The following is a 134,547-nucleotide window of genomic DNA, read 5'->3' on the forward strand; positions in this document are numbered from 1 at the left end:
CTGCTTTATTGAATATCCAGTGTTTTTTCACATTTTCATTCATTTGTGAGTTACAGTGTTCAGACACTCTACTATTGTTTACCACACTTAATTTTTATTATTTCATAGTTCTTGTACTGGATCTAGAAATTGACAGAATTTAGCGCAATCACCAATACTAAAAATAACTGAATACAAGATACTCTGCATACAAGAAAATATTTTGCCACTTTAAACACAAATATTCACCACAAAAACGGTGTTCCTAGCTGTTGTCATATAATTCTGTTCAACATTGTTGTCTAGTTTGTGACATAATATGTATGTACAGGTTGTATTTTGGGTTGACAATTGTACAGCCTAGAATAAGCATTGGATCAGGATGCTGTTTTCAATGCTAGCTATCTTTGCTATTTTTCTACATTTTTAGAGGTCTTTAAAAGGAGGTTCCATTGTATTTGCCAATCCTGGAAGTGGCCAATAATTTACTCTTAACTGGCGAGTAAAAACGTAAATCTACTCCCAAATGCGAGTAAAAGCACAAGCTGCTAGGGCTGTACCACCAACCCGGAAGAAGTTCCGAGGTGGGACTGCCAGCAAGGACGGCCTGCCACTGACGCTGATGGGGTCTATGTCGACCAAAAGAGTGGGATTCCCTGTGGGTGGAGTTCCTGGAGGGGGATTCCCTGTATACAGGGAATACCACAGGATTTAGTTCCTGTAGCGTGTCGCTGATATCGCTGAAAGTCACGTGATGCTTGGCGACATCGGTAGAATTTGATGTTTTTCAATCTTGTTTGATATTTCTTAGAAATTCGAGTATGGTTTGCAAGTTTTATTGAAAAACTCCACCCTGTGGGATTCCCTGTATACAGGGAATCCCCCTCCAGGAACTCCACCTACAGGGAATCCCACTCTTCAGTTTGGTGACATAGACCCCATCAGCGCCACTGACCCTGTCGGACATCAAAGGGACCGCCAGTAGCTTCCCATTCTCTCTCCTGATTGACCTACATTCCCAATGCGGCCACCCACCCCCCACCATTACTGACGTCAGAGCTCACTTGCCCGTTGCTTTTTTGTCAGTCATGACAAATTAGCTTTTCTGTTTTTGAGAGTTTTTAAACAAGTCGCGTGAAGCGATATCAAAACATTCAGTCGTTCTTGTAAGTCCATGGTCAGTCGGTACAAACACCACAAACCAGTCATCGCCGAGACTACATTTAAATTTAAATCATGAGTGGACTGGTCGGGGTAGCCCCAAGGGAAGGCACACTGACTCCGGTCCCAAGATCAACCAGACTACAGGTCCCCCAGTCCCGCACTGACTCCCACAGAACATCGTTCTTCCGGCCGTCAGCAATCCGCCTCGGGAATACCATCCCCCAAGAGGCTGTGAGCGCAGGCTCCCCCCAGGCCTTCAGGACCATCGTTGAGTCACGGACCTACGTAGAATGTAGGTCCGTGGTTGAGTGGATTCTGACAGGGAGCCATCCGAGGTGCGAGCCCATAAGCACCCCCTGTCAGAATCCACTCCCTCTGTCCCCTCCCCTCCGCATTAGATTCCCCTCCCCTTGCATTAGATTCCCTTCTCCTCTCCATCCCTAGCGACCCATAAGTAATTAGTAGTGATATAGGTAGAATCTATCACTGTTACTCCATATTGTTCGTCCTGTTTGTTATGGGGGCGAGGACGCCCCCATTCTATACGGATAGTTTAGAGGTTGACCATGGGCAGCGCCATTTTGTTGTGAAATACGTCATCAGTTTGTGTACACAGGAAGTTGTGACATTCGTCACCCTATGGGAGGGGTGAAGGTAACATTGTTCATCTGTAGAAAGTTGTGAAATCCGTCACCCTATGGGAGGGGTGACGTCAAAATTGGTCATCACAGAGTTTGTGTAACACAGGAAGTTGTGAAATACGTCACCCTATGGGAGGGGTGACGTCAAAATTGTTCAACAAAAACATGATATGTCGCATTGTGCAGGGTCAACTGCAACAAACTCAAACCGAGCCATTCATACTTAGCTGTATTTCAGTGACTTATATACCCGACATTTTTATTTCTTATTTTTAGCACAGGTGTAGGAAAAATCATGAACCAAAATGTTATTTATTTTCTAATTTAACATTTTTTTTACAAATATGACCATGGTCTTTTAAACATACAGTGACATTAAACATTGTTATGTTAAAAAAAAGAAAAAAGAAATAAAGCTTTTGTGCACAAATCAGAAAATACATTGTACATTTTACCTACAGGCCAAACAGTGTCTGTTGGCGGCAGAGGGCCCAGCAAGTTGCTATTTTTAGATCGATTAAAAGTTGTCAAGAACAGGCGCTTACATTTGGATGTGTCCACTGATAGTAGGTTTGGTTGTGATCAATCAGAATGATGTAGGAATAAAAATGTATGACAGTTTGGTATGATGACATGTAATTCAAATATGCTGAAATGTAATATTATACATGATATAATATTATTATGGCTGTTGCCATGACCATGAACCCCAAGAAAGGTTTAATGTTATGTAAAATCAAAATACCAAAATCAAGCACCTACTAATCTGGTCTACGGTGCGGCTTGGACCAAAAAAGGATGGACACGCAACTCGCTCAGCCAGCCAGCGCTGCGAGACTTACAGCGGCCAACTTCGCCGCGGCGCGCTCATTGGCTAAGTATTGAACTTGCGTCAAGGCCGATGCGCGTAGATTCCCAGAATGTTTACTTTCGGTTAGATTCTTCGACAGCATTCGCAGAGGTGACTGCCGTATTGTGTACCGCAGTCAGAAGTAATTTATTACTTTTTGGAGTTTAGTAACGTGATATCAGTTTTCAATTGTTCGTTCACTTATATTGCTTTCAGATTTAACACACAAGAAACAGTAGCACGGTTTTCGTTGCGAAAATGTGCATTGGCAGTGCTACGCGATCGAATGATTGTGTATTATGTACACGCCGTGTTCTTCTCAGGAAAAGATGTGACGTCAGTCGTTCAGCCCGCGAGCGGTGGGATGGGGGGGTTCACATGGTTTGTTTGTTTCAGAACCACACCCATATACACACATTTCACATGTAAACCATTTGTCCGCCCCCTGTCGATATTTATCGACTAAGTTCCTTGTATTAACTGGCAATAGCCGTGGAGCGATGCTTATCAGAATGATGTACTATTGTGTTTCATGAGTACTTCGACGTACAGTAAACTTATATTATGTTCCCTTCAGCTTGTGTCACAGCAAATGATGTTTGTGTGTGCGCGCGCGCGTGTGTCTTTGGGTGTGTAGACTTAGAGTCGGTGTGTGTGTGGACTGAGAGAGAGAACAGTGAGAGGCGGGCGAGAGCCGGAGAGAGGGAAGGAGAGACTGAGAGCGAGTTGGGGGGGGGGGGGGGGAAAGTCCGAGGCTGCACGACAAATGTAGAGATGTGGCTGTTTGACTGATGAAGCTGTACTCAGTATTAGTTTCATAGTCCAGCACTGAGCGGCGGGCCCACGCCGGCTGAACACGCGTCCATGTTATATATTAGTAATTACTACTTATACGCAAGACAGACTTTAAACTTGAAAATGCAACCTGTCTTCGTGACCAAAAAAAACAAAACAAACCTGTCCACAGGCTTTTCAACATCCAATTTAAGCAATGCAGTGGAACAACGGCATATTTGTTCTTTTTATTTTGGACTTGAACTGATGGGCTCATATCGGTTGTGCATTCAAGTTGTTGCAGCCACGGCCGGTTTACTACTACGATCTCTTGAAAATCAACCCCAAATATTGTTTCTCACAGTGCATGGGCATTTCTTCAAATAAAGATCTACATACACACACACACACACACACACACTGACAGCAACTGACTCATGCAAAATCAATCGTGTTTGTTACGGAAGACGGTTTCCAGTTGTTTGTTGGAAATTCAATAGAATTCAATGTTGTTGTTTGTTTGTTTTTACCTCCGGTAGGCATTCTGCTTCTCAGTAAGGATGCAGTCACAAACAATTTTACCAACCAGAATACCGAGTGAGTATAACCCAAACTGGCAGAGCTACAACCAGTATTGGTTTGTTCCTCAATCAGAATGGGACCAAGCTTGGTTTTCAGCACTAAAGATGGGCGACTGGAAACCTGCTGTTGTTGCAGACGAACCATGGATCATAAGCCCGACCACAGCTCTTCGAAAGCAGAAGAAAACAAAGTAAAGGTAAGGAAGAGAAATAAACGTGTGTTCAGTCTGTCTTGTTTAAAGTGGCCTCGGTTTTTGTTACTTGTTAAGTTGATACCAAGAGCAGACAAAAGCAGTCCAACAAAAACTTATCCACATTAAAATGTTTACCTTCCTATCTGAGTGTCAGTTTGTGTGCATGTGTGTGTGTGCATGTTTGTGTGCATTATATAACTGTAGAGAGAATAGTGGAGAGAATTGTATGCATATTTATGGTGTGTGTGTGTGCGCGTGTGTGTATGTTCAAGAAGCTTTGGGGTGGGTGGCACGTAGTCGTACGTATCGGTACAGGTGTATGAGAAATATTTATGCTATATATATTTGCAATAGACCTTTTCGGTATCTGAGCAGCTCTTGCGAGACACGCTCTTTGTTATGATTTGAACACCGCGAGAACTTCGAACCTTGGCGTTGCAGCTCGCGCGAGATCGCTGTACCACATGCTTTGCTATGCTCTGAAGTTTGCGAGAGATTACGAGAGCTTGGAATACCGATATTCATTAGGATCTGTTGTGAAGAATGTTGTGGTAATAGCAGTGTTGTCTCTTTTTGAGATGTGGAGATCCGAGATGCTACATCATAGTACATGGCTTGTTAATGTGTGATTCCTAGACTTACACAGGGTTTTTTCCTCAACTATAGAAATCCTGTGAAAGCGAGCTTTTCAATATAAGAACAAAAACAGGAGTGTATGTCTTTTTACTGTTGTTATCTATCCTTAATTTTGTGTGATCTTTCTGTCATTTTTTTCTCAAGAATCCAGCAAGTACAATGGAAGAGTCGATGGAAACTGGAGCAGGCACGCAGGGGTTATCAGCCAAAACGTTTTTCTGCCCTTGCTGCAACATTGGCTATGCGACATCAGAGGCAATGATCAATCACATCAAGGCGTCCCCTATAAAAGTGAAAACTTACAGCTGCAACGTGTGTCTCCTGGAGTTCTTTGTCAGAGGCGACCTGATGGACCACCAGCAGGTTGATCACAACATGGATGTCTGCAAGAGGTACAAGTGTGACGAGTGTGAACTGGACTACATCAACCTGTCTCACCTGGCAAGACACAAACGCATGCACCAAGAGATCTCAGAAAAACTTTCCGCCAGTGGAATTTTTCTGCCTAGGCCAAAGAAAACTGATAGTGTATTAGAGCCTGCAGTTGAGGAGGAGCAGCAGAACAGTGGTGCTTGTAATTCACACTCAGATTTTCCCTTGCAGGAAACTGACAGCTGCACTGATTTTTCTCCCAGAAAAGGCAAAAGCAGTTTGCCTAAGTGTTCAGATGAGAAGGAAGACATCGATCAGAGCATGTGCAGTGATGGGAAGGACGCTTTTACAGAGCATGAATACAGAAAGAGGAAGCATGTAGAGAATAATGATACAAAACATGAGTGTCAAGAGGGGTCTAAATCAGGAGCAGAGTCTAAACAGAGCTGCTGCACTCCTGTTCTGGAAACTGATGGTGGTGGTGGTGATGATGATGATGATGATGACAATCCGAATTTTATAGATAAAACATCGTCACAAACAGTTTATCACATGCGTACAAACTTGAGGGAGAAAACATGTCGGTCTAGTGAATCCTCTACACCTGATAAAAAGCCAAAGGATAGGTTGAGTTCTGGTAAAGATTCAGTTTTACGCGCACAAAGAAAAACAAAAAGGAGAAGAGGATCAAGGCCAAGGATGTCGAAGAAAGGGAAGAAGCCTTCAAGCTTGAAGACAAGTACAGATGACCTGGATGAGGAGGTTGAGATTCCATCTGTAAGTAGAGATCTGAATACTTGAAAATTGTGGGTTTTGTTTTTAATTGTCTTTCAGCAAATTTTGTTAAAGTAAAAATGGTTTTGATGTTTCTTTATTTCAGTCCAAACAAACAAGCTACAGAAGATTTGTTATTAGTGCCGGTACAATGTACCAACACGTTACTTCTTTCTGATATATATTTTTTCTTCAAAAAACCATATTGTTATGTTATTTTGCAAAAAAAACAAGGGTTTTTTTTTTTAATTTTTTTTTCTCCCCCAAATGCCAAAAAAAAGTCTAGGGTCGCGCAAAAAAAATAGGGTCGGTCGGGTTACCGTAAACAGACCTATTTTTTTTTGGACCTAAGCATAGTCATTTGTTCTTCCAAAAGCTATTTAAAAAAAAACTTTTTTCTTCATGTTTCAGAACTTACTGAATGAAGACGGATCCATCAGATGCCCTGATTGTGATGTCATGTGTTCTTCCTTAAATGGTCTGAACCGGCATCGCAAATTCCATTTTCAGACCATGGACAAGCTCAAGTGTGTGTTTTGTGATGCTGAGTTTGAAAGGACAGCTCAAATGGGAAGTCACATGACCACAGCTCACCCCCTCCGTAAATGTCAACAGGCTTATATGTTAGTGTAAGTAAAACATGTGTACATAAAAAGTAAGAATTAAAAACAGTGATTGTCGTTGTGCATCATTATGGTCAGAATTATAAGGATATGTCAGAGGTAATATTATGTTTTATATGGTTTCCAGTAATGGTTTTGATACACTCAGATTCTTTGACTACTTAAAACATTGTGTCTTTAACCCCTTCACTGCCCACCTCGTACTAGGTACGTGGTCATTTTCGGTTTGTCGTACGCCCATAACCGTACCTAGTACGGGGGATTTGCGTCAGCAACATTTCAGGACATTTCTGAAAACTAAATGGGAGGTAACCGCTGTCCAAGTTCTTGTATGGGGTTCTAAACACAGTTCTTTCCCATTGACCGTTCGGATAAGTTAGTACCACGTGTTGAAAACTTTGTTAGAAGTGTAGAACCATAGATAGAATTCACAATGGCGGCCGAAAGTCGGACCTCAACTCGTAGACCTGTTTTCAAGCGATACAGTGTTCTGGAAGCTCTACAAGAAGTGATTTATGGATTACCACACAGAAGAATACTTTTATGGGCTGTAATGTGAGTACCTGATGTTTGACACCAGTTTTAACAGTGTTTTGTGTGGTTTTACGTTCTGCAATGTGTGTGTGTAAGTCAGGAAACTGTAATTTTTGACAAAAATGGTCATATCAATTTTTACTATAACAATCACAAACAAAGTCCAATGATCATGTCATCACATAATAGCCAAGAGTATAAGCAAAACACATGCCAAAGATCTAAGAGATATCTCAATAAATGATCGAGCAGTGAACAGATTAGTGAACCTACCGAAGAAAGCGAAATTTTGCCCTGGCACACAGCAATACCAAAATGCTGTTATACTGTGGCAGTGAAGGGGTTAATTGCCTGAGTGAGTTCATTATACTTTATAGTTTGGACAAACAGGCAAGAGGGGCGGGGATGTAGCTCTGTCAGTATGTTTGTCTTTAAAAGGGCCTTTGTGATCTTTTACAATAAAACTAGGAAGAGTTTGGTCTGGCTTAGTGCGTGTAATTTCTTCATTTTGTTAGATTTAAAACCAGTGCTCGTATGTCTAAGTGGGAGAAGTTCTTACCTGTGATTAAGGGGCAAAGACTGTTGGATGCAATAGGTCTAATGTATTAGTGTTGTCTTTGCAGGCCAATGGCCGGGGACTTTCCCTGCACACAGCCAGGCTGCTCAGACGTCTTCAGTGCCAGTGTTTCACTCACTAAACACAAAAGCAAGGTCCATGGCATAGACAGTTCAAAGGTCAACGTTTGTCAGGACTGCGGCAAGCGATTTCCCAGTCGGTCAGCCTTGATTGTCCACCGCAGGATGCACACAGACGAGCGACCATTCAAGTGTGACTTGTGTTCCAAGGCGTACAGAGCGTCAAGTAGCCTGGTTCTGCATCGCAAGTCTCACGGCAACAAGAAGCCCTATGTCTGTCAGCATTGCTCACTGTGAGTTTCAATGAGTGTTTTATCCCTCTAAGTTATGCATGTGTTTGTCACTGCTGTGTACCTAGGGTTGTTATTTGTGATTTTGATAAGTAAATGGAGGCAGGAGGTCCTGTTCACTTTTCCTTATTCAGAGACTTCATACCGCTCATCGAATGTTCATGTCAAGCCATAGATCTATAAAGATTTAAATCTCTCTTGGTAATGCATACAATTAACCTTTGCCGGTCGTTGTGGGTCCGTGTGGACCCAGAAGGGTGTTTAATTGAAAATATCTCTTAAACCAGTTGGACTTTTTTAATGAGCTTTTAAGAATGCCTCAGACACCTTAAAAGCTCTTATGTCCTAAAAGATCATTAAATTTCAGCAAGAAGTAATTAAAAAAACAAAGGTCAAATTTAGACTACACACGGAAGACATTATGGGGCCGTGCGGACCCATATTTCTCAAACTGAAGGAACTTACATAAAAACTAGAGAGAGAAGTCACAAACCTTCTGGTCTTAGCTCTTAACATCATTTTCTACGATCTGTTTAATTTTGGAGTTAATAAGCGGGAAGTCGCGTGGAGCGAAATTAATACATAACAATGTGGGTTCATACGGCCCCACGACGTCTACAGAAGGGTATTCACGTTTTTCCTTTTTTGAGAAGCTTTAGTCCGCACAGTAATAATTAAATTAATAATTTAATTTAATTACTTCTCGCGGAAATTTAACCACGGCGTCTACGGAAGGGGATGCACGTTTTTGCTTCTTTGGAAAGCATGGGTCAACGGAAGGGTATGCATATTTTTCCTTCTTTGAGAAGCATGGGTCCGCATGGCCCCACGATGTCTTCCGTGTGTAGTCGATAACCCGGTCGGGCGAAGGTTAAGTGTTGTTAAAGGAACATGTAACAAGTGGAAAGACTGAGAGGCATCAGACAGTTCATGCATGAACCTATGTGTGTCTGCTGTACATTTAAGTTGGTGTGTTTTGGGTTATGTTTCAATGATTCGTGTGACAGAAGTTTGCTTTGATTGGCAAAGTATTGTATTTTCAGAGGCTTCACCTGTCCAAACAGTCTTCGTCGGCACGTCCGGTGTCGGCACACAGGAGAGAAGCCGTACATGTGTGAGGGGTGTGGGTCGACCTTCACCGACCACAGTCAGCTGGCTCACCACGCTGTCACGCACGGTCATGGGTAACGCACCATGCTTCTCCAACTCTTCTTCTTCTTCGTTTATAGGCTGAAACTTCCACGTTCACTCATGTTTTTGCACGAGTGGATTTTTACATGTATGACTGTTTTTACCCCGTCATTCAGGCAGCCATACGCCGCTTTCATGGGAAGCATGCTGGGTATTTTTGTGTTTCTCTAACCCACCGAACTCTGACATGGATTACAGGATCTTTTTCATGCACGCTTGGTCTCGTGCTTGTGTGTACACATGAAGGGGGATAAGCCACTAGCAGGTCTGCACATAAGTTGACCTGGGAGATCGGAAAAATCCCCACCCTTAATCCACCAAGCAGGTGTGTCACCCTTCACAGCAGACTGGGCTATTAATTTTGAAGTAGCTCGACGTGTCTTGTACGTCAGTCGCTGGTTAGACACCAGTCAATTGTAGAGTTCTGTTGTGATGGGGTCAGGCTGCTACTGTCTCCTTGTATTCTCTTGGGAACCTTTGTGTACCCATAGCAGTTTTTGAAAGGCTAAGAAATTGGCTCTAAAATCTTAACCCTGTTTGACTGGCTTTGCCTCCAAAGGTGATTCTTGTTCTGCGGGCACTCGGTTTCATAAGCTTTCTTGCAAATTTGTTTATTTGGTGATAAATAATGTATTTATTTATTCTGATTCTTTTTTTTAATACTGAACAGTTTTTTAAGTATCATGTCAAAATGCAGTATTCCTCGGTTCAGCTTTCCATCCAACAGATACATGTTTAAAGCTAATGCATACACTGTTAATCTGGTGTGCAGGGCCTAGCATTGTAAGCCGTTCGGCTTACTTTACGCCGAAATAACATCTCCAGTACGCGGAACTCGATTTGGTGTACGCCGAAATGCAAAAACCTGTTATTCCCAAACGGTAAACCCAAACAGTCCCAGCTTTCGTTTTGTGCGCCGTTCGGTTCAATTCTCAATCGGTTTGACAGTTTGCTTGAGCACGCACTTCCTCTGGCATCGCGCGAGCATGCTTTGTGCCAGTGTTTTGTGGCTCTAGACTTGAAATAATGTCTCGAAGCCACATTGTTGAACGTGGTCGGCCATTCAGTGACAAAGAATCCAGGTATTCCTGGAAGTGGGAATGGCTGGATTTCGTTCCGAAGGCGGAAGGCAAGTCAGAAGAAGTAATGTGCCGATACGGACTGTGGACTATGGCATAATTTAGTTGCTCAATCTTCTTTGGGGGGGTGGGTAAAAAAATCTTCCACACCCCCGCCTTTGTAAGCTGAACTCACTTTTTCCAATGCTAGGCCCTGGGTGTGGAATCTAGGCGTTTTTTTTTATATGAAAGTCATACCTGGAACCAAAGAATAATGTTTTCATTGAAATGTCAAATGAGGTCATCGAAGTACAGGTGACCTGAATAGCTCACAGTTTGAGGAAACCTCTTTTACGGTATTGGTCTAAAAACATGAGTTTGCACTGTTGTCCATGAAATGAAATGACACGTTGATCCATTTACATGTATTCTTTGGTGAGTGCTGAATATGTCTGAAAATTTTTTTCCTTCATTATTGTCATACGACAATGTCAAAGGTTTGCATACAGTGCCTTGTCTGTTTGTGCAGAAAGCTGTCCACTCCCGGTCAGTACTCGTGTGAGCGGTGTGGCAAGACATTCCGCACAGAGTTTGGCATCAGGTCTCACAGAGAGCGGTGTGTGCACTGCAGTCCTGGCAGCGGCGGGGCCTGCAAAGCCAAACCTGTCATCTGTGAAGTGTGCGGCCGCGAGTTCCCTGCCAAGCTAAACCTGAGGAACCACATGGTGACACACACTGACGAACGCCCGCACAAGTGTCGCTTCTGTGACGCCACCTTCAGACACTACAAGAGCAAGTGAGGGCCTGTCATCTTCTAATCTATATAGCTGGTTTCCGTGTGTGTGTCTGTCTGTCTGTGTGTGGGTATGATGACGAAAGGCTCAACCGGAACCATGCGTCTTTGTTATTGCCAATATGCTTTTGGATATTGGCAAAAATGGCCGACTTCCGTAGCATTATGCTTTGATGATCGGAAGAGACCATCCAATCACAGCCCCCAAATTCCCCCACGTGTCCATCAGAATAGCTATATACAGTGGTCGCCGGTTAATATGACCACTTTGGGACCGGGATAAAATGGTCATAATAAGCGGCTGGTCATATTAACCGATGTTAGAGAAAACGACTTCACCGTGAATTTTATGAAATGTCAAGCCGTTGCGAATTTTCCAACGAGAAAACCATCCATCGGTTGGGTTGAATTCAGTGTGTCCGAGAGCCGTTGCCAATTCTTCTGCTTTTGTACACAACAATGGTCCATGAATTGGCGCGTTCTTTGCTCTCATCTTCTGGAACCACTGAAAAAGACCATCTTCCACATCTTTGTCTTTTCCATGTCGTAGGCGCTTTCGTTGCGGTGAATCCTGCGTTGCGCACTCCTTCCTCACGCTGTCTTCATTCTTGAGAATGTTTGTCAAAACTCCTCTGTTGACGCCCAACTGTGCAGCACTCTCATGGTAGAGCTTTAAATTTGTCAATAAGTTCTAGCTTTTCCTCGGCTGTCCGATCTTGGCGTTTTTGTTTCGACATTGTTTCCTCTTGAATCAGACTGAAAGATTGGATGGCTCGTGCTCTGTTTGCCAAAAAAAGAGAGAATAATGTTCGTGATCACTTTAGATTTATTCACGGGAAATAATGAAAAGATCGCACGCTTTTTTGCCTTTTTTATGACGCTCAGTCTCGGGGAAAAAAAGAGAGAGAATAATGATCGCGACATTAGAGATCACTGAGCACTGATCACTGATCACTTTAGTTTCATTCACGAAAAAGAAAGAAAATATCGCACGCCATTTTGCCTTTTTCAAAAAATCGTATGTATTTTTTCCCCCCGTGTGATTTCAAACTGAAAAGATGTGAACTTGTTGCCATTTTCTCGAAACAATGTGGCCATATTAAGCGGCGTTGTGGTCATATTAAGCGGCTTTTTCTAATACATAACAAAGAAGGACAATTCCGGACCGGGTAAAATTGGTCATAATACGCGGCTGGTCATATTAACCGCGGTCATATTAACCGGCGACAACTGTATATATATGTCGTGCCGAATTCACGGAATTGCCGACTTCGCGGAATCGGCAACATTTTTGCCCATTTCGCGTAATCGGCAAAACGCTGCCCATTACGCGAAATCGGCAGCGTTTTGCCGAAAACGCGTAAAGGCTTCTAAAATTTGCCCATTTTGAGAAATCGGCAGCCAATTTTTGGTTTTAAAGTTCTCAAATGCCTGAGATATCATCACACTTAGACAACTAGATACTCGAATGGATAGATATTGCAATAATCGATCAGTTATGGCAAGTCATTGCAAAAAATGTAGTTTTCGTGCATTTCCGGAGTCATGCTCGACACAGACTAATATAGACCATACAAAACATAGTAGGGAGGTAAAACAATGTTAATGCAATGTTCTGGTGACACAAAAAGTAACAGACTGGCTGTCGCTTTTGCGAAATGGGCAAATTTTAGAGGCCTTTCCGCATTTTCGGCAAAACGCTGCCGATTTCACGTAATGGGCAGCGTTTTGCCGATTACGCGAAATGGGCAAACATGTTGCCGATTCCGCGAATTCGGCAATTCCGTGAATTCGGCACGACATATATATATAAAACATCAGGATATATATATATCGCTCTCTCTCTGGGAAAAGCTTTATGAATTCGAACATGTATTATGTGTAAAATGTAATGTTACGGTATTTCTATCATCATCATCATCATCATCGGTGAAGGCATTAATGCCAACGTTGGTATCGTGTGAGTTTTATCGTCGATTACTTTGCTTGCTGATTGCTTTTTCATTTTCAAATTTTTTCGTTGTTTTTTGTCGTATTACATTGTATTACATTGTATTTGTTTGCTTGTTTGTTCGATTGTTTGCTTATTTGTCGGTTAGTTCTACTTGTATTAGATGTAAGGACAGGTTGTAAGAAAAGGCGTGGCCTTAAACCTCTATCCTTCTAAAATAAAGTTCCATCATAATCATCATCTTTCTTTCTCTCTCCCCTTTGACACTATATGTGTGTGTTTATAGGAGCGGGCTTATAAGTCGTTTACAGACAGAAAAAACGGGTACAGCTTGTGTAGTATAAACATGGTGATTTTATCCTGAAACCTGTCATGTAGTCTGTACTTTTGTTTACACACCTTCTGCATCCCTGTATGCGACCAACGAGACATAAAACACTCTGGGTTTGCTTGACCAGCATCCCTGTATGCGACCAACGAGACATAAAACACTCTGGGTTTGCTTGACCAGCATCCCTGTATGCGACCAACGAGACAGAAAACACTCTGGTTTGCTTGACCAGCATCCCTGTATGCGACCAACGAGACATAAAACACTCTGGTTTGCTTGACCAGCATCCCTGTATGCGACCAACGAGACAGAAAACACTCTGGTTTGCTTGACCAGCATCCCTGTATGCGACCAACGAGACAGAAAACACTCTGGTTTGCTTGACCAGCATCCCTGTATGCGACCAACGAGACAGAAAACACTCTGGGTTTGCTTGACCAGCATCCCTGTATGCGTCCAACGAGACAGAAAACACTCTGGTTTGCTTGACCAGCATCCCTGTATGCGACCAACGAGACAGAAAACACTCTGGTTTGCTTGACCAGCATCCCTGTATGCGACCAACGAGACATAAAACACTCTGGTTTGCTTGACCAGCATCCCTGTATGCGACCAACGAGACAGAAAACACTCTGGTTTGCTTGACCAGCATCCCTGTATGCGACCAACGAGACAGAAAACACTCTGGTTTGCTTGACCAGCATCCCTGTATGCGACCAACGAGACATAAAACACTCTGGGTTTGCTTGACCAGCATCCCTGTATGCGACCAACGAGACATAAAACACTCTGGGTTTGCTTGACCAGCATCCCTGTATGCGACCAACGAGACATAAAACACTCTGGGTTTGCTTGACCAGCTACCCTGTGTACCAAACAAATGTCTTAAATAACCAGAATTTTGTTTCTATTGTTAACAGTTTTATTTTGCTGTTGACTGTGTTTGCTAGCTGAGGTCTGGTGTACACTCATTGTTGCTTATTGAAGATCCACAAGGGTGACAGAGACTTTTGCTGCCTGGTGTACACACATTGTTGCAGTGTTGCTGTGTGTGTCAGGTACAGCCATGAGAAGATCCACAAGGGTGACAGAGACTTTTGCTGCCTGGTGTACACACATTGTTGCAGAGGCGGATCAGTTCATTTTATGGGGGCGGGGGTGTTTCCAAAAGTATATTGTGAAGATATGGGTGTGAAGGCACGAAGCGCCTAGCTTGCAAGGGGGGTCCGGGGGCATGCCCCCCCGTAAAATTTTGAAACAAAGGATGCAAAATGGTGCATTCTGAGGATGATCATTACCAGTTTCAGGCAGCAGATTTTGTCACTGATTAATACCCCAAAAATTGAAACTCAATTTTTTGGCTGGGGGGGGGGGGGGTGTTTCCAGAACCCCCCCCCCCCCCTCGTCCGCCCCTGTGTTGTATGTTGCTGTGTGTTTCAGGTACAGCCATGAGAAGATCCACAAGGGTGACAGACTTTTGCTGCCTGGTGTACACACATTGTTGTATGTTGCTGTGTGTTTCAGGTACAGCCATGAGAAGATCCACAAGGGTGACAGACTTTTGCTGCCTGGTGTACACACATTGTTGTATGTTGCTGTGTGTTTCAGGTACAGTCATGAGAAGATCCACAAGGGTGACAGAGACTTTTGCTGCGCTGTGTGCGGCAAGACTTTCTACCAGCGCATCAACCTCAAGACTCACATGACCAGCCACAACCTTGTCAAGGACCACGCCTGTGGTCTGTGTGGCAAGAAGTTCAACTCGGAACACAACAAGAAGCGCCATGAGAAGCGGTGCAGGAACTACTTGAAGTGCCCCATTTGTTGCGCTATTTTTCGTGTGCACCAGCGCCTGGTGAGGCACCTCCACCTCAGCCACAACGGCATGGAGGTCCCACAGAACGCTGAGTGTTCAGTCGCTAGGCCTGGTCCCCCCAGGGGTGAGAGGCACAGTTTGGCTGCTGGTGCTGACCCGTCCAATCAGCCCAAGTTTGTGGACAGCCAGCGTCACAATGCACCACCCACTTTCGTCAGTGTGGACAGGGACATACTGTGGGACAAGAAACAGACCGTTGTTGGTCCCAAAACATTTGTCAGCAAGGGCCAAGATGCACAGGTCGTGTCAGACAACATCAAGCAGCTGAACAGTCAAGATTCATTCTCACACGTTCCTGGCGTGAAGCAGCACAGGGGTCAACATTCGCCATGGTATGCTAACAAATATAAACAAAGCATTGACAAAGACACACTTTCGCTTAGTGATAGTGTGAACCTGTGTAGGGGTACAGTGCTTTAACCCGCCGTTAGCTGTCATGAGGTGAGGCATGAACAAACACCAAGGTATAGAGAAGTTTGACATGCTGTTATACCACCAGCAACAAGGAGTAGTGGCAGTGTGAAGAGTGTAATTCCCTTCGGCTAATAAGACTTCATATTTTCACACTGCTTGCTGATACATATTCGGTCTTTCAAATCAGTTCTTGTGAAAACGTTCACATGTTGTCATAAGGCAGCCATGTTTATGGAAGCTATGTTCCCTGGAGGATGGTGATTTTGTATCTTCAAGATTTGGATCCATGGTTGCTCTTTTAATGACAGAGTCCCACCACTGCTGCATGATTTTGCGTTCAGCCGCTCAGTTTATGCATGCTATCATTGGTCATATGATGTTGGTCATGTGATTAACTGTGATAGAAACAGCATAATTGCTGACTGTTTATGTATTCATTATTGAAGTAAGTTAACGTGTGGTGCTATACTGCTAGCCTCTTTTAGGTGCTTTTTCTGTCTGTGATTGTTGATCTTAAAATAGCTCCTATGCTTTTACAACAGCTATCCAAATGATCTGAGTACTTAATTTTATTGTTTTAATCGCAATTTTGTGCATGTGCCATTCTTTGTTATCATTTTTCTTTTTGTGTTAAACTCATCAAGCGGCGGTGAAGTGTGGGAATGGGTTTGGTCTGTGTATTCTGCAGTCGGCTTGATCTCATCAGTGTGCATGTAAATAAGGTATGCCCTCATACACACACACCCCCCCCCCCCCTCCACCCATTTAGTCCCAGTTTCCCCTCCAGAACCTTCACTGCCAGCAACACCATGACTTTTTGTTACTCTGTAACTGGGGGAACAACTCTGCAAATAACTTCAGTCTAGAAAAATTTTGTTTTTTTGTTCATGATGAGAATTGGCCAGATTTCTTGCAGTTGCAAGAAAGTGCATAATACATGCAGAATATTCAATGTTGCTAAGTACCAGTGGTATAGGAGTATGCTAAATACCAGTGGTACAGGAGGATGCTAAATACCAGTGGTATTGGAGGATGCTAAACACCAGTGGTATAGGAGGAATGAAAACAAAATCAATCAAGAAGTTTTGAATTTAGGTTGTGGTCTATATTGATTGCATGTGTCTGTGCATCTTTGGGAAAGTTGCTTGACGCTGCATGGCAGTGTGATGTTTTGACCACAAAAAGATTGTTCAATATTGTGATTGTAGTTATAGAGCTTGTTTATGATTTTCCTTACGACTGAAAATACTGCATAGTTATTTTTCAAAGTCTATTACTGTGATTATGTTTGCTTTTTACTAGTCTACTGACTGTGCCATAATATATGTAACTCTCTTGAGCCCAAAAGAAACTTCAAACAGGAGCTTTTAGTTACTTTATTTTGATGGACTGTTCAGAGTTGTCAATTAAGATAAACAGGTTTGATGCAATTGCATTTGATTTTAAATGAGACTGAACAATTTACAGTAGCAGAAGTGAAAATGTATCTAACAGTAATGGAGCTGTTTGTGCATTATTTTCTTGTTAGATTTATTGGCTTGAAGTAAGAATAAATATGATTATTCATCTTAAATATGTCGTCCAATTTTTTTTTCTGTGTTACTAAAGCAAAAAATGAGTGGTTGGTGTACTGATGCATGTGTGTTTGTGAGTGTGTGTGTCTTTCTGTGTGTGAAAAGTATTATTTTGCAATGAGAGCACTGCTAGTTAAGTCTCATGCACCTGAATTTAGTTGCTTGAAGAATGTAAACTTTTCATTAATTTAAATTATTTTCAAGAATATCACAATTATAGTAGATATCAACACATTATATAACATATATAGTGGACAATTGATTTCAATATGAAGCTGCATCATTAAAACATAATACACAATATTGTTTGTTGTTAGTGGTCTACAGTGATTGCATGTCTTTGTATTGTAGCGGGAGAGCCAGATTTGAAGAAAGTTTGAAGTAAAAGTTAGGGATGGAAGGCTTAGAATGGTCATGGTGTACAGAGTCCTTTCTGTCATGCTATCGCTGTTTTCAGCTTGCCAAAGAAGAGAGCGAGCAATAGGGTATAAACAACAGTAGACGATGCAAGGGAGGTAATTCCCTTTTCAGTTCCGTGTTGGCGGCCATTTGTGTGGCGCGGACACGATTTTACAGGTTAATAAACATAGGTAAAACTTGACGAATGTCAAGTTAAATGATGAGAGATTGGATGAAAGTTGTGTAATGGATGTAATTTAGTGACCACAAGATGTTATTTTGGTTAATAACGTAACAGGAATATGATGATTGTTCGTAGGGTTGGAAACAACGATCGCCGGAAGAAATCATCGTTAGATCAAAAAGGATAGGAATGGTAAAAGAGAGGAGAGACAAGGTTTCTTTGATGAAGATAGTGTTGTAGGTTGCTTAAATATTACGAACAGTTATTAAAAGAGCGCTTGTTGTGATCAGCAAGTGTAAAGATAAAGGAAAAAGGACGGATTACATTGTCCGCGTAATGTTTTGAAAGTAGTGCGGTTAATGTTCTTTTTCGGTCAGCCAATCTGCCTCTGGTTCTGTGTGTTTGTTTGCGTTGCCATGCAGATTGGTATAAAAGACAGTGTAAAATGAGGTTACTACACGCATTAGGACAGGCTTTAGAACAGAATAGGATGGGTTAGAATAAGGACATAGACTGAGGGCGCTAGGTTAGGGATTAGAACAGGGAGAGAGTAAAGACAAGGTAGACTAGATTAAGAATTAGAATAGGGACAAGAAGAAGAGACTTCGCATTCTATTGAAGGGATAGTGTAGGGAAAACACAGCGTAACGATAAAAGAACTTAGAGATTCTTTCTACCTTTTCGTAAATTAAGACAGCCTAGGCCTAGCCAGTTTTAAAGGACGACCGCGCATGTTACTGATTGTTTACTTCAAACGACGGTAAAGGTCCAAAAGATATGTAGGAGAGAAATTCCGTAGATAGTCAGAAATAAACAACCGGACTGTTAGAACGTCGGCGTGCGTTTGATTGAACGGTCCTAAATTAGCTAGCTAGGTGTGGTAGATTAAACCTTAGGTGACCTGCGTAGGTGAGGGCAAGCTCCTGTGTTTTTGGTGTCCCACCCTATCTGCGTACGGTACTTTGTAAAAGAGATAAGACTGGAAATAAGATAGGGATAAACACTTTGGTGGAGAATAAGTAGAGTCGTCCGCGGCTCTGTCCCGTTCTCACTGAAGTTAATCTAGAAAGTTCTGAGGTCTTAGACCATCCTTAAAAAATAGCCCAAAGAGGGAAGAACTGTTTCTCCCATTTCGAATTCCATCAAAATAAATAGATCATAAGAAAGTTGTAGATAGTCAGTCAGGGAACAAAAGATCCTGTATGGGATAAACAGGTAGCTAGCTCGATATGCGGAGTCTCGATTTAGGATAGGATTATTTGGGGAAGGGAGATTAGGCGGCTTCATTGTTTTCCATGATAATAATCTGCGCATTTTTGATGTTTGCCATGTAAGGGCTACCCGGGTTTTTGTATCAATTTTGTATGTGAATTTCATATCAAAATGGCGCCGCACAGCAAGGGCGACTCGGTGTTGGTGATGTTTGGACTGTTGTTTGCAAGTTGTATGCTGATTGAAAGAACTGAAAGTGTGCTGAGGTATAGCAGAGATGATCTTCTACGTGTGAGAGAGACTATTGGCAGTAAGTACAGCCCTGAACTCCTGATTTCGACTGATTTCCTTTTGAGTGAACTCGACTTCTCTGCCACAAGCGCCCGCAACGTGTCCTCGTCCTCTAACGAACAGTATCGTAGGCCTCATCGCAAGCGAGGCAAGCGTGGCGGCTTGCTCGTTCGTCTTCGAAACCGCTCCACTCGTCCCCCTCTGCCGTCGATATTTCTGTCAAACGTGCGTTCATTAGACAATAAGAAAGACGAACTGTTCTACTTGTTGAAGACCCAGCGTGATTACAGTGACTGTTCTGTGTTTTGCTTCACGGAGACGTGGCTAAAGCCCACCACACCTGACGCCCCCCTCCAACCCTCCGGCTTCTCCATCCATCGTGTCGATCGCTCGCCTGAACTCTCTCAGAAGACTCAGGGAGGTGGGATTTGCTTTATGATCAATGATCGATGGTGCACCGACTGTAAAGTGCTTTCTACGCACGGTTCGCCAGATCTCGAAACGATAACTCTACAGTGCAAGCCTTTCTACTTGCCGAGAGAGTTTACCTCCCTTGTCTTGGTCGGCGTGTATATTCACCCACAGGCACACGCAGCTACAGCCATTCAAGAACTCTCTAGGCAAGTGTCTGCAATGGAGAATAGGTTCCCTGACTGTCGGGTGCTGGTGATGGGGGACTTTAACCATACGAAGCTGAACAAGGAACTCCCCAGGTACAAACAACACGTCAAGGTTGGCACGCGTAACAAGGCTACACTCGACCACTGCTACAGTACTATCAGTGGTGCGTACCGCGCCATCAGTCGCCCCCCTCTCGGTCGCTCCGACCACGTCATGGTCTACCTCCTCCCTGCCTACCGTCAGCGGCTGAAGACAGCCAAGTCCCACGTCAGAACAGTTAAACGCTGGAACTCAGATTCCATCGAGCAGCTGCAAGGCTGTTTTGACTGTACAGACTGGGCGGCGCTCACACAGCCATGCGTCGACGTTCACGAGCAGGCCGACGTCTTGACGTCCTACATCGCATTCTGCGAAGACGTCTGTATCCCGACCAAGGAGGTGAGGTCCTGGCCCAACGACAAGCCGTGGTTCAACGGCGGCCTGAAGAAGCAGCTGAAGGCCAAGGACGACGCCCACAAGAGCGGTGACGAGGCGCAGTTCAAGCGGGCCAAGTACGACCTCCAGCGGGAGATGCGTAAGGCGAGGTGGGACTACAAGTGCAAACTGGAGGAGCAATTCCAGTCCGGCAACTCTCGTGCTGTGTGGCACGGGCTCCAGGCGGTCACGAACTACAAGAAGAAGAGCCCCCCAGTAGCCGACGACCCCACCCTCCCTGACAAACTTAACGAGTTTTACGCTCGTTTTGACCGCGACAACCACACCCCTGTGACGGCGTCATTCCCCGACCCCTCGTCCCCCCTGCCTCCCCCCTTCACTGTCCGTGAGCGGGATGTCCGGCTGCTTCTCCGCAAACAGAAAAGCAGGAAAGCGGCTGGCCCAGACGGCGTCTCAGGCCCTACCCTACGGCATTGTGGGGATCAGCTGACACCTGTTCTCACTGACCTCTTTAACTCCTCCCTCCAGCTCTGTACTGTTCCCCACTGCTTCAAGGCCTCAACCATCATCCCCGTCCCCAAGAAGCCCACAGCGTCGGCCATGAACGACTACAGACCGGTGGCCCTTACCTCCCTGGTGATGAAAGTGCTTGAGCGCCTGGTCCTCAAGCACCTCCAGTCCGTCATCAGCGGTAGGCTCGATCCCCTCCAGTTCGCCTACCAGGCCAACCGGTCTGTGGACGACGCTGTCGCCGTTGCCCTCCACTTCATCCTCCAGCACCTCGAGACCCCCAACTCCTATGCCCGCCTCCTCTTTGTGGACTACTCCTCGGCCTTTAACACCATTATCCCCCAAAAACTCTATGACAAGCTCCTCCTCTTTGACCTTGCCCCTTCCCTCTGCCTGTGGCTCCTTGACTTCCTCCTTCAGCGCCCCCAGACAGTCAAGGTCAACGGCCTCCTCTCCAAGACGCTGGTCCTGAGCACTGGAGCACCCCAGGGGTGCGTCCTCTCACCGCTGCTCTACTGCCTCTTCACCAACGACTGCGTCGCCTCTCATGACTCAGTTCAGCTGGTGAAGTTCGCTGACGACACCACAGCCGAAGGTCTCATCACCGGCGGTGATGAGACCGTGTACCGCCAGGAGGTCGACTGTCTGGTGTCGTGGTGCGACAACAACAATCTCCTGCTGAACGCCACCAAGACCAAGGAGATGGTGGTGGACTTTCGCAGGAAAAAAGGCCCTGTGGCTCCACTGATCATCAACGGCGATCCCATCGAGATGGTGGACTTTTTCAAGTTCTTAGGCACCACCATCTCCAACGACCTGTGCTGGGATGATAACGTTGACGCCATCGTCAAGCGAGCGCGGCAACGCCTCTACTTCTTGCGCCAGCTCAAGAAGTTCCGCCTCAGCCAGGTCATCCTGGTCCAGTTCTACAGGGCCGTGGTGGAGAGCATCTTGACATTCTCCATCACAGTGTGGTACGGCAACACCTCCCAGCTGCTCAAGAACAAGCTGGAGCGTGTGGTGCGCACTGCTAGCAGGATCGTCGGCTGTGAGCTGCCCTCCCTAGCATCCCTCTATGCCAAGCGCATGCTGTCCAGAGCCCAGAAAATTGTGGCCGACGAGTCCCACCCTGGCCATCCCCTCTTCGAGCGCCTGCCCTCAGGTCGTCGATTCCGATCCCTAGGGGCACGCACTCGACGTCTCCAGTCCTCTTTCTTCCCCCAAGCTGTTTCCTCCCTTAACGCATCCCATCCCTCAGTTGGGCAGCTTCGCAGTCGGTGATCCTGCTGGCGGTGAGCTCACCACATCCTGTGACTCAGTGTTAGGTGGTGGTGGTGGTGGTGGTGGGGAGGGGGGGGGGGTTGAGTGGGACTTTGATGCGTGATTTTTATTTTTTTTCTGTATTTTTAGCTGCATTATTTTAGTCATTCATGAGTGGGTGGGTGGAGGGGATGGGCTAGTTCTAACTATGCATTAGATTATAAAATTGTATTCTGTGTAGACCCTTCCTCCAGCATCTTAGACCACTCTTTGTACCTTTTCTTTTAATAGATGATTGTCATTTGTTTTACCTCATGTCTGCCCTGCGTGTGATGGTGTGATCGTGACTGCTGTAGTGTGGGCGTGTGTGTGTTGGTGTGTATGTCAGTGATTGTGTGGGCGTGTGTGTGTGTGTGTCAGTGTGTGTATGGGTGTGTGTGTGTGCGTGATTTTACCAACACTACGCTAAATTCCTTGTGCTTTAAATGTTTTTTTTTAATGTCACTTGGCTCAATAAATACTGTATTCTGTATTCTGTATTCTGATATTGAATAATTTGCACCTGTTGTATTGGAAGGCTTGTACACTTTTCTAGAAATGAGTTTAATAAACTATTTTATAGAAAGGTAATCCCATGGAATTGACTCCATCACTCGACTGAATGATTTTCGTTGATACCTGAGTCGTCACTTCTTCTCACTGATTTAGCCTTTGTGGAAAGATAAGCTAACTCGGCAATTTTAGATGGAAGAGGATAAATATAGCGCACTAGCAGATTTTAGTTGCACGCACTAGGGAAAAATGAACACAACGCGAGGCCAAAACTAGATCCGGAAAGGAGAAAATAACAGGTGCACACACTAAACAACACATCTGTAGAGCCGCATCAAAGACTCAGGTCTTGGTTATTATCTACAACTTCCACGGTTTTCCGCCGGGTAAATAAACAAACATTCAATGCAATAGGAAAACTGCTACACTATCTTAGCTCAGATATATGCTGACTTAAACTGAAATTCCAGAATGTGTTCCACTCTAATCAGATTAAATTACATATACTCTACCAACTCACATATAGCAACTACTTCAGTTTAGTGCTTAGGACGCTTGTACGCATCACCTTGGTAACAAAGGAAGCAACCCTAAAAAAAGAACGGCCTTGACCTAGTAGGACAACGTGACCGGGGCTACTTCCCGCGTGCGTGCGCATAAAGCGCCGCCATGTTATCATTTTCCTTTCCAAGCTTTTACATGCGGTGGACGTGTTCTGATTACGCTCGAGCTTCACAGCTCACGGTCTGCTTTTTACCTTAGCAGAAACCTTTCACCTTGGTTCCCGACCACTCTGTTCTACCTGCGGCTGTTTTGGGTGAGATCATTCCAAATTTTCTGGTTAATTTGTTCGGTCTGTGCGTCTTTGCCTAAAGTTTGTCCTCTGTGTTTTGATTTGGTAAAACAAGTTGACTTACTGTCTGTCATGTCTGACAGCGGCAAGAAGAAGAGCTTAGCTAAGCAGGCAGCTGCTGAGCACTCGCCTAGGAAAAATCCTGGAAAGCCTAAACTTCTAGCGTTAAGCTTTTTGATCCATCTTCTTCGAAATCGATTGATGTACAGATTGATGCACCTTCACCCTGCTTTGCTTTCCCCCCTCCATGCCTTCCCTGTCGCCACTAAAGGGGTCGGGAGTTGCTAGTAGTAACCCTGTTGTTGTTTCTCCGGAGGTCTCCTCTATTTTGTTGACTTTGAGCGCGCAAATTAACGCGCTGTCTGCAGATCTCAAATCCACGCGGGAGAAGTTTCTCTCTTTCCCGCAGGGGGTAGGAGATTTTTCTTCTCTCGCCAGGGTGACGGTTCCCCCCTCGGCGACTGTGACAGGACTCCGAGGATGGGGGAGGGGGGGGGGGGGGTTTCCCTGACGCGCTGCATCCTCTTCTGGTCAGATAGGCCAAAAAGGTATTTATGCCTCACCCGTAGCGGGGTCCTCCCGCCAACGTGAGGCGCGTATACCGGAGAAAGTACACCCCCCCCCCCTCCCCCCGTTTTGCGGGCATGGGGAGACTGTTCCGACCCCCTGCCTATTAACTTCCGTTCACGCGGTCAGGTGGAGCAGGGAAGGGACCCGGATACGCGAAGGGATCTGTTGTCGTTGTCCCCTTCTGCTTACGAGTTGGTTTCGACACAACAATCTCAACTTCCGGCCATGGGGCAGGAAGCCGTCCGTAGGGAGGCATTTCACGGGTATAGTATCCCGCAAGTGTCTACCCTTCCGGTCGATGTTCCGGTTGACTATCGCAGTCAATACGGTGACGTTCTTCCGGGTAGCACGGATGTGCTGGACGGGGAGTCGGATTTTGGTATTTCCGTTCAGGATGAAGATACCAACTTCCATCTACCATCGAAGCTGCCGCACGCTCTTGCGTCGGCGGCGGAAGTGGCTTCTCGCTACTTCGAGGAAGGGGTGGTGTCTACAGCAGGCGTGTCCGTTCCGCCACCTTCGGCTTTGGGAGATTTCCGGTCTCCGGAGGATGATTCTCACTTCTTTCGTTTTCGGGAATCTCCTTCTGTCGCTTATGAGATGTCAAGAGTCTTAAGCAAGGCTAAATCTCATGCCAATATGCGCGCTAACACTGTGCCGCTCTTGGCAGCACACGGGGCGGCTCCGGATGTAGTCAAGCCTTGGCTTTCTTCCTCTCAGCAACTGACTTCCGCTGTTCCAGCTGGCCGGAAGTTTACGCTTAACAGTCAGTCAGTCAACCTTATCGACTCGTTTGCACTTCTGCGGGCTACACTTACGGTTACTCTGGAATTAGCTTCGCTCCGGGAAGATGGTTACAATCGGGAAAGAGCTGTTCCGTGTTCGGAATCTACTCTTTTGTCCTTTGAAGAAACGGGCAGGTATTTGCCTGAGCTGTTTTCCTTGTCGGAGACAATCCAAAGAGCTCTCTCGCGTTCTATATCTACCTCACTCGTTCCGTTTGAGTTTCGGAAAGATGTGGTTGAGAATGACGTAGCTACTCTGTTAGCTACCTTGGTGAAAGTGTCCTCAGAACAAATGAGCCTTTCGGCACGGCTTTACGCACACTCTGTGCATTCTCGCAGGTCCGCATTCCTTACCGGGTCCAAGATTCAGGACAAGGTTACAATCGAGGCTTTGAAGATCTCTCCTTTCACGGAGAGCGCTCTTCTCGGGCGGCCCTCTCTTGAAGCGCTCCAGAAGGAGACGCGTGACGCTCGGGACTTAGCAATCTCCAGGATCGCGCACGGTGGGTTTGTCAACCCACAGACCAAGCAACATGGTCCCCCTAAGACTCAGCAGTCTGCCCCATACCCTAAGAAGGGTCCGTCCTTTGGCAAGTCTAGGGGGTCGGGGCGTAAGCCCCACCCCCAATGATCCCCCCCCCCCCCCCCCGAGCCACTAGTCCCCACAACCCCCACCCCTGTGGTGGCGGGAGGCCCCTCCAGGGTCATCCATTGCTGGTTACTCAAGGTAAACAGCCAGTGGATTGTGGGGATAGTGCGTTCGGGGTTCCGGCTGCCCTGGGCAGACGGCAAGGCTCCCCTGACGAGAACGCCTCCACCTTTCCGGCCGCCAGCCAACTTATAGGCGAGGTCCACTATTCAGGGCGAGATCTTGTCTCTTCTTCAGAAAGAGGCCATGGAGGAGGTACTGGACCAAAGTTCTCCGGTTTTTGTGTGGAGGATTTTTGTCGTTCCAAAAGCCGTGTTGGACTTATCTCCTCTGAACAAGTTCTTAGACAGATCCGTTTCACGATGGAGACGTCCGCGTCGGTCAGAAACGCACTCAGACCGGGCGACTGGGTGACGTCGATCGATCTGACCGACGCGTATTTTCACATTATCATACACCCGTCCGACCGGAAATGGTTGAGATTTCGGTGGGGAGATTGTGTGTACCAATTCAGAGCACTACCGTTCGGGCTCGTGTGTACCAATTCAGGGCACTACCATTCGGGCTTTCACTCGCGCCCTGGATTTTTACGGTGGTGGTGCGCCAACTCTGCACCCTTGTCAGGCAAGAGGGCGTTCGCTTGAGAGCATACCTAGACGATTGGTTGATACTTCATCAGGACTCGGAATCTTGCAGGGTTCACACCCAGTTCGTTCTGAGCCAAGCCAACGATCTAGGGTTCTCAGTTCTCTTTCACCTACCTGGGGATGAGATTCAACACTGTGGATTGGTCTGTCCGCCCTTCGCAGAGGAGGATAGAAAAGCTTCAGACGCTTATCACATCCCTGTCCTCGCAGAAACGAGCGCCCGTGCGTGTTCTGACTTCACTGCTCGGGCAGATGGAGTCGATGTCTGCGTTAGTGCCCTTAGGCAGAGTACACAAACGCCCTTTTCAGGCCGCTCTGAGTTCGTTTTGGAACCCATCTGGCAAGCCTCAGTTACCCTAGAGGGCTGGTTTACACAGACCACAAAACAATGTCTTCTCCCGTGGATTTCACAGGGCGTGCCCATTTCGCTCCCTCCACCAGACGAGGACTTGTTCACGGACGCCTCGCTTTCCGGGTGGGGCGCCCATCTTTCTTGCCACACGGCCTCGGGCCTGTGGACGGCGGATCAGGCAAAGTTACACATAAATGTAACTAGAGGCAGTTTTTCTGGCGTTCCAGGCCTTTCTCCATCTGGTAAAGGACAAACACATTCGGCTGAACACGGACAATACAACCGTGGCAGCCTACATAAACACTCTCAGTGTCGGTCAGAGCTTGCCAAATTTTGGTTTGGTGCAGCGTCCACAGCATAACGGTGTCAGCAAAGTTTCTGCCAGGCAGGTTAATGTCCTAGCCGATTCGCTCAGTCGGTCGTCGAGCGTCATTCACACGGAATGGACGGTCACTCATCAGGATCTTCAGCGCCTTTGAGCACAAGTGGACAAGCCTCTGGTCGATTTTTTCGCGACCAGGTTTTCTCGCAGGCTTCCGGTGTTCGTGTCCCCGTTCCCGAACCCGGAGGACTGGAAGGTCAATGCGATGGAAATAGACTGGTCAGGCCTCACGGCCTATGCCTTTCCCCCTTTTCAGTTGCTGGGCAGAGTGCTAAAAAAGGCGGAATTAGACCAACCATCTCTTGTTCTGGTCGCCCCATTGTGGCTGAGTCAGCATTGGTATCCGGATCTCCTGCGTCTCGCTGTCGGTCCTCCCATTCCTCTAAATCTAAGAAAGGGAGAGCTGTTGCAACCCAGAACAGGTATTCACCACGACAACCCTCAGGCACTTCGATTTCACGGCTGGAGACTATGCGGCACTCACTGCGCCGCTCAGGTGCATCAGACTCCACATTACTGTTAGTTCAGAAAGCGCATAGAGAATCCACCGGATCTGTTTATGCTTCTCATTGGTCTGCTTGGGTTAGTTGGTGCTCGGAAAACGGGGTCAACCCTAATTCTCCTCGGTCGATAGTGGGAGCGGAGAAGACAGTAAAGACAGACCGAGTTTAATGAAACAGTACTGCGTAAACAGTATAATTGTGTAAACAGTATTGTGTTTTGATCTGTATCTCTGATTTTATCATTTCATTTTCAATATTCATTACCTACTTACATAAGGTTTGCGACCACAAAGCAACCACAAGATCAAATGCACGCGTGCACTCATACACACATACACACACACACACGCAACTATCAACATATGAAATGTCCTAAATCGGCACCGGCCTAAGTCGGTATGGAGCCTCGTCCTAAATGGGAATGAGTTGCTGGGATTCCCATTTTGTCTGACAGCCGCTGTGATTCCCGCACCAACAAACTTTGTGTCTGAAGAGCTTTTCTTGGGACAGGCATCGCACATAAATCGACTGAAACTGCTTCTATGGGCAGTTTGGACTTTAGTTTCTTTGACAAAGCGAGTGTTGCGGTTTTCAAGTTGTGTAACAAAGACTTATATTGTTGCATACACGTAATGTACCGTGTCGACGCCGTTAGCTCAGTATTATGTCAACTCGAGCCACTTTTAACTTGAAGAGCGGGTGTGTGTGTATGGGTGTGGGATGATATCAAAATGCCCGAGTACCCCCCCCCCCCCCCCCCCGCACAAACACACACTGGAACACACACACACACATACTCACACAAACAAACACACACACGAACGGCACGAACACACATACACCGTTCTAGATTGCAGCTGGACTGACTCGTGGTTTGTATGCCAGTCAGTTAATCAGCAGGCTGTTACCATCCTTTACTTTGTTAGTCAGTGATTCGTCCATCCGTCCATCCATAAACAGATCTTTTTGGGGTCTACTTTGCTTTTCAGTATTGTTGTTTGTATTGTTGTCGTTGTTGTTTGCGTTGATGCGGTTGCTGTTGTTTTTGTCGTTGATGTTGTTGTTCTTGGTGGCCGTGAAAATGGTGGTGATGTAGTGAGATTTTTTACTCCGGAGTAAAAATTTCGTACGAAACTTTTACTCAGTCCCTTAACAAAAAAAGTACTCCCCCATAACCCGAGAAAATTATTCCCACGATATACGTGTACTCCCCTGACAAATATAGATAACGAATACCACGACAGGTCAGGTCCCGAGTAAAAATGTCGTCAGGGCGTTAGCAATTTTCTCCCCCCTTTCCTAACCTAGGTGGTGGGTTCAAGTGCTAGTCTTTCGGATGAGACGAAAAACCGAGGTCCCTTCGTGTACACTACATTGGGGCGGTATGCACGTTAAAGATCCCACGATTGACAAAAGGGTCTTTCCTGGCAAAATTGTATAGGCATAGATAAAAATGTCCACCAAATACCCGTGTGACTTGGAATAATAGGCCGTGAAAAGTAAATAGTCGCCTTAATTGGCTTGAGATTTACTGGCCGATGTGAATGCGTGATATATTGAGTAAAACTTGAAATTCCATCTCACACGGCAAAAATTAATATGTAAAGCGCTTAGAGAACGTCAAGCGCTATATAAATCGCCCCATACATACATACTGAGTCCTGTGTGAGTGTCTGTGTTGGTTGTTTTTTTTTGTGTGTTTTTTGTTTTTTTTTGTTTTTTTTGTTTTTGGTTTTTTGTTACTCGTACCCATCACCTTCACCCTGAACATAGTGTATATAAATCACAAACGGAATTGGACTTTTATCTTTTTAAGAAAAGTGGTCCTAAGTCTTAACCAGTTTTTAACCCACGTGACTTAATAAATTACCGGCCTTTTACTGGTCCATCCCCATCCCCTATATAGAATTAAAAAACTCTCACATTTCTTAAACATATAACTTTTACTAAATATTTATAGAGTACCAACAACCCCGTCACCTCCATTCTCTTGGTTAGGTGTCCCCCCCCCCCCCCCCCCCAAGACCCTCCCCCTCCTCCACTGCCTACTAGCACATCTACAGAGCTACTCCCTAATGGACACCTGTTCGTGGGACTGAAGCACCATTCATCGATCATACTCCCCCGTCGTGGAGTCAAGGGGTGGTGGAAGGGGTTGGATGGAATGTTAGCGCGACATTCCGTTTGCGCGAGATCCCATATGGGCCGCATCCCATTTCGCCGCCAATCCCATTTTTGGCCCATTTCACAAATATCCAAGTGCCATTTTACTATCGTGTCATATCGCTAGCGAGACATCCCATTTTGGCGCCATTCCATTTCGCCCCCATCCCATTTTCGCGACATTTCACACAAGCGTAATTTTACTTTCGTGTCATATACCACTAGCTCCACCTACCATTTTGGCGCAATCCCGTTTCGCCGCTATCCCATTTCGGCCCCCATCCCATTTTTGCGACATTTCACGAGCCAAGCGTCATTTTACTACCGTGACATACCACTAGCGCCACATTTCATTTTGGTGTCATCCCGAATTACGGCGCCATCCCTATTTCGCGACATTTTGGATTGCGGCAAAATGGGATTTTGCGTAAACGGAATGTCTCTTCAGTTGAATGACGCAATGATATAGCAGCGTTCTCCCAGTGCCCCATACTGCCCGTGACGTCAAAGTCGCGCCACCCGGCTCTCCCGACTGAAATTCGAAGGGATTTGTCCAATGAAACGTTTAGCTTTTTGAAAGCAAACCGGAGGTTTCTTGCCTAAGAAGCAGTCAGATTATGGGAAATTGTTAAAATTTTACACCGCGTGGGTTCATTGATTGATTGTCACGTTGCGTATGTCTCAGTTTTTGAAACGTTATCTTGAAACCTAACTTCACAGACCCTGTCGGGCACACCAAAGCACCAACCCTAGCAACCAATCATTATCGAGCATAAACAGTGCGCCAAACATGGCTGTCAATTAGACGGGTGGACGATAACAGTGGTGAAGTAGTTCTCAGTATTGGTCCTCTGTGATAAGTCACTGTGGATCTTCCGTGTTGACTGACATTTCATTCTGCAACCATGACTGAAGAGTCTGTGAAGGTGGCCGTGAGAGTGCGCCCATTCATATCCTTTTTATCGCCCGCCATATATTCTAGCAAGAGCGTGTGCTGTACTTTCGCATTGATCGCATACTATGCATAGCTCTAGACCATAGATGTGTATTGGATATCTATGCTCTAGACACAGTCGTGGTTGCGAGGGATCAGCAGTGCTGACCCCGTCGCTGATGTATGCGACCGAGTCTCTGGATCATTCGTGAATTAATGCATTTTAGACACAACTTGGGTTACAAAACTTGAGCAGGACTGAAAATGAAAGATGAGATATTGTCCCAGATAAAGTTTCTGCATTTGATCTGGATGCCAACTGGATGTTGGTCGAGGGGTAAGCTGACGTCACAGGAACCCATTTCGGCTATAGGTAACGGGTGGTTTGCGCATCTCCATTTAAAATGACCTCTTCATACATGTTCGTACATTTTTCAGTCCGATGAATCAGGGTAATGTACAGCCTATAGCTGATTTAAAAAATGAAAGTTTAAAAACAGGAGTTTGGTTGCTAATTAGGTCTTGGTTTGAACCCACTGCTTCCTGATTGCTGATGAAAATGAGTCCGGAGTAGGCAGTCGGACAGTGTCATTGGTGAGGCTTTTCCATTGTGTGATGGTGTTCACAAGAAAAGAAACTGAATAGCTTTGTCTTGGAGTGGGGCACTTTGTAGCAGCGGCTGTTGTTGATGGTCTGCCGCTGAAGTATATTCTGTGTCTCGGTTGAGGTGAATCCTACACCTATAGTTTGTCTTAAGTGCTCTCCGGTCTAACGATTTGAATAGTTTATTTTATGATGCATGAATCATTAATACAAAGGGGAGTAGTTTCATGAGCACCTGAAATGCAGCACGGCAATTTCCCATTGGGCCAAAAAAAGAAGAAAGTGTGGTTAAGGTAACATAGCCACAAAAAAATAGGGTAGGAAGGCAGACAATCACTTTTTTTTTCTTCTAATGTATACAAATTAAACTTACTTGACAGGGAAATAAGTGTGCGACTCGAGCGCTTTCGCATTCATTGCGTTTTCTGCACTCGTTTTCTTGTTTTCTTTTTTTTGTTTTGACAAATGTAATAAAAAGTTAAAGGGTCGGCCCCTAAAAATAGGGTAGGTCGGGTTACCGTAACCCCACCTATTTGTTTTTTAGGCCTTGGCTTAATTATACACAGTGGCAGTTGTGAATACTTTTAACTGTAAAATGTAAGAATGTGTTTTTTTATCATTATGTAGTCATTTTTTGTGTATGAAAGTTTTTATTTTTACTTCATTTGTATAAATATATTTGTTTATGCCATTATCACCTTAGAGACAGAATCAAACAAGTCGCGTGAAGCGATATAAAAACATTTAGTCAAGCTGTCAGCATCAAAGTAACAGATTAACACCAACAATCAGTCATCGCCGAGACTATATTTAAGATAGTCTCGACTAACCACACCTACAGACCTCTACCTACAGACCTAGACGGGTCTACTTAACCTATTTTCTGTCATTCTGAGCACAAGCGCTTAGAACTGTACCCACGGAATACGTGCTATATAAGCTTCATATTGATTTGTAGAGTAAACATGACATATACATGTATATATTTTTGAATTCAGGAGAAATTGAGAAATACGATGCAATCATTTTTAAATCTGTTAGTGAAAATTCAATTTTAATGACAACTTTAATTAGCAAACTAATTAACTAGTTTTTAAGCCTCCAAGCTGAAATGCAATACCAAAGTCCGGGGTTCGTCGAAGATTACTTGACCAAAGTTTCAACCAATTTGGTTGAAAAATGAGAGCGTGACAGTGCTGTCTCAACTTTCACAAAAAGCGGGATATCAAAGACATTTCAAAGACATTTATCGAACAAATGAAAAAAAGGTCTGGGGATAACATACTCAGGAACTCTACTGTGAAATTCCATGAATATTGCTCCAGTATGTACTTTTCTCTGAATCGCTCTACACACACACACACATACATACATACATACACAGTAACACACGCACATACACCACCTGCCACCCTCGTCTCGATTCCCCGTCTATGTTAAATCATTTAGTCAAAACTTGACTAAATGTAAAAACAAGAAAGGTATGTAATTGGAATGTTATATATTTATAACAAAACAAAACGTTACGTTCACTGATTTTTGACCCATCGGTCTTTTAAGTGGACAGACAGACGAACACTTATTATACAGAAAATAAACTTATCTGACAATAAAATTGTCCAGAAGCTTGCTCCAAAGACATGCAAGCGAGATACTGATTAAATGTTAAACTTAAAGGCAGGTTATGAAAACATTGAGTGCCTATGAAGAACATCTAGGAGTATCTCGTGATCGATATACAGTACGTATACATGTACGCATTACAATTTGGAGTGAGAATCGGGTTTGTGAGAGTCATAAAACACTGTAGGACTAACCAAGATGAATTGTCTTCTGGATTACTCCCTTGTGTTGTTGAGTATTACAGCACATAAAATCACGGTATTGGTTGTACTTATTGGTTGGAAAGGACAAATCGCAGTGTACAAATGATGCACTTTTAAAGTAGAAGCCTGGCTGGATAGAGTGTGGGTTTGATGTGGATATGGTTTTTGGTCAAAGCAATAAGTTAATAAGACAAGTTTAATGTGGGCAAAAGTAGACATACTTTGTATTTTGTTATTAATAAGTTTTAAATAGTATTGAAAATGAAGTCACTTTTTAAGAGATCTATTTTTGAAGTGAGTAGAATGATTCCAATGAAGGTGCAGCCACAAATGAATTCATTTTCATTACTTTAGTGTACCAATACCATCGCTGTAAAATTCGGGTCCAAATTTTCTACCAGTGGAATATGGAATATATAATAGAATAATACAATAACACCTTGCACCAGTGTGTACTATGAAGGTAATCACTTATGGTTGAAACCTTAACCGTTCTCACAATGGCCGCGAGAGGAGTCGCAATGCCACCGTTATCATTGACATGAATGGAGCGACCACAAGCATCACAGACCCCAACGACGCCAGTGACGTGAAGAAGTTCGCCTTTGACTACAGCTACTGGTCACATGATGGCAGCAAGGCAGACGCCAATGGCTACTATTGTGCGGACTCATCTCACCCAAATGCTCGCAAGTTCTGCGATCAGGTCAGAAAACCACATACAACATATTGATCATATAGCTGACAAACAGCATTCATGGCCTAGTTGTTAATGAAAAGCGCTGTGGTGTTTGTTGATCTGGAGATAAATGAAAACATGAAATGATTCGTGTCGAATGAATCTGGATCCCGTACAGTGTACATTCCATTCATGCATGTTCCTAGGCCAGTGATGTTCCAACTACTCTTCATTAGTTTTACTTTTAGTGGATGACAGTTTCAATTACTAATTTTCATTATTAATTTTGGAAATGTTAATATTAATAATGAAAAGAATTTATCCTTAAAATGGTTACACTGAGGTGCTTATACTGTTATAGTGTAAAGGTGACTTAGCTTGAGTGCAAATTTTTTGTTAGTTAAGAATTGAAGCAAAAGTGATAACCATGAAAACAAAATGAGCTTATAATAACCTGGGGTTAACTTTCTGGTAAAGTAGCACCCACCCCCCCCCTCCCCCCACCCCCCCCCCCCCCCCCCCGTGCCATTTTATGATATAAAAGATTAAAAAAAAATAAGCCTTGAGGGAAAGGGAGTCTTACAGATGTTATCAACAGAATATCTGGGGAAGTGCCTGGTTTTAAATTTTAATAGAGGGAGATCTTAAATAGGGGAGGGGCGGTGGTGTCTTTGTTTAAAGGGGGTTTCCGATAGAGTGTCAGATTAAAAAATGATGCGAAATTGTGCATGTTTTGTGCAGAAAAAAGTGTATGACGACCTTGGCAAGGGTATTCTGGATAACGCATGGGAGGGCTACAACTCCACACTGTTTGCATACGGGCAGACAGGCTCTGGCAAAAGTTGGTCCATTGTCGGCTATGGTATCAACAAAGGTAAGGACTGCATGTGTAAATGTTTCTTAGTGTTTTTTCACATGTGACTGTGTTTTTGTGATACACTTTATGTGACCCTCCACCACAAAATGAGTCACATCTCACCTTTGCATGATTTTCATATTTTTACATTTTCATAAAGAGTGTACGTTTTATGCTCTATCCAGTGGTGAAAACCGTTTTAGAAAAGAGCAAAAACTGTTTGAGTTATAAGCCTGTGACTAAGTTGACCCTCACACTGTTACCAGACACTCCCCGGACTAATATCAAGCCTAGCGCAGAACCGCGCAAGGTGACATGCGACTCACTTCGTGGTGGAGGGTCACATATGTGCATCCCTGCACTTGCATGCATGAGAGAGACGGCGGGTGGAGAGTGTATTACTTGACTCGAAAAAGTTAAATTAAAATTGAATTAAAACAATATGTGCAAGCAGATCTAGACTATAGATTACATACAAAGGACAGTAGTAGTGAAGAAACATCTTTTGATGAAAAGAAAAACCATCAACTTCAAGTAACTTTCTTCAGTTACAATCCGGTTTTGTGGGTTGTTTCACATTCCTAAAAGTAAATGGGCTGTTGTCATTACATGTACTTTACAGTCCCATTGTTGGAAAATGTTGGTTGCTTCCGCCCAGTGGTAAGCAAGGAGCAAGTTATCGCTCTTCCCAGGTGTGTGCGTGTTGAGGTGTTATCAGCCATGCGCTTCTGGCAGAATGACCGAGGTTTTTACGTGACAGTGACACAGTGGGGACAGTGACACAGTGGGGACAGTGACACAGTGGGGACAGGGGAATGGGACAAGTATACTGACTCTGTTTCTGCACATAAAGTTGACTCAAATCCGTCCTGGCCCAGATTTGAGTATGTGACCCGCTGATCACAAGTCCAGTGCTTACCAACTGTCAAAGTTACCTGGCCCCACCTATGTAGCACACTTCATATTTTGTTGATGATGTAATTTTATTCCAAGCTCTCTCTATGTCTCAGCCTTGTAAAATTCACAAAAAGTATATCAGTTGATGGCTGCAGGCTTTTCTTTCATGATTGTTTTGATGTTGGAATGCCATAATGCAGGCTTGTGAATCAGATGTCTAAGCTTTGGCATTGATAGATAAAATGTTTGTATTTTTCAGGTGTTGTGCCTCAGTTCTGTGAGGCCATCTTCCAGGGTATTGATGCGAAGAAGGCGGAGGGAGGAGACATTGAGTTTGAGGTGACGTTTAGCATGCTGGAGATCTACAATGAACAGGTGCGCGACCTGCTGGACCCCAAGGGGGCCTCCAAGAAGGGCGGTCTGCGCATCAGGCAGCATCCCAAGAATGGATTCTATCGTAGGTCATTCACCTTCTTCTTTCCTTTTGGCTTTTCCTCCTCTTTTTTCTTTTCCTGATATTGATAACAATAACCAACAGTTTCTTGCTGATTAAAATGAGTACGGTACATCAAATGGAAAATGGTAAATATGTGGCTGCTCTTTCTCAGTTACTAATAATTTTGTTGTTGGTATGATATATCTTGGAATTGCCACTGTTTAGTGTAAAACAAAAAGCAAAAGAACTGTCTTATTTCATGTAAAACTGTTTTTGAAGACCGGTTTGTGGTGTGGGGGAGGTATATCTACCCAGGTTTTTGACTCACATGCGAAGCAAAAGTGAGTCTATGTACTCACCCGAGTCGTCCGTCCGTCCGTCCGTCCGGACGTCCGGACGTCCGGACGTCCGGAAAACTTTAACGTTGGATATTTCTTGGACACTATTCAGTCTATCAGTACCAAATTTGGCAAGATGGTGTATGATGACAAGGCCCCAAAAAACATACATAGCATCTTGACCTTGCTTCAAGGTCAAGGTCGCAGGGGCCATAAATGTTGCCTAAAAAACAGCTATTTTTCACATTTTTCACATTTTCTCTGAAGTTTTTGAGATTCAATACCTCACCTATTTATGATATATAGGGCAAAGTAAGCCCCATCTTTTGATACCAGTTTGGTTTACCTTGCTTCAAGGTCAAGGTCACAGGAGCTCTTCAAAGTTGGATTGTATACATATTTTGAAGTGACCTTGACTCTGAACTATGGAAGATAACTGTTTCAAACTTAAAAATTATGTGGGGCACATGTTATGCTTTCATCATGAGACACATTTGGTCACATATGATCATGGTCAAGGTCACTTTGACCCTTATGAAATGTGACCAAAATAAGGTAGTGGACCACTAAAAGTGACCATATCTCATGGTAGAAAGAGCCAATAAGCACCATTGTACTTCCTATGTCTTGAATTAACAGCTTTGTGTTGCATGACCTTGGATGACCTTGACCTTGGGTCAAGGTCACATGTATTTTGGTAGGAAAAATGTGTAAAGCAGTTCTTAGTGTATGATGTCATTGCTGTCAAGGTCAAGCATGTGAGTCGTATGGGCTTTGCCCTTCTTGTTTTATCCTGTTTTTGACTCACATGCGAAGCAAAAGTGAGTCTATGTACTCACCCGAGTCGTCCGTCCGGCCGGACGTCCGGCCGTCCGGAAAACTTTAACGTTGGATATTTCTTGGACACTATTCAGTCTATCAGTACCAAATTTGGCAAGATGGTGTATGATGACAAGGCCCCAAAAAACATACATAGCATCTTGACCTTGCTTCAAGGTCAAGGTCGCAGGGGCCATAAATGTCTAAAAAACAGCTATTTTTCACATTTTTCCCATTTTCTCTGAAGTTTTTGAGATTTAATACCTCACCTATATATGATATATAGGGCAAAGTAAGCCCCATCTTTTGATACCAGTTTGGTTTACCTTGCTTCAAGGTCAAGGTCACAGGAGCTCTTCAAAGTTGGATTGTATACATATTTTGAAGTGACCTTGACTCTGAACTATGGAAGATAACTGTTTCAAACTTAAAAATTATGTGGGGCACATGTTATGCTTTCATCATGAGACACATTTGGTCACATATGATCAAGGTCAAGGTCACTTTGACCCTTATGAAATGTGACCAAAATAAGGTAGTGAACCACTAAAAGTGACCATATCTCATGGTAGAAAGAGCCAATAAGCACCATTGTACTTCCTATGTCTTGAATTAACAGCTTTGTGTTGTATGACCTTGGATGACCTTGGGTCAAGGTCACATGTATTTTGGTAGGAAAAATGTGTAAAGCAGTTCTTAGTGTATGATGTCATTGCTAGGTTTAGCTGAAGGTCAAGGTCATGTAAAGGTCAAGGTTAAGCATGTGAGTCGTATGGGCTTTGCCCTTCTTGTTATTTTATGATTTTTGTGTGAAATGACCAAACCAGAAACTGACACAAGACATTGAGGCTGTGTATTTGGATGGTTTCTCACATTTAACATTTATCACTTTGCTTGGGATTAAGGCCAACAAAAAAAATAGGTGTGGTTACGGTAACATAGCCAAAAAAAAAATAGGGTAAGTAGGTAGGCAATCACTTTTTTTTTTTTAACTTTTTTTTCTAATGTGTACAAATTAAACCTACTTGACAGGGAAATAAGTGTGCGACACGGGCGCTTTCGCTTTCATTGCGTTTTTTGCACTTGTTTTTTTTGTTTTTGTTTTTGTTTTGACAAATGTAATAAAAAGTTATAGGATCGGCCCCTAAAAATAGGGTAGGTCGGGTTACCATAACCACACCTATTTTTTTTTTAGGCCTAAGCCATGTATCAAGCATGCAGCATCCTTGAACCTTTTCAGTGTCATCAATCATGTGGATACTAAATTGTGTGTTTTACAGCGGAAGGCCTGCAGATAGTGCCTGTGGTGGACTATTTAGACATAGAGAAGAGAATGGAAGAAGGAACCACCAACCGTACTGTTGCTGCCACCAACATGAATGCTACCAGCAGGTATGTATTACCGGTTTGTGTGTGTAAATGTTTATACATGTATGTATCCTACATACGTGAGAGAGACCACCCATGTCATAACTAAACCATATACTCACATTTGTATGTATTTGTGATTGATTCTTCTTGGCTGTGACTCCCATGTACACTGGTAAGCACGATTGAGCTTTTCGTGTATGGCCGTGTACAGTAATGCATCTGATGTTAGTCTTTTCTGCCTAAACTGTATTTGTGTGTGTTTTTGTTTTTTGGTGAGCATCTTCAGTTGCAATTATGGGTTATTTCACAATTTGCAGTGGATAACATTGAAAGCACCCATGGCGAGACAAACCACCTAGCTGTCGTTAGTTAAATGAAACGTAACAGCTCCGTTTGTTTCAAATTAACTTACATTACATGCATCTTCATTAACAATAACATAACAGTAAGAATAATGACCACTCAAGGGATCGACTAAAAGTGGTCGTTACAGACAGGTGGTCTTCATGGAAAGGTGAATGGAAAGAAAAGCAACTTGTCAAGGATCCTTTGGGCGGGTAGTTGTGGGCAGGTGGTTTTCATGCAAGAGCTGGTCACCAGGGCAGGTCTGACTGTAGCTTGCTTTGTAGCATGGTAGCTCAAATCAGTCATATGACTGATAAGTTCAAATCAGTCAACCTTTTAAATGATGCTTAGAGATGGAAAGAATTAAATAGTGATGCACATGTAGTGATGAAAAGCCCACTCTCAGTCGAGTTGTTTGATCTCTATATTATATATTGAACTGTAGATATTGATTTGTGTCATGTGACTAAAGTAAAGATTCCACGCAAGGTGTGTCTGTTTGTAGGGTCCCAAACTCCTCCAGTCATTTGGCCAGTGATCAAAGTGTCTGTTTGTAGGGTCCCAAACTCCTCCAGTCATTTGGCCGGTGATCAAAGTGTCTGTTTGTAGGGTCCCAAACTCCTCCAGTCATTTGGCCAGTGATCAAAGTGTCTGTAGGGTCCCAAACTCCTCCAGTCATTTGGCCAGTGATCAAAGTGTCTGTTTGTAGGGTCCCAAACTCCTCCAGTCATTTGGCCGGTGATCAAAGTGTCTGTTTGTAGGGTCCCAAACTCCTCCAGTCATTTGGCCAGTGATCAAAGTGTCTGTTTGTAGGGTCCCAAACTCCTCCAGTCATTTGGCCGGTGAGGCCTAAAAAAAAAATAGGTGTGGTTACGGTAACCCGACCTACCCTATTTTTAGGGGCCGATCCTATAACTTTTTATTACATTTGTCAACAACAACAAAAACCAAAAAAAACCGAGTGCAAAAAACGCAATGAAAGCGAAAGCGCCCGAGTCGCACACTTATTTCCCTGTCAAGTAGGTTTAATTTGTACACATTAGAAAAAAAAGTTAAAAAAAAAGAAAAAGTGATTGCCTACCTTCCTACCCTATTTTTTTTGGCTATGTTACCGTAACCACACCTATTTTTTTTTTTGGCCTGATCAAAGTGTCTGTTTGTAGGGTCCCAAACTCCTCCAGTCATTTGGCCAGTGATCAAAGTGTCTGTTTGTAGGGTCCCAAACTCCTCCAGTCATTTGGCCGGTGATCAAAGTGTCTGTTTGTAGGGTCCCAAACTCCTCCAGTCATTTGGCCGGTGATCAAAGTGTCTGTTTGTAGGGTCCCAAACTCCTCCAGTCATTTGGCCGGTGATCAAAGTGTCTGTTTGTAGGGTCCCAAACTCCTCCAGTCATTTGGCCAGTGATCAAAGTGTCTGTTTGTAGGGTCCCAAACTCCTCCAGTCATTTGGCCAGTGATCAAAGTGTCTGTTTGTAGGGTCCCAAACTCCTCCAGTCATTTGGCCAGTGATCAAAGTGTCTGTTTGTAGGGTCCCAAACTCCTCCAGTCATTTGGCCGGTGATCAAAGTGTCTGTTTGTAGGGTCCCAAACTCCTCCAGTCATTTGGCCGGTGATCAAAGTGTCTGTTTGTAGGGTCCCAAACTCCTCCAGTCATTTGGCCAGTGATCAAAGTGTCTGTTTGTAGGGTCCCAAACTCCTCCAGTCATTTGGCCAGTGATCAAAGTGTCTGTTTGTAGGGTCCCAAACTCCTCCAGTCATTTGGCCAGTGATCAAAGTGTCTGTTTGTAGGGTCCCAAACTCCTCCAGTCATTTGGCCAGTGATCAAAGTGTCTGTTTGTAGGGTCCCAAACTCCTCCAGTCATTTGGCCGGTGATCAAAGTGTCTGTAGGGTCCCAAACTCCTCCAGTCATTTGGCCGGTGATCAAAGTGTCTGTTTGTAGGGTCCCAAACTCCTCCAGTCATTTGGCCAGTGATCAAAGTGTCTGTTTGTAGGGTCCCAAACTCCTCCAGTCATTTGGCCAGTGATCAAAGTGAACAGTTTTCATTGTGACATAGCACTTGTATGAAACATGAAATTTCACTGGGTGCAAGTTGAATCAATCTCACAGGCACATTAGTCAACATTTCAATTCAGAAGCAAGATTTTCAAAGGGTAAGGTGGGAAGTGTGCAAAGTGTCATTGCAGACCCAGGGCCCTTTTGTCATTAGAAAAAACAAGATTCATGTTTGCCTTTCCTTTGTGAAGCGTATGCTTTGTCGGTGAGATGAATGGTTGAGTGGTGGCTGGCTCAGAGCCAAGAAGGAACACAGTGATCCAATTTTACCCAGGGTTATTATAAGCAGTAAGTAAATATCAGGGGGCTTGCAAATGACAAGCTTTGAACCTGGCTGCCATGGATGGTTCTAAATATTGACGCTGCACACGTCATAGATTGATCACTCAACAGTTCACTATGTGGAACCGTAAACTCTACTGGCAGGGAGTGCTTGCGCAAGTCAGAATTGATAGTCTTGGCTGATCGGTTGATGTATGTGGCAATTCATGTTTTAGTTTATTTATAAAACATGTAATGCCGGTAGATTACATTGCTTTTTAATTAGGTAAATGTGTTTGAGTGAGTGTATGTGTGTGTGTGTGTGTGTGTGTGTGTGTGTGTGTGTGTGTGTGTGTGTGTGTGTGTGTGTGTGTGTGTGTGTGTTTTGTTGACAGAATTCAAATACTGAGATATAGCTTTGCTTGGTTAACTGAGAAGTAACACATATACTTTGCGTGGAAATATCAAAACAAAAGCAAAGACAAGTACAAAAACATAATTGGACATGATAAAGTGTTGATTGCACCTTAACTTATTCAAAGAAAGGAGTAGCTCTTGTAGATGTTTGGTTCCACTTGATTGTTTCCCACAGTGAGGCTTTTATGCAGTCACTAAAACTGACTGTTACTGTTAAACACATATAAACATCACCTTTAGCTTACCAAATGGATTAAGTGTGTGTGTGTGTGTGTGTGTGTGTGTGTGTGTGTGTGTGTGTGTGTGTGTGATGTAAGCCTTTGAAATTAAATGATATGCATATGATTTTCTTGTAGCTTTTCTTTAAAAAGCAGATCCTTTTTACATTTACTGATTTAGTCAAGTTTTGACTAAATGTTTTAACATAGACGGGGAATCGAAACGAGGGTGGTGGTGTATGTGTGTATATGTGTGTGTGTGTGTGTGTGTGTGTGTGTGTGTGTGTGTGTGTCAAGTTTTGACTAAATGTTTTAACATAGACGGGGAATCGAAATGAGGGTCGTGGTGTGTGTGTGTGTGTGTGTGTGTGTGTGTGTGTGTGTGTGTGTGTGTGTGTGTGTGTGTGTGTGTGTGTGTGTGTAGAGCGATTCAGAGAAAACTGCCAGACCGATTTTCATGAAACTTCACATGAGAGTTTCTGGGTTTAATATCCCCAGAGGGTTTTCATTTTTCTGATAAATGTCTGATGACGTCATATCCGGCTTTTAGTGAAATTTGAGGCCCAACTGTCACGCCTTCAATTTTTGACCAAATTGATTGCAATTTTGGTCAAGTAATGTTCAACGAAGGCCGGACTTTGGTATTGCATTTCAGCTTGGAGGCTTAAAAACTGATTGATGAGTTTGGTCATTAACAATCTGAAAATTGTAATTAAAGTTATTTTTGTTATAAAACAATTCAAAAACAATTTCATCTTTAATTATTCTTCATTATTTTATGATTACAAAAATATATAAATATGTTTGTTTGTTTGTTTGTTCGTTCATGGGCTGAAACTCCCATGGCTTTTACGTGTTTGACCGTTTTTACCCCGCCATTTAGGCAGCCATACGCCGCTTTCGGAGGAAGCATGCTGGGTATTTTCGTGTTTCTATAACCCACCGAACTCTGACATGGATTACAGGATCTTTTTCGTGCGCACTTGGTCTTGTGCTTGCGTGTACACACGGGGGTGTTCGGACACCGAGGAGAGTCTGCACACAAAGTTGACTCTGAGAAATAAATCTCTCGCCGAACGTGGGGACGAACTCACGCTGACAGCGGCCAATTGGATACAAATCCAGCGCGCTACCGACTGAGCTACATCCCCGCCCATATAAATATGTTATATTTGGATCAAAAACAAGTTCTTAAATTAAAAATATGAACATTATGATTAAAATTAAATTTCCTAAATCGATTTAAAAACAATTTTATCTTATTCGTTGTCGGTTCCTGATTCAAAAAACATATAAAAAAAGAATAGAGATACAGAAAAGCGTGCTATCATGCTCAGCGCAACCACTACCGTGCTATTCTGGCTTGTCAATTTCACTGCCTTTGCCACAAGCGGTGGACTGACGATGCTACGAGATAACGGTCTTGGTGAAAAAATGCAGTGCGTTCAGTTTCACTCTGTGAGTTCGACAGCTTGACTAAATGTATTTTTGCCTTACGTGACTTGTTTTGTTAATCCATTTGAACACATCTTAAAAATTGATGTTACAGACGTCACAACATTTTTGTCTTATTATGTTGTTATTACATAATGTATATTTAAACACCTTGCTAAAATGTTGAAGTTCAATCAGCATAATGTGCTGAACTTCAGTGAGTTGTGGCCTGCAGGAAAATGTCTAAGCACAGGCGGCCATTAACTGATCAATTATAACTAATGGCCAGGGGATATATTCACAGCTCTTGTTTGTAGCTTATTGATCTGCTAACTCTGCGGGGAGTTGCACTCATGCAGGTAATGTTGGAGCACAGTGCTAGTTGTGAGCTGTGAGTGTGAGGTGAACGTGCACTGTGTTTGCCAGTGCTTTTAGTGTGGTGTGGATGCTTAGAGTCCCAGACAAACCTGTGTATGAGGCCCAGATAAAGAATCAAACAACTAGAAACGTTAGTTAGTGAAAGTGAGTGAAACCTTTCATTATACAGTGGAAGGTAAATGCACAGAGGCTATGTGAAGAGAAGATGTGAAAAAGCAGGGTTAGAGAAGTCTTATATTGTGGGGTCTTAAAAGAGAGGGTCCACTGTAGTACTGCTCTATGGCCACCTGGTCTTTCTTAACAGTGGCTTCAAGAGAGGGTCCACTGTAGTACTGCTCTATGGCCACCTGGTCTTAACAGTGGCTTCAAGAGAGGGTCCACTGTAGTACTGCTCTATGGCCACCTGGTCTTGCAGTGGCTTCAAGAGAGGGTCCACTGTAGGACTGCTCTATGGCCACCTGGTCTTGCACTGGCTTCAAGAGAGGGTCCACTGTAGTACTGCTCTATGGCCACCTGGTCTTTCTTAACACTGGCTTCAAGAGAGGGTCCACTGTAGGACTGCTCTATGGCCACCTGGTCTTTCTTAACAGTGGCTTCAAGAGAGGGTCCACTGTAGTACTGCTCTATGGCCACCTGGTCTTAACAGTGGCTTCAAGAGAGGGTCCACTGTAGGACTGCTCTATGGCCACCTGGTCTTAACAGTGGCTTCAAGAGAGGGTCCACTGTAGTACTGCTCTATGGCCACCTGGTCTTTCTTAACAGTGGCTTCAAGAGAGGGTCCACTGTAGTACTGCTCTATGGCCACCTGGTCTTTCTTAACAGTGGCTTCAAGAGAGGGTCCACTGTAGTACTGCTCTATGGCCACCTGGTCTTTCTTAACAGTGGCTTCAAGCACAAATCTGCCTGCAGTTCAACTATTCAACTTGAGACCAAGAAAATGAGTGTGAAAACCTAAAATCTCTGCATGATAGGAGCATAATACTGTTAGCTTTGATTGGGTTTATTAAGGCAAGCAAACAATGCTAGCTGAATTGGTATTAGTATATAGTGGTTACATTTATACAGCACTGCATGTCACAAGACTACAGATCCCAGTGCTCCCAAGTCACTATTTGGGGTATGGGAGATTTCAACCATTCAGTTTCTAGTCAGATTATACTGACACATGCCTCAAATTACTGACAAGCAAGTGATAGCATTCTTCATTCTTGTGAGCCATTCTGGAAGGTAAACGAGTGTTTCTTGAGTGTCCTGATTTTTGGTCCTGCATAGACAGATGAGTCAGGCACTCGTCACTCAGTCTTTGAGTACATGTAAATAGACCTTTTACAGGAAGTGTGCTTTTGACTGTTTGCTAGAACTAGTTAATGTGTGTGTGTGTGCGCTCAAGCATGAGAGAGGGGAAGCTAGAGTATTATATGCTAGTTGTAAATGACAAATTAATCAGCTATATTTACAGTCAAATTATTTTGAAAGAAGACAAATGTCATTCATGATTCACAAAATATCTTATATTTTGGAGATGCCATGCTTATTGAAGTTATTCACTGTACTACCGGTACTCGCATTCAAGTATGACTTGAAAGATGGTTTTGGTAAGTTCAGAAGTACATAAGTTAAAATTAACAAGGATCACCTGTTTTGCTTCGTCTATACACATCCAGGAGTTTCATGGTCTACAGGTTTTTGTGTGCCAGTATCAATAACAAACTGGAATGGCCAGTATGAGCATTGTGCTTTCACCAGCTCTACCTATAAGGACAGAAAGTGATCCCTTGTCCCCTTGTGAAATGACTGTTTATGCTTGAGTGATCACACAGCTAATGAGGCGTGTTAAATTCAGGAACCTCACAGAGGTATTTTGCTGCCAGCTTTAGTAAGGTTCTGCTGGGTTTATGCTACCCTGTGCTATATCCAGTCCACTTACAGTCGAACCCACTTAAAACGAACACGCTAGTTACGAATTTTGACTTATAACGTATTAGTTTTAAGTTCCCAACTGAATACCTCTTTCTTCATGCTTAAAAAAAATGCTTGAAACGAATTCTTTGTAACGAATTTATGCTTATAACGAGCACTTTTTGGATTCCCAAACATGCATAATGTCTGTAATTTACTCACGCTTGTGGCGAAATCTTTAAACTCGTCCCGAGATCGACATATCATATCATTTGCATAACGAACCCCTCTTTTAACAAACACGTTTTCATCGCCCCAGAGCCGCTTTGTCTCTAAAAGTCACAAGGCTACAAGGATCTGCGTGTGAGGCGAGATCAAAGGCAGGTCCATTGTGATAGCTGGGTGGCCTTCTTTATAGACACTGACCTTCTTCCCAGGGGTCATTGACCCAGTTTTAGCTATGAGAGGTGGTTCCCCTTTCATATGAGAGAGGAAACACTTCCTGCACCGGGTCAGTGACCGAGTTTAACCTATGGGGAGTTTAATCTATGGGGCGGTCTCTTTGATGTCTTGAGAGGAAACTTGGCCAGGGTAGTACATGCACCAGAACTGGTGGACACCATGAAATCGGAGATTGATCAGAATGTGCATGTACATGCTTTTACATGACTTTTTAAATTTTACTTCTAAAATTGTGACAGTAAAAAAATCAATCAATTCTCTTAATGCGAATTTCGGTTAAGACGAACTTATTTCCCGATCCCCAGTGATTCGTCTTAAGCGAGTTCGACTGTAGTTAGAAAAAGATGCCAGGATTGTCAGGGAAAACTTATAATAGTTACTGTGTGCTGAATGTGTATGTGAATATGAAAAGAAATAAATCCACCCCTGAAACAAACACGTCACATGCTCTCCAAACCTTACATGCATTGCATGCTGAATAGAAACTGGGTCCACAAATAGTTACATCCAGTGTGTGTGTGTGTGTGTTTGTGTGTGTGCGTGTGTGTGTGTGCGGCATGGTGTGTGTGTGTGTGTGTGTGTGTGTGTGTGTGTGTGTGTGTGTGTGTGTGTGTGTGTGTGAATGGCATCCTGAATTACAAATGGGATCAATCAACAAGTCACACATACAGGTTGTATGCATGCATGCATGCATGTGCATACCTTATTTTCTTTTTTACATTTTAGTTTTTCTTGTGGGCACAAGTGTTAGTCACCGTTTGGTCTGCAGACAGTAGTATAATCCTTACATTATACATGCATGTTACAGTCGTGCCCACACCATTGTTGGCATCACCTTCATACAGAAGTTCAAGAATGCTGCCGGAGAGGACACCACTAAGTCTGCCCTCATCAACCTGGTGGACTTGGCTGGCAGGTCAGTGTTATGTGTCTGTCTGTCTGTCTGTCTGTCTGTCTGTCTGTGTGAGTGCGAGTTAGAGAGAAAGACAATTATAGACAGAGACTTCAGTGTCAGAGAGGGATTGAGGGGTAGAGATTAATGAGTGCAAGCATAATTTTATACAATTGTATTTGATGAATGATATCTTTGGACAAACCTGTGAATTTCAAGATCTGCATAACCATCTATGTGGATGATAAAATGTTATGCCATGTCTGTTGCTAATACTGTTAAAATCAGTTAAATAGCTTGTTCTGTTTTCCGTGTACATGTAGATAGACTAAAAAATCATTGCTTAGGCAGTCACTTTCCACCTGGTGTTGATCCTGCACCTCAGACGATGAGTGAACCGCATTGAGATTACGTACCACTGCGCCACCAAATGTACACTTTATATCAGATTACACACACGACACACGACACACACACACAGACACACACAGAGATAACACCATATAGCGGCTAATTCTCAGATGGCACCATATTGTATCTTTGGTCAAAACGCGTACAGGCCTTTGGCGCTTCTTGCCTTCGACTATGTCCCATCGGAATTTGGTTGAGGGGGACAAATGTCCCATTGCCTTTTTCTCCCAGGCTAAACCCTGCTTAATTAGAATACCTCAGCTTTTGGGGCGGTTCTGTTATTCATCTTTGTCAAGTTTTTACTTTTCAATGTTTGTTATTGGATTATTGTCATGCAGCTAGACTTTCAGTCGCGCCATGTGAGACTATGTTTCTGTTTGATGATTGACAGTGAGCGTGCGGAGAGCACTGGAGCGACCGGTGATCGTCTCAAAGAGGGCGCTGCCATCAACCAGTCACTGTCATGTCTGGGAAACTGCATCTCCGCTCTGGCCGACAATTCTCAGGGAAAGAATGTCAAAGGTGAGTGCAGCTTGTGTAGAAAACGCACACATGCATGAGGTGTCCCCAAAGCTCTGATCACATTTTAGCACTTGAATTTAGGTTTGAACAGGTAGGTATTCTGTTATATGTTTCCTGTGCAAAACACAACTTCCAACACAATGGTCAGAAGTGAGGAGAAAGTGACCTTTAAAGCCAATGGATGATGAACATGTTTGGGACAATTAATACAGGAAAATGTATGAGTTTACAACTGCATTTGCCATAAAGTAGCTGCAGGGATACATGCTGCAAAAAAGTGATCTGAAAATGAGGGCACACAACAGAACTTGAGACTTCAGCCAATTGTAAGTGTAGAGTACAGTATGCCGTCTAGCTTCTAGAGCCTCGTTCTAACTTTAAAGGAAGAACTTTAGTGGTGTGGTGAAAGAAGATCTATAGATTTATGATAATATATTTTAAATGTGATTTGTCTGGGTTAATTATCATGTTTCTCTGTTTGTCTAATGATTGAATGCGTTTTCTGCATTTCTGAAGCCCCATGCTCTCCGTGCAATCAAGGGGGAGATATTAAGTTACTGTGAAATGTTGGTTTTCATTGCAGTGCCTTTCCGCGACTCCTCCCTGACCAAACTGCTGAAGAACGCCCTGGGGGGCAACAGCAAAACTATCATGGTCAGTTGATGACATTTTGCATCCTATCAGCTGATGTGCATGTATGACAATTACCACTTGAGGTCTGATCAAGTGACACTATCGCGTATGTTAGCTTGATTGAAACTCAAATTAAGGGGATTTTGGGGTGTACTATGCAAGTTTGTTGTTGCGAGAGATGTGGCATTGATGTATTAAAGTTAAGCAATGACTGATGATTGTGGCTTGACGTCAGTCAAGGGCCCCATTGGATTTGTTACATGCTGGTGAGGCTGACCCACTGACTTTATGATGAGTGGGTTAAATTGTCTGTATTGTACTTGTGTTACATGCTGGTGAGGCTGACCCACTGACTTTATGATGAGTACATGGGTTAAATTGTCTGTTCAGTACAGTACTTATGCTGGCCTTTATCCTTATTTGGCTATTATGGGTAGTACTTTCATAGATGTACTTGTAGTGCGTATGTGTTAAATGGTTCATTCTCCTCTTATGTAGCGAGCATGCTGTACAAGTGAACATCTTGTGTGCGGTTTGTTTTGTTTTAGTACTGTGTATGTGTATGATTTTCTTGTGACAGCATGTTTTTGGGTACAATGTAGTTGTAACAAAATGTTGTTTCTGTTTAGATTGCTGCTCTGAGCCCTGCAGACATCAACTATGAGGAGACTCTGTCTACACTGAGATACGGTGAGCCTTCATTTCATAACAGTAACCACAGGTGTAAAGCATCAGTGGGCCATGGGGCGAATTGCACTTTCAGACAGTGTTTAAGATTTGAACATGGTTTTTTCTTGCGTTTTTGAAAATCTTTTACGTAAAAATTGTTGCGTGTCAGTTTGCACTAAGTTTTTAGCGAAAAACCAAAGTTGAGGGTGAGGGTAAGGGAGGGGAATAAAAGGTCAGAGAAGGGAACAGTGGTTAATAAAGTAAGTGCCATTTTAGTTTTGCAGCTGAAGAAAAGTAATTTGGAAAAGAATGACATAGTTGGAGCAAACCTGAGGAAAATGCAGTGTAGAACAGCAAAGTCCCAGCAGTAGTAACTACAGGCATTCGACACAAGGTGGGCAGGGCTTATGTCTTGGATGTCACATGGTTTGGGTGAATTTGAGTACATCATTTACTACAGTTTCTACAAGGTAGGAGACTGATTCCTGCAGAGCCTCTTGACCTCTGCGGCAAACTTCGAATTCCTGCCATACACAGCTTAGCAAAGCAACACAATGGCTATGGTAGCATCAAGCATATATTAAACTATAGAACAGTAGCAGATTTATACCAATTAGACGTTGCTACTGCTGATATTCTGCAAAATGGCATGGAATTTTGAAAATCCTATGTTGCTCTGGATGGAACGGAAGTTAGAAATGACTTACTTCCCCTTAAAAGCACACCAAGACAACCAGCTCAATTTTTGGGTTGCATCCCATCATTATGAAGTTGCGGAAAGAATCAAGGCATGGGAAAGTTGGCGGTGAACAGACGTCAGATCGACTGACGAACCCTGATAACTTTTTAATGGGCGGTTCTGGTGAGGTTATGCCCCCTCTTTCTTTCGGCTGGTAACTGGCGCCACCTCACGGCAAGATCACATGAGAAAGGGAAAAAACCTTGCATTGGTCCCAAATAGCATATTGGTTTGGTAACAGTTCGTGTGTAAGTCGTGCATTTTATACGGTAAACAGACAATGGTCAGTTCTGGTGAGGTTATGCCCCTTCTTTCTTTCGGCTGGTAACTGGCACCACCTCGCGGCAAGATCACAGGAGTTGTCTGGCGTTATCACCCTAGAAGCGCTCATTGTGCTTAGTTAAAGGGTCACATGTGCAGGTAGCATGCGCATCTTTTCTGTCATGCACCACAGCATTTCCGTTCCGTCTAGAACGACAGAGTTTTACCTTGTTATTGTAGTGGTCTTGAGAGCGTGTCAGGCCCCGCCCACTTTAACCCCCCCCGCGCGTGACGTGTGCCTGTGGTAGTAACAGTAACAGTGTGTGCAGAATGTGATGCATGCTTGCAGTTGACTGTTAAGTAATAGGAAAGTTAATGATGATGAATAACATATTAATGGATGCATCAAGAAAACAGTTTTGTCTTAGGAAATTAAGCTAGTTCCAGCAGTAGTTGCAGTCACAAAGTGCAGAATGTGACACGTGCTTGCAGCTGACCGTGCGAAGCAGATCAAGACGAAGGCGACGGTGAACGAGGACCCCACAGACAAACTGATCCGTGAGCTGCAGGAAGAAAACGAGAAGCTGAAGGCCATGCTGTCCGGCGACACCAAGATGGTGGTCATGAAGGACGATGACGAGGACCTCAGCGACGCAGGTGTGTCTTGTCACTCATCTACCTGTGTATTCTCATTTTCATTTTTATGACCACATGGTCCCATTACTGGGAAATTTGGTTCACTTTCCCCCAGTTGAAAGCTAAGCAGCAATAAGAGTTGCCCAACGAAGGTGTGTGCAATTTTAGGAATAATCTGCCACCTGCACTTATTTATGGCAGGATAACAGAGGCCTTTTAAATGCCACAATGGTGACACGGGGGTTTGACATAGCAGACCTGTTTACTCATACAATTTTGCCGTATTTTGTATGCCAAAGTTCCTAGAATACGATAAATATGCTGGTTGATAAGAAAGTACAACGATTACAAAATATAATACTTTTTTATTTATTTATTGCATCTTTAAATTGAATGCGGGTTGTGTACGCGATTGGCCATGGATAAAATAAACTAAATAAAGAAAATACACTGAATATTTTGAAAATACACTAATTCTCTGTGGAAAATACACCAATTGTTCTAATTAGGTAAACAGGTCTCACATAGATACCATCTCTGAGTGTGCACATAAGACTTGTGTCTGTCCCGACCCAGATTGGAACCCATGACCTGAGGATCACAGGTCCAGTGCTCTGAGCTGAACTGAGCTACCGGTCTGTAGGCGTAGACAGGATTGGATACCATGACCTGAGGATCACATGTCCAGTGCTCTGAGCTGAACTGAGCTACCGGTCTGTAGGCGTAGACAGGATTGGATACCATGACCTGAGGATCACAGGTCCAGTGCTCTGAGCTGAACTGAGCTACCGGTCTGTAGGCGTAGACAGGATTGGATACCATGACCTGAGGATCACAGGTCCAGTGCTCTGAGCTGAACTGAGCTACCCGTCTGTAGGCGTAGACAGGATTGGATACCATGACCTGAGGATCACAGGTCCAGTGCTCTGAGCTGAACTGAGCTACCGGTCTGTAGGCGTAGACAGGATTGGATACCATGACCTGAGGATCACAGGTCCAGTGCTCTGAGCTGAACTGAGCTACCGGTCTGTAGGCGTAGACAGGATTGGATACCATGACCTGAGGATCACAGGTCCAGTGCTCTGAGCTGAACTGAGCTACCGGTCTGTAGGCGTAGACAGGATTGGATACCATGACCTGAGGATCACAGGTCCAGTGCTCTGAGCTGAACTGAGCTACCCGTCTGTAGGCGTAGACAGGATTGGATACCATGACCTGAGGATCACAGGTCCAGTGCTCTGAGCTGAACTGAGCTACCGGTCTGTAGGCGTAGACAGGATTGGATACCATGACCTGAGGATCACAGGTCCAGTGCTCTGAGCTGAACTGAGCTACCGGTCTGTAGGCGTAGACAGGATTGGATACCATGACCTGAGGATCACAGGTCCAGTGCTCTGAGCTGAACTGAGCTACCCGTCTGTAGGCGTAGACAGGATTGGATACCATGACCTGAGGATCACAGGTCCAGTGCTCTGAGCTGAACTGAGCTACCGGTCTGTAGGCGTAGACAGGATTGGATACCATGACCTGAGGATCACAGGTCCAGTGCTCTGAGCTGAACTGAGCTACCGGTCTGTAGGCGTAGACAGGATTGGATACCATGACCTGAGGATCACAGGTCCAGTGCTCTGAGCTGAACTGAGCTACCGGTCTGTAGGCGTAGACAGGATTGGATACCATGACCTGAGGATCACAGGTCCAGTGCTCTGAGCTGAACTGAGCTACGAGTCTGTAGGCGTAGACAGGATTGGATACCATGACCTGAGGATCACAGGTCCAGTGCTCTGAGCTGAACTGAGCTACCGGTCTGTAGGCGTAGACAGGATTGGATACCATGACCTAAGGATCACAGGTCCAGTGCTCTGAGCTGAACTGAGCTACCCGTCTGTAGGCGTAGACAGGATTGGATACCATGACCTGAGAATCACAGGTCCAGTGCTCTGAGCTGAACTGAGCTACCGGTCTGTAGGCGTAGACAGGATTGGATACCATGACCTGAGGATCACAGGTCCAGTGCTCTGAGCTGAACTGAGCTACCGGTCTGTAGGCGTAGACAGGATTGGATACCATGACCTGAGGATCACAGGTCCAGTGCTCTGAGCTGAACTGAGCTACCGGTCTGTAGGCGTAGACAGGATTGGATACCATGACCTGAGGATCACAGGTCCAGTGCTCTGAGCTGAACTGAGCTACCGGTCTGTAGGCGTAGACAGGATTGGATACCATGACCTGAGGATCACAGGTCCAGTGCTCTGAGCTGAACTGAGCTACCGGTCTAGTCTGTAGGCGTAGACAGGATTGGATACCATGACCTGAGGATCACAGGTCCAGTGCTCTGAGCTGAACTGAGCTACGAGTCTGTAGGCGTAGACAGGATTGGATACCATGACCTGAGGATCACAGGTCCAGTGCTCTGAGCTGAACTGAGCTACCGGTCTGTAGGCGTAGACAGGATTGGATACCATTCTCATGACTGATTTGCTTGACATACTTACAGATACTGCATGTGCAGAGAAACCACAACACAATACACACAGGAACTATTAGACACAGTGTAAAGAACTGACTATATGGAAATTTAATCCAGACAAGCCTCTAAACCAATTAGGGCCATTAACCAGGTGGTATGCTAAAGCCAATTGTGCAGAAATGTCATTGACACTTCTTTTATACAGTCCAGTTGCAGAGACTCGACAACCTTTGGTACAGAGTAGTTACACGACCAGTCGCAGTTTGCTTTAGATACTTTGAGACTTTATTTTCTCACTGCTTTGAAGTGTTAACAGGGGGTTCCACTGTACGTTGTGTGGTGTGTGTCAGAGCTGGCCAGTACAAGTCACTGTATTGAAGTCTTTAAGGGAGGTTCCACTGTACGTTGCGTGGTTTTTGTCAGAGCTGGCCAAGCTGAAGGAGGAGATGGAGGAGGAGTACAAGTCGCGCCTGGAGAACAACCAGAAGGAGATGGACGAAATGGCCAAGAGCTTTGAGGAGAAACTCAAGGAGGCTGGGCTTACTGGAGTGAGTTTTGTCACACACACACACGTACACCTTTTTTACACACACACATTTTTTTCTCATTCATTGTTTGTCCCTACACGTTATTATTTTGAAACTTGCTCTGTTTTCTGGCGCATTTTTTTCCACAAATATTTTTCTTTGGTAAGAGTGTTTTTGAGGGTTAATTTTTGTTGGGGGGGGGCAAACAAAAAATCTTAAATTCAATTGTACAGATATCCTTTTCAAGGAACAAGGTAAATTATTATTTTTTGCCATGCATGGTTTGTAAATGTGGTGAGTTTACTGTAAGATAAACAAGTCATGTAGCTGAAATTTAGCGTTAAAGAAACAAAGACAGGTGGTTATTGGTCACTTGACTGTGGCAGGGTAACACTGGGGCAGCGGAGATGGCAGAGAAGAGGAAGACGGTGCCACACATCTACAACCTCAACATGGACCCTCAGCTGACCGGGCACATTGTCCATTTCATCGACGCCGCAGAAATCACCATCGGCAACGGCCGTGAGCAGAGCACTGAGCTTGTCCTCAAGGGTCCTGGGTAAGCTCTAGTTCATCCGTTCATTTCTTCATGCGTTAATACGTTATAACATTCTGTCTTTCTCTATCATTCCTTCCTTCCTTGCTTCCTTCATTCATTCATTCATTCATTCGTTCATTAATTAATTCATACATTCATTCATGCCTTCCTTCCCTCCTTGCTTCCCTCCTTCCTTCCCTTATTCCTTGCTTCCCCTCTCTACTTACCTTCCTCTCTCCCTTCAGATGGTTGGTTCGTGTTTTGATCTTTTGTTATTTTTAGTCAACAAAGCAGTACAAAACATGTGTGGCCTGTATTTAAGAATAGAGCTGACTTCTTCAATCTCATTTGATTTTAGCAGTTAATAACAGTATACTGAAATCATTTATGTGAGTATTTTTGATGCTTAGCCTATATTTGTGTGTACTGTACTTGCACAAAATGCATACATTTTATAAAGTTGAACCCGCCTCCACAATAACGTCTTAAAAAATGCTTAAATATACAGAGGTTATGAACAGAAAGATAGAGAAAACAGGGTCTTAACACTATTGTGACTAGCACTGCCACGGCGTTTACGTCCTGCCTGCCCAAGCTTGCCACCAAGAAACTTCCCAAAAATCAGTAACTGTAAAGAAATCTGTCTAGCAAGCTTGAATTAAGTCCAATCACCATCAAATTTTGTGTACTAATTCAAAAATGGATGCCCAGTTCAGTCGTGCTATTTATAAGTTTGTCACGCGATTTGTTTTAGCAAAGGGGGGGTGAAAGGGGGATAATTTGTGTTTTTTAACGTTTTTTTGTGTGTGTTTTATTTTCTACTGCTTTTTTTAAAAGTTATTTTTTAACAGAAAGTATTATAAATAATGTTATAACCAAACAAGGTGTAAAACCTATGAATTAGCTGAAATATTGTTAACATTGTACACAGAAATAAGGAGACAGTACAAAGAAAAAAACAAGCAAATCACGCATTCACTCACAGCATCCTGACTCAAATGAAACAAAACTGTAGATCTAACACTCACCAAATGATGTCTAGGTAATCCATATTGAATATAAGTCACATTTTCACAACAAAGTACCAACTGTACACCTATGAACAATTCCAAAAGGATTTGAAGGCTCCAGCCATCCATTGTTATCAGTGCTGCCACGCCCCCATACCTCCTGCACGATTCCGAGATACATGTTCGTCTAGCAGTATCACCGCCAACCACGTGTAGTTTGCCGACTCGTACTAGCAACAACGGGACTGTTTCTTCCTCACTTTCACTGCTTGTATCGCTTTCGTGAGGCGAAAACGATACGTCCGAATCATGCTCTACGGGATCCTCTAGGTCCAACATCCGGAGAATCTCCTCCCGAGACAAGGCTTGCCTTTGATTCATTTTTTTTCCTCAAAAACGCACACAAATCAGGCGGATTTGCAAATGGCAGAAGGGGACGCCAAGTGTATCAAGGGAAACAACTCAATTTATTTGCAAGCTTCAAAAACCGGGAAGCAATCACGAGTCGTGTACCCTCTATGGCTGGTACTGAAAAATGCGCTTCCCGTCCATGGGCGTGTCAGCGCTGGTACTGATTTATCAGTGTCCCGTCGCGAAAGTGTTAAGATGGAGGGAATCCTAGATTGGGTGTCTTAAAAGGGAGGTTCTAGTCGGTAGTCACTTGCTGGGCAATTTAAAAGGGAGGTTCCTCTGTACTGACTCGCTGTGTGTTGACTGTGTGACAGCATTGCGGGACTCCACTGTACTGACTCGCTGTGTGTTGACTGTGACAGCATTGCAGGACTCCACTGTACTGACTCGCTGTGTGTTGACTGTGTGACAGCATTGCAGGACTCCACTGTACTGACTCGCTGTGTGTTGACTGTGACAGCATTGCAGGACTCCACTGTACTGACTCGCTGTGTGTTGACTGTGTGACAACATTGCGGAACTCCACTGTACTGACTCGCTGTGTATTGACTGTGACAGCATTGCGGGACTCCACTGTACTGACTCGCTGTGTGTTGACTGTGTGACAGCATTGCGGGACTCCACTGTACTGACTCGCTGTGTGTTGACTGTGTGACAGCATTGCGGGACTCCACTGTACTGACTCACTGTGTGATGACTGTGTGACAGCATTGCAGGACTCCACTGTACTGACTCGCTGTGTGTTGACTGTGTGACAGTATTGCAGGACTCCACTGTACTGACTCGCTGTGTGTTGACTGTGTGACAGAATTGCGGGACTCCACTGTACTGACTCGCTGTGTGTTGACTGTGACAGAATTGCAGGACTCCACTGTACTGACTCGCTGTGTGTTGACTGTGTGACAGCATTGCGGGACACCACTGTACTGACTCGCTGTGTGTTGACTGTGACAGCATTGCAGGACTCCACTGTACTGACTCGCTGTGTGTTGACTGTGTGACAGCATTGCGGGACTCCACTGTACTGACTCGCTGTGTGTTGACTGTGTGACAGCATTGCGGGACTCCACTGTACTGACTCGCTGTGTGTTGACTGTGACAGCATTGCGGGACTCCACTGTACTGACTCGCTGTGTGTTGACTGTGTGACAGCATTGCGGGACTCCACTGTACTGACTCGCTGTGTGTTGACTGTGTGACAGCATTGCGGGACTCCACTGTACTGACTCACTGTGTGTTGACTGTGTGACAGCATTGCGGGACTCCACTGTACTGACTCGCTGTGTGTTGACTGTGACAGCATTGCAGGACTCCACTGTACTGACTCGCTGTGTGTTGACTGTGACAGCATTGCAGGACTCCACTGTACTGACTCGCTGTGTGTTGACTGTGTAACAGCATTGCAGGACTCCACTGTACTGACTCGCTGTGTGTTGACTGTGACAGCATTGCGGGACTCCACTGTACTGACTCGCTGTGTGTTGACTGTGACAGCATTGCAGGACTCCACTGTACTGACTCGCTGTGTGTTGACTGTGACAGCATTGCAGGACTCCACTGTACTGACTCGCTGTGTGTTGACTGTGTGACAGCATTGCGGGACTCCACTGTACTGACTCGCTGTGTGTTGACTGTGTAACAGCATTGCAGGACTCCACTGTACTGACTCGCTGTGTGTTGACTGTGACAGCATTGCAGGACTCCACTGTACTGACTCGCTGTGTGTTGACTGTGTAACAGCATTGCGGGACTCCACTGTACTGACTCGCTGTGTGTTGACTGTGACAGCATTGCAGGACTCCACTGTACTGACTCGCTGTGTGTTGACTGTGTGACAGCATTGCAGGACTCCACTGTACTGACTCGCTGTGTGTTGACTGTGTGACAGCATTGCAGGACTCCACTGTACTGACTCGCTGTGTGTTGACTGTGTGACAGCATTGCGGGACTCCACTGTACTGACTCGCTGTGTGTTGACTGTGTGACAGCATTGCGGGACTCCACTGTACTGACTCGCTGTGTGTTGACTGTGACAGCATTGCAGGACTCCACTGTACTGACTCGCTGTGTGTTGACTGTGACAGCATTGCAGGACTCCACTGTACTGACTCACTGTGTGTTGACTGTGTGACAGCATTGCGGGACTCCACTGTACTGACTCGCTGTGTGTTGACTGTGTGACAGCATTGCGGGACTCCACTGTACTGACTCGCTGTGTGTTGACTGTGACAGCATTGCAGGACTCCACTGTACTGACTCGCTGTGTGTTGACTGTGTGACAGCATTGCGGGACTCCACTGTACTGACTCACTGTGTGATGACTGTGTGACAACATTGCGGGACCCCAGTGTACTGACTCGCTGTGTGTTGACTGTGTGACAGCATTGCAGGACTCCACTGTACTGACTCGCTGTGTGTTGACTGTGTGACAACATTGCGGGACTCCACTGTACTGACTCGCTGTGTGTTGACTGTGTGACAGCATTGCAGGACTCCACTGTACTGACTCGCTGTGTGTTGACTGTGTGACATAATTGCAGGACTCCACTGTACTGACTCGCTGTGTGTTGACTGTGTGACAGCATTGCAGGACTCCACTGTACTGACTCGCTGTGTGTTGACTGTGTGACAGCATTGCGGGACTCCACTGTACTGACTCGCTGTGTGTTGACTGTGTGACAGCATTGCGGGACTCCACTGTACTGACTCGCTGTGTGTTGACTGTGTGACAACATTGCGGAACTCCACTGTACTGACTCGCTGTGTATTGACTGTGACAGCATTGCGGGACTCCACTGTACTGACTCGCTGTGTGTTGACTGTGTAACAGCATTGCGGGACTCCACGCAGAGCTGCGGAAAGACGATGGCGACAAGTACTCCCTGGAGCCGCTGGACAAGAACGCCCGCACCATGCTCAACGGCAAGGCTGTGGTGGAGAAGGTCCCCATCAAGCACAACGACAGGTCAGTACGCAGGGAAAGACTTGGTGTCAGAACTTTCTGTGAGTTTTACAGACTGGAGGTGCTGAACCAGGAGAAATACGGTCAGCCTATCAGTCCCATTGGACTCATTGGACCGTAAGCTGCCCCCAAAAACCTCCCAACCCCCAAAATTCGATTAGGTGACCTGCCCCATCCTATTTTGTCCGCAGACACTTACACTTATTTCCACCACTCTGAAGATGAAAATTAAGATTCACTGCAAGTTTGTTCAGCTTAATGCAAAAGAGATACCCTATCATATTACCCTTTTTTTCTTTTTAAAGCAAAATTTGTTTGATTTGCCTAACATCTGTGGAGAAGGTGCCTGGGAACATTTTCTTTTCAAAATATTTCTTTTAACATTTTATGCACATGTTTAAAAAGAATGGGATTTAAATTCAACATTTCACATGTTAAAAAAAAAGTACAAGCAAAGACATATCACGTATTGCAAGAGCAACAAGTCTAAATACACAACATCCACATAAAATAGCAAACATTTAAAAGTGTAGTGTAGTGTTTGGGTTGTGTTACATCATCTAGCTGCTGCCTACAATGGTTAAGTTGAAGTGTGAAAATCATTTACATGTCACTTCCTGTCTTCCTTCTGAACTGTGTATTGATTTTTGGTGTCCTGTCAGGATTGCTGTGTGTACTGCAATATCTTATGTTGTGTAGCATGATTTATGAACAGCTTTCAGGTAGGTGTATGTTTATGGGCTGTTTGCTGTTCGTAATACTAATAGTATCCAGGTTGATGATGCTGAAACAGCAATGTTTTGAATTCCTTTGTCAAACTGTTTCATTTAGATGCCTGTGTTTTTGGGTTGCCTAGCACTGTCTTGCATTATTGTGTGACAATGTGTACTCTGTCACCAAAGTTATTATTAAGTCGCTCCAGCAAAGCAAAACGTTGGGGTGTTTTCATGAGCAGGCGGGCTAGCTAAGACAGCGAGCGTAAACAGCCTGTCAGTCAGCCCGCTGCGGGCGGTGGGTTCCCTAGTTCAGTTTGGAGATCATATGGTTTTTGATTGGTTGACTGTTTGAATGAGTGTGCGCGCGCGCGAAAGGCAGAATGATAGCGTGGGCTTGATTAGTACCCGGTGTGATGTCGAAGTGTTAGGACGTGTCAGTGAGCGTATCTTGGATTGTGATGTTCCAGTTGTAGTTGAACGATGTTTGTGTTTCTGTTATAATCAAGGCAAGGAGTGTAGTTTGGGCCATTATAACCGTATTTTGGCGAAGGATTGATTCGAGGATTGTTGAAGGGACTGTGTGTGTGTGAGAAACGTTTTAGAGTTGGTTGTACATCAGCGAAGTAACTTTCGACCGGGATCGTGTTTCAAGTTCCGACGAGTTGTGTGCGACTGTATATTGAGGAAAGAACTACAACTGCTTCTGGTATATATTAAAATAAAAGTCACGTTACTACAACCCCTGACTTGGCGTCTCTATGTGAATGCTTCCTGACCTAGCACCCCGCACCCATCCTTCTCCGCCTCCCACCCCTCACAATTGTTTAATCAGTAAAAACGAAGAAGAAAGGAAAAGAAAAAAAATTATGCACTAAGCACAAATCAAAGTATGTGGATTGAAACTAATGATCTTGTCTTTCGTGGGAACAGAAGCTTAGAGGGATTCGTTTTGTGATTCATTTAAAGCTATTGTTGTTTTGCTGTATGCGTGTGCAGGCATAACTAATTAAAGTGCACCGAATACATGACACTTGTGAAGTGTTGTTTGAATAGAGGATAAACAAATGCTTCCTTCTTCAGTTTAAGACATAACAACTCAATGGAATTAGGACTCTGCATGGAGCGCTTTAATTTTTTTTAAAGTACATGTATTCCAATGGTAGCTAGTATATAAAGCTGTGTGAGATCACGATGCATGAAAAGCAGAGTGTAAATGACTGTTCATGATGTTTGCTGCTTTTGGTGGTTTGTCATTCAGAAGCTGACATATTTGCTGTATAGTATAGTCACACAAGATTCACAATAAAAAGTGTTCAATGTGATGGACATTCTTGTATTCTGTTGTTGATAATATATTTTTTTCTCATTTTTACCCTGTTCTTTCTTTCTTTTTCATTTTCTATAGACGATTAAATAAAGTAAAAGTGCTCATGTTCAATGTGTCTCCTCGATGACATAATTTTTAAGTTGATACAAGTATCTGACTGAAAACAATTTGAATAAACAACATACAGAAACAGGATAAGGAAATGCCAACCCCCCTGCAGTTATAGAATATCTTGCATTGTATTTCATGTCAGTTCACCCTGCCAGCAGAAGAAACCAGGACACGTATTAACTGTTGTGTGTGTGTTATGCAGTATTGTGTTTGGCACCACCCAGTACTTTGTGTTCTGCAACCCTGCAGCAGAAGAAAGGACACGTATTAACTGTTGTGTGTGTGTTATGCAGGATCGTGTTTGGCACCACTCAGTACTTTGTGTTCTGCAACCCTGCTGAGAGGGACGCCGCCGAGGAGCCTCTACCTGACGCCACGTTTGAAATGGCTCAAGAAGAGATCGCCAAGCGCTCTGGCTTTGATGTCAACATGGAAAATAAGACAAGAGGTGAGATATAGAGCTTTGCATGACTTTTATCTATAGATTATCTTGCATGGTTGCTGAAAGAGCAACTCCACTCAATGAACGACTAAGAAATCTTACAGATAACCTGAGGAAGATGAGAGATCAAAACCTGTAGGTTTGGTTCCCCCAAAGATGGCCATGCCAAACTATAGTTGAAGCTGTTTTCATCTCTCATTTTGGCTTAATTATTTGTCTGATGTGCATGATGTTCCGGCCTTCACTTTGAAGATGAACAGGCTGGGGTACTTTTGAATGATTTGTATGGCATATTATTTAACGTTCCATCACCTAACTTGTCTTGTGTATTGATTTTGTATTTTGGAAGGTGTTATGCTACCTATGTTTAAAACTTAGCTCTTCTTTCTTTCTTCTTGTTGTATGTCTAACCTTGGAATTAGAAATATTTCTGATCTTCATCAAAAGTACAAGACCCTTACAACAAGAAAACCACGTTGTGTGTGCAGACGAGAGGTTGCTGCAGGAAGACATCATGGAGCTGATGCCGGCGGTGGAGCAAGCAAACTCCATCTCTGAGGACCTGGACAAGAAAATGAAGTTTGACATCATGATTGTCTCCCCTGAGGCCAGGGGCGAACTCAAGGGGCGCACAGTGGTAAGGGTTGATGGCAAATCTGTCGTCTTTGTCTGTTGCTCTTCGGGGAAATCTGTCATCTTTGTCTGTTGCTCTTGGGGGAAATCTGTCGTCTTTGTCTGTTGCTCTTCGGGGAAATCTGTCGTCTTTGTCTGTTGCTCTTCCTGTCTGTCTTTCTGTCTGTTGCTGTTTCTTTATTTCCTTGTATTTCTTTCCTTGTTTGTCTCCGTCTTTCTTTCTTTCTTTCTCACTTTTTCTTTCTTTCCTTCATTCGTGCTTTCTTTCTTCTCTCTCTCTCTCTCTTTCTCTTTCTTTCATACTTACTATATTTACTGTTGAAATATTGAGATAGAGAATGAAGTGTAAATAAGGATGAAATGGTGTGGCGCAGGTGATGATCCGAGTGACCAACCTGGAGACGAAGCACGAGTGGATCTGGTCGCGCGAGAAGTTCCTCAACCGCAAGTTTGTCATGCAGGAGATGTACGACAACTTCCAGGAGGGGGAGGAATGGGACGTGCCGCCCGTAAGTTACGCTGGACTGTTCTGTTTCTGTTGCTGTGTTCTGTCTGAATGGTGCTTTCTTTGATTATTTGGAATGAGTGCTCGTGGCCAGGATATGCACCAGTGTCTAAGAACACACGAGCAAGAGGCAGATAGTGATGATGTAATTAACAGGGTGCTTAAAAACACTCTAGTCACTCTGGAACCTAAGGCAGTCAAGTGGTTGGGTTTTGGGTAAATTAATATCCCTTCGATGGTTAGCAAGAGCATGACAGCAAAACACAGCAGTCTGACCCTGTCACAGCCAGCTCTCTAAAATACACAGGTGTGTCACAGCCACTGAGCTGCTCAAGTGATACTACTCCTGGCCTACAGAGCTGCTGTGACAAGGGGAACAACCTGCCACACATGCATGGGGATGAAAGAGTGGTGGTTGTCTGTGTGCAGGAGAAGGATCCCTTTGTGGACGACTACGAGGCCGAGTTCCACATCGGTAGCGTGAAGGTGTGGCTCAAGTCGCTGGCCTACATGATCGAGTTGAGGGAACAGCTGGAGATCACCAACTTCAGCGGTCAGGCTGTCGGCCTCCTCAACGTAAGTAACAAGGATCAAAGTCCTGTCTTCGTGTCAATGCTTCTTATTCTCTCAGGTGCCAGGAGACTGGTTTGCATAACTCTCACTGGCAGTTGTTGGGAATTCTTTGTTGGGTCTGCTCAGTGTATGGGTTGTGTGAAATCTTACCTCATATGATCTTGCTTGATTGGATAGAAGAAATCTGAGCACTAGTGGAACGGCCTTAAAGGTTTTGAAGAAGGGACTTACAAGTGTGTGTGTGTGGGTGTAAAGAGGTTTGGGGGTATGCTGAAGTTAGATTCATTTTGTAGAATATGAAGAATACTGTGTGTGAGGAATAGAGAAAGAGAAAGAGAGAGATAGAGTGTTAGCACATTTATATCTATGTGAGTGGGTGTATGTTTGTTTTGTGTACACGCATATGTGACTGTTGTTCTATTTGTAATGTTACCGTTTGAATGCACAGATGTAACAATCTGTAACAATTGTATTGAAAAGGTTAGAAACGCATATTTTACATCGCTTGTTTGTTGATATTACTGATATTAGTAATAATAATATTAATAATGAACACTTATTAATGGCTTAATTAATTGTTGTGCAGATTGACATCATTCCCTGTGACGAGAAGGGCAAGGAGTACACGGACGCTGACGACATGTTTGTGGAAGACCCCGAACAGCTGAGAGGAAAGAAAGTCTTCTTGCTAGTCAAGATTACCAGCGCCAGAGGCCTACCCAATACATTCACTGTAAGTGTAGAGCGACCATGTTTTGCATCAGCATAGGTCCGTCAAACAATGTCAGTGTAAGGCCTAGATTTCCTCACAAATTGTCTCCTGATATGATTTACAAAGCAAAAGACCTGGCCAAAAGATTTCTGTGTAAACCGAAGTTCCATTCTTTTTCTTCTACTGCATTCAAAGGCTGTAACTCCTACCTGCTCTTCAGAGCTTGAGTGGGCTTTTATGTGAATGACTGTTTTTTCCCCTGCCAGATGATGACCCCTACTTGCCTTCGATTAAACAATCTGCCTGTACTTGTTAATAAACAGTTCTATAGCTAAAATCATCAAAAATCTATTTAATATGTCGGGGGCCCGGTAGCTCAGTTGGTAGAGCACTGGACTTGTGATTGGAAGGTCGCAGGTTCGAATTCGGGCCGGGACGGACACGGGTCAACTTTATGTGCAGACCCAGAGACGGAAGCCATGTCCCACCCCCGTGTCATCACAATGGCACGTAAAAGACCTTGGTCATTCTGCCATAAGTGCAGGTGGCTGAATACACCTAAACACGCAGACACCTGGGTAGCGCGACTCCGTTGCTGCTAGCTTTCCACTGGGAGGAAGCGACCCGAATTTCCCAGCGATGGGACAATAAAGTAATGAAAATGAAAAATGAAGAAATGAAATGAAAAATATAATGTAATTTATCATCATACAATGCAGTGAAAGTTTTAACAGCGAATGTAGTTTTCAGAGGTTTGTATGCCAGGTATCATGCTTGTAAAAGAGGTAGAACGTGAGTGGAATAGGCTGGGGTGACTTTTGTGATCAGTCAGAAACCTTGATAGATGATGGTTGCTGTTTCAGGATGTTTACGCCAAGTTCCTGGTGTACTTGGACAGTGAGTATTCCAAGACCAAGCCGCTGCCGAATACCAGTAACCCTGACTGGAACTTCAAGAAAGTCTGCCCGCTGGGACAAGTGGATGATGCTGTAAGCCAACATTAAATTACATATTCTTACTCCAAATCACATAAAAGCATTGACGCAGTCTGAGATGCTAAGGTCTGAAAAGGCTACCCGTCTTAAACAATTTTAAAGGGAAGCAACCCCACCACAAAAAGTGTAAATGACCACAGACCCGGGGAGTTACCTCCCATTGGTGTGTACTACGTCACTACCGCTCCTCAACACGTGGTCAAGATCATACAACTTTTTCAGCTCTGAGGAGAAGGTTGTTGATTTTTGGCTCTCTCGTGGCTGTACGTGTTGTTTGGTGTTTGTTTGACACCCACCGGCCACTTACCCGTCTTACTTGCCTTCTGCTTCGTTAGTTGGTGAGCTCTTTCCTTTTTGGTCATTATTTTGACAAGAATGTTGCTGTAGTTGCTGACTTTTCGTCCGTTTTTGGACTTGTACATTTTTCAGTAACTTATTGTTTGGCCGCCATTTTTGTGGGTCAGCATGGCTGACAGTGATAAAACATGGCTAGGCTTATGTCATGGATCTTCTTCTTCTGCGTTCGTGGGCTGAAACTCCCACGTACACTACGTGTTTTTTGCACGAGTGGAACTTTACGTGTATGATCGTTTTTACCCCGCCATTTAGGCAGCCATACGCCGCTTTCGGGAGAAGCATGCTGGGTATTTTCGTGTTTCTATAACCCACCGAACTCTGACATGGATTACAGGATCTTTTTCGTGCGCACTTGGTCTTGTGTTTGCATGTACACACGGGGGTGTTCGGACAGTGAGGAGAGTCTGCACACAAAGTTGACAGAAATAAATCTCTCGCCGAACGTGGGGACGAACTCACGCTGACAGCGGCCAACTGGATACAAATCCAGCGCGCTACCGACTGAGCTATATCCCCGCCCCAGGACCATTGGTAATTGTTGTTGTTTCGGAGTAAGCATGTAATACCGTTATGTCCGTTACTTATTCTACCCCAAATGAACATGTGTTTTGGCGGCAGTTAAGCATGTCTTTGACTTCTTTTTCTTCTTGCTTTCCCTCTCTTAGGCATCAGAGCATGGCGCTCTGGTGTCTATAGCTTAGCTCTTTATTTCCAGAGTTCCGCAGTTTGGGAGAGAAGAATTGCAGCGTCCCACGCCGCCTGCCGGTGGTGTTTTCCCCCCCTTCTTTGGGCGACTTCAATCGATCTGACGGATGCATATTTTCACATTCTTAAGCATCAGTCCGATCTTAACACAGCGAACCCACCACATGGTCCATTCCTTAACGTGGTGTGGTGGTTTGCGTGTCTCGGTGACCCTAAGAGCTATGCCAGCGGGAGTGTAAACTCCTGGCAGGGCTTCCCAAGCTGGACAGGTCGAAAGGTAGAGGCCAGACTAATATGGACCAACCTTGTGCTCACAGGGCAGGTCCTTGGGCCATGAGCTAAGGGTGAGGTAACCCTGACAGAAACCTCGAGTGCTGAAGACGTATGTGTTGGGCCGCACGGCGCACTCCAACAAACCACAACACTACGCATCAACTGCCATTATGACACTTGGAGACAGAATTGACAGTAATGGTGCTCGCCCTGTGAGGATCCACCAGGCAGGTGCAGCGCCGGGCTCCGCGCCTCAAAGGAGTCCACCCTCAGCTACTGGAGGTCCCTTCATCTCGTCTTGTGGAGCCAGGGGACGAGAAAGGAAAGCGACTGGCCGGAAAAACAGCAGAGCCAAGGACAACCCCACTATTAACATCATGCATTGGAATGCAGAGGGGGTATCCAATAAGAAGGAAGAATTAGAGCACTTCCTCTATGAAAACAGCATCAACATCTGCTGCATTCAGGAAACACACCTGCAAGAAGGGAAGCCCTTTAAGATCAGAGGGTACCAGGTGTTCAGGAGTGACCGACAAGGGAGGAAGAAAGGAGGAGTGATGACTCTGGTCAGGAACAACATAAATGCCAGTGAAACCAACAGATACATGGAAGAAGCAGAGTACATAGAAGTCAAGATAACGACCAATGACAGCAAGATGAACATCGTCAACTACTACTGCCCCAACGACAAGATGCTGTCGCTTGACACAATCCAAGTCCCTGACAGCGGCTTTCTCATCGCTGGAGACTTTAACAGCCAGTCCCAGAGTTGGGGGTATAAAACACTAGACAGGCGAGGAGAAGATATTGAATCTTGGCAGGACGACAACCACCTGATCCTTGTCAACGACCCCACAGATCCGTCTACCTTCTACTCGCGCCGCTGGCACTCAACAACAACACCAGACCTGGCATTGTGCACGGATGACATCCACAAAACCATCTCAAGAAAAGTGGATGAACAGCTGGGTGGAAGCGACCATCGCCCAGTTCTCCTTACCATCAGTAGAGACTCAGCATCTGAGCATCCACAACACCCGAGGTGGAACTACAAAAAGGCAAAGTGGGGACTGTTCAACGTACGAACAAATGAGCTGACCAGAGCCATAGAAACAGAGGGGAGAAACATCAACAACGTGATAAAGGAGTTCAATGCTAGCATAATCCAGGCAGCCAAGGACAGCATCCCACGTGGAGTGAGGAAGGACTACATCCCATACTGGTCCGATGAGCTGCAGAAGACGCACGATGCACTCACAAGAATGAGAGAAGAGGCAGAGACGAACCCTAGCCAGGAGAACAACATCAAACTCCAAGAAAGCAAAGCAAAACATCTGAAGACAAAGCTAGAGTGCAAGAGAAGAGGCTGGAGAGAAAAGACGGCAGGGCTGAATATGGAAAAAGACACAACAAAGCTCTGGAAACTTACAAGAGCACTGAATGAAGAGGGCAACAAGGGACAGAAGATCACCCTGGAGGAGGAAGGAAGAACACTCACTGGAAAAGCCGCTGCCAATGCTTTCGCCCAAGCATATCGGGGAGAAAGCGACACCACCATACCCCTGCCTCTACAAAAGGAAGTCAGAACAGAAATTAGAGAAAGAACAGAAAGAAACGTGCAGGATGCCATGCAACAAGACATCACCATGGCCGAGCTGAAGAATGCCATCAAGAAGCTCAAAAAGAAGAAGTCTCCAGGTCCAGACAACATTACGAATGAGATGTTGCAACACATAGGCAACTCGGCCCTCCAGAAACTACTGGGCATCTTCAACCTCAGCTGGAGACAGGGACAGGTACCTCAGTGCTGGAAGGAAGCCAGGATGATCCCAGTTTTAAAGAAAGGGAAAAACAAGACCAAAACCCTGAGCTACCGACCCATCAGCCTGACAAGCTGCGTATGCAAAACCATGGAGCGCATTGTCAACCAGCGCCTGCAGCTGTACCTGGAATCAGAAAGCATCATCGTCCCAGAACAAGCCGGCTTCCGACAGCACAGAAGTACGGAGGACCAGACAACACACCTTAGCCAGGTCATAGAGGATGCTTACCAGGCCCAGAAGGTCACCCTGGCCACCTTCATTGATCTGCAGAAGGCCTTCGACAAGGTCTGGAAAGATGGACTCCTTGTGAAGCTCCTACGTTCCGGCGTCAAAGGCAACATGTACCAGTGGACCAAGTCGTACCTGCACAACCGAAAGGCCAGAGTGCTGGTGGACGGTCACTGTGGCCGAAAGGTGCTACTACGCCAAGGAGTTCCACAGGGAGGAGTACTCTCCCCCACGCTATTCATACTCTTCATTAACGACCTGGTACCAGAGTTGCCCAAAGGAGTCCAAGCGGCACTGTATGCTGATGACCTTGTTCTCTGGTGCTCGGAAGAGTATGCAACCACAGCAACCTACAGGATGCAACTTGCCCTAGGAAAGGTTGCAGCGTGGGCGGAAGACTGGTGTGTGACCATCAACAGGGAGAAGACCACTGCCACTCTCTTCACACTTTCTGCCAAAGCGACACCTGGCAAACTGACCTTGGGGGACACACCCCTGAAATTTGAAGACCAGCAAACATACCTGGGGGTCACCTATGACAAGCGCATGACCTGGAAACAACACATCATGAATGCAGAGGGAAAGGCCAGGAGAAAACTAAACATCATGCGGAAGCTGGCAGGATCACACTGGGGTGCAAACGAGAAGATCCTGAAAACAGTCTACCAGGGGACTGTACGACCGCACCTCGAGTACGGATCAAGCTCTTGGGCAACAGCAGCCAAGACACACCAGCAGGCCCTAGACAAAGTACAGAACCAAGCGCTGAGAATCATCACGGGCGCAATGAAATCAACACCCATACAGAAGATGGAACAGGTGACTGGCATTCCTCCACTGAGCAAAAGGCGAGACTGCAAAACAATGGTACAAGCCACCAAGTACCAGTGCACTCATGACCATCCAATGAGTGACAGACTCAAGAAGATGTCCTTAGGCAGGCTGAAAAGATCGAGCTTCGCTCTGGAGGCAAGGGCTTTGCAGAAGAAACATCAGACAGAGATGCCAGAGCTAGTGGAGCCACCATCTTTCTCCCTTGACGCCCCTCCCTGGGAAGACAGACAAGGAAACCTGGACATACAGACCAGTGTCCCCTACCTCACAACAAAGGACGAGCAGAGCAATGCGACGAAAAAAGCCCTGACTCTTGCCATGCTTGAAGAAAGGTACCCCCAAGAAGCATGGATACGGGTGTATACTGATGGGTCAGCCACAGAGGCCGTCAAAAATGGAGGAGCAGGGGTGTATGTCCAGTACCCCAGTGGAGAGAGGCAAGCAGAGGCTATACCAACAGGCCTCCACTGTACAAACTACAGAGCTGAGGTACAAGCACTGATCCATGCAGCATACACCATCAACGACAGAGTCAACCATGACAACCAGGTGGTCTTCCTGACTGACGCTCTGTCAGTACTACAAGCAATGACCAGTAGCAAACTGCCTCAGCTGGAACACGCTCTACACAACATCAAGAGCCTGAGGACAGTACTGCAATGGATCCCCTCCCACTGTGGTGTACAAGGAAACGAAGAGGCGGACAGGATGGCAAAGCTGGGTGCAGAAGATGAGCAAAAGAACAACCCTGTGAGCCTGACAGAGATGAAGACCATCATTAAGTCTCTGCACAGGACGCCCCAGCCACAGGACAGCTACCACCTGCTATCCAGACCACAGCAGGTGGTCATCTTCCGCCTGAGAACGGGACACAACAGACTTAACCAGCATCTCCACGGGAAGCTGCATGTTGTGCCCTCCCCCATGTGTTCTTGTGGAGAAGCAGAGCAGGACACGGCCCACATCCTACGAGACTGCAGGAACCACCAGGTGCTGAGAGAGGAAATCTGGCCATTGCCGGAGTCCCTGCACAACAAGCTGTACGGGCCAGTGGCTGCGCTGCAGAGGACCACTAATTATATCTCAAGATCTGGACTCCAAGTGTGATCGGCGATCGAAAAGAAGAAGACACAGCGAACAAGGTCCATCAGCTCGAGCACCCGCCGAGGTCTCTTCTGTTCGGATCTAGGGCCGGCCTTCGGGCATTCTGGCTTCCGGCCTCACAGTCGTTTCAGCCACGGGCTGCTTCTTCTGTCGCACTTCCGGTTTTAACCGGAGAGGTTGTTCCTCTCACCGACGGTCAAGTAGGTACATCAGGGATTTTGGAACAACGGCTGACCTAAGGGCATCTAGGCTTTTAGCCTCAGCCTGTGCAACAGCCATTCCACCTGTCGGCGGTGGTGGTTGCTTTCTCTGTTCTTGTTGCTTAGGGGGAAGAATTTACCCGATGCTCCCCAGCATGTCGTAAGAGGCGACTAACGGATTCTGTTTCTCCTTTTACCCTTGTTAAGTGTTTCTTGTATAGAATATAGTCAATTTTTGTAAAGATTTTAGTCAAGCAGTATGTAAGAAATGTTAAGTCCTTTGTACTGGAAACTTGCATTCTCCCAGTAAGGTAATATATTGTACTACGTTGCAAGCCCCTGGAGCAAATTTTTGATTAGTGCTTTTGTGAACAAGAAACAATTGACAAGTGGCTCTATCCCATCTCCCCCCTTTCCCTGTCGCGATATTACCTTCGTGGTTGAAAACGACGTTAAACACCAAATAAAGAAAAGGATTTCGACAATTCTTTCCTTATTTCTCTTCCTATGCAGGAGATGAGGCAGGACGATTTCCGTTTGGGTGGGGTTTCTGTCTTCACGTTACCCCGTTCACCCTTTTTGCCACAAGCAACTGGACTATGGTCCTTATTTGTCTTTCGCCGAGTCGGACTCTGTCTTTCTCTAGCGAGCGGACGCGTTCTGGTGTTTCGTCCAAACTTAAGGTGCGCTTGAGTTGGCCTCGGAGGTAACATACAGATTTTCCTGAGGGGGCATTGTCTTTGGCAATGTATGTTTGAGGAGTCAAACCTCTCTCAGGTTTGGCTAGTCCTCTCCTTCGGGCAGAGGGTTAGCTAATGTTCCGGTTTCTTTGCTGTGGGCTCATAGCCCAGCATCTTATTTGGCAGCCGAAACTTTCCTGTGACTTCGGATTTCGACTCTTTCTATCTTCACCCTCATCCTAAGATGGGGTGAGTTAGGACGACTTCCGTTAGGTCGGGTTTCCTTTTACAGTCACCCTTCTACCACAGGCAACTATGACTACGGCGTTTGCCCGTTGATCTCCGCGTCTGGCCCTCAGTCTTTCAGAGGTAGACAGACGCGTTTTGGTTTTTTGCCCAAACTCAGGAAGGCTCTTGATTTGGCCGCGAAGGTTAACTTCCAGTTTTTTCCTGAGAACTCTTGTCTCGGGAGTCTTATGACTGGTCGGCTTCACGGTTTTCCGTGTATGCTTACCAGTCTTGTTTTCTGTTTTGGGGTTTTTGATTCACATTCAATTACCTACAAGCAGACTGAACTGCGGACACTATGGCTTTTAGCCATTTTGTTCATGGTCACCGGTCACACCAGGCTTCTACCACTGTGACTTCCGCACTTCCGGTTGCTTACGCACAATCGTAAGTCGCTGCTTCCTCGTACTATCTCTCTCTGCTTTCGCAGGGACTGGTAGAGGATAACTGGCGACCATCTCTTTTGAGGGCAGCTAGACTGCTGGTTACGGCACCCTTCTCAAGCATGCTTTATGGGTGACAATGTCAAAGATAGCAGCCAGTTTCTTTCTTTGGCGTTTTTCTGTCACTACCCAGGAGTACTATGTTTCTTGTCTTGGTTAGACTTGGACTCTAACGCAGAGAAGCAGTACAGGCGCGTGCATTGGAGGGTGAGCATTTCTTCACGTTCTTGGGATTTTAGGAACGCTTTTGCTCTTTATTGAGCTTTTCCTATCGAGTTGGACTCTGGTTATCTTGTACTCAGGCGTCTCTCTCTCTCTCTTTGTGTGGAGATCGGTCACTCTTCTCTTGAGCTGACTTCTATCTCACAGGCCTTTTCAGTCTTCTCTCCATCCCAAAGTTTGCATACTTTGGCATGATTGTCTTACGGTCACCTTGAGGGTTCGTCCTACTCAGCACTGAGTGGACAACCTTATGCACGGATCGTTCCAGGGCATTGGCATTTCCTTCCAATAGAAGGGGGGAGGGGGGGGGGGTGCAGCTTGTCTTTCCCCTCGACTCGGCTCGGGTTCATTAAATCCAGGGCTGTTTTACGGTCTGGGAGTTTGGACGAAGTGTTGGGCACAGCTTACTGGCTCTCTGAAGTTGTCTTTAACAAGTTTTTGCCTGAGAGACATCGCGGCTGTCAATAAGGACGGTTCGGCTCCCTTCCTGACTTGTTGGCAGCGGGCCAGTTCCTGGCAAGGGTTTTAGAGTGAGTTAGATTTTTCTTTCCCACCGGGCCCTTCCTGACTTGTTGGCAGCGGGCCAGTTTCTGGCAAGGATTTTTAGAGTGAGTTAGATTTTTCTTTCCCACCGCCTTGTTGAAGCTATCTGCTTTATGTGATTCGGAGTAAGAATATGTAATTTAATCGAAAATTTTAAGAATAAATTTTCATTTGATTAATATACTTACCCGAATCACATAGTTTATGCCCTCCCACCAACCCCGCTTATGGTTTTTTAGTTTCTTTAAAGCCGTATGATCTTGACCATGTGTTGAGGAGCGGTAGTGACGTAGTACACACCAATGGGAGGTAACTCCCCGGGTCTGTGGTCATTACCAAGGCTCCATTTACACTTTTTGTGGTGGGGTTGCTTCCCTTTAAAATTGTTTAAGACGGGTAGCCTTTTCAGACCTTAGCATCTCAGACTGCGTCAATGCTTTATGTGATTCGGGTAAGTATATTAATCAAATGAAAATTTATTCTTAAAATTTTCGAATTAACCCTTAACAGGCTGTGTAGTGTGAATGGGTAGCCGTAGGTGCATGTGTGATAGGGTAACGCAGTAATCCTTTTCACAGAAAGCTGCTCTGCATTGACGGAGTTGGCTCCCTGTCATAGCGTGAGCTATTTATTGTAGCTCCATGCTTTCGGTACGTCGGTAGACAGCACACCGGTGAGAAGAAGAGTAGCTGATTCGTGTTGCTTTCTGGAAACTTATCTCTCATGAAACAAAATTGGTTCATCCATTTGGTCATTCACGTACAGACCTACCAACTTATCTGTTCTTGTTGTTTATATCTATGAATTTCATAAAAAGCCCTTCTGCCCGCTGGTTCAACCCTTTTCCATTAGCTCAGTACCCAATGTGTGCATGGCTGGCAGAACATGTGAACTGTTGTGAGTCATGCTGTGCTGTGTGGACAGGCCCTGGACTACCTGCAGGAGGGCGCCCTCATGATCCAGATCTGGGGCAAGCAGAAACCACCCAAGGTCAAGAAGAGCGTCAACACCCGATTGGCCAATCTCACTGACTCCCGCACCAAGGGCGAGGCTAGTGTTGCCAATACCAATGTCAAGGTCAGGATTAGTGACATCATCAACACCATTAAACATGTCCATGTTTGTTCTGAATGGTTTTTCTTACTGAATAACTCATAATTTAGAAAGCAGTTGATTTAAATATCCAGTCAGAAAATGTGAGTGCCAGTGCCAGCTTTTCGTGAACAAATATACGCATTTTCAAACTACGGACTTGAATTAGGAATAAAAATTGAAACAAAATAAGAGAACAGATTATTTTTCTATTTGGTTTGTGGTAGTTTTTGCTTTGATGGAAACTAAATCCATAGACACTCCACCATTTCATTTTTTTAGTTGAGGGCAGTTTTTGCTTTATGATTGATGATATGCACTTATGCACACAATGTTATCACAATAACGACAAAAGTTGTAGCCTCTAAGCAGCTTTGTTGTCTTGAGAACAACACACAAAGAACAACACACAAAGAACAACACAGACTGTTAATTTTATTTGCAGAGGTTTGACGGAGACAAGATGAAGTACATGATGGAGGCTACCATGCTGAGGAAGAGACAGGAGAAGTTGGAAAACAAACTGGTATGTGTTATGAACCATGTATAATGAACCATATGCTATGAACCATACACAACATGTTCTACCTGTCTCTCTGCAGGAAATGTATGAAGATCAGTAAACAGGATAGGATGTCAAAGGAGATGTAATGCGCCAGATTTCATAGATATGACAATTTTTAAAGCATTTTTAAGGGAGGGGGGGGGGGGGGGGGTTGTGGACCAGTGGGTCTGCTTTGCTTTACCACCTGAATTGCAGACCTGTTTACCCTTACGATTTTGGCGTAATTTATTACGATTTTCTGCAAAAAATACGCCATTCCGCTATCCGTGTCAAGACTACGATTTTCATAAATAAAAAAAATGTTAAAAAAATTTAATCAATTCACATGTTTGACATTGTTTTTTTCAATGGCAAAATGGGGTGAAAAGGCACAGGACTGACCAGAGATCATGTCTGTCTGATGAGACGCTGGAGAGCCTTATTCTAGTGGTGAAGTCTCGCCCTCACTCATTCGGCAAGCGCAAGTACAGTAGAGAAGCGCTTAATGACACACTGAAAAAGGCCTTCTACGAGAAAAAGAATCAGTGATGCATGTGCTTTTGATGTGATCTTCTTTGAAATTATGATGACTAGAAAAACTGACTGATGTGTTTTGTTTGTGAATGATGGATATATGTGCATGATTGCGTTTCGCAGACACAGTTGTCATGTGCGTTGTAATTGGCGACGAATGCTGGATGATTACTATTTTTGTGCCAGGATTACTATTTTTGGGGCTGAGCATTACTCCAAAACACTTATGGGGGTAAACAGGTCTGGAATTGTCAACACTCCAAGATGTTTTCAATTTCCCAATGTGACCGTAATGTTTTGTTTTGTCACAATGAAACGTTACTATGACATACCTTTTTAAAAATTTATTATTTCTATTGTGAAAGTACATTATTTGGGTTATGTGTGTGTTTCAGCGCCACATGCTGGTAGTGATGTCAGGTTGTGTGTGTGTGTTTTAGCGGCACATGCGTGAGATGCTGGTAGTGATGTCAGATTGTGTGTGTATGTTTCAGCGCCACATGCGTGAGATGCTGGTAGTGATGTCAGGTTGTGTGTGTATGTTTCAGCGCCACATGCGTGAGATGCTGGTAGTGATGTCAGGTTGTGTGTGTATGTTTCAGCGCCACATGCGTGAGATGCTGGTAGTGATGTCAGGTTGTGTGTGTGTTTCAGCGCCACATGCGTGAGATGCTGGTAGTGATGTCAGGTTGTGTGTGTGTGTTTCAGTGCCACATGCGTGAGATGCTGGTATTGATGTCAGGTTGTGTGTGTGTTTCAGCGCCACATGCGTGAGATGCTGGTAGTGATGTCAGGTTGTGTGTGTGTTTCAGCGCCACATGCGTGAGATGCTGGAGGTGGCGGAGGAGCACAAGAAGAAGAAGCTGCGGACCAAGCTGATTTCTGACATCTACCACGCGCCCACCGAGGACGCTGCCCAGAAGTGTATCAAGCTCATCCCGCTGGAGAAAGGTAAATGTTGGTACGTGTCACACTACACTTAATTCGGCAGAAGGCGTCAATGTCCACCAACAGTGGGTGCATTTCTTGTAGGTGCACTTCTTGTAGGCGTTTTTCCTGTATATAAGGAATACACCCTGGTGCATTGCCTATTGTTTTTCTCGGATCTTGTTAAAGGTCACGTCACATTTTGCTGCACCTTCAAAAATAACATTTTCACCAGAAGTCTGTTGATCTAGAAATGTTCTGACACATGCATTAATCCAAAGTATAAAAAAGATGGCGCTTTTTCTTTATTCACAATGAATGAACCCTAATAAGACATGCGGCAGCGTTGCTGTCTGTCAACGTGGCGCAACTCATTACATCAACCAGCAGCTGCAGTATCCCTGTTCTGGTAGCTATTCTGCTTCCTGCTTGGTTTTCAAGAATTATATACCTTCGATCAGTACAGCGTAGCAGTCTTATTAGTCACAGGGATGTTGTTACAAATTCACACCAATAGGACAAAATGTCCTGAGCTCTTCAGAATCAATAGGACATTTGACCGCTTTCAGAAATTTCAATAGGACATCATAATTTTGTGCAAAACACTGTCCATGGAATGGCTCCAAAATCGTGTGCACACACACATGCTTTAACATACACACATACACCGGCCCCCGTAGCGCAGTGGTTAGCGCTGCGGGCCGGGAGGTGTGGGTTCCAATCCCATCAGGGTCATGTGGGTTTTTTGGGCTACGGTCGGCTCCTACGCAGAGTGGAAGTGCTATGGTTCCTATGGGAAGGCTGGGATCGCACAGCCGAGTGTAATTCACTTAACGAATGCGACTTTGAGGGTGCTCAGGTTCTGTATACCTGACCAACACCGCAGGTGCGGCAGTTATCGGGCCTGGTTGACGCCAGGCTATATTATGACAGTAAGCGTAAAGTGCTGCCCTGTCACGTAGTCTCAAACCAAATTGGAAATCCAAAGCATCATCATTATAATCATCCTCATCTCTTTAATCATCCAAAATATAAATTGTCCTTGCTCTTGTGGCCCTTCATGCCCGGAGCTCTCATGGTGACCTTGGTCTCAGTGTTCCTGTTCGATCCTTCCCTAGTATAGTAGTTCTGCTGTCAGTCTTCAACGTGTGACGTGGTGGCGGTCTGCTCTCTGGAGGGGACGCTCACTCAGTCAGTCAACTTGCTTAAAGTCAATGTCGTTTGTATGGGGGCATAGTAGGTAGTGGGCTGCATCCGTTAGCTCGGGACAGACCCACAACTGAACACCGTCGAAGTGACTCAGCAGAAGTGCAGTGTCATCTTCCGAGGGTAGCCTACTGCAGCGACCCGACATCCCACCCCTGGAGTGTCTGTAAAATCGACAAGTCTGGCAGCGGAAAGAAATTCAGAGGTGGTTGAAGCAGCGAGTGCAGGGACGGGGCGGTGTGAGAGCACAACGGGACAAAGGAACAGGTGTAAAGACGAAGAAAAAAAAACAGAAAAAAAAACCATACACACATACAATGTATTGTATATATACACACCGAACATTTTTGCATACATTGTTTTATTAGTCTAGTTCCAAATAGGACACACACAAAACGAAACAAACATCTAAAAAGCAACCAAAACCTTCAGCACTCTTTTTTTGATTGTCTCACAAACTGCATGATTTGACTAGAAAATAAAATACTGAGAAAAAAAGTCCGTTTCAACACAGATTCGACAAAGCAGTATGTTCTCTTTGCTGTCAAGGTCACAGTCTAACCAACCAAAAAGGGTCAGCCATGAATAGTTAAAAGACCGTTTCAGCGAATTTCCTGCTGTGCCGACAACATGTCCAGTACAAAATACAAAACTTTTAATCTAAAAATGTGTAAATTAACTTGTGGGGTCCTGATTTGGCCTATCATGGTCCGCTGGACCCGAAAAGCAACAGCTAACTAACTAACTAACTAACCAAAAGGGGTTTCCACTGTATCATTTCAATTGATCCTTCAGATGAAGATGAAGGAGAAAGCGAGGTGGGATCAGATTCAGAGCTCTCCAAGGATCGTGATGAAAGTAACAGCAGTAACAAGCACACTGCCCACTGGGGGTGGTTCCCTGTCGCCTGTCTCTGTTGCCGCAAGGGAAAACTTAGCTTTAGTTCCTGAGCTAGCACGCAGGTATTTTGATAGACTTGATACCTGTACCATCATGCCAATGTAGGATGGCGTAAGTGCTTCTAACTATAGGTAGCAATGCCGTACTGACCTTTTCTGCTTGCCGATCAATGGTTTCCTGTGGCAGGGGTTGTACAATGTTGTGTACATATTGCATTCTGGGCTGCTGTACGTATCTTTTGTACTACTAACACCAGAAAGTCTTGCGCATCAACTGACGCAAATCTCTGCTGTGGTTTGCATGGTCAGTAACAGGGACAGCTAATGAAAGGGGAACAATCTGAATACTTGGCTCTATTTTTTGACTTCTTGATTGCGTATTCCTGCATGGAAGAAAGGCATTGAAATATATATGTGACGGTACTGCGTGTTAGTTGTGTATGCCTGTACCTGTACCCTTCCCTATCAGAGTGGACATTATTCACTTCTCACCTCCCTACTGCCTAACAATTGTATGCGCGTTCCTTATTTCTGCAAATATTTTAATTCTATAATACAGCAAGGAGAGGCCAGTATAATATTTTTTTCTGACAGGAAGCTCAGCTATTGTTATGACACATTCAAGGGAAGCTAGTGAATGAATGGTTTCAAATGAGATAAATATAACACAGTGGCTTGACGATAGCAGAGTTGAGCGTCTGTCCATGCATTGTACATAAATGCCCATTGGTTAGAATAGAGAGCAGGTCTTGCTCTTTCAAACATATATGATTTGGCAATGTACACAATGTTTTAGATCAATCCCCGACGCAGTTTGTCAACAAACACGTCAAAAATGGCATCCTATTTTGGCCTGCAAATGACAGTATCGGAGATGACGGTAACAGAGATGACGGTATCGGAGATGACGGGCGCTCGCATTTTGCCTTACGACACCTGACGGTCCTGTTAATGATTTTTTCGTTCGCTGAAGCTCGCATTTTTCATGATCCGCTAACTTCGACCATTATTTTTAATAATCACTGAGACTCGGCATGTAACTACGTATTTATTACTCTCAGAAGTAGGAGTAACAAGGAATTGACATAAATTTATGTACAAAAGTTAGCTCACGCTCAGACCATACCAGAGGTAATAAAAGTTTCACTTTGACATATTTTTGTATTAGCTGCACAACGAAAAAACCGAAATGGTCGCTCCTTATTGACAATTTTTGAACCTGTCGATTTGTTAATGAATTCAAAATACAGTTTAAAAAAAAAAGCTTTTCCTGTTCATTTTGATTATTTTGTTTTACTATCTTGTGTAAAATAAAATTTGATACAAAGTGGAGACTTGATCCAACTACTTATTCTAAATTGTTCATTACTTTTTTTCTATAACTCTGTTTACTAACTTTATCTCAGACTGTGTTCTTTTTCTGTCCATATGTCTATTGGAGTCTAGTTTCACTAATCACTGTGGATTTTTGGAAGTTCCTGAAAGTGTGTGGATATTCACAATGAACAGTTGTGTACAAGGTTTAGGTCAACACGAGTGAAGGAATGCTTCAGGCAATAAGAGTCTCTTTGTACCTGCTTCTCTACATTTCCACCCTCCAATTTGCTTCTTAACCTCAAGTCTGGAGGTGCTTACATCCCGCTTGTAACCAAATGTGTGTGTTGGTTGTGTGCGACATACTCTTGTATTCAAATACTTGCATTGATCGTTCAGTTGGCTGATCTGCATACATTGTGTCGCAATGTTGAACCACTGATACTAGACAGTATTAACATATTGATTGCTTATTAAACAGTGCATGATGGCCTATGGGACAGTGTATTTCAATCAATCAATGAGGCTTATATCGCGCATATTCCGTGGGTACAGTTCTAGGCGCTCTGCAGTGATGCCGTGTGAGATGAAATTTTATATGGCCAGTAGATTTCAGAACATTAAACACCCAAGACAATGCATGAGTACCCTTTTTCACAGTATTAATTAAAGCTACATCTGCAAACAGTTGAGATACACTGGAATGGCTTGGATCTGCAACACAGAAAAAGCGTGATCCACACTGTTTTCCCCTGCCAATAACAAGTGTGAAATGTGCAACGGCAATGAGTTAAACTTTTTGGGACTTTTTGGTTATGTGCTCTGAAGACATTAAGTAGACTTCAACAGTTGTTGAGAAAAAGAAACACTGACTTGCACAGTTAAAGCAAAGTAGCACATGGGAGTGTTGATGTCAGGCGGTTCTTTGCTTTTGAGTTCTTTGGTCTGGCGTATACTGATCCACAGCTGTAAAAAAAAAATCCAGCCTAGCTGCACTCATTGCAGGTGTGTTCTGAGGATCGAGGAAGATTTGCATGCACTTTTGAGTTTTAAAGAATGCCCACAGCATAACTAGTCACAGCTTACCTAAAAACCTCTCTTTAAATGTTGCAGATGATGATGATGATACGTCGTCGTCCTCTTCAAGTTATAAGGAAAAGAAGAAGAAGCCCAAGTCGAAGAAAGGGGATGATTCGGACTCCTCCTCAGACGATGAGAAGAAGACCAAGTCAGAGCCAGTCACCCCCAAACCAAAGAAAGACCCTGTCCCACGTCGTCGCTTGTCGTCTGGTAACACCCCCTACAAGAAGTCATCTACCTGTGTCGTTTTGTAGATTGGCTTTGCACATCCTCGTCTTGGTTTTTTTCTTCACACTTCTCCCCTATCCCCCCCCCCCCCCCCCCCCTTAAAGGAAATGATCAGTTGAACACTACTTGATTTGCTTCCCTGAAGCATTTGCCTTCATGGTATCTCTGTAATGTTTTGTTGGCTCAGTGGTGGTGGCATTTTTCTTTTTTTGTGTTCTTCGCTGTTGCTGTTTTGTTTTCTGTTGCTGTGGGAGGGTAAAAAAGATACATGAGAAGTATATACACTGTATTTCCTGGTGTTACATTTACTTGTAGTTCTTTTCCCTGATCACATGTGATATAGTATGTTCTGGACACTTTATTTTTGGCTGGCCAAAAATATTTGAAATTTGATAATGGTTATTCATGAAATTGGTTGAAATTTGTTTGCCAAAAAGTTGCTTAGTGCTGTCAAAATGAACATTTGAAATAAACGGCTGGTGTGTTCTGTTTACTGATCGATCTATAGTATTAAAAAGAAAATCCTCAGATGCTGTGAATATTCCTGTATGAGGTTCAGTTTCAACTGACTTACTCTTTTTACATTTAGTCAAGGTTTGACTAAATGTTTTAACATAGAGGGGGAATCGAGACGAGGGTCGGGGTGTGTGTGTGTGTGTGTGTGTGTGTGTGTGTGTGTGTGTGTGTGTAGCAATTCAGAGTAAACTACTGGACCGATCTTTGTGAAATTTTACATGAGAGTTCCTGGGTATGATACCCCCAGACTTTTTTTTCTCATTTTTTTGATAAACGTCTTTTATGACGTCGTATCCGGCTTTTTGTAAAAGTTGAGGCGGCACTGTCACACCCTCATTTTTCAATAAAATTGATTGAAATTTTGGCCAGGCAATCTTTGATGAAGGCCGGACTTTGGTATTGCATTTCAGCTTGGTGGCTTAAAAATTAATTAAAAATCCCAAAATTGTAATTAATTTTTTTTTTTTTTAAACGATCCAAAATTACGTTTATGTTATTCTTCATCATGTTCTGATTCCAAAAACATATAAATATGTTATATTCGGATTAAAAACAAGCTCTGAAAATTAAAAATTTAAAAATTATGATTAAAATCAAATGTCCGAAATCGATTTAAAAACAATTTTATCTTATTCCTTGTCGGTCCCTGATTCCAAAAACATATATATATGATATGTTTGAATTAAAAACACGCTCAGAAAGTTAAAACGAAGAGAGGTACAGAAAAGCGTGCTATTCAGCACAGCTCAACCGCTACCGCGCTAAACAGGCTCGTCAATTACCTGCCTTTAGTGCGAGCGGCGGACTACGGTCATTGTGAAAAAATGCAGTGCGTTCAGTTTCATTCTGTGAATTCCACAGCTCGACTAAATGTAGTAATTTCGCCTTATGCGACTTGTTTGTTTTCAATACACATGGCCCATTTTCTCTTTGCATATTTTTTGTAAAGTTATTTATTTACGATTCTTCTATTCTGTTAATGTTCAAGTTGTAGTAGCACTGTTGAGGTGAAAGTATACACACTGTGTCTCCTTGTCTTCTGCTGAATGTTTGTAGGAAGGTGTGTTTCTTTCTGCAGTAACTTGCCTTTTTGGTCGTGCTGGCCAGTTGTGCTGATTTGTAGAGAATTGTTAGTGTGTTTGCTGAGCTGATTGAGATTGTATGCATCATGTTCCTTAGCATTGAAGGTTTGCTTTGTCTGTGCTTTACAGTACATTGTACTGCTCTTTATTCACAAGGACAATCTTTCGGGGAAAAAGCATTTTCTGTGTTGCTGCTAAAGTATCATTGCTGTTTTATTCTTCTTTTTCTTAATTTTTTGAAAATATATATTTTTAATGTTTCCTGAACTGCTCATTGGCTTTTGCTATGAATGTGTAGCGTCTAGATGCAAGTTTTTTTTTCTCCTGTTTTACTTATTGTCTGTGCAATTGTTCAGATACAAACAGGTGAAGAAGACCACAAAACAAAACAAGAAAGATGTTCTTTGAATTTGTTGCAATGAAAACATTTTTGTCAATCCTTTCCTAGTTTTCTTTCAATATCAAGAGTCTTAAATTATTGCAATACTTTGTTATTTCTACTTGGCATGCATTTGGATAAGCCAGATTGAGAGGCTTGTTTTTTTTCTCCTCAATTTTCATGTTTTTATGTAGTTTTTACACACTGAAATTTGACATTTTATTAGAATTTCGACGGGCGCAGTGGCGTGGTGGTAAGACGTCGGCCTCCTAATCGGGAGGTCGTGAGTTCGAATCCCGGTCGCTGCCGCCTGGTGGATTAAGAGTGGAGATTTTTCCGATCTCCCAGTGTCTTAACCCCCTTCGTGTGTACACGCAAGCACAAGACCAAGTGCGCACGGAAAAGATCCTGTAATCCATGTCAGAGTTCGGTGGGTTATAGAAACACGAAAATACCCAGCATGCCTCCCCCGAAATCGGCGTATGGCTGCCTGAATGGCGGGGTAAAAACGATCATACACGTAAAAATCCACTCGTGCTGAAAACATGAGTGAACGTGGGAGTCTAAGCCCATGAACGAAGAAGAAGAAGAAGAGATTAGAATTTCATTTGCTGAAAAGGAGCAGCGAAAAGCCTCATTACTTTTGTTGTTTATCTTCTATAACAAATTTTTAAGCAACAGTTAAATGATCTCTTAACCAATGAAATGCTCAATGCATGTATATTTCAACAGTGCATAATATGTACAGTTTTGTATTGAGGTGATAAATATCTCTTGTTTGTGAAGTATGTGATAGACTTGACATTCCCTTTAATGTACTAAGTTCATTCCATGACGTGCACAACTATATTTGTACACATATTCCGCCCAGACCTGAATGGGATTTTTATTTTGTAGAATTTTAATCCTTTAAAAAAACATAATAAAGCCGGCCTTTTAAATGTATTACAGCAGCATTTTGTCACTTCTTTTGAAGATTTTCTTTACTAGAGATTTTGCTTTATGTGTGTGTGATGCCTCTGCTCATTTGTGATATGTGACGGGTTTAATGTTACTCATGTCGTCTTTTTATTTTATATCCATATTTGTGATCAGTGCAAGAAAGCGTTACATTGTATGAGGGAAAGAAAATAAGTAAATTGTGTTTATATCAAGAGTATTATGCTGTTAAAAATGGTTCCTTTCCAGAAACTGTGCAGGCTGTGTTATAAAAAGAAATGAGATTATTAAATGCATACTCGGTTTGTTTTGTAAAAAAAAAAAAAATAAAATGACATTCTACTGTGAACTTTGAACTGCAGGTGATTTGTTTATATGTGCTTGTTCACTGTTTGATTTACTAATGAGTATCGACTTACATATCTTGTTAATCTACTTATACTGATATGGTACAGGTACATACTATGCTGTCATGTCTTCATTTTAACATAGATTTCATGTTACTGATTAATTTATCCTTGCAAATTTACATAAAATTAACAAACTTTTTTTTGGACAAAGAATGAGCAAAGGTTTGTTTTTACAAGAAAAAGCCAAACCCGCGATCTATATCACAGATTTCCTGTAGGGACATTGCATAGGTTACAGCTACAACACAAACACACCTAAAGAACTGCAAACGGCAACTTTTTTGATCAAAATCATTTGTCCACACTGAAGTGGATGCATGGTATGTGTGTGTGCCTGGCGACTGACTGTAGGAAGATCTGGCAGGTGCTGAGAAAGTGGCTGGAGTGTATCAGCATTTCTTGACACCTGTATTCTTCTCCTGACAAACTGACTCCTCCCACATCACTCACAACCCCCCCCCCCCCCCCTCCCCCTGGTCTTTCCGATTGATGCTGTCACATTATTGTTCACCTGTGCATTACTTGGGTTTGCGTGAGTGTCTGTGTCTGTGTCTGTGTGTGATAGAATGCATGTCTGTCTGTGTGTGTGTGTTTGCATATGAACCAAACAAACACCCTATTGACTGTCTGGGCCCCAGACACCCCTTTCTTCTCCTTCCCCCTGCTAAAGCTCAGATCGTCCATGAACTGAGGTGGGCTGTACAATTATAATTGCAGGGGTTAAAACATGAACTTCATGCAATGGATAGAGTTTCTAAACTGGACCCAATATCTACCCAGAGATGGAGCAGGTGGCTTTAAAGGCACAGTCCTTCCTGTGTAAACAATTCAAAGAGCGGTCCCAGACTTTTACACGTGATAAGACCTTGCCTCCACCCAAACACATACCAAAGGTCAGCAGCCAGGGTGCTCACTTATGCAAAGTGCTTTTTGTGAAATTAATTCAGAAAAAACCCACCTCAATCTGAACAGGAAACGGTCACTGAGGATGTTGATTTTTGGCATGTGTCCAAGTAGACGGAAGATCTTATCCCATGTAAAAGTCTCAGCAGATTGTGAGAATAGTTTTCATGGGAGGTGCTGTGTCTCTATGTTGAACGTTTTTCCAGCTTGAGAAGTGTATTCTTCCGCCATTGCCTTGCTTTCAAATGGCAGTTTTCTTCTCCCTCCGTCCGCTACTGCCACCTATATCCTACTGCTTATTCTCTATCCTCTTAGTTCATTCCTTTGGTGGCAAACCTCTATTTTTCATTGGTGGAAAGGGGGGGGGGCTCCAAACTCATTGGGCTCTCCCCCCCCCCCCCCCTTTTTTTCTTCATCATTCTCATGTGTGATTGCGTTGTCGGCCTTGACCTGTTCCATGTCGCATTCCCCTCTCCCAATATCATCTGACAGAGTCTGCCTCTTTTTTAAACTGACACCGCAAAATGTGCGTGTGGTTTTGTTACTCTCCTTATTACTATTCAGACGCACATCATGTCACTTTTGAAAGCATATTTACGAGTTATGCACAACCTAAAGTTGAACACGTTAATTACTACAGTTTGTCCTCTGTATTGAGAATGGTTATGTTGTATTGTAGACTTAAACGCATGTCTGTCTTACATGTAACTCATTTCTAACACCGTCTTGTTTATTTTTATTTATGTTTAGTTCTGACCTTTTTTTTACAAAAACATGAACTATTTACTAATGCAGTTTTGTTGTGGATCACGTTCATATTCTTCACGGTGGTTCTATGCCAGTAGAACTTCATCGATTCATATCATACCTACTTGTGTGTTTTTGCATGGAACTCATGTGAACACAATACCTCTTGTTAAGTTGGTGCCCATGCGTACATGTACATTGTCTTTCAGATTAATCATGTTAACCCACCTTTTTATTTTTTTATTTAAAAAACGACAACTTATTTCTTTGATGTGAATTTTGTAACAAAATGTGTAGACTGTGATAAATCATAACGTTTGTAATTGATGCACTCACTGATCTTTAGATTGCAATAATAATATAGATTTCGATTACCTTTACTAACAATAGACATGCGTTTGTAGTGCTTTACTAACACAGTAGCTTTGCACGCAAACATCTGTAGTCATTGGATGAGAGTTGTTGGGTCGCTAAGGAGGGAGTTCTTGCATCTTTCTGTCACGCTGTAAATTCCTGTAAAATCACACACACACAAAAACTTTATGTTGTGTCATACGACAGGAAGATATAATGTTTCAAAAGTACACACAGAGACACATTTGGCGAGTCACTTCGCCAATATTTATGGGCCCATTGCGGCAAGGCAGTCAGGCTCGTTTTAATACTTTCATGATGAAAAAGAGACAACATTCCACTTCGAATGACTCACAAGCAAGTGTTACGGGAATTCAAACATCGGAAGGTCACACCAAAAATCTTAGAAGCCATGGAAAACAGCATTCATAGGACATGTACATTTAACCGACCGTGTGCGTTCGGCATACACGGATATCACACGCACACGCACTCAAACGAAACCCGCCAAACGACAACACACACACACACACACACACACACACACACACACACACACACACACACACACACACACACACACAAACGTACACACAAACGTACACACACGCACACACACACAGACACACTGACACAAAAGTTACACACACACCCACACACACACAAACGTACGTACACACACACACACAAACGTACACACAAACGTACATGCACACACACGCACCAGCCACACACTGATGCACGTGCACACAGACAGAGACTGTTGAAAAGGGAAACAGCCACGACCACATATAAAAGCTGGAATAGTAGTAGCACAATCAGCCGCTATCATATGACCCCATACCTGTCCTTAAGAGGCTAAAAATATAGTATGCTTGTAGAATATTAAAGGCACAGTAAGCCTCCCGTAAACCATCACAGATGCTGTCAGACTTTTACACACAGTACAAACACCCTTTCATTTAAACACTCACCGCTTGAAAACATCCTAGGTGCCCCCCGTAAAGAGCGAGCAATTTTCAAAGAATTTATTTTTGCGTGGTTTATCTTACCCCTGAGCCATCGTGAACCTGTGTGATCCAGTTTCCCCTTTTCACAATGTAGTCGTCAGTTAGTAATTTGAATGCGACTCGATGTGAGCTTATCTGCACTAGCACGTTGTTATGTACCTTTGACTATGCACGAAACAAACGGCTGTAGTTCACAAGAACTCTAGCGATGGCTTTTGACTGTTCAGAGGAACTGGCGATAGGCATAAACCGTCGTCTGCTACGAGAACCACGACCTTGCGTGACCCTGCTTCCGGGCTTTTCTTTTTTCAAACTTTCAAAACTTCGAATTGTACTGATCTTGTCTTGATGAAAAAAGAATTCTTTTATGATTTAAGAATGTTTGTGTAACAAGCTGTCAATTTATTATTTAGATTTTAAAAGTTAGGTCTAGCGCCAAAACCGCGCACCACGGTCAGATTGTCTGAGAGACAATCCGCAAAATTAATTCTTTCAAAATTGCTCGCTCTTTACGTAGGGCACCTAGGATGTTCCCGTTTGGTGAGCGTCCAAATGGAAGGGTGTTTGTACTGTGTGTAAAAGCCTGACAGTATCTGTGATGGTTTGCGGGAGGCTTACTGTGCGTTTAATATCCCTTGTCTTGCACAATCACTGATACCCCTTCCCAAGATAGTAGATCTATAGAACAAGCTTACATGTCCATGTACATTTGAGACAAAATAACCAACAACAGACAAAACGTTTTGTGTCGTATTTACGAGTACTTCTGTCGTGGGAACGAGACAGCATCTCGGGAAATCTTAAGGAATGCTAACAAATTTGTGTCAAAATTGCTCACCTCTCTCCTCAAAATGATTCATGCTGTGGGCGTCGGATAGCCTACATCGAAGCAACCCTAGTTTATGCGTACAATCAGTTATATCTTTCTGAGTGACTTTATTTTTTTGAAAAACTGTTATCTATGCAGAGTACCTTCCTTCGTGTGTAGACGATGATTTGAATCAGCAAACTATGCCCAGCCGTTTACATGGGGTGGAATCATACTTCAACTGGGACGATCACGTGCAATCAATATAAGCCTGGCTGCTTCCTGTGCAGAGTGGCATTGTTGTGTGTATGAATCAATATCCGCGTAGTGTGACATAGGTGTCCGGCTGTTACAATACTAGTCCAACTAAACTGACCCTTCCTGCGCAGGCTTCAGCTAAGCTGCTGAGTTTGATAGTGTATGTGTCATTGTGTGTATTGTCAAAGTTTGATAGTGTATGTGCGTATTGTCAAAGTTTGATAGTGTATGTGTGTATTGTCAAAGTTTGATAGTGTATGTGTGTATTGTCAAAGTTTGATAGTGTATGTGTCATTGTGTGTATTGTCAAAGTTTGATAGTGTATGTGTGTATTGTCAAAGTTTGACTGAGTAGTGTATGTGTGTATTGTCAAAGTTTGATAGTGTATGTGTGTATTGTCAAAGTTTGATAGTGTATGTGTGTATTGTCAAAGTTTGATAGTGTATGTGTGTATTGTCAAAGTTTGATAGTGTATGTGTGTATTGTCAAAGTTTGATAGTGTATGTGTGTATTGTCAAAGTTTGATAGTGTATGTGTGTATTGTCAAAGTTTGATAGTGTATGTGTGTATTGTCAAAGTTTGATAGTGTATGTGTGTATTGTCAAAGTTTGATAGTGTATGTGTGTATTGTCAAAGTGGAAGGATGCCTTTATCTCGCGTGCACGCTTGGACAGAACCGTGATGCTTTACACGGGAGAAACGGGAATCTAAGGCAGGAACTGATCTGAAGGAAAGCAACTCGAATGACACTGACATGGTGTGAATACTGTGATTGTTTCATTTATTTCTCTCTTAAACGTCCATGGACACATGCCTTTGTGCATATTACTGGGTATTTGTACTGATTTTGTTAGATTGCATATGGGGTCCAGACAAATCTGTTGCTTTTGTTTTGGCGACAGACAAAGACTTGCAGGTGTATAATATGATGTTGCAGTTTGTCGTTGGCGAGTTGTTTGCATAGCTTGCCGTGTAGTGCTGTAGAAGTTATAGTCAGTAACACCTCAATTGTCTAGGTCAGCTGAACGTTACACTGCCACGTGTCCCAGGGAGGGGGAGGGGTGCTCCAAAACTCTTGTCTCACAACATTCAGGGTACTAGGCTACTGCACTAAACACTCCCAAGTTCGGAAGGGGGGGGGGGGGGGGGGGTTGAGAGATATGAATCAACGAGGACAAAATCAGGAAATTATAGTTCCAGCTAACTCCTTGGAAATCTGCAGTGTTTGATCTCAGATAAACAGGTTTTGCCAGTAATGGAGTGTTGCAAATCCGCAGTATTGGATCTTGCAAAAGCCGCGGAAGTTAGTGTGAAGCAAATTTGCAGTGTTTACTCTTGAGCCGCTTTTGCCATCATGAGGTATTGCTATTGAAACTGATGGCTTTCAAACAAACCGTATCAGTCAACTAAGTGAAGACATTGCAAAGCAGCAGTGTAGGTTCTTAGCACGTCCGTCAGTGTCCTAGCAGTCATAGTTTGCAACCTGGCACATTCTGACATTGCCTGAATGCCAAGCACCTCGTGGTTACCCACATAGTAAGCTCAGAATGAAAGGAATTAAATCAAATAAGTCAAGAATAAAAAAAATAAAAAAAATTAAAACACTAACAAGGATACTTTTTTAATCCAGCGGAATAGTGTTCTGTATAGTTTGAACACAAATAGGAGGTATAATTGTGAAAACTACACAGACCGCAATAATGTCCTCGCTTGCCTCCGGCATGAAGTTGCTTGAGCTTATATAGTGTAATTCTTTAGTTCACACAAATTTTCGTTCACCACAGACACGGGTTTTGTTAGAACGACAGCTTTGGTTGCCTTCTCCTCTGGTACTGGGAAGCCGCCAAGCGCGCTGTGATAACTGTACATAGAACATTTTGTTGTTCAATTTTGTGTCTCATTGGTCAGTTTTTTGTTTCTTTTCTATTGGACATTTTGCTTCTTGGCACCTTCGTAGAAGCAACATCCAGTGATAAGTGATCACCATTCATTATTATTGTGTCTGCTGTGTGCCTTATTCGTTCACTCGGTCTGAATGTTTCGATTTGTCTACAATTAAACGTTCCATAAACTTACCTTTCTTGTTTATTTATTCTTGTGTTTTGTAGATTTTGTTTAACTTTCCATCCGTCCTGCCTTATAAGCTTTAACCCCATTGTTGGTGCCTGTACGTTAGAACGTAAGTGCAATTCAAGTCTAACTGAGATGCAAAATCAGACTTTGTTACATGTACTACGACGTACCACAGCCTGGTACTTGTGATTGTCCTGGTTGACTTTTTAATTGATTGTTCTGTGTGTGTGTACGTGTGTGTGTGTGTGTGTGTGTGTGTGTGTGTGTATGTATGTGTGTGTTCGTGTGCGCGTACGTGTGTACGTGCATGTGTAGTGTGTGTTTGACAATACGGTCAGTGATTAAAAGAAGCAGACCAGTTTATGTCTTCCGGTCAGAGTCAGGAGAGTTTTCCCGCCACTCTTTCAAACCAGCCAATCATCTTCCTTCACCTTCAGTCAGCCTTGTATCCGTCGTTTTCATTGGCCTTCTTGCATATTTTCTCTCCCCCCCCCCCCCCCCCCCCCCCATTGACACCATCAACGCTCCGTCCATACAAACACCGACACAGTGCAGGCAGAATGCAGCGATTGTCACCTGCATTTAAAAAAAATCTTTGGGTACCTTTTCAACATATTTTTTATGAAACATGCGCTTTGACAGTATGTCTAAAATATGCCTTGTCGATAACTCTTTTGCAGTTGCTGTCCAGTTGTGTAACACAATCAATGTAGTGTACTGTTGTGTCACAGTGTCATGTTGTCGGCTTCTCCGTTCAACGACGTCATGAGTATCAGTATGAGAGGCTTTATTGTTTGTTACGTTGAATATTACAAGAGTTTGTGTTTTACCATGCACCTTGATATTCCCTCTTTTTAATTTGTGCACGTGAGATTCTTGTTTACTACTTGCGCCTTGGTCCTTTACAATTTGTTACTGGTAACTGAGTGCACGCTTAGAATACATATAATGATGTGATGAGGTTAATTTGCTAGTGGCATCGTTTTAAAAAACACACCAAAAAACGGGCCTTGTTGTTCATGTTAAAACAGAACTAATGGTTGTTTTTTGCCATGCAGGAGAACTTTAGTAAGCCAAGGTGTGAATATACAATGAAAATATCTCTATCTCTTGTTTTGTGTGTGTGTGTGTGTGTGTGTGTGTGTGTGTGTGTGTGTGTGTGTGTGTGTGTGCATGCGTGTGTTTGTGTGTGTGTGTGTGCCGCGGGTGCGCACGCTCTAACCATTTGCGTATTGTTGACCTGTTCATTACTCCTTACAAGTGACAGTGATGTTTACACAAGAGCATCCTTCCACTTGGACACATACCAGCAATCAACAGCCCTGCTGATCTAACAACACAGTGGGGTGTCTCTAAAATAATTTTGTTGCTGACACCAGTGTCAATGGGAGAAATTAATTAACAACAAGAAATTCCTCCGAGGTAGGAAAAACACCCCCGTCCTTACCATTCTCACTGCCACCAACTGAGAAGGTTATTTCCCTTTGACCATTAATATGTCCCTCTATAAGTCCTTGTAGAATCTTAATCCACCAATAACTCCCTAACCGTGTGTTTGACTGGTCCCAATTTTTGTAAGGACCGTCTCAGGAATGTATAGAACCTGTTCACCAAGTTTGGTGACGATCGGTCCGTTCATTCTTGAGATCTATATGCGAACACAAACACACAAACACACAATGTTACAGGTCACACGAACAACGTTCTAAACCTGCACCGATTTTTATTATTCATGTTGAAATGTGACACTGTACGCTACGGCTGGTATACACTCCAGTTCAGGTTGAGTTACACGGACACAAACCAAGGAGCGACTTTCAACATAAACATACAGGATGCAAAATGAGCAGTGCACTTTTTACAGTGACTCCCCAAAGTCAGGGAGGCGTGACTGACGTTTTACATTTATCACCATAGGCACACGCACCGTGTCTTTGTCTCTGTGTCACGGATTATTCAGCACAGCCATGGATACGCTCATAAATCTTGACAGACTCGGCTGTACATACCTGGAGATGCATGTCACAAACATTTGAATGATCCAGATTTGAGAGAGACTTAAAGCTTCCCACCGCAGTTCAGATCACCGTCTCAGATCTGGCCAGACTGTTACGTGGGATACGACCATCCCTCCACTTGGTCACATACCAGACATCAACAGTCACGTGAACGTGTGTGTACGTCCTCTCTGTTCTCTGTTAAGAGATTAATTCATAAACAATTCTGACTCAGGGTGTTGAATTTTGGCATGTGTCCAAGTCGAAGGATGGTCTTATCCCATGCAAAGGTCTTGCCAGATCTGAGACGGTGAGCTCAACTGTTTTCACGAGAAGGAGGAAGAATGAAGAATGAGTTACAAATATACTTACGGGCAGACAGACAGACACAAAGACGTTCAGACAGACAAATTGGCGCGCACACTCATGCACAGATACACAAACACACACGCCCACACTAGCACGATAAGACACAGAGAAACACACACACACACACACACACATGATATTGCAATAACTCGAACTGACTCAGCATTGAACAACATCATCGAAACTACTTTATTTGTAGGAGTACTAACATACTTCAACGACAATGTCCAAGTCTGCCAGGCTGATCTTACCTGGGCTGATCTAGATCTTACCTTCATGCAAACCTAGCTGTACCCGGAGATACTCAGGACGACGGTATCAAATATGTCAACTCTTTGTGTGGTGTCCCTATGCTGCGTGCCACTGCGTACACCCAGACACGGCTTTTTGTCTCATCCCCATTCCGTGTGTGGCTAATCTTACTTTGCAAGCACAAACATATCATACATAAGCACGCATGCACACACGCTCACATACACACACACACACCCACCCACACACACACACACTCATCCCCCCCACACACACACCCACACATTAACTACACTTGCATGTCTGGTTTTCATCTACTGATATTCATTATACAGACCAGAACACACCAAAGATATGTGCCTTCACTTGCAATGCTGTCATGCATGTTTAATTATAACGTTCTATCTTCGAAGGCAACAGCATTCTTTCACTGTCTCACAAAAGGGGCCTGCCAAGTTTCACATGACTGGTCTCAGCGGGGAAGTATATCTGTTTTCATTGCACAACCCATGCCACGCCAATCACGTGTGTCTTTAACCAGGATACAGTGTAGACAAAAACATGAGAAAAAAACCCTGTGACGACAAGAGCGTTTCCTTGAACGCTAATTTGATAGGTTGAGACAGTATTTTACATAGACACACAAACACTTGACAAGTGGGCTAGGAAGGCATGTTCACTTGAGGTAGGATTGTGCAGCTGTAAAACACTTAGCTGAACCAAAGTAGCAGATCATAAAATTGATCGTGATCTGTTAGGAATTTGAAACGAAGCGGAGAGAATCCAGAGCTAGAGAGACAAGGGAATACACGTAGTTGTTTTGTGACAGTGATACCTGCAGAGGATCGTTTTAACACTGACGTGACAAGATGGCCGGATCCACGACTGTGTTTTTCGTCTTCAGCGTCACGGCGTGCTTGTTCTCCTCCACTGGTAACGACCTTTTTGTCTGATGTATATTATATCTATTGATATGTTGTATAATTTCTTTATCTACGTGTGCCTTTATTCGTATATTCGTTCTCTCTCTCTCTCTCTCGCTCTCCCCCTCTCTTTTTCTCTCTGTCACCGCTCTTTTTGTCAGTGTGTGTGTGTGTGTGAGAGTGTGTGTGTGTGTGTGTGTGTGTGTGTGTGTATTTGTTTGTTTGTTTGTTTGTTTGTGTGTGTGTGTGTGAGTGTGTGTGTGTGTGTATATTTGTGCATTCTGGGAAGAATAGAACATACAAAGCAATCATTTTTTGGATTTCTTTTGTGATAAAAATTTCAAGCAAAGCTTTGAATAACAAATGAGTGAATTGTGTTTAAAGTTTCCACACTGAAAAGCAATCTCGTGGTACAGTTACTTCCATTGAATCAAATCTGGACGCCACAGTGCTGCCCGGCCAAACTTTTTCTCCGGACGGATTTGACGTCATCAAAGGCATTCATCAAATTAAAACACCATGCAATCTGGAAGAATTCACATGTAAAGTTTCACAAGTATCTATCCTGTAGTATTCTAGGAATTGCTTTACACGCACTCCGGCTCAATTCTCTGCCTGCCGGAATAGATTTAGTCAAAACAGAATGAATGTAAAAACGGGTGTTTCCAGGTTTCTTCGGGCAAAGGGCAAGAAAGGTGTTTCAGCGCGAGTTTTGGAATACAGATTAAGTTTAATTTGTGCTAAAAATGCACAGCATATATATATATGCAATGAGTTTAGATGCACATTTGTGGTTGTATTGACAGTGTCAGTGTCGACGCTGCATGCGAACAACGTGTTTGTCAACTCGCAGCTAGTGCAGTTGGATTGTTACCCAGTTTCCCGTTTAGGAATTGATTAAAGGCAATATTCACGCCACAAATCTGTTCATGCTTGCACATGGAATAATATTTAACAGCATTCTCTCACCTGGAAACATGCAATAAGTCAACAGCCTTGCTACTTTCTATATAGAGTGCTAATGTCCTGCTGAATTCATTTCGTACCTAAAACCTGTATCAATCTGCAAAATGAATTGTGTTAAAAATGGCCGCTCTACTCAGCAAGCTCCCAGACTGTGGATTTGTGGGTAGGCTACATTTCTAAATGGAAGGATGCTCATAGTCAGTGTACAAGATTGTGCAAATCTGTGGTGGTAATCATGATCTTTCACAACAATAGATGGAATGAACGTACCTTCACGTTTTGAAAAAGAAAAATGAAATGTAATACGGGGTTACAACGAAAGCAAAAGGAACAAGTACTGCGTTCAGACCGATACGTAGCAAAGAAAGCTGCTGAACGCCTGCTACGTACGTGTGTCTGGGGTTCCGACCCAGCTTGTGTGTGTGTGTGTGTGTGTGTGTGTGTGTGTGTGTGTGTGTGTGTGTGTGTGTGTGAGTGTTTGTTTGTCAGTGTGTTTGTCAGTGTGTGTGTGTCACTGTGTGTTTGTCAGTGTGTGAGTGTGTTTGTCAGTGTGTGTGTATGTGTGTGTGTGCATGCGCGAGTGTGTGTCAGCGGATGTGTGTGTGTGTGTGTGTGTGTCACTGTGTGAGTGTTTGTCAGTGTGTGAGTGTGTTTGTCAGTGTGTGTGTATGTGTGTGTGTGCATGCGCGAGTGTGTGTCAGCGGATGTGTGTGTGTGTGTGTGTGTGTGTGTGTGTGTGTGTGTGTGTTTGCGTGCATGTTTGCGTGCGTACGTGTATTCGCCACAGCTTGAGTACTTGTGTGCGTGTGTGTGTACGTGCATGCAGACTGACACGCCCTAAATTGGTGAATGCAGACTTGTGTTCCGTCAAGTGACACCACCTGTCTAACCCTTGCAGCACAAGCAGTGCGGTGCGTGTCGTGCTCCTACCAGTATGCCGGGGATGGCACGACCAACCTGGAGTGCGTCACGGAGCCCTTCAAAGAGCCGCGGACCCAAAACATCTCCTGTGACTTTGTCAACAATGCCTGTCTCACCAAAGCTGTCTACAATCCTGGTAGGTCGCATTTTAAAGCTGAACATCCGTCACCAGGGCTGAGGTGCACGAGAAAGTTACAACCCAAACAGGAACCCACCCGCAGTGTCGGATTGGTTGAAACTGAGATTTGTTGAGAATTCAACAAATCAGAATACGAGTTTTGTTGTATCCTGTTTGGGTGGCTACCAATTTCGGCGCGCACCTCAGCCCAGGAGACAAAGCCTTGTTATCGTGGGAAGCCACAGAGCTAACTTTACCGTTGCCAGCACGAGAAACTAGAGCTACATCTGCCGCTCACCGATGTTGGCCTTTAAGCCCAGGGGAGGGGAAAGGGGGTGGGGGGAGGGGCATTGGAAGGGATGCTCCTGACACCAAACAAATATTCATTTAGATTTTTTGCTTGATTGCCATAACATTGGAGACATTTTCGAGTGTATAATTGTAGCTAGTGAGTGTCTGAATTATAGCAAAGCGATGTCCCTTGTTCGTTTAAAGGTTAAATTCGCCAAAATAGCCCCCAAATGGCCCCTGAAGTACTTTATCTTTTATCTTTTCCCAGACCATCGGTATTGTTGTAAATAACAGCAAACAAATAGGACAGCAAGGATATCCAACATTGTTTTTGTTTGTGTTAATATCACAAGATGTTTGGTGGCTTGTTGACAGACAAGCTTTTTTGTTGGTCCTCGGGGACCATATTGTCTTTTGTTTTATCTTTATGAGGCCTTGGTCGATAAATATGTGACAAAAGGCGATATGCTCCCCGAGGACCAACAAAAAAAAAATGCTGATCTGACAACAAGCCACCAAACATCGTTTTTGTCATCATTTTGGTAGTGCAACAAAATGCACAATAACCCACAGAGAGATGAATGTTTAGAATCCAACTCCGGGCCGCAAAGCATCGTCACAGTTGCTCGAGATAACACGTCAAACTTGTCTGTGACGTCAAACGTAGCTTGTTGACGCTTTTCTTTTAGTCTGAAAATGTACAGCTAGAGCTGCGATCGATATGTGTGAGTTCAGTAAGTGTTGAGCATATTTCTTTTCTTTTAAGTGTTTTGTGACTTTTCGTTGTGGATTTTGAGTTGCAAGTGGACCATGAGTCGCCGCGGTAATGATCAACATTGATTGGGTCTTTGAGAGTAAATGCTTACAATCGTTGTCCTAGGAAACACGAATCCAAAGCCGCGATGGTTCCACACATCAAACAATCAGCCTGATTGGCTTTTAGTTTGACAATCCACGTTTCACCTGAAAGGTCAAACCCATTCACCACCACGATTTATTGCATAGGGAATATAAGATTTATTTCCCGGCTGGGTATGAATGAAAACTCGTGAAAATTACGGAACGCGGATCGTATCAACTGATGCATCAAATTGATTCATCCAAAACCAAGATTTGATTTTCACAATTTGATGCATCATTATTTTTCACAAAAGGATGCATCATTTTCAAAAAGAATGCATCATTTTCCAAAACTGATGCATCCGATACAAAAATGATGCATCCTTTTAGAAAATGATGCATCATTTTGATGCATCATTTTGATGCATCACTTTCGGTTTTGTATGCATGCAAAAGATCATTCATTTCCGGTCTTTCCGTAAGAAATGCCTGAGCACGGAAAAACTTGAAATGACATTTTGACGAATATAAACAGATTGGTTAGATAAAACAAAAATAAACGTACAACATACCATTAAATAGGGAACAAGTCAAAGTCACGGCATTATGAATTTTAAGGCATTTTTTGTTTTGTTTGTGGTTTTTTTTTGTGTGCACACGAAGTTTTGACGCCCTTGACCTTCGACTCAAACTTTCGTTTTCCGACGTTCGTTTCGCTTCGTATTCCGGTTCAAATTTTGTTTTTTGCTCGGCACTTTCCGGGAAAACCCGAAAATTCTGAAGCATCCAAACGATGCATCAAATTGTGAAAATGATGCATCAAATTCTTGGTTTTGGATGCATCAATTTGATTCATCAGTTGATACGATCCGCGTTCCGTAAAAAATGATGACAATACCCGTTGTCCTTTGATCATCACGGCTTGGTGAATTGGCCACGTTTATGATGCGTTTTCGCTTACAGAAAGTTGTAGGAAGAACAGGGAAGCTGTACCCCTAAGAGATATAGAAGATCAGGTTGGTTTTTTTTATTTTTATTTTTTATTTTTTTTTTATTCAATTTATAAAACACAAGATAACAAACATGGTAACTGTATTTTCTGTTTGCACACATACTCTCTCATTTACATGCGGTTCAGAAAAACTTGTACATTATACAAAAGGACTAAAAATAGTCATACGTGAAAAAAATATACGTGTCAACATGTGTAGCACTAACGAAATCTCAAAACAACATGATTTCCAAAAATAATTTCCATTGTTAATCGTGAATCGGTTTTTTAAAAAATGCTTACGCACATCTTTGCGATTAAAATAATGTGATTAATCTTCTTCATATTTTTGCTGTTACTTTTTATACGAAAAAGCACATCTGTAACATTCAACCTAATTCTTTCACCAATGTTTACTAAAATGTACATTTCAATATATTTCCAAAACCTGAGCACTGTTGGGCACTCAAAGAAAAAATGCTCCAATACATCAAGTTCATCCTTACAATATGTACAGTTTTTATCAGCCTTCACTTCACCATCAAAAAATGGCGAACGACAAGAAGAAGAAGAAGAAAGCCTTCACTTTCATTTTACACAATACAATATTAGTTGGATAAATGTTTTGCAATATTTTCCAATGCAGTACACGTAATCGAACTTCACTAGTGACAGTGGCTGCTAAGTTCCAATTCTTTTCGTCAATTTCAAATCCTAATTTTCTTCTCCAAAATCCTTCTGAACAGGGTTGGCTGTATTGTTTTCCTACCAGAATCTTTCGAATTTCTTTTACTGATAAACTTTTTTTCCCACAGAAGGTCGGAATGTCACAGACTGAACAATTTACATCGTTTATATCGACATTTCTTAAAAGGAGATGTACAGCTATTCGAACAACATTGTACTCAAGCAATCTATTTGCAGTGTAGCCAGTTCTTTCACACACTTCTTCATAGGTAGAAAAACGTCCATTCTCACACACATCGCTCACATACATTATACCACTTTTAATCCAATCCGCAAAAAAGAGTGGGTTTCCTTGACAAATTATATCTTTGTTGTTCCACAACAAACCGGAAACAGAATTACCATTATTATCGACTTGATTGTTATCAAGCCATGCCTTCAACACAGCGGACCAAAATTCCGATTTAATACTGTCCAATCCTTTAAATGGTTTGCTATTAATGTTCGCAAAAAAACACTCAAAGCGACTCCCAAAACGGAAAAACAGTGCTTTTGGGAGCCATGACCATTTCTGGTCTTCATTAGACAGAGTTAGGTTCACAACCCAGCTTAACAAAAAGGAACACTGCATCTGACGCAAATCAATCATATTTAATCCACCTTGCTTTACTTCGTTACATAAAACAGTTCTTTTCACCTTTTCAAATGCTTTTCTGTTGCAGTCTTTTTTGCGCCACACGAAGCGAAACATTAACCTATTAATTTCAGTTAGAACGTCGTCTGGTACAATCAGCGCCTGCATTATATAGACAAAATGTGGCAGAATAAACGTTTTGAATACACAGACTTTACCAATAATGCTCAAATTCCTTTTCTCCCACACGCAGATGAGCCTTTTTGCAACATTCATTCTCTCTTCCCAATTCTCTTTCACTTTTGACGCACGCATATAATTACAGAAATATACACCTAGAATTTTCATTTTGTCTGTACATGCAAAACCGCAACACTCATTCCTACAATTCTTCCGCGACCCAAACCACATTAGTTTGGATTTTTGGTGATTTATGTTCAAACCTGATATTTCTGAAAATTTACCAATCAAAGCCAGGGCTTGGAACATGTCATGTTCATCTTGCAAAAACAATGTAACATCATCAGCATACAACAATACTTTCAAAACTTTATTCATATCTCCGTTGTTGCATAATGACATACCCTTTATATTTTTGGCCTCTCGAATTTTGATTGCTAACAATTCAACTGCTAATACGAAGGCTAGTGCGGAAAAAGGACACCCTTGCCTTATTCCGGAATCAATATTAAAAAATTCAGATAACCAACCACAATAGTTTACACAACTTTTTGCGTTTTTCATCAAAACATCAACCCATTTCACAAAATCAGTTCCAAAACCAAATTTTTCAAACATCTTCAACATAAACTCTTTGGAGATGCAATCAAATGCATGAAAAAAGTCAATTGACACCATCAATCCAGGCTTATTATGTAAATCTGCATGTTCTAAAACATCATCAACTAATTGCAATAAGGTTGAGACACGTCTACCTTTTATATACCCAACTTGATCCTCATTCACAACACTCCCTACAACATCAGAGAGCCGAAGAGCTAAACATTTCGCTAATAACTTATAATCTGTATTGGTCAGTGAAATAGGTCTCCAATTCTTTAAATCATTTCTTGATAAATCCTTCCCTTTATGAATCAGTGTAATTGCCTCTTTACACTGTGAATTAGATAGAGTTCCATTCTTAAAAGCAGAGTTAAAAGACGCAAGTATATACCTTTTTAGGCTCCTCCAAAAAAACTTATAAAACTCAACTGTTAATCCATCAATTCCAGGCGCAGAACCATTATTCATACGCTTTAGAGCTGACAAAACTTCTCCTTCTACCACTTCCCCCTCACAGCTGTCTTTCTGCTGATCATTAATTTTTAAAACCTTTGTTCCATCCAAAAAAGTGTCAATTTTTAAGCTCATGTTTCCCTCATCAATTTTCCGTTTATACAAATCAGCAAAATACGTTTTTTGGACGAGAATAATATCTTCTTGCGTTGTAACAATACGTCCGTTATCATCTTTTACACTTTCCATTATTTTTGCGTTTGCTCTCGCCTTTTCTAACCCAAGAAAAAAAGGTGTGTTCCTTTCACCCTGCTCGATCCATTTAACTCTTGCACGCACCTGTGCTGCACGAGATTTACGCTGCTCTAACAGTTCCAACTGCAGCTTGACCTTCTGCCGTTTACCTTGCGTTTGAATACAGTCAGGGGAGATCCCAAGGGTTTTATCCAACTCATTTAATTCACCATACAGTTTTGCAACATCATTTTTAATTTCAAAACTTTTAAACTTACTAAAATTTTGGGAAAAATCCTTGATTCTCATTTTCAATAATTCCCAACCAAGTTGACAATCCTCTTCAACATCAAGTTGAAATGTGTCAAACATTTTGTTCATTTTATCAACAAAGCTCACATCATGCAACAGAGAATTATTAAATTTCCAATAACCCTCTCCTCTTACGACATCAGATAGTTTAATATGAATACTACAGCCTCTGTGGTCCGACGTCGCAACAGAGATTATGTCACAATCAACTATCTTTTCAAACACACTTAAGCTACTAAAAACGTAGTTAAGTCTTCTTGCCACAAATGGAATATTTTTTGACCATGTAAATTCTTTTCTATCTAAATTATGCATTCTCCATACATCGTATATAAAATCACATTCATTCACCAGGTCATTAAATTGTTTCACAACAACGTTTGAATGTTTCTCTCCACTTATTATGTCGAGCTCATTACTCATGACACAATTAAAATCTCCACACAACACTATATCACCATCTTCCTTTTTTAACATGTCTGAAACATCTGCAAAAAAAGTCATTTTCTCTCTAGACTCGTTTGGTGCATAAACATTTGCGATGATCAAACTTTGGTTATCACTACGAATCTTCACTGCAAGAATGCGCTTCGTTTCACACACGATCTTTACATGATCACAAACAAACCCTTTTTTTAATAATATAACCTGTCCCGCGCTATGCACGGTACTTTCGCTGTAAAACAGATCACCACCCCACTCTCTCCTCCATTCTTCACTGACATCTTTAGTAATATGCGACTCTTGCAAACAAATGACATCATACTTTTTGCTTCTGAAAAACGTAAACAAACTTTTCCTTTTTCTTTTGGTTCTTAACCCTCGAGTATTCAGCGAGAACAATTTCATGTTACAAGCCATTGTTAGTGTCCAGTATCAAGTTCTTGTTACACAGCACGTGCGCTAGTTGGCACTCGCATCAAGCCGTGCGTGTTTCTCCACGCCTTCTGTTCAGTGTTGGGGATATCCCATCTGTCTCTTGGCGTGTCCGCTTGGGGGTATTTGACCGAGTGCGAGAGTCAAAATCGAGTTGTGTTTGTTTCTTGCCGTTCCTTTCCTTTGTTAATTGTCTACCTCTTTCTACGAGCGCTGATTTTCCCTGCTTCTGTTTTGGTTTGTGTTTTGCAGAGGAGTGTATGTTTGTGTTTTTGCTTTGAGGTTGCCTATTTGTCTGACTTGAGTTGCGCAGCCCTTGTGAGGGGGTGTCGTCTGTGGAAGCTTGGAATTCTTTGCTGACGTCAGTTGTCTGGGTTGTCTGGGTGTCTTCTCATTCGTCCTCTTCGGTCTCTCCATCACCACTTGCGTCATCGGCATGGGAGCCCTGCACGGGGCCGCTCTGTCCACCCTCATTGGTTGGTTCGGTGGGCGCGCTGATGGGATCCCACACTGACGTGGGATGTGGGCGTTCACACGCTGGGTCCCCCTGCGTGTGGCCGCTGCCCTTGCACGCCCTACACGTGATAGGGTTGACACATGCCCAAACTCGGTGGCCTGGCTGGAGGCAGCGGGAGCACTGGGGAATCCCCTTTTCTGTTTTGGGTTGTTCTTTGTGGAAGAGCCTTGCTTGGAAACTTCCAACTTTTAGCTGTTTGTCTAGAGGCTTTGCTGGCACATTTATGAACACAAAACGCCTCCCTGTCAGAAAGCGCGTCAGTTTGTCATCTTTGTCTTTTATTTTATCTTGAATAATCTTTGATCGCATAACACAACCAACTCTCAGAAGAGCGGTCTCTATATCTGTGCTGGACACAGAGAGAGGTAGATCGTCAATCCAGAGCTTGGTCGCGGGGACTTCCACTCCGTCGGTGCCCCTGAGAATGTAGGGGTTCGTACCCTTTACCTGAACTGAGAGACCTCTCAGAGCAAACCCCTCTAGCAACAGTTGGTTACGAACCTGTCGAGAAGCCGGATAAATACGCCACAGACCTCTGATCTCCTGGGCACCAATGAATCTGCTTTCTCTTCCGGTAACACGCTCACAAGCCAAACAAAGTTCGAGGGCGCTGTACCTTTCTACGGGGGGAGTCAGGGGCGGGAGAGAGCCGTTGCATGACAAACACCGGCTCAGTGAGCGAGGTCGCCATGTTAGATGACCGGTCACTTCGGTTCACACACAGGAAAAAGTCACAACACAGCGCAAATGCAACCCAACCGACACTCGCAATAACACTGTAGCGATGGTAAGTCACAATACACTCAAACACAGTCACGAATGAGCACAGAAAAGACGTAAATATCCAACTAGAACACGAACAAGAGGCGAAGCCATCAAGGCTCACGTAAGAAATCGACAAACAGTAACACACACACACACACACACACACACACACACACACACACACACACAGAGAAAGAGCATAGGTGAAACTGTGCAAGAAAGCGAGACACTAGATCTAGATCTGACAGTCTGCATGTAGACTACTTACAGGGACACGACTGCCAACAGTCTCGGCCCGCTCAAAATAATAATGACCGAGACTTTCAGTACTTCCTTCGCGTGACGTCTAACCCTCTTACGTCATAATGTGACGTCAATGTAATGTGACGTCTTCAAATGTTAGAGTTTCTACCACAGACATACACACGCACAAACACACACACGCACGCACAGACAGACAAAGTTACGATCGCATAGGCTACACTTACGTGAGCCAAAAAGCACATTAAATTACATATTCTTACTCAACTCACATAGATAGCAATAACTTCGTTTGGTTGCTAAGACATTGAAGCACTCTTACATGGTTACATGGGGAGATAACTCTAAAGAAAAACACCCACCCGCCATATAAGGCATGGGTCACGGTAGTTATCTCCCCTACCGGCGCCCGCGCATGCGCAAGCCGTACACCGGTAATACTCATTCCTTCTTCTTCAACGCACGGAGCAAGACGTGTGTTGCACTCGTCAATTTTCTATCTGCTGGTATTCACGTCGGTGTTTGACCATCGGACCTTGGTTACGCTTTCGTTGTCTCCTTCACTACTCCAAGTATTGGGTGAGATCTTTCTTTTTATTACCGAGACGCGATTTATTAGCTTTTTGGAACGTTTTGCGTCTTATGTTTTGGTTCAGCTTTGTCATCCAATATGGCGGACAAACCGAAAGATAAGGAGAGAGAAAGAACTCGGAGTTCGACCAGACAGGCTTGCTCTCCTAGCTCTCAATCAGGCAAAGCACCCCAATCCAAAGTTAAGGTGGCTGCCACCACTCCGTCTCGAACTCAGAAAATTCCACCGGCGGATAACGTTTCTGTCTCTGTTTTCAACCCGGCGAATGATGAATCGTTTCAGTTGCGATTGACAAACCATCCGTTTCTCTTTCGGCTCCTTCCACTAAAGTTCAAGCGCCTAGCGCAGATTCATCTTTGTCTAAGACTGATTTGCTAGCGATTTTATCGTCTTTCAAAACAGAAGTGCATGAGTTGATCTCGTCGGAAAGACAAATAGCCCAACATGCTGCTCTGTCTCGTCCTTCGGGTGTTACTAATGTTTCCTCGCTTGCGCGGGTTCGCTCTGAACCGTCTGCTACGGTCACGTCCGCTGGCGTGGTGGCAGATCCAACGACGGTGTTGGATATGTCGGACTCATCTTTTGACAAGTTTTTGTCTGAGTCTAGGACATCAGCACCTCCGGGTGTTCTTGGCGAAGTACGCAAGCCTTTTAAGTCGGTTTCCGTTTCGGCGGAATTGCACACTGACCGTAAGGGTTTTCCCACAGACCAACCTGGCTCCGTTTTCACGGTCCTGGGCATGGGATGTGAAGGGCATGTGTCTGCTAGTTCCGCCCCCGCAATTCCAGTCGGGGCGGCTGCTGGCAGACAGGTTACAGGATCTTCCGGTTCCAATTTATTGGGGCTGGTCGATGCTCATGCTATACAGTCCTCTGCTGGTTCCGCTCCCACCGTTGGCGTCGGGGCGGCTTCCGGTGGCAGGAGAGGTTTGACTTCCGCCGTTAGCACTTCGCTGCTGGCGGGAGTCATTCATCAGCCTGTGGCTTCCGGTTCCGCTGTTGCGGCTTCCGCTAGCCTTGCTCAGGCTACTTCCGCTTCCTTTCCCAGCATTTCCGCTGGCATTGGACAGCCGGATGGTGGTTCAATCCACGGGTTTCCGGTTTCCGGAAATTTTTCACAACCATTTCCGGTTTCGGCTCAAATTGCCTCATCGGACGTCGGTTCTGCTGGACATCCCTCAGTTGATCATTATGATGCTTCGGTTGGGGATGAGCAGGATTTGGAGGAAGAAGCATCAGAAGCAGAAGAGGAAGCGTCTCGCCGACTTCCGGCTAAGCTACCTCATTTGTTGGCTTTGGCAGCAGAGGTTACTGCACGCTACTTCTCGGAAGGGGTGGCTGCGGCAACCACTTCCGCTGCTCCTCCTCCATCAGCTTTTGCTGACTTTGCCCCTTCGCAAGAGCGGACTGAGAACTTCAAGTTTTTGGAGTCACCTGCTGTGGCCTATCAACTTGCGAAAGTGTTTCAGGGCGATGTTCCTCTTCCGCTGTTATCAGCTTATGGGGATGCGCCTGCAGGGGCTCAGTCTTGGCTGGCTGCTTCCGGTCGTGCGCCGGTTCCGGTTGCGGCCTCTCAGAGGAAGCTTCGTCTCGCTGCTTTTAGCAGACCTTTGATTTCTTCCTTTGCCTTACCCTCGGCATCACTTCCGGTTACACCGGAACTGGCTTCCATTCGGCAAGACGGCTACAACAAAGAGAGGCTTTCTGGTTGTAAAGAGAAAGATCTCATTGCTGTCGAAGAATGCGGCCGCGCTGCTTTGGAATTATCGTCTCTGACTGACACTTTAATTCGTTCCCTCTCACGGGCAGTGACATCCTCTCTGAACCCTTTTGAGTTCAGGCATGATGCAGATCCTAAGGACGTTTCGCTCCTTTTTGCGACCTTAGGAAGGGTGTCTGCGAAGCAAATGGCTTTGTCTGCGAGGTTGTATGCGCAGGCCGTCTTCTGGCGACGTGAAGCTCTGCTGTCGGGCTCTCGTCTAGAAGACAAGAACATTCTGGAATCGCTCAGGGTCTCACCGATCCTTCAAGGTTCCCTTCTTGGACAGGACACTCTGGACGCGCTTCAGAAGCAAACTCAGCAAAACAAAGATTTGCAATTCGTGAAACTTTCTGAGTTTGCCTTTTCGAAGCAGCAAGCTAAGCACAGCGGTCCTCCTGCCCAGTCTTTCTCGGGGTCCTCCAAGCCTGGTCATAAGCCGAGCAGGGGTTCAGCTTCGAGAGGAGGGAACCGATCGCGACCTTACCCCAAGAACAAGCCTTCCTTCGGGAAGAGGGGGTCAGGTCGAAAGCCTAACCCCCAATGATGCCACCCCGATTTCAGCACTCCTGCGTCCCCCACGGTTACTGTGGCGGGAGGCCTGTTGCGGGCTTTGCCAGTGTGGCTGAAGAAGTCAAACAATCATTGGATTGCAGGAGTGCTCAGATCGGGGTTCCGGCTTCTTTGGAGTTCTCAGAAGGCTCCATTGACCAGAACTCCTCCGGCTTTTCGGTTTCCGGCCAGACCGGAAGCCAGAGAGGCCGCTCAGGCCGAAGTAGAACTTCTCATTCAGAAGCAGGCAGTGGAAGAAGTTCGGGACCATGCCTCCCCAGGCTTTTACGGACGTCTGTTTGTCGTTCCAAAAGCCTCGGGGGGATGGCGTCCGGTGCTGGATCTTTCTCAGCTAAATCTTTTTCTGAGGAAGATCAAGTTTACCATGGAGACTCCCACCTCAGTGAGGCAGGCCCTCAGGCCACGCGATTGGGTCACCTCCATAGATCTTTCCGACGCTTACTTCCACATCCTGATGCATCAAACAGACCGGAAGTGGCTCCGCTTTGTTTGGGGCAACAGGATTTTTCAATTCAGGGCTCTGCCTTTCGGCCTCTCACTGGCTCCCTGGATCTTCACGATGGTGGTTCGCCAGTTTTGCATTCTGATCAGAGGTCAAGGTATTCGTCTACGGACGTACCTAGACGACTGGCTAATTCAGAATCAGGCACAATCTCTGTGCCTCACGCACACACAGACCGTGTTGCAGGAGGCAGCGGAGCTAGGCTTCATGATCAACTGCAAGAAGTCCGAGTTGACACCTTCCCAGAACTTTACGTATCTGGGAATGGTATTCAACACTGTGGAATGGACAGTTCAGCCCACTCAGAGGAGGATAAACAAGATCCGGGATCACATAAATGCCACGGCGGTTCTGTCTATGGCTTCGGTCAGGTCTCTGACGTCCATCCTAGGCCAGATGGAATCGCTGGCTCCTCTGACTCATTTGGGCAGGCTTTACAAGCGCCCGTTTCAGGAGGCGCTGAACTCCAGGTGGGACCCTCAGTCTCAGGACTGGGAGACTCTAGTCCCACTTCAGGACTGGTTTATAGAAACGACCAAACAGTGGCTGGTCACAGCTTGGCTCTCGCAGGGAGTTCCCATAGTCCTTTCCCCGCCTTCGAGGCACTTGTTCACAGATGCCTCTCTCGAGGGGTGGGGGGCTCACCTGGAAAGTCACACGACCTTTGGTCTCTGGAACCAGGTGCAAGTCAAATGGCACATAAATCTGCTGGAGTTAGAAGCAGTCTTTCTAGCACTGACGGAGTTCCTACCCTTTGTCAAGGGGGAACATGTTCTGGTTCACTCCGACAACACCACAGTGGTGTCCTATCTGAACAGACAAGGGGGGTCTCGCTCTCTGCCCCTGTCGCACAGGGCATGCGAGATCTTGATGTGGAGTCACAATCACGGTGTAGTTTTGTCAGCAAAGTACCTTCCGGGAAGGCTGAATGTCTTGGCAGACTCTCTGAGTCGGTCTTCCAAGATAGTACACACGGAGTGGACGATCACTCATCAAGCGCTTCTTTGCCTCTGGGCCCAAGCGGAGAAGCCGTCCATAGACTTATTCGCCACACGGTTCTCACGCCGTCTGCCGATTTTCGTGTCCCCATTTCCAGATCCCGAAGCGTGGGAAGTCAATGCTCTGGAAATCTCTTGGAGCGGGCTGATCGCCTACGCTTTTCCTCCCATTCCCCTCCTAGGGAGGGTCCTGCGAAAGGCAGACATGGAAAGACCATCTCTGATTCTCGTGGCACCATACTGGCCGGGACAGCCTTGGTACCCGGACCTTCTGCGACTGTCAAACGGCCCACCTCTTCCTCTAGATCTCAAAAGAGGCGACTTGGTACAGCCTCGATCGGGCATTCCCCACGAGAATCCGCAGTGGCTTGCCCTGCACGCTTGGATTCTGTGCGGGAATCATTGAAAAGATCAGGTGCGTCAGACGCCACTATCGATTTGATTCAGGCGTCTCATAGAGGTTCTACGTCGTCAGTTTATACCTCTCACTGGTTGGCGTGGCTTAAATGGTGCAAGGCTAACGGAGTGAAACCTACGTCACCCCGATCTATTCAAGTGGCAAATCATTTGTCTTGGCTAGCTAGTCAGGGCGCCGCGCCGGCTTCTTTGAAAGTCCGTAGGTCAGCTATTTCAGTTACCTTGAAACAGCTAGGACATTCTATATCACGCGAAGGTTTCATTACTAGCGTATTAAAGGGAGCTTCCCTTCGTTTTGACAAAACGAAATCCGCTATTCCAGCATGGGATCTGCCCTTAGTGCTGGAATATTTAAGAACTCAAGACTTTGAGCCCTTATGCTCTGCCAGTCTGGCGAATCTTACGCGAAAGGCAGTTTTTCTTGTCATGTTGGCGTCAGGTAGACGAGGTAGCGAAATTCACGCCTTGTCAGGCTCACCTCGCGATGTGTCCTTTGAAAAGGACGGTTCGGTCATACTTAGGTTTTGCGCGAAGTTTTTAGCAAAAAAACCAAAAACCAGATAAACCCTCGCCATTAATCCAGATCAAACCTTTGAGCTCCATTCTCGCTCCTTCAGACCCGGATATTGCAAACTGCCCTGTGAGAGTACTGAGAGCATACCTGTCTCGTTCAAATCCGATCAGATCCTCCAGTCAAAAGCTTCTTTTCCTATCAGTCAATACGAAGAGGGAGAAGGACATAATTAAGTCAACCTTGGCGAGATGGGTCTCCACCCTAGTAAGACAGGCTTACATTTGGTGGCAAAGAAAAGGGGGGGGGGGGCAGTCAGTCCTTCCTCTCCGGTCAGCCCGGACTCATGAGCTTAGAGCCTGGGCATCGTCTTCAGCGGTCTTACGATCCAGAAGACTTCAAGAAGTCATGGACTCAGCCTACTGGGCATCTGAGGATGTGTTCATGAACTTTTACTTGCGGGATATCGCAAGTTCTCGTATGGATGGAACATTCGGTCTGCCAGCCATGGTGGCTGCGGGACAGATGCTTTCTCGATGTTAACTGTGAGTATATATTTTTACCCACCACCTAGATTAGCAATCTGCTATCTATGTGAGTTGAGTAAGAATATGTAATTTAATATAAAATTTCAAAAATAAATTTTCATTTAATTAATATACTTACCAACTCACATACTGAATTCCCTCCCAGCCTTCCCCGCAATTTATTTGAAGGGATGTGGGTTTCAGAACGGAATGAGTATTACCGGTGTACGGCTTGCGCATGCGCGGGCGCCGGTAGGGGAGATAACTACCGTGACCCATGCCTTATATGGCGGGTGGGTGTTTTTCTTTAGAGTTATCTCCCCATGTAACCATGTAAGAGTGCTTCAATGTCTTAGCAACCAAACGAAGTTATTGCTATCTATGTGAGTTGGTAAGTATATTAATTAAATGAAAATTTATTTTTGAAATTTTATAATAACGCCGGAGCGTTACACTAAAGCAGGCACTGACATCCGAGCCTCGCTTTCAAAAAAAAAAAAAAAAAAAAGAAGATCAGTTGATATCAACATGCTGTCGCATTCAGCATTTGATTCAGCTGCTAGCAGAAGAAGGAGGACGAGGCCGGGGTTAGCCGAAACGCCGCAGAAGGGAAAGCACTCGTGCATTGACTCGGTAATACAAGAACCTAATGTATATCTACAACGAATTGTTGTTAGTTTCCAGCTTGTTTTCGATCAAAACACTACGTACGTTGGATACAGGAGACGATAAAGAACACAATGCAATCATATTTAAATCTGTTAGTGAAAATTCGTTTTTTTGATGATCACAATTTTGATGAACAATTTGATTAATTAATTTTGAAGCATCTGAGCTGAAATGTAAACCCACAATCTGGACCGAGTCAAAAGATGTTTGACCAAAATTTCTATCAATTTGATTGAAACATGAGGGCGTGTAAGTGGCGCATCAGTTAAAAAAAAAGGCGGATATGACTTCATGAGATTCATCTCTATAAAAATAAACAAGTTGCGTGAAGCGATATAAACACATTTAGTCAAGCTGTCGGCGTCAAAGTAACAGATTAACACAAAAAAACAGTCATCGCCGAGACGATATTAGGATAGTCTCGACTAACCACACTTACCGCAGTACTTACTTAAAAACCTATTTTCTGTAATTCTGAGAAAAATTTTATAGTAAACATGACATATGTATATGTTTTTGACCGGCACGGTTGGCCTAGTGGTAAGGCGTCCGCCCCGTGATCGGGAGGTCGTGGGTTCGAAACCCGGCCGGGTCATACCTAAGACTTTAAAATTGACAATCTAGTGGCTGCTCCGCCTGGCGTCTGGCATTATGGGGTTAGTGCTAGGACTGGTTGGTCCGGTATCAGAATAATGTGACTGGGTGAGACATGAAGCCTGTGCTGCGACTTCTGTCTTGTGTGTGGCGCACGTTATATGTCAAAGCAGCACCGCCCTGATATGGCCCTTCGTGGTCGGCTGGGCGTTAAAGGCATATGTACGCGCTCCCGTGTTTACAAAGTGTAGTTTGCCCATAATCGATGTAAAACGCACCATAAGACCATGTAATGACGATATGTCGCCATGCGCGGACCATATACATGCATTACAGCTTGTTTTAGAGTCTCAAAAACTTTGGATGTAAACAAAGACGCGGAGTTATTTCCCTTGCGTCAACGCTACCTCTGTTGGCAAATCTATAAATAGGACGATCCAGATCAAAATGAAAATTAACATATCTCAACATTGAAGGGGTCCTAGACCACAATATTTTGCAGGGAACTTAATTTAGCATGTCTCCAGCTGTTGGTAAAGCAATTAGCGTGTATAGTCATCGAGTACATATGGCTTTAAGCAAACAAACAAACAAAAAATATGTTTTTGAAATCAGGGGAAATTTATTTTAATGACAACTTTAATGAGCAAACTAATGTACTAATTTTCACGCTGCAGAGCTGAAATTCAATCCCATAGTCCGGACTTTGTCGAAGATTGATAAGCTATGATAATTGTTGCTTTTTGGGTCCAGCGGACCATATAGGCCAAATCAGGACCCCACTTTGTCGAAGATTGCTAGATCAAAATTGCAATCAATTTGATTGCAAAATGAGGGCGTGACAGTGCGGCCTTAACTTTTCATCAAAGACATTAATCGAAAAAATACACAAGAACTCTCATGTGAAATTTCATGAAGATCGGTCCAGTAGTTTTCTCTGAATCGCTCCACACACACACACACACACACACACACACACACACACACACACACACACACACACACACACACACACACACAATACACCACCACCCTCGCCTCGATTCCCCGTCTATGTTAAACATTTAGTCAAAACTTGTCTAAATGTAAAAAGGAAAAATAAAAAGACGGTTGGGCTGAAGAATGTGTATATATGTAAAGTCTTATGCAAATCTGTCCAGTACTTTCTAGGAATATCTCTCCAGACACACTCACACACCACCACCATCACCCTCGTCTCCATTCCCTGTCTATCTGAAAACATGAAGTCCACAGTTGACCAAAGGTGAAATGCATCATTGAACAGTGATATGCGATAATTAAAAAATAGACTCACTAGCCGCCAGATGTTTGCTCAAAGAAACTGACAGACTGTGTGTCTCATTTCAGATTACGTCCAGTTGACGTCGTTTGAAAGATCCTGCTATCCAAAGAACCTACTTCCCTCTGAGGGCTGCAACACCGACCCAAACCCGTCGTGCTACAGAGTGTGTAGCACTGATCTGTGTAACCAGAAGAATATTACACTGTTGAACCAAGAGTGGACCAACGGAGTGACATCACTTTCACACAGCTTGCTTTTCACTCTCTGGTTATGCGCTGTTTCTTACCTTGCTGTGTAAATGGTGTGTTGTTTACAGAATAAGCAATGTAAACATGCTTTTTTCATGCGGCCCTCGCCCATGGAGGGTTTACTCGATTAATAACAAGAAGAAATAGAAGTTAAGTTAACCACAATACAATTTACATAATTAACATGTCCAACAATTAAAAAGACATTTCAACATGCATTATGAATATCAAGCAATGATGGAATACTATATCAAAGAATTATTTACTTGTTTAAAAAATGTCCTCATTGCATTATGTATGATCATGTTTCCATACAATCATAGAGTATTGATATTTTATCAGCTGCACAATAGTAGTAGCTAGTGCTTACAAGTTTTGCAAGAGAAACAGCATGTAGTGTTCCTTAAAATTAATGATGTTTCACTGACTTGCATTTTAATTATATCAAGAATGGAGTTCCACAATAGTGCGCCAGAATAAGAGAGACTTGACTTGTACAGGTCAATTATAGGGGTTGGGTTAATTAATTTGTTTAGTTTTCTTGAATTATTCAGTTTGAAATTTGAGGCAATGAGTGTAGGTGCATTCCCTGACATAATTCTATGTATCATCGCACCTTTGTTACAGGTAAATCTTAATTTGATAGGAAGAATCTTTAATCTTTTATAATCGGACGTAGAGAGAGATGTATTTTTTTTTTAAAGAATTAGTCTATGTAAAGAGCACAAGTGTTTCAAAGTGTTTGCACTTGCAGCGTCCCACACTGTGGACGCATTGTTAAAAGTTGATTGAATGCATGCCTGAAAAAACTGTTTTCGTGTGCGTAGGTCTAGAAAATGTATAATTTTTGATAACTGATATATTTTTTTAGAAGTGTATCTACATGTTTTGGGAGCATCTTGTTGCTCCCCCGTATCGTTACTCCCCCGGCTCGTTACTCCCCCTGCTTGTTACTAACCCTAACCCTAACCCTAAGGGGGAGTAACGAGCCGGGGGAGTTACGAGCTGATCCCCATGTTTTGACCAAGACAGATTATTATCAACGGTTATTCCCAACACTTTATGGTTATCAACTTCAGTTACATCTTGATTGTGTATTTGCAGTTTTGGAAATCTCGATGATAGATTTTGTCTAGTGGTTAGAAGCATGCGTTTAGTTTTATTTGGGTTCAATGACATATGGTTTAGTTCTGACCATTCCTGCAATCAATCAATGTTTTCTTGGAGGACTCTTGCTTGTTCAATTAGATCTTTGTGACTAGAATGAATTGTAGTATCATCAGCAAATAGTTTACACATACATTTAGCAAAGAATGGTAGGTCTTTAATATAGATAGAAAATTGTAAAGGACCAAGAACAGAACCTTGTGGTACTCCAAACCTTACTGTTTGTTTACAAGAGTATGATTTATTCAGATACGTACTTTTTTGTCTGTCTGACAGGAAAGATTTTATAATGCTAACAGAATCACTCAATCAGTTGCCAGTCCATAAATCTTAAGCTTTTTGATAAGGAGTTCATGGTCAATTAGGTCAATGTTACGGCTGGTACTTGTGTGTAAATGTATGTATGTGTGTCGTTAATACCCTATCAGAAAAATGCGTGTGTTATTTCTGTTCACAAACTCCCGTCTCACACACACACACAACACTCGAACAAAGCACAAAGACTAAACACAATTCCTGCCCTTTGCCCTCGTACTTGTATTCAAGTGATCACACGTTAACCAACAATCACAACAAAATATCAATATAACATCTCATCCACTCAAAGACTCTTTCATCCAATATAACATTGTTATCTCGAGTAAGATGAAAGGAAAGTCTCTCCCTCGATGATGTCGTCCTTGCTGATTCTCCGTTCAAGAATCACACATACTAGAATAATTCACATGTCGGCCCACATTTCAGTGGCCGTACATCTATTCCGGATTCATCCAATCCGTTACTACACCACTTAGCTGGTTATCTTTCCTTGCCAACTCACAATACAGTGGTTACAAGTTTATGTCGAATTCTCATAATCCTATTTCACATACAAAGTTATGTGGGTGCGCACTCTCTTCTAGGTCGCACACTTGCCAACTCGCAATACAGTGGTTACAAGTTTATTTCTGGATTCTCACAATCCTATTTCACATACAAAGTTCTGCAGGTGCGCACACTATTCCAGGTCGCACATGTATGTTTACTCACAAATCAGCGGGTCCGACACTTGCACCATATCTCATATAATATGGGGTTCACACCAGCTGCAAGCTCTCCAGCGCTGCGTTACACTCCCGCGCCGACACTTCTGGTCCTGGCCGCAAGGAGGGGACGCTCCTCTTCTCACCCCTCTACCCTTCCAGTCGAGCGCGTCCGTGCCCCCACTGGGAAGCTGTATAGAAAGTTTATGCTACCGTAAGTTTCAATTCTAGATAAACTTCTCTACACAATAATACTTCCATTCTTTCTCAGTATTATTCAATTATCCGCCAACTACTATTTACACCAGCTCATTTACAAGTAACTTCATTACCACAGAACATACCACACTCTATTCAAAATGGCTGACACAGCTCACGGCACGCTTTCCACCCATTTCACAACATGACTCTCACAGTCATTTTACACGTTAAAGTTACTGAACAAAAATACAATTCAATAAATACCTGTATTCTCACAGCATTTGAATCATAACAGATTCATTCACAGTAGCCACTAAACAGTCGGCTCACTGCTCAAGGAGCAACATCTGAACACAGCGTCGTGTCTACACACCCTCTCCTGAGAGCGTTTTCAGATGTTCTGCCGGCTCACTAACATGGCGGCTTCAAGGTTATCATATTTTAGTCATCTCTGATTGGCCCGTAGCAGCCAATGACAATACAGGTCACACGAGTCAGCCAACTATCTCAACATGCGACATTCCTACCACGCGGTCAAGTCGTGAAACAACAAAGTATGGCCAGCCAATCTGTACACATTTGTTTAAGCCATCTAACACTAAATTATGTACAAATCCATTTGTCACAGTCAAAAGCTTTAGCAAAGTCAACAAATAGAGCAGCACAGAACTGGTTATTATCAATGTTGTTCAGCCATTGGTCAGCTAAGCTGATCAGCGCTGTTTGACATGAGTGTTTTTGCCTAAAACCTGATTGCTTATCGATCATGTTTCAATTTGTTGTTCTCAAAGTGCAAAAGAATATGCTTATTGATATGTTTTTCAAGAGGCTTTGAAAGGATTGATAGAATTGATATTGGTCTGTAATTGCAAGGATTTGTAGTATCTCCCGATTTAAAAAGAAGAATCACTTTAGCCTGTTTGAATTTATTAGGAAAACAGCATTGGTCGATACATAGGTTATACATGAAAGTCAATGTATCCGTTCCTCCGAAAACGGCGTATGGCTGCCTAAATGGCGGGGTAAAAAACGGTCATACACGTAAAATTCCACTCGTGCAAAAAACACGAGTGTACGTGAGAGTTTCAGCCCACGAACGCAGAAGAAGAAGAAGAAGAATGTATCCGTGATTATTGGAGCTGCCATTTTTATAAATTTTGCATCAAACCCATCTATGTCACGTGTTCCGGTTTGTTTAAGATGCTGTAGCTGAAAGTAAACATCCAGTATAGTCATTGGTCGCAGTGTATGATGAACATGGATCTGTTTTGAATTACAGTATTCCTCTAAAAGTTTTAAATCATTTGATTCTGTCCGATCATAAGAACTACCTTATCAGCAATTTTTGAGAAATGTTCATTACCCCCCGCGGGTTAGGGGGAAGAATTTACCCGATTCTCCCCAGCATGTCGTAAGAGGCGACTAACGGATTCTGTTTCTCCTTTTACCCTTGTTAAGTGTTTCTTGTATAGAATATAGTCAATTTTTGTAAAGATTTTAGTCAAGCAGTATGTAAGAAATGTTAAGTCCTTTGTACTGGAAACTTGCATTCCCCCAGTAAGGTAATATATTGTACTACGTTGCAAGCCACTGGAGCAATTTTTTTATTAGTGCTTTTGTGAACAAGAAACAATTGACAAGTGGCTCTATCCCATCCCCCCCTTTCCCCGTCGCGATATAACCTTCGTGGTTGAAAACGACGTCAAACACCAAATAAAGAAAGAAAGAAATTTTCATTAAGTGTATCTACAGAAGTATTAATAACTTGGGAGGATTTATTTGCAATGTCTTTGTTTGTGAGTTGGTTAATTGCTTTCGAAATAGATTTTGAATCTTGTTTTGATGTAATGAAGTTTTGAAAATATTGTTGTTTACGTTTTCGTTTCTTTGTTGTTTGTACTCTTCATTGTTCTTTTAAAAAAAATTAACGGTCATTTGCTGCATTTTCTTTGTCTTGGTCGATCCATTTAGGTTTTTCGACCTGCTTTATTCGATGTGTTTTAAGGGGTGCCTGTTTGTTATAAATTTTAAAGAATATAGATATTCAAAACTCCAAAGCTTGGTCAGGGTTTGTAAAATTGTAAGTATTTGAAAGTGGGCTATTTTTCAGATCAGAAAGAAATGCTCTTTCACTGAAATGAGAGAATCTTCTTCTTGTCGTTCGCTGTTAGATCGCCAGTCCGGACTGCAGGGCAAAACGTGCTGTCCTCTCCAAGTCCTCTCTGGGGCCGTATAGCTTCTTTTATAAATGAGAGAATGAACGATATGTAATAGGTCTGTGACCGGTTTGTGAAATGTTTACCCCTTTACGAGACCACGTGATGCAAATGAAAGAGAGAGAGAGAGAGAGAGAGAGAGAGAGAGAGAGAGAGAGAGAGAGAGAGAGAGAGAGAGAGAGAGTGTATGTGTGTGTGCTAATGGAAATTCTTTATTCAACGATGGTTATGAATTAAGCAGTGATCTGCTTTTTAACATCCAGTCCTCGCCCTAAAGAGGGAACAACTAAAAATAAACAAACCACACACACACAAAACGCCAAATAAGTACCGTTGAACAGATAATTGAAGTAAGACACATTATACATTATATGTACACACAATGCATGGCATAGAGGGAAATTGCTAGTTCATTGGTGTGAATTAAGTAGTATACAGCAGATTGCACTGACACAACAAAGTTTAAAACACTATATGCTCTTAGCAATACATTGTATTTAAAACAAAATAAATCAAACAAGCAATCCATTGAACGAATAAAGAGAGAACTCAGAAATGTATTACACAAGGATAACGGTTTTAGGCTTACCCTAATCTTCCAACCTGTCCTTCTAACATAATGTCATCTGACCACAAGTCTAAAACAAAAACAATCAAGAAGCAAAACATAGCAGCAATGCATCGATAAACAGGCTGTTTAGTTGAAAGAGAGAGAGAGAGAGAGAGAGAGAGTGTGTGTGTGTGTGTATGTGTGTGTGAGAGAGAGAGAGAGAGGGAGAGAGATAGAGAGAGAGAGACACTGACAGAGAGAGAGAGAGATAGAGAGATATTGATTGATTGATTGATTGATCTTTCATACATAAGGACAGAGGTTACATAAGAAGAAAGGTTTTAGGCACAGACTATTCTAACAACCTGTCCATTCTACACCTAACACAAAATACGGAAATACATCAGTAATATGATTAATTAGTATACATGCATAATTATGTCGTGCCGAGTTCACGGAATTGGCAACATTTTGGGGAAAATTATAGAAGCCTTTACGCGTTTTCGGCAAACCGATGCCGATTTCGCGTAATGGGCAGCGTTTTGCCGACGCAAATTCGGGAATTCTGTGAATTCGGCACGACATATACATAATTATAAGCAGAGTAAACAGATAGACCACAAAACACAGAGACCACAAAACACAGAGACCACAAAACACAGAGACAAAAACCACACGTATAATACAAAATAGGAATGTTACATTATGCGCGTTAACAACAGGCACTGCAATAAACATACACGACATACAAATACGTGTTTACTTTTCTTTGTTTAGAAATAGAGCGATTAAAATAGAGAAATGGACAACTGTTGTGAGAACAACGAAAGACGTTGTCACGTCATCCAGCAGGGTGCCTGTCTAGAGTTTGCCGAAGAAACGGCAGAGAGTTGCAGCGCTGTCAGTCACCTCACTCACCCGGATGTACCAACAGTCGTTGTCCTCCACACAGCGTACAAAGCAGTCGGTGACGTTATTCACTGTGACGTCACTTCCAGATGTCGGACCCACATAATCGTTTCCCTCTACAGCTACTTTGTCGGTGAGGGTCCATGCTTGATTTTCTGAAATATGAAAAAGCAGCATGACTGAAAATAACGTAAACGTGTCATCTTATTTGATTGGCTCACTGCATTCCCACAATTAAAGGGACAGTGCAGGGGTCACAGCATTGCTGACGCAACGCTTCCTCTTTTTGTCACAGATTACGATATAAACAGTCAAAAGCTTTACATGACTTTCTCACAGATGCCGTCACATTCCTTTAGTGTTGACAGCCAAAAGAAACTGAATGCAGTTTGCCAGTTCGCATCTCCCGCCAAAATGTAATTAACATTTCCCGTGAACACGTTCTGGGGCTCAAGGCTGTGTGCGGTATGCCAAAATGGGATGTTGCCCCAAAGTCATACCTATAGGACAAATGTCCTGAGCTCTTCAGCATTAATAGGACATTTGACTGCTTTCACAAATTTTAATAGGACAGCATAATTTCGTGTAAAACACAAAATCATGTGCACACACACATATCAGTATATGCACCAACATTGTGTGCGTATATTGTTTTATTACTTTAGTTTCAAACAGGACATACACAAAAGAAACAAACAATCTAAAAAGCAACCAAAAACGTCAGCACTCTTACTTTGATTGGCACACAAACTGCATGATTTCCTGACAGAGCTTTTTCTTGACAGATTCGACAAAAGCCTATGATCTCTTTGCTGTCAAAGTCTAACCACCACAGGCGGTAGGTATCGTTCACTGCACCAACACTATCATAACAAGTCGCGTGAAGCGATATAAAAACATATATCCCATGACCTCCCTTCTTTGTCTCTGTAAATGTACTCTATGTATATTCCTTGTATTTCCATTGTTCTCTTGTTACATCTATGATGTAACTATTGCACTCTTATAACACATAAAATAGTGGATAAATAAGGGTGCACGAAATACATCATAGCTGGCTCTACTTTCTGTCGTCCTTGACATTCCAAAATGCACATGTACCTATCGACCGGATGTTGAGAACTTGCGCGAGAGTCGTTCAGCAATACCAAAGTCCGGGATTCGTCGAAGATTACTTGACCAAATTTATGCAATGACTTACAGGGTCTTAGCCCATGTAAGAGCATTGGCCGATGTGAGGTTGTGCACACGAAGAAAGGGAGGAATCTTCAAATAAAACATGGCTCTGCAGTCTTCTTCTTCTTCTTCTACGTTCGAGGGCTTCAACTCCTACGCACTTTCGTGCGGGTTTTGCAAGACTCGGCTTTTTCGTGTTAGGCTGTTTTTTCACCCGCATTTGTGGCAATCATATTCCGTGTTTGGCTGGGTTTTTCACCCGCCTTTGTGGCAAGCGTATTCAATGTTTGGCTGTTTTTTCACTCGCCTTTGTGGCAATCATATTCCGTGTTTGGTTGTTTTTTCACCCGCATTTGTGGCAATCATATTCAGTGTTTGGCTGTTTTTTCACTCGCCTTTGTGGCAATCATACTGCGTGTTTGGGTGTTTTTCACCCGCCTTTGTGGCAATCATACTCCGTGTTTGGGAGTTGCATGCTGGGTATTTTCGTGTTTCTGTAACTCACCGAACTCTGACATGGGTGACGGGATCTTTTCCGTGCGTGCTTGGACTTATGCTTATGCACACGAAGGGGATAAGGCACTACTAGCAGGTCAGCAAATAAGCCATCCCCAGAGACCAATCAGGCGCAGGCGGGATTTGAACCTCGACACTTCCACATCATGTGGTAGGCCTAAGTGGAAGACCGACGTTAGAACCACTATAAGCTATTGTGCCCGTCTAATGACTTCCTCTACATACAGAGCTGCATTCACCAACCCCGGACAGATCAGTGTCCGCGCAGGTTACATTTTCCTTGATGTTTGATCAGTCGTTACAGTCCTGTTTTGTAAACCCTGTACAAACTCATGTCTCAGGTAACCGACTTGCCGTTACCGAACAAAAAAGATTCTGTTGTGTTTTTAGGAAGAAGCTTTTAAGCGCGATCAATTGTGTGTGTTTGTTTGTGCTAAGAATCACTCAACCCTTTTGTCTTTATTTCCGCCATCGGTTCGCACCATCCACCGTGTTAAAACATTTTAAACAGGTTTTCGGGTACATAATGTGACCTCTCAGTTATAAGGTTTTCCCATCCGTCCACTTCCTTGTGTGATATGTGGGACACTGACAGAAATACAGACAAATAGACAGACATGCAGGAAGGCAAGCAGGAACAGACACAGACACACAGAGACACACCGGACACACAGACACACACAATGATACACACACACACACACACACACACACACACACACACACACACATACACACACAATGATACACACACACACACACACACACAATGATACACACACACACATATACACACACACAAACACTAACACAGGAGCGCGCGCGCGCGAGGCGGCAACGTGACTTCTTGCACAAACCCACGGAAAGGCTTTGCGAAGGGAGGAGAGTTGTTCGAGAATGACATTCATAGCAAAACATGCTTCTCTCCCTTAGTGCAGAGATATCCCAGCAGAACCCGTGTGTGTGTGTGTGTGTGTGTGTGTGTGTGTTCGCGCGTGTGTGTGTGTGTGCGTGTGTGTGTGTGTGTGTGTGCGTGTGTGCGTGTGTGCGTGTGTACGTGCGTGCGTGCGTGTATGTGTGTGCGTGCGTGCGTGTATGTGTGTGTGTGTGAGTGTGTGTGTGTGTGTGTGTGTGTGTGTGTTCCTGCTTGTCTCTTGAGTTTTCAGAACCGTCTTTATTTAACTTTGACAGACATTGACAGTGTTAAGAGTTTGCAACAGGGAGACCGCTAAGTAAACTGAGAAAGAAAACAAAATTTAACCGGCACCGAAAATTCGAAAAGGGACATGCAAAAATCAGCAAGCCTATGACTGCCCACCTTTCGCAACCACGAACACAGGCAGTTATGTTATAATCGCTCTCGGGTTCTCGGTTTGATCCATATTTGTTTTTTCTTTCTTTAGTGAACTTTCGCTCAGTTGACTTTATATTAACTAATTTTCCTCACACTTCCAAGCGAGCATTGTGGCCGCGGGGATAAGAGCGACAGTATTCAAACACTGGGGCAATCCCACTCCCGTCAATTTCTGTGTGTGTCTGTACGTGTGTGTCTGCCAGTGTGATGTGCATGTGCATGTGTGTGTGTGTGTGTGTGTGTGTCGTGAAAATGGAGGATCCAGACTCGTGCCACGCCAGTGCTAGGTAACAGTGAGACTGAGTGGTCACAGTGGGTGTGCTGGTGTCATGTGTGCCAGTGGTGGTGTCCTGTGCCATACCTGTGCCAGTGGTGGTGCCATGCCAGTGCTGGTACCATACCGGTGCCATACCGGTGCCATGCCAGTGCCGTTGATGGGGTCTATGTCGACCAAAAGAGTGGGATTCCCTGTAGGTGGAGTTCCTGTAGGGGGATTCCTGTATACAGGGAATCCCACAGGGTCTAGTTCCTGTAGTGTATCGCTGAAAGTCACGTGATGCTTAGCGACATCGGTAGAATTGGATGTTTTTCGATCTTTTTTGATAATTCTTTGAAATTCGAGTATGGTTTGCAAGTTTTATTGAAAAACTCCAACTCCAACAGGAACTCCACCTACAGGGAATCCCACTCTTTTGGTCGACATAGACCCCATCAGCGCCAGTGCCAGTGGTGCTGTCAGAATGGAAGTGCTGGTATTCACGGTGCCAGAGTGAGAGTGCTGGTGCCATACCGGTGCCAGTGGTGGTGCCAGAGTACCATACCAGTACCAGTGGTAGTGCCAGAGTGAGAGTGCTGGTGCCGTACCGGTGCCAGTGGTGGTGCCAGAGTACCATACCAGTACCAGTGGTAGTGCCAGAGTGGGAGTGCTGATGCCATACCGGAGCCAGTAGTGGTGTCACAGTGGGAGTGTTGGTGCCATACCGGTGCCAGTGCCAGTGCTGGTGTCAGAATGGAAGTACTGGTGCCATACCGGTGCCAGTGGTGGTGCTAGAGTACCATACCGGTTCCAGTGGTTGAACCAGAGTGAGAATACGTGTCAGACGTGCTGGGGTCAGACAGGAGCAGTTGTCATTGTGAGACTGTTCGTGTGTTCGAGAGTGGTGATCATAGAAAAGGCGGTTTTACTGGGTGCTGTTTCTATATTTCATTTTATTTTAAAGCTAGCTCTAGTGCAATCGGGGAGTGACACAGTATGATGGTGTGTGTGTGTTTCTGCTTGTGTCTGAGTTTTCAGATCCTTCATTATTTTCTGTGACAGACCTTCACAGTGTAAATACGAAATGGGACAGCAAAATGAGCCAAGGGGGGACTAAATGCGTGAAGGAAGCCCAGCCCAGAAGGTCTTGGGGAGCTTGTATGTTACCCAAGACCGTTCCCCAGGGACCTGTTAGTTAACCAAATCGTACCGTTCTGAGATGGGGGACGTTCTGGGACGCTTCACCGGTACCAGAGCGTCATTTTGCCATAGTTTGAACGGTGGACCTAGACCGGTGCCAAGGTGTGACGGACAGACAAACAGATAGAACTGAACTGAACTGAACTTTATTTTACAAGGATAAGATTTAAGGCTAGGCCTTTACTTACAATCTGTCCTTAAAACGTTCAAACACACATTACACAAAAAGAAAGAAAAATGATGATGATGATGATGATAATGCTGTTGCTGGTGGTGGTGGTGGTGATGATGATGATGACTGACCGTGAGACAGACAGACAGGCAGACAGACAGACAGACAGACCGACCGACAGACCGACGTAGAGAGAACTCTTCAACAACAACAACATATTCAAACGTGTCTGATGTAGGAACTTTGAAGCGTCGTCATGAAGACGGTGAACGTATATTCTTTCCACGCGTGATCTGAATGATTCTGTTAACACTATCCTCAAATACCACAAGTGATTTCAACTGTTTAACTTGTCACATTGGCTCAAACTAAAGTCAACTAGCTGTCAAAATCCTGCACATGCGTTTTAAATTAGATTGGTGTAGAACGACCCACTTCATGTTTAAAGGCGTTCAATTCCACAGCAGTAACATTACACGGATGACTGAGCTGCAAAATGTTTGTTTGCACACACTCTAGGGTTCACCTGTGATTGCAATCGTCTTTGCTTGTCGTTGCGGGGCGCACAGCCACAGTGGTAGTGAAGCGCCTTGTCAATAATGGATGACTTGTTCACTGATGTCAACTGACTACTGGAACACCATTGTAGAAAGCGGCGTATGCTGCCTGAATGGCGGGGTAAAAACGGTCATCCACATAAAAATCCACTCGCGCAAAAACGTAAGTGAACGTGGGAGTTTCAGCCCATGAACGAAGAAGAAGAAGAAAAAACAAGTCGCGTAAGGCGAAATAACAACATTTAGTCAAGCTGTCGAACTCACAGAATGAAACTGAACGCACTGCATTTTTTCACCAAGACCACATACTCGTAGTTTCGTCAGTCCACCGCTCGTGGCAAAGGCAGTGAAATCGACAAGCCAGAATAGTGCGGTAGTGGTCGCGCTGAGCAGGATAGCACGCTTTTCTGTACCTCTCTTCGTTTTAACTTTCTGAGCGTGTTTTTAATCCAAACATATCATATCTATATGTTTTTGGAATCAGGAACCAACCAGGAATAAGACAAAATATTAAAAACATTTTAAATCGATTTCGGAAATTTAATTTTAATCATAATTTTTCATATTTTTAATTTTCAGAGCTTGTTTGTAATCCAAATATAACATATGTATATGTTTTTCGAATCAGAAAATGATGAAGAATAAGATAAAATTGTTTTTGGATTGTTTAATAAAAAAAATAATTTTAATTACAAGTTTCCGATTTTTAATGACCAAACTCATTAATTAGTTTCTAAGCCACCAAGCTAAAATGCAATACCAAAGTCCGGCCTTCGTCGAAGATTGCTTTGCCAAAATTCAATCAATTTGATTGAAAAATGAGGGTGTGCCTCAACTTTTACAAAAAGCCGGATATGACGTCATCAAAGGTATTTATCGAAAAAATGAGAAAAAAAGTCCGGGGATATCATTCCCAGAAACTCTCATGTCAAATTTCATAAAGATCGGTCCAGTAGTTTAGTCTGAATCGCTCTACACACACACACACACACACACACACACACACACACACAGACACACACACATACACACACAGACACACAGACACAGACACACAGACACATACACACACACACACACACACACACACACACACACACACACACACACACACACACACACACACACACACACACATACACCACGACCCTCGTCTCGATTCCCCCTCTATGTTAAAACATTTAGTCAAAACTTGACTAAATGTAAAAAGAAGAAGAAGAAGAAGAGACCACCGTGGCTGTGGGCAGGTGTGGCTAACTCCAGGCAGCATACAGCGCTGTTGTGTGCTGTTTACATGGCCGATTTACAGCCAACCTTTGACCAACTTTCCAACGATTCTTGTAAGAACAAAGTAAGCTACTCACAAAAAGTTAAGGATCACTTGCACACAAATTCATAACTTTCCAAATAAGAAAGCCAATGCGTTGGTATTTGGCAAACGTTTAATTCAATGCTTTAGTGATAAGGATACAACATTTCCTTCAATTTAGAGCAATCGTTTGGTCTGTACTTTTTATCAAAGTGTGTACGTATCGAAATTTAATTTCACAAAGTCGTTGAAATCACAAGACATGGCATTCAGATGCTCCCAAAAGTTCAGTAATGCGTGTAACCGCCCTGGCTGTTCTGGCACTCGACGCAGCGAGTCCTCATAGAGTTGACCAGGGTGGTGAAGATCCTCTGTGGAAGCGCCTGCCACTCAGCCTGCAGCATCCGGTAGAGGTGCTGGACATCCCTGGGAGGGGGGTGGTTGCTCCTCACTTTGCGATCCAACTCATCCCAGAGGTTCTCAATCGGGTTGAGATCGGGACTGCATGCTGGCCACTCCATTCTGTTGACTCCAGACTGCTGCAGGAAGTCGTTGACCACCCTTGCCCTGTGGGGGCGAGCGTTGTCATCCTGGTAGACAGCCTGCGGTCCCATCTGCTGCAGTGCAGGCACAGCCAGCGGTCGAAGGATCTCATCCCGGTATCGGAGGCCAGTCAGGTTACCCTGTACATGAAACAAGGGTGTTCTGTGGTGAAGGCTGAAGGCCCCCCAGACCATTACAGAACCTCCACCAAAGGCCACCTTTTCTTGGACAGTGGCGTCAATGTAGCGTTCCCCTTGGCGCCTCCAGACCCTCATTCGGTCGTCGTTGTGGTTCAGGGTGAAGCGTGATTCATCGCTGAACAGGACCTGGGACCATTGCTGACATGCCCACCTCACGTGACGTCTGCAGAAGGCGCGGCGTGCTGCCCTATGGGCTGGAGTTAAGCGTGGCCGCCCAGCTGGGCGACGAGAACGGAGGTTAAACCCTCGAAGGCGATTCCGTACGGTCTGCTGGCTGATGTTGGTGTTAGTAGCCACCCTCAGCTGCCTTCGAATAATGCTGGAAGAGGCTGTTCTTGTTTGCAAGGCTAGTCGTTCAATGAGACGATCTTCACGTGGAGTTGTCTTCTTTGGTCGCCCAGGTCTGCGTCTTTCCTGGACCCTCCCAGTGGCTGTGAAACGTTGAATCAGTCTGACAATGACCGAGATGGACACGTGAAGTCGCCTGGCCACTTCTCGCTTGGGGACACCATCTTGGAACCATGCAACAGCTCGTCCCCTCTCAAACTCGTTCAATTTTCGTCGTGGAGGCATTGTCAGATAATGCCTAATACTGGTGGTATGTCTTTTCAAAAAGCCAAGCAAGTGACAGCATCTCACACATAAACAGCAGTTCTTGCAGGTGCATAATGGTTTTTCCATGTGGCTTGTGCAATGCGTTCGGGCTGAACGGTCCAAAACAAGGTCCTTTTTCGCAAGTTTCCGCTTTTTCTTTTGCTACCAAGCTCAGTAGTAGAGAATCCAGTGCAATTTTCCCACTAACACAACATCGCCCACTTACAGCTGAACAAGAATTCATAACAATTTATTTTGACTGAGAAATAAATAACAGTAGCGAACTGATTTTATTGAGCACCTGTTTTCTCATAGTGATCCTTAACTTTTTGTGAGTAGTGTAGATTGAAAATCGCTGCCCCGTGTGAGGACTGGAAACGCTCAGTCTACTTTTAGGAGAGCAGTATAAGTGGCGTGAAATCGTGTCCTACCTAGGCCTGAGATGCAGCATAAAACTAGCAAATGGTCAGCGCGCACGCAGACAGATAAATATAGCCTACAACCATAGAGCAAGTTGGGGGAGAATCGGGGGAGAATCGCCGCTAAATTGCTCCAAAGTTGAGCAGCGCTCAACTCAATTTTTGAGTAGCTGCTAAATCGTGATGCTTAATCGCCGGTGCTGTCCACTTGTCCGACTTCCGCCAGTTTCGTCTCAGCAACTTCTGATCGACTTCTAGCCGACAAAAGTTGGTTTTAATTCGGCTATATGAATAGCACTTCAATTACAGGACACCCACACATCAGCCCCAGTGTACAGTGTACTCACTCTCTGTCCTCACCTCGGGCCCCATCCTTTCGTCTGGGACTGGTATCGTCCAAACGTACGGAAGTCTTTGATCAGACCTATGCTCTAACGTACCTGACGACAAAACCTTCCTTCTGTTACCCTTAACGTCGTTCACAAATGCCTCAGTCAGAATGACGTTGCATTAAGAGGTCACCATTATCTGTCTTCTTTTTAGGGGTGGGGGGGGGGTCAAAGTGGTGTCTTTTGTACCGGATTGTAAATACACGATGTATTGTCATATGGATATCATGCCCTTGCACGAGTCTATTCCCCCCTAGCTGTCTGTGAAACGTGTGTGTTGAGTTGTCGTGCCGGAAACACAGAGAGGGCGAGAGACGGACAGAAAGGCACAACAACGTGCAAGCAGGCTAGACTCACAGCCACAAAGTCACATAGAACAAGTCAAAACAACATGATGGCAAAATGTCAAACTGCGATTTCATTAATCGGTATTTGGCCAATCGGGGTTGTCCAAGAAATGGATGAGAACAAACCGAAAACCCACCTTCTGTTGTGTCGGTATTGACGCTGACAAACACCAACACACTTTAGCGTTAATGCCGCATACCTGTGTGATACGCAGCGATGTTTGTTCCCCTCTCACCGCCATCATCGCCTCTTTCGTCACTGTCATCCCGCCTTTGTCGCACGTGCACGACCACACCGTGACGTCACCACCCCTTTCACCGTCCCACGCCCACGATCGATAAGCAATCGCCAACACGTCTGCTTCTCCATCAAAACAGGGGAGGGAATTCCTGCACAAATGACGACCCTTGGGACGGTTTCTTTTTCACGTCTGCTTGTGACGAGGGCGAGAGAAGTGAAAAGAGGGCCAAGCGAGACAGAGAGAGGTGTAAGTGATATGACGGGGAACAAGCTGAAGGCGGACTGATCACTGAGAACTACTCGGCCACAGCCTGCTGCTTTCTGCGTCGCATCGAAAGCGGTCCCAGTGAAAACAATCAGACCTCTTGGGTATCACGGCCAGTTTACCATCCACTGTCTGACTTTAGTGGGAGACATCTCGCATCGTACACATTTGTTTGTCATAAAAACCAAACATCAAAAGAAAGTTGAAATCCCAACTTTCTGCTTGCGACTCCTACGCATTTGTGTGTCAACTTAGTAAATGCGTTCGTTCATGAATTGCAATGCGATACAGACGGGCAGACAGACAGACAGACAGACAGACAGATAGAATCACATACACACACACACACACACACACACACACACACACACACACACACACGCGCGCGCACGCACACGCACACACACAAACGCACCCCACACACACAAGGTGGCAGGTAGTAATTACAATCGTAATTAGACAGGGGTGCTGATAATGTGAGCATGGTGCTGTCATAAAAATGGCGTAGCTAGCACAATGCGATTTAGGGACTGGATGGGGATTTAGAAGTCTTCCCGCCTCGGGTTGAATCAATCGAAAAGCTCAGCGTTTTTTGGCCTACACAAGTTGGCTGGCTTTTCGTTTTCTTTGCTGTAAGCTTGGAACAAAAGTCTCGTATCTGTCTCTTCGATTTTTGAGAGCAGTCGTGATGACAAAAAAAAAATCAATAGGAGCAATTTAAGATCCTGACATCGACCCTGCACTTTTTCTTTACTTTTTTTTATTTTATTGAATTTGTGTGTTTACGCTCTTTCTACAAAGAGTGACTTGATTTAGGGAAAGGTCACATCCACTGTTGACGGATTGATGTCACAGGAGCTGTTTTGACCAGGCTGAATATTGCTGCCGCCAAAAGACATCCCGTTATTTTACAGGCGGGTTGTCTTCATCATGTCGAATTGCATTAAAGTGTACATTCCGAGGGTTCCCTGCGAGAACCCCGTATCTCGTGTGTTTTTTGATAAACTTTTCAGCAGAGCCTTTAAAAAGTTTGAAGTAGTAGTAAAATTGAAGAAGAAAGACAAATATTTGAAATTAAGTCAACACAACCAATATGTGACGAACACAGCCGAGAAGAAAAAACACAATTCGAAGTGAGCTTTTGTTAATCAAGGTGAACACGTCTTCTTACCGCATGAAATCCCCAGCAAAGTTCTGCTCCAACCCCGTCTGGCGCTCCCACGACATGGCAACATTGCGGAATGCTGAAGCCAGAACCGCGTTTATAATGTTAACACGTTCTTCGTAACTATGTCAATTAATGAAATGCTCTTTATAAGGCTAACAGTAACGCTCTGCCAGAAACCATGTGGATTCTATTCATCGTAATATTTTATTCAGTTCCGGTGGATACGTATTCATTGAGGCAGACAAAACGCATTGGGTTCGGAAATTCAAACCTATAATGTAGCGAACGCATGCTGTACAGGGTTCAGGGCTCCAAAATCTGCGCGTCCCTTCGTCCTATATGCACCAGAAGCCGAAAACACGTCCTACACGTATAGTTTTTTTTATGACGAGTAGTGTAGAAATCCATGGAGGGGTTTCCGGGACGCACTTAACCTAAAATGCTCGGGTCCCGGGACGCACTAATTTTCCGTTCTCGTGCGTGCGTGTGTGTGTGTGTTCTGCGGAGGGTGTCCACGGACCCTCTACAAATTAAAAGTGGGAGTCCCGGGACCCTTAGGAGGGATGTCCGTGGGGAGCCCTGGGGTTACAATGTATTACACCGCGTAATTAAACAAACGCACTGTCCATTGGAGAATATACACCGTCTCGAAAGACAACCGAAAACAGCATTGAATGACAGAACGTTCAAACACTAATTCTAAGGCATTTCTCGTGTGTGATGTCATCTATTCAAAACCCCTAAGTCAAACTTTGTAGATCTGTGTGTGAAATACGTACAGGCCCTTTTCAAGGGCGAAAAGTAAGAAGGAAATCAAATCAGAAACCCCACGGCGTGGACAAATCACAGCCTCGAAAGATTGCCCAAACACAGCCGTTTCAATTTTGTTTTTTACCGAGCGCCAAAACACTTCCTTTAAATTATTGTTGGTGTGTGGTGAAATAATTACAACCCCAACTCTAGTTGGGTCAATTGTATTCCACGGCAAGCGGACTCAGCTGTTGCGTCAGGCGCACGCGCAGAGCGACCGTAAACAAGTGAATCCCCCCGCTAGCTGCTCGATGACTGTGAATTCGGCAGCACGACAAAAGTTGTCGGACCGAGAGCTATCAAACTTCGGGGCGCTTGTCGTACGACATGCAGTCAAATCGTCTTGCATACGCTCCCAGAATATTACACCCTATCTCTCTAAAACATTGATTACAGTGTAAAAGAAAACAAACTCATTTCAAGAGACACTCAAATAGTTACTTGAGACTTGATCCCTTATAGTCTTAACATCTGCTTAGAATATCTCAAATTGCACACTTGGTTTCATCAGAAAAAAAATCTAATTCCACCCAACAATTGGAATTTAATTCATTTGAATCCAGTTTCTTTGCCAAGCGGCTGAACAAGGAAACGACCAGTAAGCCACCATGCGCGCATACCTGGCCCGAGTCACACTTGTCATGTGCGTCTTGTTATACACGCGTGACGCACGTAACGTATAGAAAGCCGTTTGGCTCACGTGTAATAAATAATTTATACACGTGTAAGAAATAATCTATACACGTGTATCTGTTTCTTACACGCGTATTAATCATTTCCTACACGTGTATGAATTATTTCTTACACGTGTATAAATCATTTCCTACACGTGTATGAATTATTTCTTACACGTGTATCAATCATTTCTTACACGTGTATGAATTATCTATTACACGTGTAAGAATTATTTATTACACGCGGGGAATCCACATGAAAAACACTAAGTGTCTTCGTCGCCTCGCTTTGAACAGCACAGGATGGCACCTTTCGGCGGGTCTGATCCAAAAACATCTGAGAGATCACGCCACCCGGAAGCAGCTACGAGATTTGTCGCTTTGCAAGTCGTACATAGTCCGATTCAAGTTTTAATGCACCGCTGATTTCTTCCGGCGTGTATAAATTATTGTTTCCGGCGTGTATGTAATCATTTATGACGCGCGTGTTTAAATATTTAATACACGTGTATGAATTATTTCTTACACGTGTATAACTTATTTCTTACACGTGTATAAATTATTTTTTACACGTGTATGAACTATTTCTTACAATGCAACGTGGCTCACGTGCTTCAATGTTCTCAACACAGCTCGCCCCACTGTCAACGTGTTCGTCGGCGTGTACTCTCATTTTCTGTGTGTCCCTTATACCTCGTGCTTTGTCGTACGTGTCTCTGGAAATTGTACATGACGTGTTTGCTGGATTTTTCAGGTTAACAGATGTATCAGCAGCAGAATCGCGTACCTTTTTGTTGTAAAATTGTTGGGCTCGCTGTCTGTCACGCCTGAGCTGCGAAGGGTTTTTGTTGTAAAATTGTTGGGCTCGCTGTCTGTCACGCCTGAGCTGCGAAGGGTTTTTGTTGTAAAATTGTTGGGCTCGCTGTCTGTCACGCCTGAGCTGCGAAGGGTTTTTGTTGTAAAATTGTTGGGCTCGCTGTCTGTCACGCCTGAGCTGCGAAGGGTTTTTGTTGTAAAATTGTTGGGCTCGCTGTCTGTCACGCCTGAGCTGCGAAGGGTTTTTGTTGTAAAACTGTTGGGCTCGCTGTCTGTCACGCCTGAGCTGCGAAGGGTTTTTGTTGTAAAACTGTTGGGCTCGCTGTCTGTCACGCCTGAGCTGCGAAGGGTTTTTGTTGTAAAACTGTTGGGCTCGCTGTCTGTCACGCCTGAGCTGCGAAGGGTTTTTGTTGTAAAACTGTTGGGCTCGCTGTCTGTCACGCCTGAGCTGCGAAGGGTTTTTGTTCACGTTGTGTTGGTTTGCTCTGCAAATGGCGGCTTGTTGATTCTCTTTGCTGTGCAGTCGAAGTATAACTGTGGCTCCTGCTCCTTCTCCGGCGACTTTCCAGTACTTGACGTAGTGGTCAGCTAGCAGGCCTGTCAAGGCAGCTCCCAAGGCAGTTGGTAGTCCAACGACCGGCATTTTCTTCACTTTTTCAAGGAAATTGCTGGAGCAAAATAGTATGTGCTGCTACAAGCTGTAGCCACCGGAGCTCCTGTAGTCTTTGAGAGAGAGAGAGAGAGAGAGAGAGAGAGAGAGAGAGAGAGAGAGAGAGAGAGAGAGAGAGAGAGAGAGCACCGAGAGAGAGAGAGAGCACCGAGAGAGAGAGCACCGAGAGAGAGAGAGAGAGAGAGAGAGAGAGAGAGAGAGAGAGAGAGAGAGAGAGAGAGAGAGAGAGAGAGAGAGACGAGTGATTCAAGGCGCACAACTCTGGTACGCTTCATAGGCAACCGCTTAGATCAATCCCGACAACAAAATCCTGATTCAAAATCCTGAGCGACGAAATACAAATTTAACTAAAACAGTATGCTTTCAGTTTTGTTCATTTGCTATCGCTTTTAGAGCATTGATTGCTAAATCTGGTTCAACAGAGCAAGGCTGTCCCATCTTTCGTCTGCTGCAGATCTGTCGTTTGCTACAGAATCATCGGCTACTGATCAAGTTGACCAACAACATGCCACATGGAAATTGCCACATGGAAATTGCCACTTACAAAGTTGGAGATATGATTAAAATAAAAGGTGGCGAAAAAGGTCGGATCTTGCGTGTGTTATTTTTCAATCTTAAAGTAAACAACCTTGTCTAGGTTCTAGGTTAATCTTACTGTCAAGTTTTGACCTAGCCAGCAGAACAAACTACTGCATTACAGTACAGGGGGTCTGAACATAGGTCAAGTTAGTGTGTTGATCTCCAGCAGGCACAGTGCATTTGATAAGGTGTTTTCTGTAGGAAACCGTAATTATGTCAACCGTGTTGGATGTTCAACCCAAAAAGTGGATCAACTCGACAGTGGTGCGCCGTATTCTCAAGACAGATAACTTACTGGTCTAATAGGAGAACGATTGAAGAAGTAAGTAATCCAAATTTGAACACTGAAGCACAACAGCTCGAATAAGCACAAATTCAGCAATCATCCTCGTCGCTTATAAAATCACATACGCAGTCTTTTGGCAAATGCCACTGACAACCGACTTGGGTCCCGACTGAAACCGGCCGGAAACATATGACTGGTATACCGGTCAGCCAGAAGCCAACAATGCAAAATAATATTTCCAAATTCATTTAAACACTCTAAAAATAAATTGTATTCGTTTTCTTATAAGCAGTATAGATGACTGAACAGAAAAGCAGACGTTTTATGGCGCGTTTGCCAAAAAGACAAAAGGGGACTCGTTTCGCACATGAATTTGATGACACAATTTGCGGTCGCGGAAGGTTTGGGTAAGCAGATAACAAGCACCCGCAGAGTTAGTGTCAAAAATGTTTTTTTTTAAATGAAAACGTCGGAGTAATGGGATAAAAAGCTTACACACCTCGTCCTGAATATCGTGCATATTTTCCCTCGGGTCGATTTTCAGGTATTACCTCGCCAGAGGCTCGGTAATACCTGAAAATTGACCCTAGGGAAAATATGCACGATATTCAGAACTCGGAGTGTGTAACCTATATTACATTGGTGAAACCAATTTGTATTCCATAATTGTAAGCCATGTGGTTGTTTTATGCCATGTCCATGTATATATATATACATTGTAAAATATCAGAAATAAAAAAAAATAAAAAAATAAAAAGTCAAAAATGTGATTAAAGTCATCTTTTGGAATTGTGGAAAAAAAGAAGAAAAAAGTAGATTTTTGTGCCGTCTGAAATATTTGATTTTCGGAATCGATTCTATTCGTGGACACTGGACGCCTCGAGATGGATCATATTTCTTTAACCTTATAAACTTGAGAAAGTTTTTTCCTTTCTTTTTGTGATTCTTCGTTCGGTTTTATCTTCCCTGCTCCTATGCTGTTGAGCAAATTACTTCTTCACAGCTAAATTGACACACATTAAAAACTAAACAACAACAACATCTCTGTTGTGGAGTTAATGTGATATACACAGTTGATTTATTAAACCGAGGATTCAACGTTGACACAATGCATTAAAGTAGAAGACTCGACGCATGAATGTGCAACCGTACCTAGGTGCTAGTCACACGATGACCTTTTAAGTAGCAAAGACACACTGCATTCAGAAAGGGTAAACTCCCTTGATACTGACATCCACTCCTACCTTCTCGCTTTTAGTACTCATAATTCTATTTTCTTGCTAAAAATTCAACACCGATGGTGTTTACTGCAAGCGTTTAGACAATTGCTGAATAACAAACTTCTTCTTCTTCTTCTACTTGAATGAATTAGCTGTGTACGCCTACATTCATAAAAAAATGGCCATCTTTCACCTCTGATTTACACGTGGTCATTGGGAGCTAGTATGTAGAACAATTATACAAACACTAAATGGGAAAGATAATTTACACAGCGCAGACCACCATGTAACCTGAGAAGGGAAACAACTTGAGTGGGTCTCGAATAGCCAAATAAGGACATGAGAAAAACAAACTCAAAAGGTTTTTGAGCATTTCGTTAAAATAAAAGCGTTTCTTTCCCATTTCTGTTGTCGTCTTTTCAATTTTGTCACCAACATAAGTAGTTTCAGATAAAGTTGACCTTAAATTAATCATGGTTTTGTGAGTATTTGACCGATTGATGAGTCAAATCATCCCCCCCCCCCCCCCCCCAACGTATGGACTTTTATGACGGTCCTGAATTGAGCCCGAAGTCAACTTCGCGAGGACTTCGTCAATACTTCGTCAAGTTTGTTTACCAACAATTCATTGCCAAACTTTGTACAGCCAGCCTCGTGAAGTAGACTTCGTAAAGTGGACTTTGCCAAACAAAGTGAGGCATAACAACAACATTTACAATTCGGAATACTACATGTACTGCGCTTCTTTTGAAAGTAAGGTGAACTTCAAATGTGTCCTAAAATTAAAACCTACTCTTACGGTCACTCGCAATTCCGCGCGGTTTTGCACCCCCCAAAACAAGTGGGTTTTTTAACAATTGATTTAAAATACAGACAATGGTAATTTAAAAATGTAATGCAAAATTCATCCCTCGATTGTAGCACAAAAAGCAGCTCGCAAACATTTGGTGTTTAATCGATTTTAAAAAAGCGTGTGGTTTAAATTAACATTTGAAAAGCTGTTAACTACCTTTTTTAAAACTTTGATCACGGGTAATTGTCTTCTGTCTTAAGAACTTTGCACCGGGTTTAACAAATGGATCCCAGAGGAAAACCTTGCGAAAAACAGACTGCAGCAAAAAAAGTCAACAACAATAACATGAAGGAGAGAAAGCTATCAAGTGACAGGTTTATCTGAGGTGGGACTGCCTTCTGTTGACATTTTCTGATGCTAGCACAAGAAGTCAGCCTAGGGTTTGTGGAGGACTGGGCGAGAGCAACAATCAGTGACAGGAGTGTGTATGAAGAGAGTTAGGATGGTGCTCTGCCAT

The 134,547-nt window shown here is 43.8% G+C and overlaps 4 protein-coding genes across 6 annotated transcripts; all 4 read left to right on the top strand.

Annotated features, from left to right (window-relative positions):
* Positions 1 to 3,581: 3,581 nt before the first annotated feature.
* On the top strand, positions 3,582 to 17,235 carry LOC138947659 (zinc finger protein 835-like). The gene is made up of 7 exons (XM_070319185.1): positions 3,582 to 4,186; positions 4,964 to 5,968; positions 6,377 to 6,594; positions 7,746 to 8,051; positions 9,092 to 9,232; positions 10,827 to 11,093; positions 14,981 to 17,235. Exons 1-7 carry the CDS (start codon positions 4,064 to 4,066, stop codon positions 15,666 to 15,668), a joined length of 2,748 nt encoding a protein of 915 aa, XP_070175286.1. The 5' UTR covers positions 3,582 to 4,063; the 3' UTR covers positions 15,669 to 17,235.
* Positions 17,236 to 19,202: 1,967 nt separating this feature from the next.
* On the top strand, positions 19,203 to 22,169 carry LOC138946590 (uncharacterized). Its single transcript, XM_070318036.1, has one exon. It carries the CDS (start codon positions 19,203 to 19,205, stop codon positions 22,167 to 22,169), a length of 2,967 nt encoding a protein of 988 aa, XP_070174137.1.
* An 11,270-nt stretch (positions 22,170 to 33,439) lies between these two features.
* Positions 33,440 to 83,297, top strand: LOC138947660 (kinesin-like protein KIF28P). Of its 3 annotated transcripts, XM_070319187.1 has the most exons (23): positions 33,440 to 33,673; positions 34,388 to 34,520; positions 35,659 to 35,856; positions 38,273 to 38,384; positions 46,639 to 46,746; positions 47,525 to 47,655; positions 48,239 to 48,309; positions 48,918 to 48,978; positions 50,450 to 50,614; positions 53,487 to 53,611; positions 53,977 to 54,149; positions 58,380 to 58,514; positions 60,959 to 61,113; positions 61,596 to 61,744; positions 62,115 to 62,249; positions 62,675 to 62,821; positions 63,405 to 63,551; positions 64,394 to 64,519; positions 73,150 to 73,302; positions 73,763 to 73,843; positions 75,208 to 75,346; positions 77,324 to 77,490; positions 79,855 to 79,988. In XM_070319187.1, the coding sequence occupies exons 1-22, from the start codon at positions 33,509 to 33,511 to the stop codon at positions 77,476 to 77,478; spliced, it is 2,964 nt and encodes a 987-aa protein (XP_070175288.1). In that variant the 5' UTR covers positions 33,440 to 33,508; the 3' UTR covers positions 77,479 to 77,490; positions 79,855 to 79,988. The 3 variants fall into 3 exon arrangements, with proteins under 3 accessions (XP_070175288.1, XP_070175287.1, XP_070175289.1); XM_070319186.1 differs by lacking the exon at positions 77,324 to 77,490 and having other exon boundaries at positions 33,441 to 33,673; positions 79,855 to 83,297; XM_070319188.1 differs by lacking the exon at positions 77,324 to 77,490 and having other exon boundaries at positions 33,441 to 33,673; positions 75,208 to 75,356; positions 79,855 to 79,996.
* A 9,293-nt stretch (positions 83,298 to 92,590) lies between these two features.
* LOC138947661 (uncharacterized) lies at positions 92,591 to 116,200 on the top strand. Its single transcript, XM_070319189.1, has 3 exons — positions 92,591 to 93,079; positions 94,934 to 95,092; positions 111,229 to 116,200. The coding sequence occupies exons 1-3, from the start codon at positions 93,016 to 93,018 to the stop codon at positions 111,459 to 111,461; spliced, it is 456 nt and encodes a 151-aa protein (XP_070175290.1). The 5' UTR covers positions 92,591 to 93,015; the 3' UTR covers positions 111,462 to 116,200.
* The last annotated feature ends 18,347 nt before the right edge of the window (positions 116,201 to 134,547 follow it).

This window comes from Littorina saxatilis, linkage group LG14, assembly GCF_037325665.1.
Source record: "Littorina saxatilis isolate snail1 linkage group LG14, US_GU_Lsax_2.0, whole genome shotgun sequence".
Lineage (NCBI taxonomy): Eukaryota > Metazoa > Mollusca > Gastropoda > Littorinimorpha > Littorinidae > Littorina > Littorina saxatilis.

Bases quoted from the DNA above. Each gene is read 5' to 3' on its own strand.
- LOC138947659 (XM_070319185.1), top strand. From the start codon at position 4,064: ATGGGACCAAGCTTGGTTTTCAGCACTAAAGATGGGCGACTGGAAACC. The intron at 8,052-9,091 runs GTGAGTTTCAAT...TTGTATTTTCAG, and splicing joins GTCTGTCAGCATTGCTCACT to AGGCTTCACCTGTCCAAACA. The intron at 9,233-10,826 runs GTAACGCACCAT...CTGTTTGTGCAG, and splicing joins GCTGTCACGCACGGTCATGG to AAAGCTGTCCACTCCCGGTC.
- LOC138946590 (XM_070318036.1), top strand. From the start codon at position 19,203: ATGGCGCCGCACAGCAAGGGCGACTCGGTGTTGGTGATGTTTGGACTG.
- LOC138947660 (XM_070319186.1), top strand. From the start codon at position 33,509: ATGAATGGAGCGACCACAAGCATCACAGACCCCAACGACGCCAGTGAC. The intron at 61,745-62,114 runs GTAAGGGTTGAT...GGTGTGGCGCAG, and splicing joins AACTCAAGGGGCGCACAGTG to GTGATGATCCGAGTGACCAA. The intron at 75,347-79,854 runs GTAAATGTTGGT...TAAATGTTGCAG, and splicing joins GCTCATCCCGCTGGAGAAAG to ATGATGATGATGATACGTCG.
- LOC138947661 (XM_070319189.1), top strand. From the start codon at position 93,016: ATGGCCGGATCCACGACTGTGTTTTTCGTCTTCAGCGTCACGGCGTGC. The intron at 93,080-94,933 runs GTAACGACCTTT...TAACCCTTGCAG, and splicing joins GTGCTTGTTCTCCTCCACTG to CACAAGCAGTGCGGTGCGTG. The intron at 95,093-111,228 runs GTAGGTCGCATT...GTCTCATTTCAG, and splicing joins CAAAGCTGTCTACAATCCTG to ATTACGTCCAGTTGACGTCG.